The sequence below is a fragment of the Phyllostomus hastatus genome, unplaced genomic scaffold, assembly GCF_019186645.2.
Source record: "Phyllostomus hastatus isolate PE091 unplaced genomic scaffold, TTU_PhHast_1.1 phas_scaffold_28, whole genome shotgun sequence".
Classification (NCBI taxonomy): domain Eukaryota; kingdom Metazoa; phylum Chordata; class Mammalia; order Chiroptera; family Phyllostomidae; genus Phyllostomus; species Phyllostomus hastatus.
The window spans coordinates 22,590,787-22,734,965 of NW_025334022.1; the positions used below are offsets into that span (position 1 = coordinate 22,590,787).

Genomic DNA, 144,179 nt, shown 5'->3' on the forward strand with positions numbered 1-144,179 from the left:
TTCTCTAATTGCTTCATATACCTTTCCACATCTTAGACTGGAAGTTTCCCAAGGGTGACAATAAGAAACTCTGCTTTTTGTTGGTTGGTTGGTATCCCTCACAGCACCTGTCAAAGTGTAATTTCTTCATTCATTACTTATTAAGTATGTATCAAGGAGAGCTCTGAGTGCTAGGGATATAGCTGAGAGCAAATCAGAAGAACTTCCCTGCCCTCATGAAGCTTGCATTCAAGTGTGGAGACACGGAATCACTTGGGAAGGGGGATAGGGGGTGAGAGTGGATGGGGCTTTCAACCTTTTTTTAATCCTCACCCGAGGATATTTTTTTACTATTGATTTGAGAGAGAGAGAGAGAGAGAGAGAGAGAGAGAGGAAGAAGAAGAAGAAGGAGGAGGAGGAGGAGGAGGAGGAGGAGGAGGGAGGGAGGGAGGGGGGGAGGGAGGGAGGGAGGAGAGAAATGTGAGAGAGAAACATTGATCAATTGCCTCCTGTACACATCCTGACCAGGGAATCAAACCTGCAACCTTTTGGTGTATGGGATGACAGACCAACCTATTGAGCCCCACCAGCCAGGACAGGGCTTTCAATTTTGGATGTGGTAGCCCAGGTGGCTTCTGTGAGAGGTCTGACTGAGGGAAGGGAGTGAGACCTGGGCTCACTCTGAGGTAGGAGCTAATAGCAGAAGAAATACGCAGGGCAGAGACCCTGAAGAAGGAATGCACTTGGCTCGTGTGAGGAATGGCCAGGAGGCCAGCATGGCTGAAGGAGAGTATGCTGGAGGAGAGAAGGGGAAGACCTTAGGGAGGTGGAATGGATGGGGCCTTTGGGGCCATTGGAGAGTTCTGAGCAGAGGAGTGCCTTGTCAAATTCTAGAGTTAATTTCATAACAGCTGTAAAGCTGAGAGACCTAGAGATCAATGAGCCTCAGCAAACTGATTCAGACTGACTCAGCATCATGCTACTCTGCCTCAGGCTAAACCCAAAGGGTCCTGTCACAGGTCTCCTGTGCAAACAGCACTCCCTTGAGTGAGCCCCGCTGAACTTGTAGAAGGAACTGCTTGCTGAAGAACAGGAACCTTTAAGTCAATTAAACCTGCACATTGAGGGCATGGTATGTCACAAATGTTGTCTTCCCTCAAGCTGTCTCCAGTAAATTTAGAATCTAAGTAAGAAAAATGTTTGATGTGCACACATGGCTTCAAGACAAGCCCCCTGGTGTTGTCCCTTTCAATCAGATTACTGTCCTTAATCCCCTCTTATGGGCAAATCCTGGAGTCATCCTGGACAGAGTCTCTGGCCTCTAGGAGCTTGAGTCCAGTGGCAGAAATAGGCATGTGCACAAACGTGTATTATTTGCTAAGGTAGAGGAACTTGTCAAGTACTATGAGCACATATATAGGACGAGTAAAGAATTTTGCATTTGGAAGTTAAAGAAATAAAAAAATATATATGACATTTGGGGAATGAATATGTTTTCTGTGCAAGGAGAACAGCAAGAGAAAAGATTTCCAGTGAGAAAATATCGGAGGTTACAAATGGGCGCCAGGCAAGTAGTCAGTGCCAGGCCAGGCCAGGGAGCATGTGCCTGGTTACTAAAGTGGTGACCCTGCTTAGCACCTGTTGACTGTTGGCACACTGATCCCATATTACCAGAACTTCAGATTTCTCTAGAGAAGCTGGAAATCTGGGATGTTATGCAAAGTCTCTTGATTTTCTTTTCAGTTTTGGCATCTAAATCTAAATAAATTTAAACATGACATGGGCCAAACAAAACTGCTTACAAGGCACATTCAGCCTAAAGGTGGCCAGCTGACTCGGAGTGTGAGAGTGCCAAGTGACTACAGGAGCCTGGCTAGAGATGAAACAAAAAGAGTTAGGGAGATCGGCCATGAAGAAACAAGTCTGTGGGCAAAGGAGTTGTGAATTCCTTTTGTATCTTTGGAGGGAAGGAATGGTCACTTAAGAAACTTAAGCTGGGATTGAAATGATCAGATATGCACATTGGGAAATCTATCTTGGGGAGGGTGAACTTGAAGACCATATTGTAGTATATGGGAAAGGCAATATTGACCTGAGTAGAACAGTGGAGGTGAGGAGAGTGGAGAAGAGACCTAAAGCATGCTCCCCTCCCCTCCCCTCCCCTCCCCTCCCCTCCCCTCCCCCTCCCCCTCCCTCCCCTCCCCTCCCCTCCCCTCCCCTCCCCTCTCCTCTCCTCTCCTTTCCTTTCCTTTCCTTTCCTGACACGCTCACTGATTTTTAAAGAGGGGGAAAGGAGGGAGAGAGAGAAGGAGAGAAACATTGATGTGAGAGACAAACATCAGTCTGCTGCCTGGAACCCACAATCTAGGTATGTGCCTTGACTGGGAGTCAAACATGTGACCCTTCGGTTTATGGGATGATGCTCCAACTAACTGAACCACACTGGTCAGAGCAGGTAGATGTTTTTCGATATAAGTGACTGCATGGCTAGATGATGGTGTGGAGAAACTATGAACACTACATACAAAGAAAGAGGTGTCAAGGATAAGTACTTTCAGTATTAATCTCTCACGAATTTTGGTGGGCATGAGGACAATAGGTTGGTAAGAGTGCAGTACAAAAGATAAAGAGGACATTAGCTCAGGATTTCTCAGCTTTGGCACTGTTGCCATTATGAGCTGGATAAGTGTTTGTTAGGGACATGCCTGTGCATATTAGGATTTTTAGCAGCATCCCTGGCTTCTGTGCAGTAGATGCTGGTAGCACACCCACAAGCCTAAGTTATGACTACCAAAAATATCTTTAGACATTGCCCTTGTCCCCTGGGGAGGTAAAATTGCCCCCATTGGGAACCATTGCTCTATAGTCAGAGGAGGGAAATTCCCTGTTTGCTACTTCCCTTTTTGCTTTGCAGTGGCGGTGACGATCTGTTTGGTTTTTACTTAATACAAGGTAGAATACCCTTTGTGAGATTTTTGCCTAAGAAGTCAGAATTCTTAGGTGAACCCTTGGTTTATGCTGGTGTCTGTGTTCTCTATGAACACAGGAGGGTGTCTCTGGCTGGAAGAAGACCTGACATGGGAAATGGGGACATTATTTTTTCCTCCCAGATATTTTCTTGTTTGTGCCCTTTTCTAATTCCACTTACAGAAAAGGAGAAAGTCTTAGCAAGAAGGGGAAAGATCAAAAAAAGCCAACTAGAGGGGCTGAGGTAAATAGGTCAGTCCAGGACTCATCTCAGACTGAAATACAAATAAAGGCGGATGGTAATCTCACACCATTTGTTAAGAAACTTAAGCTGGGACTGAAATGATCAGGGCTCAATGAATTAAGGGTTAAAGCAGCTAAACTTGATGTTGACTCATCATGACTTTGATTATACAAAGGCAAAATGAGTGTTCTATGTTTATTGCAGTTCCTGGAAAGCCTTCGATCCATTTTCATCTTCCTGCAGATCAGGGCAGTAGTCTAATTCCACCCAAGATGCTCATGGAGTAAAAGTACATAGAAATTACAAATAAAAGTTTGATGTTGGAGAAACAGCATTCCTAACCCTTGCCACCTCCTTCAACATTTTTTTCCTTTGGTTTTAAATATTGCGTGATGTTTAGGGTCCAGAGGAAGTGGAACTAACTAGAACAGTCTTACTCACAGACAGCAGGCCAGAACTATTGTAGCCACTGCACAGCCCATTGTCTATTTGCTCACACCATTTACATTCTCAGGGTCTTTTTTGGAGGCTAATGATAAGCCCTGACACTTATTTTCCTAATCATTTGCTGCCATTACTGTTCTTTCATTAAGTGCTGGCTTAGTCTATGCAGACAATGTACCAATGGCACTCGGCCAGTCCCCAGGGGCTCCTGTTCTTACTGGAGACTGCTTAAGGGCAGATGACATAATCATCTTGGAAACATTATTATAAACTTATTGTATAATATTTATGACAAATGTCAACAAGTGTGCATGTGTGTGGTGATGAGGAGGGGAAATTACATTATAAGAAACAATAACAGAAATAATTTTGCAGTTCTACAGGGTTTGATAGTTTACAAAGTGTTTTCATAAACATTATTTTGTTCAGTAACACATGCAGGCAAGGATGTATTATGAACCTTGAACCTCAGGACACAATATTTCAAAAGTTACCACACATAGGCCTGCCTCATGGAAGTCTCCCTTGTCTCTTCCATGCCATAAGGGTACCCCTTCTCTGTGCCCCACAATTCCTTGGTCTTATGTTTACAATAGCCCCTGGCACTGGTTGCAGCTTTTTGTTGGCGTGACCTGCTTTTAATGATGGTCTACCACAGTTACTGAAAGGACAATAAATATTCACTGAATTTGAGGGCCAAGAGTGAGGCCTTTGTTTTGGATAGTTTGAACTTCCCCATGCCCTTTGGGGAGGGTCAGGACTAGATTTATTATCAGCATTTTTATTGCTATATTTATTTTTGCAACAGATTTCAGGTATATACATTGGCTTAATTCAGCCACACTATACCTCATCAGTGAGTGGGTCTCATCCATCCAGACATGACTCTTTTTGGGATGTGGACCATGTCCAGGTCCTAATCCCAGACAACTGTGAATGTCTTACCTTACATGGCAACAGGGACTTGGCAGATGTGATTAAATCAAGGGTTTTGAGAATGGAAAACTATCATGGATTGCCTAATAGACCCAATCTAATCAAAAGGGTTTTAGAGATGAAAAGGTGAGGCAGGAGGGCCAGAGTCAGAGAAGGAGATGTGACAAAGGAAGTAGAGGCCTGAGTAGTATACCAGCAAGATAAGGAATGAGGTCAGGCTATAGAAACTGGAAAGGCAAGGAAACAGATTCTCCCCTAGAACTTCTTAGAAGGAAGACAGCTCTGCCCAAGCCTTGATTTTAGCCCAACGAGACCTCTGACCTCCAGAACTCTAATGTAATAAAACTGTGTTCTTTTGAGTCAGTAAATTCGTGGTAATTAGTTACAACAGCAATAGGAAATGAATCAAGTGTCCTTATTTTCCTTTATTGTCAGCCTCAATGACCCACTTTCTCTATTGAACGTGTATCCTGACTTACTTTCCATCCTCTGAATATACCTATGAAAAAGATACATGTAGAAAGTTAGTCGTGTGCTTTAAAAAATCAATGTATATAGTATGGCACTGACCCTCATATTTAGAGCTGTGCTTTCTTCCCAACCAACTCATTATCTATTATTCAAATATACCTTTGGTCCTTTTCACAAAGCCACTCCCACCAAGTCCCATCTGTGGCCTTCCAAGTCCAGCCTGTTAAGTCGGGCTGGGGTTACTAACCCTAGAGTCACAGTTTAGAAAACAATGGTTCAGAGGCCAACGATTGGAAGCCACGAGTCTGGACTCCCCGGCCAAAGCTCCTTCCCGTAGATGACCCTGCCCCAGTGTCCAGCAGGGCACAGTCCTCTGAACCTCTGAGGCCCGGCAAGTTGTCACGCAGCGGCGACGCGGGCCGGGGCGCGTGGGGGAGGGGCGACCCGCAGGCGCTAGGGCTGGGCCAAGACTTCGTCAAGGAAGTCTGTTTGGCCCGAGAAGAGACTTCGGAAGGTCCAGGAGGCGGTGTGGCCAGGTGCGGCGCAGCTGAGCTGGGGAGCCGCCCCGCCCAGCCCCCGCCTGTGCTTGCTTGCCTGGGTTACCTGAGGCTGGTGGGCGGGGCGGCCCTTCCCGTCTGCGCCGGCCCCAGCCTCCAGGGCGGTGGAGCCGGGAAGTGGGAGCTGGAGCGAAGGAGGCGGAGACTGGTGAGGCTGCCACCACCCGCCGGGCTCCGAGGCGAGGGGCTGCATGGAGCTGCCGGCGTGGCTCTGTGGACTGTGGGCACTGCTCCTCTGCGCTGCCAGCTGTGGGAACACCGCGCCCACGGGTGAGTGCAGTTGCCCGGCCTGGAGCGAGGGGAGAAGTGGGGCGAGGGCCACAGGCGGGCGAGGGCGCCGCGGGGCCGAGGGCCTAGACCGGGGTGGGCGCCGAAGTCTGTTCTCTTGACACCCAGCGCTTGGGTATGGCAGCCTCTGGCGCCCGCTTTCAGGTGGGGGACCACGGGGCGCCCGGGCTTTCCCGATCTCAGGCGGCGACGGCGAAGCGGGAGGACAAAGACTCAACGCCGCACTTTCGTTGCGCCGTCGGAAAAGCCAAGGAGCCTGGTGCCGGGGCGCCGACCTGAAACTTCCCCGCTGTGTCGGGGGTCGGGGGATCGGGACCCAGAATGTCGCCTGTGAGTGCAGGAGGGGATGAGGGGCCGGGAGTCAGCGGGGACAGCGATCGAGATCCCGGCGAGCAGGGTCCAGTGAAGGGAAACTCTAAAGATCCTTGTCCTCGTAGGAGAAGGATGTGTCAGTCACGGCCTCCTCTGGCATCCAAGAAATCCGTTGGGAACTCCAGATCTGTAGTAGCATCCAGGCGGATGCTTTCCCCCCTTTCATAACATATATTTTGGAAGAATTTTCTGTTTACAGAAAAATTGCAAAGAAAGTACAGAGAGTTCACGTAAACCCCTCAACCTATGCAGCAACTTTCATTTAACCTGTCAGAATTAATGTGAAAACTTGGTGGCCAGTGATTTCCCCACGGACAGCTCCTGGTACTAGTGGCCTTCTGGACATTTTGGGAAATGACAGTAGGTCCAAATTTGAAAAGTTTTTATTATCACAATGACACGAATACCCACAATTTGCTTACTGCCTTTTTACCAGCATGTTTTGCTTTGACACCTCGTTTGAAATGCTGATTAGGAAACCTTGACGTTCTCAATTAATTTGGTCAGCAAAACACATGCAGAGTCTGCTGTGTGCCAGGCAGTATTCTGGGAGCTGAGGATGCAGGGGTGAGCAAAACAGATCAAGTCCTTGCCCTGTGGGGCTTATCTGCTATTGGTACAATTGGGAGGGAATATATAGGGGAGGGATATAAGGTATGTCAGGTAGTGCTAATTACTGTATAGAAAAACAAAAGCTGGGAAGAGGTTTGCCATTGTAAAGAGGACGGAGTTCCCATCGAAAAAGTGGCATTTGAGTAGAGAGGTTTGAAATTTGTCACTCAATAATCATCCAAGTGTCTGCCTTGTTTAGTACTCAGCCAGGCTCTGTATGTTTGCTTAGAACCTCGGTGTGTACAGTATCATCCTTGCAACCAGGTGCCCCTAGTTCTGTTGGGGAGATCCGATTTCCATTATTATTTGGGGAAACTGCTGTCCAGTGAAGAGAAGGGACTTGTCTAGGGTCACCCATCTCACTAGTCCCCTGATTTTCAGTGCTACTCCTGCATCCTCCCTGCCACAGACTCCCTCCCACACACACCTAAAACAACAGCTGGCCTTCTAGACAATACTAGTGACCTCTACTGAATTGTAACTTGATTACTTAGAATACAGACCCTTTTTTCCCCTTTGGAAATATTGATAGAGTTGCATTTGAGGTATGATGAAGGGGAAAAAAAACAGTCAGGGGACTTGAGTTTTAGTGGTCTGACATTTCCCAGCTGTGGGACCCAAGGCTAGGCATCTTCCCTCCCTTGTGCAGCAGTTTTCTGTGGAAGGAGAAGGCTGAACTCTGTAAGTTCTAAGAGCTCTTCTAGCTCTAATCTTGAGAGGCTAGAGAATGACTGTGTTACCAGCTTAGTTTAGTCTGTTTAGATTGGTAGCTCACATTGTGTCATGAATTGATAACACCAGCTAGGATTTATATAGTGTTTACTCTGTGTCAGGCAGTGTTCTAAGTTTTTCACTTGTACTATTTTATTTCATGTTTACACAAAACCTATCCTGTAGGTGCTGTTATTACTCCCATTTTGTACATGAGGAAGCTGAAGCACAGTGAAGAGGTTTGCTCGACATCTCACTGCTGGTAGAGGAGCCAGGCTTCCAACCCCAGCAGCCTGATTTCAGAAGCCTTAACCACTGTATCAGTGCTTCTCTGTTTAGAAGTGAGGGGAGTCCTTGGTTGGGAGAGGAACAGGGCACCTTCCAGAGTGTCAAGACAGGATGTTTGGAACACATGAAAGTGGGTACAGGCCACTTGTTATGAAGTGAATGATCATAGATTGGAGACTTGCTTTAGAATCGCCAGACTGTGTGATCCAAACAGTAATAAGTACTCTAGGTGCACAGAAGAGGGGAAACTGTGAAGGCTGATGGTTTCATGGAAGTTGTAAAACTTGAGCTAGACCTTCAGGTGTGTGGAATTTGAATTGGTAGAGAAGTTATTCCCATGGAGGGGTTGGATAACAGGAGCAAAGACCTGCTCCTGGTGTGGGAGGGTGAGAGTATCCTTTTGTGATCAGTGAGGAGCCCGGCTTGGCAGGAGGGTGCATTGGACAGTCAGTATAGGCAGAAGAGCTTCATTTGCCCTTGAGGGCCCCGAGTGGGGGGAAGAGTGGACACTGGAGGAGAAGTGAGTGGGGAGATTTAAGTAGGTGAGGGGAATCACTGGAGTATGAAGCTACGCAGAGATCTAGGGTTGAGGGTGTCCACTAGAAAGTTGTCCTGTGAACACCTGTCCAGGATCATGACTGATTGCCTTGCAAGGGCCCAGCAGAACCATCAGTGTGATTAGGATGACAGAGAGAGAGATGATGATGCAAGAAAAAAGGGACATAGGTTGATTCTTGTGAAATCCTTAACTTTTCCCAAAATATGTATGCAAAACTATTAGTAAAGCAAAATGACTTATTAGAAAGAGCATTGATTGTGTTAATTACTAATTAGAATACGATATTGTGCTAGATGATCATACAGACTCACTTGAGCTTTGAAGTTTAGTTGGGGGCTACTTGAGTCCATCTTTCCTTCCCACTTTGCCTTCTGAAAGTCAGTGATGCGCTTCTAAGAAATGGGTGAAATGAAATGCCTAAGGAAAGCTCAGCAGGCACAAGAGAGAGATTCTATCTCAAATGCCATGGACATATTATCACTTTCAGACAAAACCAAAGCAATTGTTTAGAACAGTTTTGTCTCTTCAGAGAAAAAGAAAGCAGCTAACATTTATCTAGCACTTTCCTATGCCAGGCACTGTTCTGAGCACTTTATCTCTAGTAACTCATTTAATCTTCATAATAATCACTAGGTTATTATGATCATCCTCATGTTATATATGAGGAAACTGGGGCATAGAGAGGTTAAGTACCTTGGCAGCTAGTAAGTAGCAGAGCAGGCATATGAACTCAGGCAGTCTGGCTCCACAGTCCATGCTCTTAGTCATTATACTATACTGAAAATCTGTGTCCTATTACATGTGGGCAAGAAGTACAGTCTCCACTATTTAAGTAGATGTCTGGGTGTATTATACACACATACACATGTATTCATATACATTTAAATATTTTGAGACTATTTGAAGTTTCATTTTGTGTATATCTGTGTGTATGTGTGTGTGTTTTAAAGTATAGGAAGAAGAAAAATCTCAAGAGAAATGGAAGAAACCATTAGGGGAAAAGAAAGGATGGCAGATGTCCACAAGTAGCCTAAAATGCAAAACAATGAGATCTGACTAAAAGACACTTCAAAACAGATGGGGGGAAAATTAAATCCATTTATGAGATTGGAAATAGGGCAGGCTATTGGTCTATTAAAATATGGAGGTTAAAAGTAGACTTTAAAATGTCTTAAAGTACTTGAAAATTGCAGTCTGATTTAAGTGAACCATAAACATGTAATATTTTTTTATTATCATGGCTTTAATTTTTGTGTGGGAGTGGGAGGTAGGTGGGAAGGTTGTTTTAGGATGTTTACTGCCCTGTGGTTCTGGAACCTGCAAAATAAGGCAGAGAATCTTAAAGTACATTGTAGTCTTCAGTAGGAGAGAGTTTTTATTATAGGCCCTATACCTGACAGATGACTTGTCTTCAGAAACATCACTAATGTAATGTTCAAAGGTCCAAAACAGAATAGTTGTACACCCCTGTAATCACTTAAAATCCTATAGCCTGAGCCATTGGTGATCCCTGACACTAGCTGGTTTGGCATGAACTACAATGGGAAATCCCTGTTTCCACAAACCTGTTTCCACAGCATATCCGTGCTATGTGCTGCTCCTTCCCACATTTGGGCTTCTGGTCTACCTTGCCGAAAATCTAATGGTAGTAGAGTCAGGAAAGAGGGGATGAATATTGAGTCAAGGGCCTCTGTAGGCTGCTGTGTACAAAATTGACTATTGGGGAAATCCCAACTACTTAGTGCCTGTGGGGTTGATATTTGGGGGGGGGGCATGGAATTTTTTGTGCTGTTAAAGAGGAAAGTAATGCTGCAAGTATTACAGATTTTGTAAGATGCCCAGTGCACTCCAAAGTGGTAGCATAGCATATGAGATATAACTATCAGTTGATAAATTAATATAATGTACTCCTTAATAATGATTAAGTTTGCCACTGTAGAGACAATTTGGGGAGGTTGTTTTAAAAATTAGTTTAATAAACTTTATTTTGGAATATGTTTCAGTTTACAGAAAGGTTGTAAAGGTAGGACAGAGCATTGCTGTACACCTGGTAGTCCTGGCCTCAGGAGAGAAGTTCTTAGGAAAGTTTGAAATGATGCCACCTGCACAACCTGTTTCCTTGTGTTTGGCTGAAGCAGTAAACTCCTTTCCCTGACCTTAGAGCTGGGTGCAAAATAATAGTCAGTAAATAGTGGACACAGCGCTCAGTTTTCTCCAAATGAAACAAATTTTTAAGATACTGATTCACAGTTTCTGCTCTTTTCTTCCCCTATTCAGATTAATTAAAGGTACAGTTCCAGCTGTTTAATGTCAGACCCCAGGGGAACAGTAAGGGCTATTATTCTTTCTTCCTCAGTATTTCTTTAGAAAAGTTATCAAAATAATTGCCAGATCACACAGACGAGCTGCTTAAGCTCACTGGCAGAACTGCTGAGATGAAAGTGACTTTATTGAGGGAGATGTGGATCCCAAGTGTGGGGAATCCCAAATCCCTGCAGGAGGAAAATTTAGGAATATATACTTCTTTGTATAGCAAGTAGTTAAGAATGTGGCCTTGGAACCACATGAATTTCTGGGTTTCCACCCAGCTCTGTCATTTACCTAGGATATGGGACAAATGACTCAACATCCCTGCGCTTCACTCACCTCATCCTTAAGATGAGGCTGATAGTCCCTAGCTCATAAAATTGTGAGGATTCAACAGATAAATATGTAGAGAGTTCTAAGTACTAATATCAATAAACATTAGATATTTCTACCCAGTTTTCTTATTCTTGGCATCTAGGAGTTGGAGTAATGAATTAAATAAGCCACCCCCCAAACTGGCTGATGTTGATAAATTTATTTCTTGTGCTTGATTTGAACAGGAACTCAACCACCTGTGACAAATTTGAGTGTTTCTGTTGAAAACCTCTGCACAGTAATATGGACATGGAATCCTCCGGAGGGAGCCAGCCCGAACTGTAGTCTATGGTATTTTAGTCATTTTGGCAACAAGCAGGATAAGGTAAGTTTTCTGGAACATACAGAATTGATGAAGTAAAATGAACACTATGAATTGGAGCGAAGAATAAGCCAAATTTTGCCCTGGCTGGGTAGCTCAGTTGGTTGGAATGCTGTCTGTATGCCAAAGTTGTGGGTTCGATTCCCAATCAGGGCACATATAAGAATCAACCAATGAATGCCTAATAAGTGGAACAATGAATTGATGTTTCTCTCTCTCTTTAACATCAATCAATAAATAAAAATTTTTAAAAAGAATATGCCAAATTCTAATCTTATTTCAAGGTGAGAATTTTATTTTGGGCTATATCTAAATTTTAACTGGGAAAATTATGGAAACAACTGTTGAGAAAATTGAACACATGAAATTATTTGCTAATTATTTGACAATCAAAGCAGTTGAGATTCTCTGATAGGAAATACTACATACCTTTATCTATTAGGCACTCAATAAATAACTATGTTAAAATTAGTTCCTGTGTTCCTGCCTAAAGCCTTGTATCTATATAACACTTTCAGTATGTCAGGGCATTTTCACATTCACCATCTTGCTAGTCACATGCACAGATAGATATGTAAGAACTTTGTGATGCAAAGGAAAGGGCTTGATGACAAGTGAAAAGAAAAGATGTACTTAGCAGGTGGGATTGACTAGAAGGTTTTGCGATTCCTGAGGAAAAATGAGGGGAACTTTCAGCCTTTCCAGTCAGCCATGATTGGCCCATTTCAGCGAATTTTTGTTAACAAGATTGGATAATTTCAGGTTTTTAAAAAATATTTTATTTATTTTTAGAGAGGGCAAGGGAGAGAGGGAGATAAACATCAATGTGTGGTTGCCATTTGAGCACTCCCCTACTGGAGACCTGGCCCGCAACCCAGGCATGTGCCTTGACTGGGAATTGAACTGGCGACCCCTTGGTTAGCAGTCTGGTGCTCAGTCCACTGACCCACAGCAGCCAGGGCATAATTTCATTTTTTTTAAAATGATAATTTTATTTAACCGAGTTTTCTCCTGGGCTTTATTGGTTTGTAGCCCCTTCTAAATAACAGACAGATTCTTCAAAACATCAGATCATTTGTTCAAAACTGTCATATTTTTATACCTTGTTTCAGCGGGGGTGTAATATGGAGGAGTTAGGGAATGTTGGGGGTTGAGTTTGTCCAGGATTTTGAGGAGGCCAAGTGAGATGTTGTTATTAGTAACAGTACTTTGAAGCAGTGAATTATGAAATCACCAGTTCAAGCATTTTGGTGGCAGGAAGAGGCAGGAGAACTAAGTTTTATCTGGTGTGCCACTTAGCTAGCTCAGTGGCTTGGGGTAAATTACTTAAATTGAAAAGACCTCTCTGTGCCTCAGTTTCCTTGTGTGTCAAGTGTGGCTCTACTCACTTCCCTGGTTTTGCTAGGGCATGGAAAATAATGTATGTGAAGGCTTAATAAAGTGAGGATGGAATAGGCTCTTTCTCTTGAGGGAGATGTCCTAATCTGCTTTCCTGGACCTTTTCTTGCTGAGGTGTTAATCGAGGTTTAAGTGTTAAGTGGTAAAGAATTGAGGCTGGTCAAAAGCATTTACAGTTTAAAAAGAGGTCCTCTAAATGCGGAAGCCTGTAATATTTCTAGCAGTGAAACTTGTGTAGTCACAGTTCTGCTTTTCACAGTGTTGGCTTCCTCTTGTTCCTAAGGAGGTACTTTAGGCATTTAAGAGTCTTAGTAGCAATTTTTGATAGTTCAGTCTTGAGAAATTCTGGGCAAGACCCTTGAGTCTCTCCTAAGTATCTAATTGAAACCCTGAGCAGAGGTCACTCTTTTTCTAACAGGTTCCTATTCCTTAGCCTGTTAACTATGGTCAAAGATCAGTCAGGTGATATTCTGGCCTAGAAATTGGATTAATTCCTCAGTATACTTACAGAAATTTAGACTTAAAAAAATAATTTTAGGAGGTAGTGGAATCAGAATTGGATTTGAAATTTTGTCTCTTTCCCTTTCAAGCTATGTAGTCTTGGGCAAGTCACTTAACCTCTCTGAGCCTCTGTTTTCTTGTTTGTAAAAGGCTGGTGGGGGAGTCAGCTAGTAAGAGTACAGTTGACCCTTGAACAACATGGGTTAGAACTGTACAGGTTCACATATGTGAGGATTTTTTTCAATAAGTACAGCTGGCCCTTCATATGTGCTGAGTTTGCCTCTGTGTTCAACCAACTGTAGATCAAAAATAGTATTTTTGCATTCCCAATCACTGTTTTCCAACTGTGGATTGAAAATGCTGTTTTCAATCCATGGTTGGTTGAATCTGTGTATTCAAAGGGCCGACTATAAGTGAAAAGTTACATGAGGATTTTAGACTGCTGGGGGTGAGGGTTGGTGCTCCTACCCACCCCCCAATTGTTCAACAGTCAAACGTACCTACTTCATATGAAGGTTGTGTGTATTAAAAGGAGATGATGTTTCTAATGCACCTGGCACATAGTTAGTGTTCAATAATTGTTAGCTTTTAGCATTATTAACCATAATAATTGTTGAAACATAAGCAATTGTTACTTTTTACAGATAATATTATCATTTAATCTTGTTCCCTCCATTTTGCCCCTGAGGAGACCAAATGGAGACCATAAAGGGTGATCTTTGCTAAAAGTCATTGATTTCAGCCATTTGACAGCATTGGTCATTGTCAATCCTGCATTTATGATGAATGTGGATTATTCCTTCCAATTAGTGCTGGGGGGTACTTCCTGTCTTGATCTGTTGAAGGTTATAATCTTGAGGCTGAGCATAAATGGCAGGAGTAATTTTCCTTTCTTCTTTCTGTCCTTTGGACTCAGAATTATCATCATCATAAGACAAAAGTAGGGTGCATCTATCCTTTGAAGCATATTGAAGAAGTGGCATTATGATAGCTTCTACATGTTAAAGGACTTATTTGAATGTCTTAAGGTCTCAAGTTGCTAAATGAGTTCATTTTTAGTCTTAAGGTTGGATGGTCATTAAGATGAGTCAAGGATTTATGAATAATTCTTATAAATAAAAAAATTAGGTAAGTGGCTATCTTCCACCACAGTTTTAATATTCTGTAATAGTTTCCCAATCTGGCAAGTACAAGAAGGATGTGGAATCAGATTTTAGATATCTTTCATCACCAAGAGATAGGTAAATCTCACCAGGTGAATAAATTAAAAGGTTGTTGTTCTGTCCAGGCATCCTGAGAGGCAGAGCTGAAGCTGACACATGTTGCCTTCTGAGAAAGGAATCTACAATTTGGGAAAGGTTTGATCCAGCCAAATTAACACTGGTCCTAAGGGGAAGAGATCAGTTCAGGATTCTTGCCTTGGTTTTTGATAAAATTTTGAAAGGAGGCCAGATTCTCCAATGGGTGGAGCATAATGTCATACAGCAGCTAGCTACCAGTGCAATGAGTCACCATAGCTGAAAGTCACGTGGGCGCCATCATGCATACCTCATTAAGATCTGCTGGGAGAGCTTTAGTTCCTTGTCTGATAGAAAGAGGTGTGGTTGATTTGACAGTCATTGACAATTCGGGTTCCTATTTTATTCATGCCAATTTAATATTATTTACCTTAAGCCTTGAAAGAGATTTTTAAAAAATGATTCTTTCCCCCTACCATGCCTTTTCTAAGTCATTTTATTATCCCTATTCCCAAAACATAAGGTTCACATTTAGGTAGTGAAGTATTTTTCCAATTAAAAATTCCATTATAATAAAAATACATAATAAAATTCCACAGCCCTCTCCCTGGAACAGTATCTAATATAATAAGAGAACTGAGATTTTTCCATAATGATTCTGATACAAGGTATTTCACTGCACATTTGCCCCTGGTATCTATAAAGGACAAATGTAGCTTCTAAACATGAATTACCAATGATCCTTGGGTCAGAGTGGCTCCTTCAGTGGTGTATAAGAAGTCCTGGAATAACATTGTTTTGTTCAATATCGTTTTGTTGTAACATTGATGAGATGCCATACAAACTCAACTCTTATATCAATTAACCTATGGTAAAACTTAAAGGCGCAGAACTACTGACAACATTAAGTGAGGAGTTACTGTGTAGGACCTGTGCATAATAAAATTGTGAGGTCAGTGAAATTTGCATTCAGAGCTTTCCTGCCACCATTACCACGATCCTGGGGCTGGTTTTTGGCTGCACAGGCTGAGAAGCTTCATTTCCTCAGCACACATTCACCTCTCAAGGGCCACTTCCTTACTTTGCCATGAAAATGATAAAGGTGAAATATTGTAGATAGCCTTCTTTTGGCCTAACTGGTGTGTTCCATCCCTGTTGGCAGCCACTGTATTGAAAGCCAAATGATAAGTAGGCTTCTTGGCAAAGAATTAGGAATTAGTTGCGAAAATGTACTTGCCTAAGAATAGCCGGAGGCCTCACCGAGGGTAGGCATAGCTTTGCTGACGGGACAGAAAACTCAAATGTCCACAGAGCTAAATCACCCTCTCTTGTCTCCCAGCCAGAATTTTGCTAGTAGACATTTCATTTTCTTTTTCTCCAGAGCTGACAAGCTAACTCCCTTTTCAGAGGGCTGTTTTGTTTGAGCCTAAGAGCTGTCTAGTCCCTGTAAAGTGATTTGTTTTCAGGTCTTTGCTATTGTTCATAAATTCTTGATTTGCTAGCTACCTCTCAGAGGGCATCCTTATGTGCTGCTTTTGGGAATATCTCACAGTTGCCCTTATGTTCAGCAGGCAGCAGGCATGAGAAACGGCAGAATAGTGCCTTAGGGTGGTAAATAGAGGTAGCTGTGACAAATTTCCCCTTCATGGCCATCAGCACGTATGTAAAAGGAAATGCTGTCTCCAACTTGAGTCAGAAACTATTACAAAACAGGAAACTCCTTGGAGCTCTGATTAAAAGCAATTCCATTCATAATTATTCCAACTCTGTCACCTTGGCAGATATTTTCCTGAGGAGCCCTTTATTCTTATTATTCTAAATCATAATAACCAGATTTGTGATTTATGTCTGTATGCTGTCTTTAAGTTGGCTTTCTATGGTTCCAGAAAGCTTATCTACTTTTGAGAAAAAGAGTGTGCTATACTCAGTGCATACAGCAACTTTTAAAATTTATATGGATACTTAAGATAGTCAAAATGGTCAAATAATATAGAAAGATTTTTAATGAAAAGTCTCTCTTTGGCCCTGAGGTCACATTTCTTTACTTCCTCTCCTGACAAGTGACCAGGATAACCAGATTCTTTTTTTTTTAAGATTTTATTTATCTATTTTTAGAGAAAGAGAAAAGGGAGGGAGAAAGAGAGGGAGAGAAACATCAATGTGTGGTTGCCTCTCATGTGGCCCCCAGTGGGGACCTGGCCAGCAACCCAGGCATCTGCCCCAACTGGGGATCAAGCTGGCGACCTTTGGTTCCCAGGTCCGCACTCAGTCCACTGAGCTACACCAGCCAGGGCAGGATGACTAGATTCTTAGAGCAGTCTTTTTCACCTTGATGTATTTTAAGTATATTTATTGATTATGTTATTACAATTGTCCCATTTTAATTCTTCTCTTTATCCCCCTCTGTCCTGTATCCCCCCTTACGCCAGCATTGCTGCTCCTTAGTTCATGTCTGTGGGTCATACAAATAAGTTCTTTGGCTTCTCTATTTCCTATATTATTCTTAACCTCCCCCTGTCTATTTTGTACCTACCATTTATGCTTCTTATTCCCTGTACCTTTTTCCTCCATTCTTCCCCTCCACCTCCCCACTTGATAACCCTCCGGCGATCTCCATTTCTGTGATTCTGTTCCTGTTTTGCTTTGTTTGCTTAGTTTGTTTTGGTTTTTGGTTTTTGGTTTTTGGTTTGGTTGTTGATAGTTGTGAGTTTGTTGTCATTTTATTGTTCATAGTTTCAATCTTCTTCTAATTCTTAGATAAGTCCCTTTAACATTTCATATAACAAGGGCTTGGTGATGATGAACTCCTTTAACTTGTCCTTACCTGGGAAGCACTTTATGTGCCCCTCCATTCTAAATGAAAGCTTTGCTGGATAGAGCAATCTTAGATGCAGGTCCTTGTCTTTCATGACTTTGAACACTTCTTTCCAGCCCCTTCTTGTCTGCAAGGTCTCTTTTGAGAAATCAGCTGACAGTCTGATGGGAACTCCTTTGTAGGTAACGGTCTCCTTTTCTCCTGCTGCTTTTAAGGTTCTCTCCTTGTCTTTAATATTGGGTAATATAATTATGATGTGCCTTGGTGTGTGCTTCCTTGGGTCCAACTTCTTTGGGACTCTCTGGGATTCCTGGACTTTCTGGAAGTCTATTTTCTTTGCCAGGCTGGGAAAGTTCTCCTTCATTATTTCTTCAGATAAATTTTTAATTTCTTGCTGTTCCTCTTCTCCTTCTGGCACCCCTAGGATTCAGCTGGTGGAACGTTTAAATTTGTCCCAGAGGTTCATAAGCCTCTCTTCATTATTTTGAATTCTTGTTTCTTCATTCTGTTCAGGTTGAATGTTTACTTCTTCCTTCTGGTCCAAATCATTGATTTGAATCACAATTCCCTTCCCTTCACTGTTGGTTCCCTGTATATTTTTATTTATTTCACTTTGTATAATCTTCATTTCTTACTTTATTTTGCATCCATCATTTCTGTGAGCAACCTGATTACCAGTGTTCTGAACTCTGCATCTGATAGGTTGGCTATCTCCTCGTTGCTTAATTCTTTTTCTGGAGTTTTGATTTGTTCTTCCATTCAGGCCATATTTCTTTGTCTCCACGCACCTGTTACGTAGTAAGGGGCAGAGGCTTAGGTATTCACCAGGGTTGGGCAACCCACTTGGCTGCATTGTAGCACTGTATGTGGGGGAGAGGTCCAAGAAAACAATGCTAGTGCTCAGCTCTCACCCCACTTCTAGTCATTTCCTCCACTTCCCACAAGCGAATTGGACCATCTGGTGCTGATTCCCAGGTGGGTGGGTTAGTATATGTTCTAGGTCCCCGTGGATACCTCCAATGGACTATCCTGCGAGACTGGGAGTTCCCCCCACTGCCGCAACCCCTACAAGTTTTTACAGCTAGAGATTTTGAGGTTTTATTTCCCTGTGCTGGAACCCTGGGTTTCATGGTCTGTCTTGCTCCCTAGTTGTTCTTCCTGGTTTATCTGCACTTGAATGTGGGACTACGTAGTCAGCCAGCTGCTGCCTCCCCCACCCCGTCTGCCAGCCACTGCCTTGCCATGCACCCTCTCTGCCTCAGCTGCCCATCTCCACCCCTCCTACTGGTCTGGGTGAATGTTTCTTCTTTAACTTCTTGGTTGTTGGACTTCCATACAGTGTCATTTCATGGCAGTTCTGGTTGTTTTTTGTTTTTAAATTGGTTGTAGTCCTTCTTTTGGTTTTGCAAGGAAGCAAAGTGTATCTACCTATGCCTCCATCTTGTCTGGAAGTCCTTTTTAACCTTGATCTTGATGGGATACTGCATGTGTTTGGAATTCAGTTCTGACAGTTTTATTGTTTTTTCTTTAGAATTGCTTTTAGACAGTTAATGTTTTAGTATGGTAGATTTTAGAGGTAAATGTCATGATGTTTATACATTTAAAAAGTTCAATAAAACAAAAAATCTCTTAAAAAAGTGGGAAATGGTTTTTTGTCTATACCAGGGTTTCTTAATGGTGGCACTCCTGACTTTTGTTGCAGGATAAGTCTTATTGTGGGGGGAGGGAAGGTTGATCTTTGTATTTTTAAAAAAAATTTTTTGAAAATTTTATTTATTTTTTTTAGAGAGGGAAAGGGAGGGAAAAAGAGAGGGAGTGAAGATCAATGTGTGGTTGCCTCTTAGGTACCCCCTGCTGGGGACCTGGCCCACAACCCAAGCATGTGCCCTGACTGGGAATTGAACTGGCAACCCTTTGGTTCGCAGGCTGGTGCTCAATCCACTGAGCCATACCAGCCAGGGCTGATCTGTGTATTGTACAATGTTTAGCAGCATCCTTGGCCTCTACTCACTAAATGCCAGTAGCAGCTCCTTCAAGTAATGACAACTGAAAGTGTTCTTAGACATTACCAAAGGTCCCCTAGAATGGTGGGTAGAATAAAATCACCCTAGGTTGAGATAAGTTGTCTATACCATTGAATAACTCCATTTTTATACATCCCTGCATGCTACTGTTTTATTACATAAGTATATTTGTGTGTTTGCTATAGCAATCCCTATTTTTATTTCCTAACCTTAGCAAATTGCTCCAGAAACTCATCGTTCAAAAGAAGTGCCCCTGAATGAGAAGATTTGTCTGCAAGTGGGGACCCAGTGTAGCGCCAATGAAAGTGACAATCCTAGCACTTTGGTGGAAAAGTGCATCTCACCCCCTGAAGGTAACAACTGAAAGCAATTTCCCTTGATATATAGAGAATAAATCCAAATTATCCATATGCTTATGTTCAGTGTTCATTAATTCATCAGTTGCAAACATTTGCTGAGTCTAATCAGTTTCAAGCACTTGTTCTAGGCGGTAGCAACACAGTGATCAATATGAGTACGTCCTGCTTTCCAGGTGCTCACAGAAACCTTGAATAACAATATGTAATAGTTATATAGCACTTAATAATTTGGAAAATGACACACACACAAACCTTCCCTAAATCAATCTTCATAAGCTTATCTTGTGAAGTGAGCAAGTCATATATTATTATTATCCTTCCCATTTTATAAGGAAACTGAGTAAGTTGCTGTAAGTCTTTAGATTCCAGGTCCAGTGTTTAAAAAAAACCCTCAAAATATGTACTATCTTCCTCATTATATAAAGGTTGGTTTGATATACAGGATACATTTGGGGAAAGATGTTAAAAAAGGAAAATGAACTGCTGGCCTGGCTCCAATGACAGATTAGTCCCAGGAAAATCTGTCAAGTACTCAGGTTGATCATTGTCCCCCAACTGCCTTCCCACCCATCACCCAGTATCCTTTTGACTTTTATGTTGCATGCTGGGAACAGCACATACTGGTTAAAAGCAGAGCTACCAGAGCCAAAGGTCCAACTTTAAAACTCAGTTCTGCTAGTTTCTAGTTGTGTGACTACAGGCAGATTACTTAGCTTTTCCTCCCTTAAGTTTCCTCATTGGTAAAATGGAGATAACGATAGTACCTACCTATCAGGACTGTTGAAAGGATTACATAAGACAGTATATGTGAGGTGCTTAGAATAGTTGCTGGCAAAGAGTAAATGCTCTGTACATATTATCTATTAATATTATGTTGCCACCTTGGTTGTGCAGGGCCAATGTCCTACCTGCAAAACTTAGCACAATGTGGCATGTTCTCCAGACCATTCTGTCTACTTGCCTTGTACTGATCAAAAGTGTTTGAAGTGGCTCTAGTTGGGTAGCTCAGTTGGTTAGAGCATTGTTCCTATATGCCAGGATTGTGGGTTTGATCCCCGGTCAGTGCACATACAAGGATCAACTAATGAATGCATCAATAAATGGAACAACAAATCGATGTTTCTCTTTGTCAAATCAATAAAAAGGTATATGAAGTAGTATTTGTAAAATAAAATTTGGTACTGTTAGGAGAGTGGGAGCATGGTTTAAAACAACTTAACTCCCCAATTCTCATTTCTTTAGGAGTTTAATAAATAATCTGAAAAAAGCTAAATTGTATTATGATGGTAAAATGGTTGATGATGACGCAGTACAGTAGCACTTCAAGGATCCTGGGGGATAAACAGGTTTGCAATTAAACAGAAGCATTTAATATAGAGACATGATGCATCAATTGAAAACACTTTTTAATGGTAGAGATTTCAGATTATAAAGATTTTAAGGCTCCTAAAGTCGTAACACACAATAGGCAACTAGTAAGAGTTACATTATGCTTACCTTTTTCCAAATTGCTTCAGGAAAATTGTTTAATGTTTAAAACAAGATGTGATAGTATTGAACAAAAAGTAGAAGATAAATTATAACTCAATAAACTTGTTATTTTAACGATAGGTAGATAGTGCTCCGCTTCAGCAGCACATAGACTAAGATTGGAATGATATAGAGAAGGCTAGCACAACCCCTATGGAAGGATGACATGCAAATTTGTGGGAAAAAAAGAGGTAGATATACAGGTTGTTTATACTTTCACATTCATTTAGGAATCCTATAGTCATTTCTTATGATTAAAATATTATTTGACCTTTCAACTGTATCTCCAGTTAGGGGTGTAAAAGTTAGGGTTCCTCAATGATAATAAAAGTGTTTTCTTAGTATGTGGAGGTGAGAGAGAAAGTTGTGAGCATTTTAGATTTGGATAAAGCAGCATGAAATACCCCATTCATCCCTATGCCCCAGAGTGATTGGTTAGTCTGCCTTTAGAAAGGAGGGTCCTAAACTCTTGGCTGGGTGTTCTAGGTGATCCTGAGTCAGCAGTGACTGATCTACAATGTGTTTGGCACAACCTGAACTACATGAAGTGTACTTGGCTCCCTGGAAGGAACACAAGTCCTGACACTAACTATACTCTCTACTACTGGTAAGTTTGAGCAGAATGCTTATAGAGGAAGGACAGTTGTGATGGTGTTCATAGTCTTTGGATCTAACCTAGTTTAAAAAACAAAAAGAACAGCCCATTTTTGGCACAACCAAAAAGATGAACAGTTTGTTGCAGTGGAAAATATATCTGCTTTTGGTGTCTACTTAAAAAAAAAACCTTAAAAAAATCATTATAGATCCATAGGATGTTGCAAAAAAAAATGCACAGGGAGATCCTGTGTACCCTTCACCCAGCTTCTCCCAATGATAACATCCTGTATAACTAGAGGGTGATGTCAAAACCAGAAAGCTGGTGTTGGTACAACCCACCAAATTTTTTCAGTGTTTACAAGTTATTAATACACTCATTGGTGTGTGCATGTGTAGTTCTATGCAGTTTTAGCACATGTGTTGATATAGAATAGTTCCATTACCACAAGGATTCCTTCAGTTTCCCTTTTATAACTATTCCCATCTTCCTTCTGGAGCCCCTGCCCTCTTCACCCTCTAGTCTCTAACCTCTGACAACCACTAATGTGTTCACCTCTATAATTTTGTCATTTGAAGAATGTTATTGGAATGGAATCATACAGCATATAACTGCTTGAGGAGACTTAAAAAACTTTGCATATTACCCTTGAGATCTATCCAAGTTGTCATGTGATTTAATAGTTTATTCATTTTCATTGCAGAGTAGTATTCCATGATATGGATGTACCAGTTTGTTTAAACATTAATTTATTGAAGGATATGTTGGTTGTTTCCAATGTTTTAATTTTTATTATTATTTTTTAAATCTTCACCTGAGGATACATTCATTGATTTGAGAGAGAGAGAGAGAGGCAGAAACAAACAAACAGTGAGGTGAGAGAGAAACATTGATTGGCTGCCTCCCATGTGGGCCCCGATTAGGGATTGATTTACAATCTTTTGCTGTCAGTATACTGCTCCAACCAACAGAGTCAGTTGGCCAGGGTGGTTGTTTCTAATTTTTTGGTATTATAAATGAAGCTGCTGTAAATATTTATAGACATAACTTTTCTTTCTCTGGGATAAATGCCCAAGAATACAATTGTTAGGTCCCATGGTAATTGCATATTTAGTTTTATAACAAACTGCCAAACTGTTTTCTACTAACAAACTATAGAAATGATCCCTGAATGTATAGTCTTCCAAACTGTTTTCTAGAGTGGCTGTACCGTTTTACATTCCCACCAGCAATGTATAAATCACTGGTGTCCACCTTTAAAAAGGAAAATTATATACTGTGCAGGTTAAAAACTAATTTAGTTCTCCACAAAATAACTAATAGTTGGTATTTGTGACTATAGCTACAAAATCTCTTAAAGTTATCAATTAAACTTTAATAAATTTTTTTTTGCTTTAGGGCCTAGAATTATTAGCAACAAGGAAGAAAGGACTAGGTTAATCAATTCAATTCAATAAAAATTTAATTCACACACATTGTGGGCAAAGTGCTGAATGGACAGCTGAGATAAAAAAAAAAAACATGTGTCTGCTCCTAAATCTTAAAATGTAAAGAGGTAGACAGTGCCCAACACAAATACCTATATAAAGAGAAGGGTGAAGATGAAGGCTATTGCAGAGGTGTAGACAAACTCGTGAGAAGACAGAGTGGAGCTTCTGGTGGTGGCAGGGGGAGACTGGGAGGCTTTGATGAAGGTAGACAGCATAGGTTGGGGGTTTCTCAGAGGCTAGCATTTGGAGAGGAGTGTTCTGAGGAATGGGGATATTTAGTCAGTGTGATGTCAAGGTGGGGAACTGAGAGATTTAGTACTGGCAGTCTGCTATTCATGTGGCCTTGTCTCCTTTTCTATCATTCACTCCAACTGCTTTGGATTGAATAGAGTACAGAAACCATGTCCAGGGCTTCTGAAGCTATAAGATAAACATGGCCTTTCACCCTGGAGTGTCCATTTTGCCTGATGACTTGAGGAGAAGTGTTTTTGGTATATTAAAACACTCATGCATAGATCATAGAATAGAATGCAAAAGTCACATGAATTTTTTAATAAAAACCTCTAAAGTTACCTAGGGGTTCACATACTTCTGGCAAAGATGAAAAGCCCTGTTGGGGAAGCCAGGTGGCCCCACCCCTCTTGCACTCTGCTGCTCAGCCCACACTGAACTTTTTTCAGTTCCTCAAACTGATTCTTCAAATGCTCAAACAGAATGATGGAATTCCAACAGAATAGTGGAACCATTCTGTATGTCCTCACAGCCTGTGTCTTGCCCTGTCACCTGGATACCTCTTATTTGTCCTTATCTTACCTCAGACATCATTTTCTCTCCACAAAGACTTCCTTGACCTCTCAAGTCTATATGTGTGCCCTGTCATCGTTGTGTCCCACAGTACCTTGCACTTTCCTGTGTCATAGTACTCGGCACAGTGTTGTCATTTCCTGTTTACTTAGTGGTAGCCCTCCCCAGACTGTGGTCTCCCTTGAGAGCAGGGGCTGTGTCTTGTTTTCCCCTGTGCCTGACACATGGTACATGCTGCAAATATTAGTGTTTTAATGTTTTGTTGGTAGGATCCAAAGCGAGAGAATATTTCAGACTGGGGTGAGGACTTATGAGGGATAAACACCACAGGAATATTATAGTTCAGGACCAAAAAGAGAGGAGGATTGAGTACATGTCACTCTCTAAAGAATGCTAGTTGCCCTGACTGGTGTGGCTCAGTGGATTGCGTGCCGGCCTGTAATCCAAAGGGTTGCAGGTTCGATTCCCAGTCAGGTCACATGCCTGTGTTGTGGGCCAGGTCCCCAGTAGGGGGCACGTGAGAAGCAACCACACATTGATGTTTCTCTCCCTCTCTTTCTCCCTCCCTTCCCCTCTCTATAAATAAATACGTAAATAAATAAATAAATGAATAAATAAATAAAGTCTTTATAAACAAACAAACAAACACTTTAAAAAATAAAATGCTAGTGAAGGGGCCAGAGAACAAAACCTTAAAAGGATCCTGGCTCTGACAATGTTGCAGCAAAATCTGGAGAGAGCTATTATTATAGGCTTTCAAGAGGCCTTAAAATTTAGTAACATCCTGTGTTGATTATGCTATTAACTGCTCTCTCTTTCCCTGGAGTCATTGTTTGTAGAATCACAGGGTCTGTGTCCTTAGAGGGGGCAGGAAAAGAAAGGGAAGACATCCTAAAACTGTCTTATTCCATGGCAGACTGTTCAGGGAAGTAACCCAGATAAAACAATTGGGGTGACACTGGGCATAGATGGTGGCCTAGTCCTTGGATTTCTTATAAGAAAAATAGGAAAGTATGTTGGGTCATATACTAGCACAAACCAAGTCTAGAGCAAATTGAAAAATGATTGCCCTGCTGGGTGACTAAATTACAAAAATACCAGACCAATCAATTGGAAAAAGCATTCCTCTTCTGGGTTAATGCAGTATCTTGCCAAAGCTGACAGCAGGTGGTGCTTGGGCAGCCTTTAAGCCCTCAGTTGATGCAAGTGCAGGGCACAATCTCCCATGATTGGAGGTGGCTCAAGAAGTCATCCCAAGGGAGTGGTGGTTAACTGGCACCCCAAAGGGCAGTGATCAGGGGTAGCAGTTTGTGGCATACACATTCCTGGAGTTGATCATCAGCATGGACTCTTGCTATACTTGTGCTGTTCAGTATAGGAACCACTAGCCATGTGTGACCCTTTATGTTTTAATTTAAATTAATGAAAATGAAAGCAAATTAAAACTTAAGTTGCTCAGTCTTACCAGCCAATTTCACACAGGGCTAGTGGCTCCAGTGTTAACACAAATATTCAACACTTCCATAATCCCCCCAAATTTTGTTGGACAGTACTGATATAGATTCTATATCTTCTGCCCTCACCATCCCGTAACTTATTTTTTTAAATATTTCATTTGTTTATTTTTAGAGAGAGGGGAAAGGAGAGAGAAAAAGAGGGAGAGAAGCATCAATGTGTGGTTGCCTGCTGCACGCCCCCTACTGGGGACCTGGTCCACAACCCAGGCCTATGCCCTGACTGGGAATTGAACCTGTGACACTTTGGTTCGAAGTTCAGAGCTCAATCCACTGAGCTACACTGCCTGGGTTCAAATCTTGGTTCTCTTCCTTACTAGCAAGTGTGTTTTGGGGCAAGTGCCTTTTCTCTGAGACTCGATTTTATAATCTGTAAAATGGGGGTAGTAATATTATTAGTTCTTAAGATTGTTATGAGGACTGCTATCGTATGAAAAGTATTCAGAGCTGTGCCTAACTGCTAACATGTATATGGTAAGCACTCCATGCATAATAGCTATATTATTTTTATTATATCCTCCTCCCTTGCAGGTGTAGCCAGTACACATTGCTGGCCTCTTCCCCCACTTTGCAGGATTAGCCCATAGCCCATACTTCCTTCCTCCTCCTCTGCTACCCTCTAGAAAGATTCTTTCCAATCAAAATGACAAAAGAAAGTGAGACTCATGGCTCATTCATTACCAAGCACTCAGAATTGATTTAGATACCAGTTTAAATCATGACAAATGGCTAGACTGTTTCCCTAATCCCCAATCCAAAAATGTAGTGTCATTTTGAAGACCCAGGGCACCGACTTGTGACTCTGAATGGAGAGTATGTCACTGAAGGAGCCTGACCTTAATAGCTGCAGACTAGCCATGCCAATGAATTTTAGGGAATTTCTTACCACAATAATCATCTTCAGAGTTGGGGAAATAGTCTTTCATTTGTCCATTTCTTCCTTACTATGTCTGCAGTGTGAGTGTGTGGAGAATTTCAGTATGTGAATTTTTAAAAATCCTCACCTGAAGATGTGTTTTTACTGATTTGAGAAAGAGAGAGAGAAACATTGGTCGGTTGCCCCTACCCTGTATGCACCCCAACTGGGGATCAGATCCTTAACATTTTGGTGTATGGGACAATGCTCCAACCGAACCACACAGCCAGGGCTGTGTGTGAATTTTAATACAAAGTAACTGAATGTTTTCTATCTTAGGTTATCATCTTGTCTTTCACAAGAAGTCCCCAAAAATTGTCTATTCAAAACCAGTATTTTCTTATTTTTTTCTAAATTATAACAAAAATTTAAATTCTATATCTGGAGTCCATGAGAATATGTGAAATAGTACAAAATTGAAAAAGGAATCTCAAAGATTGTCCATTAGAGGAGTTTCTTTATTATTTGAAGCAAAAATAATTTTGTACATAGTTTTCTTTAGTTATGTAACAAAAATATCATGTGTCTTCAGTTTCTGTTTCTGGCTCTGAATGGAAAACATTCCAGGCCTGTGTGACCAAAAAACTAGCCAGGGCAGTTAGTTTTTCAAAAGGCTGTTTTTATTTATGAACTACTAGGGCCTACAGCTAGGAGAAAAGCCTTATGTATTATTTTTTTAAGGAATAAGAACATTTTCTATATTGAAGCATTTCTTTGCACAGCCTCTGAAGGATTAAGTACATTAGATTTGAATTTTATTTTTTAAAGATTTTATTTATTTTTAGACAAAGGGCAAGGGTGGGAGAAAGAGAGAAAGAGAAACATCAATGTGTGGTTGCCTCTCATGCACCCTCTTCTGGAGACCTGGCCCGCAACCCTGGCATGTGCCTTGACTGGGAATGGAACTGGTGACCCTTTGGATTGCAGGTCAGCACTCAGTCCACTGAGCCACACCAGCCAAGGCTTCTTTTCTTTTGTTAAAGACTTTATTAGCTGGGCGTAGTTTTAGATTTACAATAAAATTGAGAGGAAGGTGCAGAGATTTTCCATATATGCCCCCATCCACATATGCATAGCCTCCTGCGTTACAACATTCCCCACCAGAGTGTTACATTTGTACCAATGGTGAACCTAGGTGGACACATTATTATAACTCAAAGTCCATGTTTTATCTTAGGGTTCACTCTTGCTATTATGCATTCTATGATTTGGACACATGTATAATGACATGTATCCACAATTATAGTATCATGCACAATAACTTCACTACCCTAATAATCCTTTGTTCTCTGCCTATTCATCCCTTCCCCCACTGATCAACCACTGATCCTTTTACTGTCTCCATAGTTTTGCCTTTTTCAGAATGTTACATAGTTGTAGTAATATAATATATAGCCTTTTCAGACTGGCTTCTTTCACTTAGCAATATGCATTTAAGGTTTCCCCAGGTCTTTTCATGGCTTGATAGCTCATTTCTTTTTAGGGCATATAATGTCCCATTTTCGGGATATACCTCTGTTTAACCCACTGAAGGACATATTGGTTGTTTTGAAGCTCTAGCATTGACAAATGAGGCTGCTATAAACATTTGTGTGCTGGATTTTGTATGCACATAAGTTTTCAAATCCTTTAAGTAAATACTAAGGAGTGTGACTTCTGGATCATGTTAAGAGTATGTTCAATTTTGTAAGAAATTGCCAAACTAACTTCCAAAATGACCATGCCATTTTGCATTCCCACCAGCAATGAATGAGAGTACCTGTTGCTCCCCATGCTGTGAAGATTTGGTGTTGTCAGCATTCTGGATTTTAGCCATTTTGATAATATTAGTTATATCTTGTTGCTTTAATTTGCATTTCCTTGGTGACATGTGGTACATCTTTTCATATGCTTATTTATCATTTGTGTATCTTTGGTGAGGTGTCTGTGAAGGTTTTGGCCCATTTTTTTAATTGGATTGTTTGTTTTCTTGTTGAGTTTTAAGAGTTCTTTGTGTAGTTTGGGTGAGTCCTTTATCATATGTGTCTCTTGCAAATATTTTCTCCCAGCCTGTGGCTTCTTTACTTATTTTTCTGATACTGTCTTTTGTGGAACATCTTTTTAATGTTCATGAAGTCTAGCTTATTAATTATTTTTTATTTTTAAAAAAAGATTTTATTTATTTTTATAGAGAGGGGAAGGGAAGGAGAAAGAGAGAGTGAGACACATCAGTGTGTGGTTGCCTCTTGTACACACCACAGTGGGGACCTGGCCCACAACCAGGTATGTGCCCTGACTGGGAATTGAACCAGTGACCCTTTGGTTTACAGACCCGTGCTCAATCCACTGAGCTACACCAGCCAGGGCTATTTCTGTTTTTTAAATCCTCACTCAAGGACAATTTTCATTGCTACTTTTTAAAGAGAGGAGAAGGGAGGGGAGAGAGAAATATTGATGTGAGAAACATTGGTTGGTTGCCTCCTATATGCACCCAGACCAGGGGGATTGAAACCTCAACATTAAAAAAAAAAAAGTCTGCATCCTTTCAATTTATGGGACAATGCTTCAAATAACTGAGCCACACCAGCCAGGGCACTATTTATTTTATTTTCTTTTATTTTTAAAGATTGTATTTATTTACTTTTAGAGACAGGGGAAGGGAAGGAGAAAGAGAGGGAGAGAGACATCAATGTGTGGTTGCCTCTCACACACTCTCTACTGGGGACCTGGCCTGCAACCCAGGCATGTGCCCTGACTGGGAATCGAACCTTTGACCCTTTGGATTGCAGGCCAGCACTCAATCCACTGAGCCACACCAGACAGGGTAGAACATTATTTTTTTAATAGATCATACCTTTGGTGTTATATCTAAAAAGTCGTTGTCATACCTGAGTTTATCTAGGTTTTTTCTGTGTTATCACCTAGGTGTTTTATAGTTTTACATTTTGGATATAAGTCTGTGATCCATTGTGAGTTTAGTTTTCAGAAGAGTACATGGTCTGTGACTAGATTCATTTTTGCATGTGGATATATAGTTGTTCTGGCACCATTTGTTGAAAAGACTGTCTTTCCTCCCTGGTATTGCCTTCACTCCTTTGTCAAAGATTGGTTGACTTTATTTATGGGAGTAGGTCTGAGTTTTTTTTTTCTTTTTAAAAAATTGTTGTTCAAGTACAGTTGTCTTCATTTCACCCCCATCATGCCCCCTACCCCCTACATCTAAGTTTTATAAAATATGATTTGCAACAGAATCCCCTGGAGAATTGCTGTCAGAAAACTGATTCCTAGGTCCTGGACAAAGCCTTCTAAGTAGCATATTCTGGGAGAAGGTTTAAGAAATCTACATTTTTTATACTTTTTAAAAGATTTAATTTATTTATTTTTAGAGAGAGGGGAAGGGAAGGAGAAAGAAAGGGAGAGAAACATGAGTGTGTGGTTGTCTGTCATGCACCCTCTATTGGGGACCTGGCCTGTAATCCAGGCATGTGCCCTGATTGGAAATTGAACCAGAGACCTTTCAGTTCACAGGCTGTTGCTCAATCCACTGAGCCACATCAGCTAGGGCACTTTATTTTTAATTATATTTTATTGATTGTACTATTACATTTGTCCCAATTTTTCCCCTTTGCCTCCCTCCACCCAGCACCAGTCACTCCCTCAGGCAATCCCCCTACAGCATTGTTCATGGCCATGGGTCATGCATGTAAGTTCTTTGGCTTCTCCATTTCCTACACTATACTTGACATCCCCATGGCTATTCTGTAACTACCTATTTGTACTTCTTAATCCTCTCACCTCTTCACCCATCCCCCTCACCCCTCCCATCTGGCAACCATCAAAACACTCTCCATATCCATGATTCTGCCTTTGTTCTTTTTGTCTGCTTAGTATGTTTTTTAGATTCAATTGTTGATAGGTATGGATTTATTGACATTTTATTGTTCATAGTTTTGATCTTCTTTTTCTTAAATAAGTCCCTTGAACATTTCATATGATAATGGTTTGGTAATGATAAACTCCTTTAGTTTTTTCTTGTCTGGGAAGCTCTTTATCTGCCCTTCAACTCTAAATGATAGCTTTGCTGGATGGAGCAAGCTTGGCTGTATGTCCCTTTTTCATGACTCTGAATATTTCTTACCAATCCCTTATAGCCTGCAAAGTTTCTTTTGAGAAATCAGCTGACAGTCCTATGGAACTTCCCTGTAGGTAACGAACTTCTTTCCTCTTGCTGCTTTTAAGAGTCTGTCTTTATCTTTAAGCTTTGGTATTTTAATTATGATGTGTCTTGGAGTGTCTATGTGTCTTGCATTCATCATAATTGGATTCTCTGTGCTTCCTAGACTTGCATGTCTATTTCCTTTACCAAATTAGGGAAGTTTTCTTTCATTAGTTTTTCAAATAGTTTTCCTGTTCCGTGCCCTTTCTCTTCTCCTTCTGGCACCCCTATGATGTGAATGTTGGACCTCTTAAAGTTGCCCCAGACGCTGCTTATACTATCTTTGTTTTGTTTTGTTTTGTTTTAATTCTTTTTTCTTATTGTTGTTCTGATTTTTTTTTTTTTTTGCTTCCTTATGTTCCAAATCATTGGTTCGATTCTTGGCTTCATTCACTCCACTGCTGTTTCCCTGTAAATTGTTCCTCATTTCCATTGGTGTATCCTTCATTTCTGACTAGGTCTTTTTTATGCTGTTGAGGTCCTCACTAAGTTCCTTGAGCATCCTTATAACCAGTGTTTTGAACTCTGCATCTGATAGATTGCTTATGTTCATTTGGTTTAGTTCTTCTGGAGTTTTGACCTGCTCTTTCATTTGGATCATGTTTCTTTGTCTCCTCATTTTGGCAGCCTTCCTGTGTTTGTTTCTATGTATTAGGGACTGCTGCTTTGACTCTGTGTCTTGATACAGTGGCCTAATGTAGTACATGTCCTGTAGAGTCCAGGGGCACAGCCTCCCCTATCACCCAAACTGGGTACTGGAGGTATGCCCTTTGTGTGAGCTGAGTACACCCTCCTCTTGTAGTTCAGCCTTGGTTGCTGTTGGCAGGTCAATGGGAGGGATTTACTCAGGCCAGTCAGCTGGAAGGATTAGCTGTGACCACTGACCACCAATGTTCACCCTCTATGGAGGATAAATGGTGCAGAGGCAGGTGGTGTTGGTCTGACATGGTCTGTAGATGCCACTGGGTGTGCTGGCCCTGAGATTTCCCATGTGGTGCAGGCCAAGGTCAGCCCCCACCTGTGTTTTTCCCAGGGCCACCCTGCTGGAGCTATAAAGCAAACTGAGGTGGCTGCTACTTGTGTTGCGCTTGGAGATTCCCAGGTGAAGCTAAGCTGTAAATCTAGGCTGGCTGCTGCTAGTTCCAGGCCTGGGGCAACTTAGCAAGAGGTCTGGGGGCTGGAAATTCACTGAGGTTGGCTGTTGCTTGTTTGAGAAGATTTAGGAAGTTGTGAATCATGAGCCAAGACCAGCCATTCATATAGAAAAGTCATTGTTAACAGCTTGGGTGGTCCAGTAACTTGGGGAGTCTCTTGGGGAGTCTCTGTGTATGTCCCAGTATGTTCTGGAACATATATCTGGCAGTGATTGTATGGAACTAATAATGAATGTGTGAGAGGTTAGTCTGGAAAAGACATGAAGGCTGAACTGATTAGGAAATGAAACAGGGTGCCAAGAAGCTTTGCAAAGGAAGAAATAACAAAATTTGGTGATAGAATATAGGGAAAGGAAGGGCAAAAGGTGATTTCAAAGGTTCTAATCGAAGATCCCAAAGGAAATGAGCTCTGACTGGTGGAAATTGGGAACATTAGGAACAAAGGCAGTTTGTTAAGGAAAAAGGGCGTATGTTTTGGATGTTGAATTTGAGGCAAGAACAGAACACTCAAATGGAGCAGTTGTAAATCTGGGACTGGATCCAAGGTGAGAGGTCAGGACTAGGCATCCCTAGCATAGATATTCTACTTGAGGAGTGGAAGTAATAAGCTGAGGGTGAACCGATGAGGGAATAAGAAAAAGAGAGGAATGTGCAGAGGGCTGTGGAGTGGATGGGAGCCCTCTGAGAAGAGGAGAAGGGAGAGGAACAAGAGAAAACAAGGCAGAAACAGACAAGGGACCAGAGGAGAATCATGGAATTCAACAGATGGAGTATTTTCAAGAAGCATAAAACTTCACAGTCTGGCCTCATAACACCTTGTATTCAGAAAAGGAAAAAGAACCAGTACTCCTATAGTTTCCATAGCTATTGAAAGTACCTGGGTTTGGGAAAAAGGAACGTTAATTTCTTCCTAGAGTATGAAATGGAGCTATGTAAAATAGGGTTTTAGAAAAAGCTATCTTGCCATATTGCAAATATTGCTTTTCATGAACATCTTCACTCATTAGAAAAATTCTGCCATTGTTTCTTGAGTTTTTTGTTAAAAATAATGCTGAAGATTTTCTCATTTTGCCTTGTAGGCATAGCAGCTTGGGAAAAATTCTTCAATGTGAAAACATCTACAGAGAAGGTCAACACAGTACTTGTTCTTTTACCCTGACTAAACTCAAGGATCCCAGTTTTGACCAATACAGTGTTCAAGTTATGGTCAAGGATGATGCAGGAAAAATTAGACCATCCTTTAATATAGTGCCTTTAACTTATGGTAAGTTTTAGAAGTCCTCTGTTGTTCTTTTGAACAATCAATGCAAATAATAAAAAAGGATTTTGGTTTTAAGATCTTTCCAGAAAAAAATGGCTGTGTTTGTATACCTTTCTTTGATCTTTTTTAAAGTATCATGGTTAGAGATTCTAATATTTATTGAGTACTTATGCCACATGCTTTCACCTTGTGTACTTAGGAGTACATGGAGACTGAAAGCAAGCAGTTAGTTACAGAACCAAGATTGGAACCTGGGCTCTCTGACTCTTAAGATCTACTATCTTTTACTTATCACATGGTCTTTTACCTATGATGCTGCAGAATAAATATGATCAAATATAGTTCCTGAATAGTTTATTTCATAGTTTAAAAGAGCTTAGACCAGAGGTGGAGTGATCAGGGGTGATACTCAAATTACCTGACATTCTGTGTGGTCCAGGCACTGATCAGTCAGAACAGCCAGTATAGCTGAGTGTTAACCTGTTAGAAAGAACCTCCTAATTGAAAACAAAATATCAGCTTAAGGTACTAGCTCCTTCACTTTGGGGAAGGCATGTAGGTTCTCTTTAAGTGTTCCCTTATCTGTAAAACAGGGTACATAGTCCTTCTTGATCTCAAAGGATTATACAGTTGACCCTTAAACAACATGGGTTGGAACTGTGTGGTTATACTTATATGTGTCTTTTTTTTTTTCAATAAATCTGTACAGTACTGTAAATTTGTTTTCCTTATGATTTTCTTAATAACATTTTCTTTAGTTTATTATAACAATACAGTATATAATACATATATACAATATGCATTAATTGACTGTTTATAATATCAGGAAGGCTTCTGGCCAATAGTAGGTCATTAGTTATAAGTTTTTGAGGAGTCAAAAGTTATACACAGATTTTTGATTGGGGGTGGCAAGTCCTTTTACCCCTTTGTTGTTCAAGGGTCAACTATAGTAAGTTCCAAGTGATGTGAGGTGTGTCAGAGTGTTTTGTAAATCTCCAAAGCAGACTACTATAAGCATCATGTTTATTTATTTGTTGTAATACCCTAGCAGGGAGCTTATATTCTGGCTACGTGGTATACAGAAAATTTATATGTAAATAACCATGAATTAACAAAAGCTCCCAAGTCTGTGAGCAGAGCACTATTTACCACTCTTTCAGATAGTCATGGAAGTGAATTCTAATAGTGAATCAAGGCAGCTTAGTTTATAGGTCAGGGGACTGAGGTCACAGGAAAATGCCAAGTGGGATAATGTGAAGTGAAGCCTTTCTTTGTGCTCTCCCTTGCTTGGCAGGTTGTCCTTGATCGACCTTTTGAAGCTCATTTTGCTAGTTTTCTTCCTAGAGATTAGTGGTGACATAAAGGGAGATCCTTCTCAGCAAGAGGGTGACATATTCAGGTTTTCTGTCAATTTTCCATTCTCTGCTGTTGTGTGGTCTTACGCACAGTTGAGTCTCCAAAAACTAAATTGAGTAAGGTAATTTTTTCACTTTATTTTAAATTGTGGTTATAATCAATTAACATTAAATTTACTATCATATCCATTCTTAAGTGTACTGCTCAGCAGTTAAATATATTCACATTGTTGTGCAGCAGATCTCAAGAAATTTTCCATTTTGTGAAATTGAAACTTGATGCCCCAAACACTATTTCCCAGCTCAGGGTAACCACCTTCCTACTTTGTTTCTATGATTGTCATTACTTTAGATACCTCATGAGTAGAATCATATAGGTACTCATTCTTTTGTGATAAGCTTATTTCATTTTTAAGGGTTTCATTTATTTATTTTTAGAGAGAGGGGGAGGGAGGGAAAAAGAGAGGGAGAGAAACATCAATGTGTGGTTGCCTTTCATGTACCCCCTACTGGGGACCTGGCCTGCAAACCAGGCATCTGCCCTGACTGGGAATCAAACTGGGGACCCTTTGGTTTGCAGGATGGCACTCCATCCACTGAGCCACACCAGCCAGGGTGTGATGGGCTTATTTCACTTAGTATGATCTCCTTGAGGTTCATCCATATTGTAGCATGTGACAGAGACTGGGTTAGTGTTTACATTGTGGTCTTTGGTTGGTACAAATCGGTGACAGCCAGGGAAACTCCTTATACCTGGTGCCCCTGTTACTTATTAGGTGAATGCACATCTGGATCCAAGCCCTTATTTTCTTTATGATGCAGCTGGATGTCCAGATTATACCCTGGCCATGCTCTAACCATATGCAGGTCAGAGTTCATGTCATCTTGCAGACACCCAAAGATGTTCCTTAGATCCATTTTACTAAGTGACTTAAAATCAGCTTTTTACATTAATTGTGCCTAATCAGAAATCTAGAACTGTATGTCTGATTATGTAAGGCCATTCAAAGTATCAGCCCTATTTGGATTTAACTTTGTGACCTTCATTATCTCTACCCATGTCTGTATCATATCAAAATAAACTCTGGAAGCTAATTTGTATTTTTCTATCTTTCAGTGCAACCTGATCCTCCACATATTAAAAATATCTCCTTCCAAAATGGTGTGTTATATGTGCTAGGGAAGAATCCACAGAATTTCAGTAGAACTTGCTTATCTTATCAAGTGGAAGTCAATAACAGCCAAACTGAAGCACATTTTATTTTCTCAGTAAGTTTTTTTTAGATTGTTGTTTTTATTTGGATGTTTTCCTTTCACTTGAATTTCTTAAAGTGTAACACATTGAAACATCAATGAAATAGTGTTTAGATTTGTCACATGATTATAATGATGATACTGAAACTTCTTGTCTGAAATAGGATGGTGGAAGGTTTGAGGTTTTATGGTAGCATTGACCTCAAGATTCAAGGCATACATTAATTCATTTGCTCAAAAAGTTTTATTATGCATCTACTGTATGTATATGATACCCGGTGAACAAGTTTTTTTTCCATGAAGCTCACCTACCTTACCTGCTAGAAGATAAATATGTAAATGAACAAGCTAATTTCAGGGAATGGGTGCCATGAAGAAAATTAAACGGGGTGATGTGGTAGAGTAACGGGGGGGGGGGCCTGAGGGAATATTAGATAGGGTAGTCATCCAAAGTGATGACATTTGAGATGAGACTGGAGTGATGAGCAGGAGCCAGCCATGTGAAGATGTGGGGTTGGAGAGGATAGCAACTACAAAGACTGAAGCAGCAATGAGTGTGGCATGAGCGAAAAAAAGAATGGAGGCTGGGGTCAGATCAGGTAGATACTTGGAAGCTCTGGATGGCCATTCCATTTTCTAGGAGTTTGAATACTAAAGTACTCAAATTTGAGTAGTCAGTATTGGTTGGATTATCTATGGTTTTGCTATTCAGAATGTAATACAAAACATGCTAATCAGAGGTCCCTGTGGAGAACTGGGCATAACAACATGTGGCATAATGTCAGGATATGAGTGTTATTGGTACACTTTAGAGTAGAGGCCACAAACTGGGCCTCAAACATTTTTGTTTGTAACACAAAGTGGGGCTTTGTTTATATGTTTTTAACATTTTTTATATGTTTTTTGAAATTTTTGCCCAGATTTAAAATTGTGGAATTCGAGGAGTATAGTTTCCATAAGGTGGCGCCTTGGGACCACAGGGACTGTGCCACTCACTTGTGTGCTACCTGCCCAGGCCCTGTGTGCCTTTGAGTTTTAGATGTTAGAAACCAAGTGTTTTACATTGGCTTTTATGGAAGCCCAGCACCTAACATGAGGGCAAATTCCATTGTTCAGTTGTTTTAGCTCATCATGGAAGTTTCAAAATATAGACTTACCATGGTTTGACTTATGATGGTGCAAAAAGTGATGTACATTCTGTAGAAACTGTACTTCAAATTTGGATCTTTGGTCTTTTCCTGGACTAGTGATATATAACACGATACTCTCTCATGTATAATTGCTTTCAGTTCAATGCTTCAAACATTCTTCAGGCCTACTTTGCTTTTAGCTATGTCCATTAATGGTGAGCACCCATACATCCATTGTTTTTTCACTTTTGGTACACTATTCAATGAATTGCATGATAGGCAATACTTTATTATAAACTAGGCTTTCTGTTAGATGATTTTGCTATGTAAGTGTTCTGAGCATGTTTAAGGCAGACTAGGCTAACCTGTGATGCTCAGTAGGTTATGTGGTTTAAATGTATTTTTGACTTAGGACATTTTCAACTAATGAGGTGTTTATTGGGATGTAACCCCATCATAATTTGAGGAGTGTCTGTACTTAATAAAATAAGTCACTGTTGACAGGATGTAACTCCAGTGGGAATGACCAGGTCCATAGCTGAGCAGAGCTGTTCTGGAAATTTGCAGATAAATCTATTTCAGAAATAGAGTAACCATTATCTGGAACAGAAACGAACATCCCCATACAGTACTGCAAAGGGAAAAAGCAAAGGCTTCCAAGTGCAGAGGGGGTGTGGCTTTCATGTAACTGAGATACCAGAAAGCTGAGATTTACTTAACGACTCCCAGCCTTTAGTGCTCTCCAGCATCAAATCCCGAATACACATGCTACTTGCATTAGTCATTTGGCACTGAATTATGTCCTGCTAGTTACCCTGATCACATGTGTAGGCCTTTTCTCTCCACTATAAATATAACCTCCTGTAGGGAGGAGTTAGATGCTATTTACCTTGTGCTGTTCCTGCTATCAATAGCAGCTGACAGGTATTGAGCAATTAGTATGTGCTAGGTATTTTAATAAGCATTTCATCTGAATTGTCTCATTAAGGCCTTATATTAATTCCAAGGGTCTAAATCCTGCTTCTCCCCTCATTTCACAGATGAGAAAACTCAGTCTCAGAGGTTACTCCTAAGATCACATTTGTAGAAAGTGGTAGAGTCAAGATTGCAGCAATAGTCTAAGTTGAAAGGTTTTGTTATTAACCACTGGGGACCACATTAATACTTCCCCTTAATAGTAACAGCCATCATTTATTAAGTGTTTATGATATGCTACAAATATCCTCTTTTGTGTACTTCTTATATAGTGGCTTATATAACATTTCATGAAATAGGTTACACTTTATTGAGAAACTAAGGCTCAGAGAGGTTAAGTAACCTACTATGGGCCACACAGCTAATAAATATGACTTCAAAAGTTGGTCTTCAAGTATTAAACTTTTACAAGGAATACTTGGTATAACACCATTTGTGTAATTATCACTTAATAAATTTTTGTTGAATTGAATTAGCTTTTTTTACAAACTTCTGAATGGAAGGGAACACACATACTATGGAATTTATTCACCTAAATCAGAACTATAGTCTATAGCAGGGGTGTCACACTCATTTTCACCAAGGGCCACATCAGCCTCACAGTTGCCTTCAAAGGGCTGAATGTGATTTTAGGGCTCTATAAATGTAACTACTCCTTAACAATTAAGCGAGAGCTCGGCACTGCCATTGGGTAGAAACAGGGTGCCAAGCCAGATAAAACAAGATGGAGGGCTGGATTCGGCTCGCAGGCCTTGTGTTTGCCACCTGTGGTCTATGTGGAATTCACTCTGTTTACACACTTGAGTTTAAGGTACTCTCTCCTAGCAGATGGTCACCAGCTGCTTCCTTCCCTAGAATGTCATCAGCTTTTTGTGTGCACCCTGATCTTGAGCCGTGCTGGTTAGACTGTTTTTTTTTCTTTTTCAAGACTTTTTGAGGAATTATTTTTTCTGGTGTTACATTTAAGAGGGGGAAGTAGGCTGGAACGTGCACTGGTGCCATCACATGGGGCTGTGGGAAGAAGTAGTTTATGACAGACTCACAAAGTAAGAAATGTCTCATCTCTGACTATCTCTGTCCCTGCAAACTGTCTGCTTGGTTCTCTGTGCCTTTGTTTTCCTTTTCTCATGGAGGTATCTGAGTAGTGATAAACAACACAAGAGGATTTACATCTGAACAAGAGTTCAGAGACTTTAATTTACACAATGATTTGTGTGTGTGTGTGTGTGTGTGTGTGTGTGTGTGTGTGTACACATGCATGCCCACACACACACTTATGGGGGATGGTCCAAGGTGGGGAACATCAGCCTGCAACCTGATCCCTCAAGTGGTACTTGACACTTGTGATTCCCCAGCAGGCCTCTGATTCCAAATGGCCAGCAATGAGGTACACTAGTCCCTGGGTGGCTTTTTCTCTGTACCTATATGAAGTGTTGATAGGATGATCCTTTGTCATTCAGTTGGCTTTTCAGCTCTTCATAAAATGCTGATAGGAACCATTTAGCGAATGATGCTGAATGCCAAAAATCATAGCTATGTGTTCTGGTCTTTGTTCCATGTTTAAACATCTCTTTGATAGAAGTTGAATTATTTTTATACAAACGTCTAATCACTTATGTTTTACACCTGAAACTAATATACTATTGTTTGTCTATTGTAATTGAAAAATAAAAAATTGTTTTAAAAAAGAAATTGACTGTTTTTTCCAGCTTTAGTGAGGTTATGATTAACAAGTAAAAATTGTGTGTATTTAGGTTGTAAATGTGATTATTTTTAAGGTGTACAATATGATGATTTAATATGCATATACATTGTGAATTGATATCCACAATCAAGTTCATTAAGATCCATCACATCACACAGTTATCTGTTCTTTTTGGTTTGGTAAGAACACTTAAAATTTATTTTCTTAGCAAATTTCCAGTATACAATATGATATTACTATCTATAGTCACCATGCTGCACATTAGATCCCCAGGTGTTATCATTGAAATTTTGTGCCCTTTGACCAGCATCTTCCCATTTTCTGCATCCCCCAGCCTCTGGCAAGTACCATTCTATGCTCTGCTTCTATGAATTTGACTTTTTTAGATTTTACATAAAAGTGAGATCATAAAGTATTTGTCTTTCTCTTTCTGTCTGGCTTCACTTAGCATAATGCCCTCAAGTGTCATCCATGTTATTGCAAATGGCAGGATTTACTTCTTTCTCGTGGCAGGATAATATTTCGTGGTATATATGTGCCACCTCTTCTTTATCTGTTCATCCATCGATGGGTATTTAGGCTGCTTCCACATCTTGGTTATGGTGAATAATACCACAATGAACATAGTAGTGCAGATAGTTCTTTGAGATCCTGATTTCATTTCCTTTGAATATATACACAAAAGTGGGATTACTGGATTGTATGGTAGATCTATTTTTAATTATTTTAAGGAGACTCCATAGTGCTTTCCACAGTGGCTGCACTAGTCTGCATTCCCACCAACAGCATTTGATGGTCCTCTTTTCTGCACACCCTGGACAAAACTTGTTATTTGTTGATTCTTTGATGATAGTCCTTCTAACAGGTTTTGGATGATAGCTCACTGTGGTTTTGATTTGCATTTCCAGGATGAATACTGATGTTGAGCATCTGATTTTCATGTACCTGTTGTCCAGAAGTAGACTAAGCAACAGATTTTCATGTGTTCATTTTTTTACTCAATTTTGAAATATTTGCATTTCAGGAACTGATTATTCTCTTTATGTCAGACAGCAAGTAACTTAAATTGTGTGGAATAAAATTTTATATTATACTTTCTTTTCTGTAACCTACTTATTTTGGATATGTTCTCCACAAGGGAGAATGATTCCTCTTTTCTTTTTTTAACATGTAATTGATGTATAGTCTATGTAGAAAAAACACACATCATTATACGGAGTTCAGTGATTTTTCACTAACATAACCAGTACCCCAGAAGCCCTGTTTGTGACCCTTTTTGGTCACTGCACTCCCAATGAGCAGCTACTATCCTGACTTTTAATCCCATGAATTAATTTTATTGACTCTTTTTAAACATTAGATAAATGAATTATAGGCAATTTATTTTTTAATTTTCATTTTAATTTTTTTATTGTTGTTCAATTACAATTGTGCTCATTCTCCCCCCCACCCAGGGTACTCTCCCCTGCCCTATACACCTCCCCACTTCCACTTTTTTTTAACTTTTTAAAAGTAAAAATTTTTTCACATTTTTTAATTGTTCAAGTACAGTTTTCTACCTTTTTCCCCCACCCCAGCCCAGCCCCCCAGCCATCCCCACCTCCTTCCTGCCTCCATCTCCCCCACTCTGCCCCCCACCATTATTGTCTGTGTGTCCTCTATAATTACTCCTGCAAACCCTTCACCCTTTCCCCCTAAAATTCCCTCCCCTCTCCCCTCTGGTCACTGTCAGCCAGTTCTCTATTTCAGTGTCTTTGGTTATATTTTGCTTGCTTAAATAAAGTTTAAGTTGTTTTGTTGATTAGGTTCCTGTTAAAGGTGAGATCGTATGGTATCTGTCTTTCACTGCCTGACTTATTTCCCTTGACATAATGCTCTCCAGTTCCATCCATGCTGTTGCAAAGTGTAGGAGTTTTATTTTTATGTGTCTGCCTTTCATTCAGTGTTATATTTATGAGATTGACTGATATTATTACCCATAGTTGTAGATGGTTCATTCTCATTGCATTCATTCCATTATGCCCATATACCACCATGTGATTTATCCATTCTCGCATTGATGGCCATTTGGATAGTTTCCAGTTTAGGGTTTTATGAGTAGAGCTTTTAATGAACATTTTCATACTTGTCTCAGTATACATGTGCATACATTTTGGTTGAGCACATATAGGTCACAGAGTTATATCTGATTCTCTCTAGGAAATAATATCAGTTGTCTCAAGGAGTTTTGCCAATTTACACTACTAAGAATGGAAATTGAGAGTGCTAGACTCTTCATATTGTCACCAACACTTGGTATTTTCTGGTAGGTGTGTGTATTGTTATCTTGTGGATTTAATTTTCATTTCCCTGATAACTAATGAAATTGAGCACTTTTTTATGTTTATTAGCAATTTGAATATCCTCTTATGAAATGCCTATTCAAGTCTTTTGCCAGTTTTTTTATTTGGTTGTCGTATTTCCCTTATGAACTTTTGGATATATGTATATGTATATATATCATGTATAAATGTAAATATATATTATAGAACATATATATGCAAGTCCTTTGTAAGACATTGCAAATATCTTCTCTCACTCTATATCTTACCTTTTTATTTCCTTAATAAGATATATTTTGATGATCTGAAGTTTTTAATTTTAATAGAGATAACTTTATAAATGATTTTTCTTTATGATTAATATTATTTTGGTCCTATTTAAGAAATCTTTTTTTTTGCTTCAAGGTCATGAAGATGTTCTATGTTTTCATGTAAAATGTTTTGCTTTTTTTTTCTGGTTGCTTTGCAAATGCTTGCTTTGTTTACATATTTATTCATTAATTTATTTTAACTTTCACATTTTGATCTGCAGTCTGTCTGGAATTGACTTTGTAAATAATGTGAGGTAGGAGTCAAGAATTTTTTCCCTATATGGATATGTAATTGACCTAGCACCACTTATTTAAAAACCATTTTTTCACTGTACCTGGTTCTATTTTACTGGGATAAAGGAAAGCTTGTTAGACATGGTTAATGATGTGAAATGTAGTCTTTTTAATATTTCTAATTTATTCATTTTTTATATTTTCAAGGATGAAAAACTCATGTGTGATAATTCAGAAATTGAGGGGAACCTGGAGGTCAGTAAATTCAACTTTAGCTATTTGGGCTTAAACTCATAAGAGTAATTGGGGGGTGGCACAGGGTGAGCATAGCCTAAATTTTAACTGCTTTGAGAAAAATGAACTACTTTGGTCTCTGTGTTATTGTCAATTTTTATCCAGGGGTTGTAAAGTCAGATAATTTGGATTACAATCCAAGTTTTAATCATATACAGAATGTGGTTGATAATTATATTTAGGATTCAGAACCAGAGAAAGAGAAAAAATTGTTAATATTTCTTGCTTTTTTACTTTATATCTAAGGGTACAATTTGTTTCCGGGTTCCTGGTGTTCCTCCTGATACCGTGAACACAGTCAGAATGAGAGTCAAAACAAATATGTTTTGCTATGAGGATAACCAACTCTGGAGTAATTGGAGTCCAGCGATGACTATAGGTAATGGAATAGGATTTCATTAAAATTGAAACCACTGATGCATGGAACCTATGCTGAAGCAGCAAACAGGATGGGGGAAGGAAGTATTCTTCATTCATGATGTCAGCCAGAGAGTATTGCATTTGAAGTGCATTTTCTGTTTCATTACTGTCAAATTACCCAGGGTTAATTTGCAATATATTGTTCTTTGAAAATCCACGGTCTGAATGGTGTTATCTTCTCTTCTGTCCTGTCTCCATCTTTATTAACAACATGAACAAAAATATAGAAGATAAGCATGATTAAATCTACAGATTGTGCAATCCTGAACGACTAATCTATGTGCTGGTGATAGAATCAAGAGTAGGACAGTGACCCTTGATGGCATTTAATAGGGATAAACCTGTATCTAGGCTTGAAAAAATAAGTTTCATTTATTAATTGAGAGGCTGAACAAGCTACATGCCAGGCTCAAGTACTTGATTGAAAACACGTGTGGTTTATGAATGTGCATGTTGTAGGGTGGGGTACAGGGTTTTATTTGACTGTAAACTCAAAGTGACTGAACATTGGACCCTTAAGTGTCCCTAAAGGCGTATGCAGTCATATGTAGCAGTGATAATGCAGCACCTGAAACAAGGGAGTGCTGCAGGGTGGGGCATAGTGTCCAGGCAACATCAGAAATGTGTTGTATTCATTCTGGGGACCACATTATAGATGGCAAATCAACAGACTGGAATCCATCTTGAAAGGTAATCAGGATGCTGAAGAATCTCAAAAATCAGGAACAGTTGATGAAATAAGCTTGGAGAGTCATGATTGATGAATCCTAACATTTGAGGTGTTGTCAGGTAGAAGAGGAAATAGGCAGGCTCCATGCCTCTCGTGGCTCCATGGAGCAAAATAGGACCAACTTAAGGACTTTCTAACAGCTATCTAGCAGTCAGAGACAGGTTGTTGAGGTAGTCGATTCCCTATTAATTGAGAAATGGAACAAGATATGTGCCAGACATGGTTGTATTAGTTGTCTGTTGTTGTATAACAAATCACCCCCAAAGATAGTGGCTTTGAAAACACGTATTTATCATCTCACAGTTTCTTTATGTGTGCCAGGAATCTGGGCACAGCTTATCTAGGTACCGATGGCTCAAGTTCTTATGAGGTCACAGTCAAGCTATCAGTGGGGACTAGAGTGGCATCTGAAGGCCTGGCTGGGGCTAGATAGTCCACTTCCAAGCTCACTACTAATGTGGTTGTTGGGGAGCCTCAATTGTATCCTCCAAAAAGATATGTTCAAGTTCTAACTCCTGGTACCTATGAATGCAACCTTATTTGGAAGAGTTTTTGCAGATTTAATCAAGTTGAGATGAGGCTTGGAGTAGACCCTAAATCCAATGACTAGTATTCTTTTAAGAAGAGAGAGAAGTTGGTGGCCTAGGCAGACATGGCTCACCTCTTCGCACAACCACATCAAAATTACAATGAAAATATAGAACCACCACCACTCAGGGACATCAGAAATCGAGCTGAATAGAAGTCTGACAACTATGGAATTAAACCACATCCATCCAGACTGATAGGAGGAGCGGCAGATGTGGGACAGGCTGGTCCCACACCCACGTGGCTAAGAAATTGGGACGGATAGCCCAGGATCAAGGAGCCCCAGACCCACACCAGGACCCCCAGCCCAGGGTTCCAGTGCCAGGAAGATAAGTCCCCATAATTTCTGGCTACAAAAACAAGCAGGGATTAAGTTGGGGGAAGAAACTGATGAAGCCCCAAGCAGTTCCTCTTAAAGAACCCACACACAGACTCACCTACTCAGACTCACTCCCTCTAAGCTCCAGCACTGGGGTAACAGCTTGAAAGGCACCAGTGGCATACTGGGAGGAAGTGAAGTGTCTGCCATCAAAATAAGCAGAGGCCATTGTCCCTTTTCTAAACCCTCCCCTGCACAGAGTCAGAAGGCTGGTGCCATATCTGAGACTCCATCAACCTGGCTAACACTGACCCACCTTGGAGATCCCCAGAGGTTTTTCCCCACCCAACGTATAGGCCCACCCAATGTAGAGGCCCACCCAAGCTGCTTTTCCATAAGAACAGCTGGTCTTGCTCCTAAATCCTATCAAACAAGCAACAGCTGGCCTCAGTGAGCCCCAGGCCCAGCAGTAGCAGCAGCCAGCCTGGATTCACAGCTTGCTTAGCCTGGGAATAAATACCCAAGCCCAGCACAAGTAGCATTCATCTCAGATTGATTTTTAAAAGCTCAGGGAGAATGGTCCCAGGGAAAACACAGGTGGGAGCTGACCTTGTCCTGCACCACTCAGGGAACCCCAGGGACAGTGTACCCAGTGGATAATTACCTTGTCAGAGCACCACCACCCTACCCCTGCACAGCTGATCCTCCACGGACGGTGGGGGTTGGTGGTCAGTGGTCACAGTCAATCCTTGCAGCTGACTGGACTGGGTAAATACCTCCCATAAAAACAACCAATCAGAACAACAAGAAGAAAAAGAATCCTAAAACACGAGGATAGTATAAGGAGCCTCTGGGGCAACTTCAAGAGGTCCAACATTCACATCATAGGGGTACCAGAAACAGAAGAGAAAGAGCAAGAAATTGGAAATCTATTTGAAAAAAACAATGAAAGAAAACTTCCCTAATTTGGTGAAGGAAATAGACATGCAAGTCCAGGAAGCACAGAGAATCCCAATTATGATGGATGCAAAAAGGCCCACTCCAAGACACTTTGTAATTAAAAAGCCTAAGGTTAAAGATAGAAAGACTCTTAAAAGCAGCAAGAGTAAAGAGGTTAGTTACTAGAAGATTGGCAGATGGGAGGGGGGAGGGCTAGAATGGGTGAAGAAGTGAGGGGATTAGGAAGTACAAATAGGCAGTTATAGAACAACCATGGGTCTGTAAAGTGCAGCAAAGGAAATGGAGTAGCCAAAGGACTTATACTCTTGACCCATGGACATGAACAATGGTGTGGGGATGGCCTGAGGGACTGGGGGTGCTGGGTGGAGGGGGGCAAAGGGGAAAAATTGGAACAAGTATAACAGCATAATTAATAAAATATAAAACTGAAGAGGAGAGGATACACAGAAATACAGAGACATACAGACACACAGGGAAGAAGACTATATGAAGATGGAAGCAGAAATTGGAGTGCTGCAGCTGCAAGCCAAGGAAAAGCAAGGATTCTGGGAACCACCAGAAACTAGAAACAGGCAAGGAGTCTTCTCTAGAGCCTTCAGAGGGAGCATGTCCCTGTTGATACCTTCATTTTGGACTTTTAGCCTTTAGAACTGTGAGAGAATGTACTTCTGTTATTTTAAACCGATCAAGGTATGATGACTTGTTACAACAATTCTAGGAAATTAATACAGAGACCTTCTTCAGTTTCTTGCCACATGGATCTCCCCATAGAGGCTACCTCATGACATACCAGCAGCTGGCTTCCCCAAGTGAGTCATCCAAGCAAAGAAAAAAAATGTATGAGAACACCCACAATCTTTTATAACTTCATCTTGGAAATGACATCTCATCACTGTTGCTGTTCAGTTCTTCACAAATGAGCCACTTAGTCCAGCCCACCCTCAAGGGCAAGTGATTACACAAGAGTATGAATATCAGGAGGCAAGGGTCATCTTAGAGGCTACCTAAAACTATGATATTACACCTGATGCTTTCTAAATGTTCATGCTCTTGTGGAAAAGATAAGCAAATAAATAGACATATGATATTTCATGTGTTAGGTGTAACAAGGCAGTTAATGAAACACTGTGGAAATGGACAGTGCTGGATTTGAGGCTTGGCTCTATCATTTACTAAACCCTTAGGCACAAGCCAGTAAAACCCTGAGCCTTATCCTTCTCATCTATATAAATAGGAGATAATAGTATCTATCTCTATAGCATAGATATAAGTATGTAGAAGCACCTAGTATGGTACCAGACATATAGTACGTGCTCAGTTAAGAATAGTAGTAGTGGTAGTTGTTGGTAGGATGATTTTAATTGTTCTAATAGTATTAAGTAACCAATAAGAAAAGATAGCCACCATTAATCAGATGACATACTTAACAGACATAACATATTTGTTAATAGTGTCTGAAACCTGTCAAGATATCTTGGTTTCAGATCATTTTTAAGGTGTTCATTGATTCATGGAATTTTAGGTACCAGAGCAGGACTCCCCCACTCCCAGTATCAAGATAACAGAAGATAAGATAATTGAAGGCTTTTGGAAAATAGGTTGAGGTAGAGGGCAGAAATATCAGTGATCTTACTAGTCTCTAATAGAGCTGTTGCTTGGTTTATTTTTGAAAGGATTTGATTTCTCATATCTTTCTGTTTGCTTTTCATTTTCCAGGTAAGAAGACCGATGCCACACTCTATACAACCATGTTACTCATCATTCCAATCATCGTTGCAGGTGCAATCATAGTCCTTCTGCTTTATTTAAAAAGGTAAGGCAGCTGCTTAGGCAAACTTGACACTTTGTGCTATCCCAGTTGCTAAGGTTATTACTCCATGTGGGTGTTTGCCATTTGCCCAGTGTGTTAAAGGAATTTGGATTATAACTGGCATTTGGTACTATGACATGGCAAAGCAATATTATTCTGCACACTTTCTGATGTAGAAAGTGTTAGATTAGTTTCCCAGGGCTCTGCTCAGGCCTGCTCCCTTTGCATGTGTATAGAATTATTGGTAAGACCTGTGTTCACTCTATTCTTTCAAATGCCTAATTTATTGATACTTAGTTGATAGCTGTTAGAATGGAGTTTTAGAAATAGAGACCATTACTAATTAAATGACCTGTCTGGTATGAATGCAAATCAGGTCATTACTTAATGCCATAGGAATGAGAGCTTCTCCAAGTTGTCTGTAATATATGGTATTTGAGAAATATAATACCATATATTAAAACTCGAGAATGTTTTCCTTTTTTTATATATATTTTATTTATTTTTAGACAGAGGGGAAGGGAGGGAGAAAGAGAGGGAGAGAAATATCAATGTGTGGATGCCTCTCATGCGCACCCTTACTAGGGACCTGGCCTGCAACCCAGGCATGTGCCCTGACTGGGAATCAAACTGGCAGCCCTTTGGATTGTAGGCTAGTGCTCAATCCACTGAGCTACACCAGTCAGGGCTGTTTTCCTTTCTTTATCTTACTATAGGAACTAGTCTGGTGCTATTGTTTGCTCCTTCAGTAAATACATTTATTGAATGCCTATCTATGTGCCAGTCCCCATCCTCATTGCTGGGGTGAAAGCAGTGAACAGTACAAAGTCCCTATCTATATTCTAGTGGGAGGGACATACATATATATAAAACAAATTATATATGTATATAAAACAAATCATAAACACTACAACTTCACTTAGTGAGTATAAAGTTGTGTGGGTAATAGGGAAAAAGGCTACATATTCAGAGAAAGTATTCTAGGCCAAGGGAACAGTCAGTGCAAAGCCTCCAAGGTGGAGATGAACTTAGTGTGTCTTATTGGAGTAGAGTGTGTAAGGGAGAAAGCAACAGGAGATGAGGCTAGAGAGATTGGCAGGGTTGGATCATGTAGGCCATGGCAGGGATTGAGCTTTTATCCTAAGCATAAGGGGGAATCATTGGCAAGTTTTAAGCAGGTAAGGGACATGATCTGATTTACTGCCACAAAGATCACTATAGTTGCTGAGTGAAGAATAGACAAGAATGGAAGCAGGCAGATTAGTTTAGGAGGTATTGCAGTGTTTGAGGGGAAAGATGAGAGTAGCCTAGGCTAGATGGTTGGCCATGGAGGTAGTAAGAACTGGTCTGACATGAGATATATTTTGAAGATAGAATAGCACCAGCTGATGGCTGCTTCTCTGTGGATATGGAGGGGAAATTGAGGATTCAAACATAACTTAGATTTTTGGCTTCAGCAAACTGAATGAATGCTGGAGCTATTTACTCTGGTAGAGAAATTTGGGAGGAGAGTTGGTTTCAATATAAAGGAGAGAAATTCAGTTTTGAACATGGTAAATTTGAGACGCCTATTAGATAGCCGAGTAGAAATGTTAAGTAGGTAGTTGTATACATGAATCTGGAGTTTAAGAGAGTTCTGGGCTGGAGATAGAATTTTAGAAGTCCTTGGCATATAAATGAGTTTAAAGCCCTAAGACTGGAAGAAAGGGCTCATAGAGAGAGTAAGATAGAGGACAAAAGGCTGAACCCTGGGGCACACCAGTATGTGGAGACATAGAAGATGAGGTAGTCCACCAAAGTGGAGTGAAAATAGATGAGTCAAGTGACAAAAAGAAAAATAAAAGAGGAACGTACCCTGTCCTCAGATTATTTTTTTCAAAGTTATAAACAGCAAGCTCCCATCTGGTCTATGGTAACTAAAGCATTATTATTAAATGATAGGGTATCACACATACACAGTCATAACTATGTGAAATGATGGATATGTAAATTACTTTGTGGTGATCATTTCACAATGCATACCTATATCAAACATTGCATTATACATACACTTCAAATATGTACAATTTTAAAAAGGTTTATTTACTTTTAGAGAAAGGTGAGGGGAGGTAGAAAGAGAGGCAGAGAGACATCAATGGGAGAGAGAAACATCAATCTGTTGCCTCTTGTATGCACCCCACCGGGGGCCAAACCCACAACGCAGGCATGTACCCTGATGGGGAATTGAACTGGCGACCTTTTGCTTTGTGGGTCAATGCCCAACTAGCTGAGCCATGCTAATCAGGGCCAAATTTGTACTCTTTTAATTTGTCAATTATATCTCAATAAAGAAGGAAAAAATTAAATAGTAGGTTATAGGTAGTCTGCTTATCCTGAAGATCCCTTTACTCCACCCACACTTTATCCTCTTTGGACCTTGATTTCTCAGCCTATGTAGAAATTTCTTGCCCTGGCCGAGTAGCTCAGTTGCTTAGAGCATTGTCCCAATATGCCAAGGTTGTGGGTTAGATCCCCAGGCAGGCCTCCTACAAGAAGCAACCAGTGAATATGTAGATAAGTGAAACAACAAATCTGTGTTTTCTCTTTTCTCTTTCTCTCCCTTCCTTTCTTTCTAAAAAAAAAAAAAAATCAACAAGTGAAACTTTTTTTAAAAAAAGATTTTTTTTACAACTGCTGTATCATAAAAGATGTCTTCTTTACCATATCTTTTTTCCAAGCCTTCTGTTAACATGGCTGTATTTAAGTGTGACGTTCTATGGGGTGAAAGATTTGATAAAAAATGCTTCTATTTTCTTAAAGGCTCAAGATCATTATATTCCCTCCAATTCCTGATCCTGGCAAGATTTTTAAAGAAATGTTTGGAGACCAGAATGATGATACCCTGGTAAGCACTGACTTCATGAGATTCCAAATTGGGTTTTATTTTTTGAAACTATGGGATTTGTTTTAAGTTTGGTAAAATATACATATCATGAAATTTACCATTTTAACCAATTTTAAGGGTGCAGTTCGATGGCATTAAGTACATTTATAATGTCGTGCAAACATTGTCACTATTTCCAGAACTTTTCATCTTCCCAAACAGAAACTGTGCCCATTAATCAATAACCCTCAGCCCCTGATAACCCCTATTCTACTTTCTGTCCCTCTAAATCTGCCTAATTTAGGTACCTCATGTAAGTGGAATCCTTCAGTGTGTGTGCCCTTTTGTGTCTGCCTTCTTCCACTTAGCATAATGTTTTCAAGGTTCATCCATGTTGTAGCATGTGTCATAATCACCCTTCAAAATTGGTTATTTGGAACTACATTTTATCTAAAACATTAATTAAGAGCTGATTGGAAATGTATCTCAGTCCAAGCATACCATTTAAGAAATCTCCAGAACACTTTATCATAGCACTTGGCTTCATTCTCTCTCTGGGGTAGGAGACATATTTGATCCAAACATGCGTGGGAAGGGCCTCTGTTATGAAACTAGCCCAATAGGCAAGGCTTTTGACTCTTGGAATAATTTTTACAGCTTGATTTGGAGAGCTATAAAGATACGGTACAGAATTGCAATAGATTTTGTTCATGCTATTGGCTGGAAAGCTGGCCTCTGAATGCATGGAAGTAAAGCAAGCCCACCCCAACTGTTACAGTTAGTTTGTTACAAACTCTGATGTTAGAATCTGTAGCTGGAAAACCTAAAACCTTATGGGAACAAAGGAATTTGAAGTTTCTCTAATCAATACATTCACCCAAATAAAACAATGAAGACACAAATAAAATGAATATCTGTATTATTTTATAGTCTAAAATTAGTAATATGAGGCATAGGGCAGTTAATTGAGGGAAGTAGTTTAGCACAGTAAATAATAGCTTGGGTTCTGGAGTCAGATTGTCTGGATTCCAATCTCTGCTGTGTCATTTACCGTCTCTTTGACCTGAAGTAACTTCCTTAACCTTCTGTGCCTCAGTTTTCCCATTTGTAAATGAGAGGTAATAATAACACTTGATTTATAGCATTGTTATATGGATTAAATTGATTTCATACATAAAAATCACTTAGTGTGCCTGGCATATTATAGATCCTTAGTAAGTGTTAGTGATTTGTATTACTATCGATAATGTTTTCCATTTATCTTTAGTCTCCAAACAATTCTTGTAATGATGAGTGATTCACAGTGGCAGTGATGATATGTAACTAGGGAAGTAAGGCAGGGAGGCTGACATGCTAGCTAAGGGCGCTTCATTTGAATCACTTTTACACCAAGTCATGCTAGCAGACAGTGGATAACTTTGCCAGACCCTGAGGGGTACGGCACTACCAGGCAGGTAGGTTGAGGTAGGTCCAGAAGTCAGCTATCTGAGGAAGAGATTGTACACAGTAACTAAGGTGAATATGGCAACCAGTGGTGCTTCAACTTTAGTTGAGTTACAATCACCTAGGATATTTGTAACAATATAGAATCCTGGGCCCTAGCTCTAGAAATTCTGATTTAGCAAGTCTGGGATGGGCCCCAGGAGTCTATATATTTGCCAGGGGCCCACAGATGATTCCAATCCTGGGAAGATAGTATGTAGACCAGACTTTGAAAATCATTGTTATAGATATTTGCCTTCAGATTACTCCCTCATCTCTTTCTTCATTTCAACAGCTACTGTGATAGATCCTGGAGGTTGGGAATTGTGCAAGTACTCTAGCAGCAACTCCAACCAGCTATTAAAAGTCTACTATGTGCCAGGCAGTGCACTAAGTGCTTTTCCGATATTCCCTTACTGGAATGCTCACAAACACCCTGTGGTGTAGGTGATGTTAATACCATTCTAAAACATTGTTTAAAAGATTTTATTTATTTTTATTTTATTTCTTTTAATTAATTAATTAATTTATTTATTTTTAGAGAGAAGGGAAGGGAGGGAGGAAGAGAAGGAAATATTAATGTGTGGTTGCCTTTCATGTGGCCCCCACTGAGGACCTGGCCTGCAACCCAGGCATGTGCCCTGACTGGGAATTGAACCAGTGACCCTTTGATTCACAGCCTGTGCTCAACCCACTGAGCTACAGCCGCCAGGGCCATTTATTCTTATTTTTAAAGAATATTTTTATTAATTATGCTATTACAGTTGTCCCATTCTTTTCTCCTTTTTTTCCCCCTCTGCCCTGCACCCCCACCAGCATCCCCCCCAACCCTTAGTTCATGTCAGCAGGTTGTACATATAAGTTCTTTGGCTTTTCCATTTCCTATACTATTCTTAACCTCCCCCTGTCTATTTTGTACCTACCATTTATGCTTCTTATTCCCTATACCTTTTCCCCCATTCCCCCTGCTGGTAACCCTCCATGTGATCTCCAGTTCTGTGGTTCTGTTCCTGTTCTAGTTGTTTGCTTAGTTTGTTTTAGTTGTTTTTTTTTTTAGGTTCAGTTGTTGATAGTTGTGAGTTTGTTGTCATTTTACCATTCATAGTTTTTGATCTTCTATTTCTTAGAGAAGTCCCTTTAACATTTCATATAATAAGGGCTGGGTGATGATGAACTCCTTTAACTTGACCATATCTGGGAAGCACTTTATCTGTCCTTCCATTCTAAATGAAAGCTTTCCTGGATAGAGTAATCTTGGATGTAGGTCCTTGCCTTTCATGACTTTGAATACTTCTTTCCAGCCTCTTCTTGCTTGCAAGGTTTCTTTGGAGAAATCAGCTGATAGTCTTATGGGAACTCCTTTGTAGGTAACTATCTCCTTTCTCTTGCTGCTTTTAAGATTCTCTCTTTATCTTTAATCTTGGGTAATTTAATTATGATATCTCTTGTTGTATTCCTCCTTGGGACCAATTTCTTTGGGACTCTCTGAGCTTCCTGGAAGTCTATTTTCTTTGCCAGATTGGGGAAGTTCTCCTTCATTATTTGTTCAAATAACTTTTCCACTTGTTGCTCTTCCTGTTCTCCTTCTGGCACGCCTATGATTCAGATGTTGGAATGTTTAAAGTTGTCCAGGAGGTTCCTAAGCCTCTTGTCATTTTTTTCAATTCTTGTTTTTCATTCTGTTCTGGTTGAGTATTTATTTCTTCCTTCTGTTCCAAATCATTGATTTGAGTCCCACTTTCCTTCCTGTCACTGTTGGTTCCCTCTATATTTTTTCTTATTTCACTTTGCATAGCCTTCACTTTTTCCTCTGTTTTGTGACTACACTCCACCATTTCTGTGAGCATCCTGATTACCAGTGTTTTGAACTCTACATCTGATAGGTTGGCTATCTCTTTGTCACTTAGTCCTTTTTTGGGGAGTTTTGACCATTAGGGTCATATTTTTTTGTCTTGGCACAGCTGTTACTTTGTAAGGGCTGGAGCCTTAGGTATTTGCCAGAGTAGGGCAACCCACTTTGCTGTGTTGTGATGCTGTACGTGGGGGAGGGGTCAGAGAGGGAACAATGCTGCTTCCTTGGCTCTCACTCCACTTTCAGTCACTTCCCCCACTATCCACAAGCAAGTTGGATCCTTCTGGTGCTGATTCCCTGGCTGGTGTACATTCTAGGACCCTGTGGGTCTCTCCAACGAACTCTCCTGTAAGGCTGAGATTTTATCCCTCTGCTGCAACTGCCACAGATTTTTATAGCCAGAAGTTTTGAGGATTTATTTCACTATGCTGGAACCCTAGGTTATGTTGTCTGTTTCACTCACCAGTTGTTCCTCCTGGCTTATCCGCACATGAATGTGGAACCAACAAGTGTGCTAGCTGCTGCCTGAACTGGCCAGGCCTGTCACCTTGCCCCATGTCCTCTCCCCACTGGCTGCCTGTCTCTGCCCCTCCTACTGGTCTGGATGAATGTTTCTTCTTTAACTCTTTGGTTGTCAGACTTCCATACAGTTTGGTTTTCTGGCAGTGGTGGTTGTTTTTTGTGTTTAAATTTGTTGTTGTCCTTCTGTTGGTTGTGCAAGGAAGCAAAGCATATCTACTTATGCTTCTATTTTGGCTGGATGTTTTCTCTGGATGTCTATTTATTTTTAGAGAAAGGGTAAAGGAGGGAGAGAGAGAGAAACATCAATGTATGGTTGCCTCTCATGCACCCCCAAGTGGGGACCTGGCCTGCAGCCCAGGCATGTGCCCTGCCTGGGAACTGAACTGGCAACCCTTTGGTTTGCAGGTCAGCATTCAATCTACTGAGCCACACCAGCCGGGGCTGTTAGTACCATTTTACAAATGAGGAAATGCAGCATCAGCAAGGCTAGTAGGTGGTTACATGGGATTTGACACAGGACTGTCTGATTCTAGAAATCTTTCTTTCCACTATGCTGTATTGACTTTTGTAAGAGAGAATGCTTGTCCTCAAGCATCTTACCCCCTTTGAAAGCTTCTGTATGATAGAAATAGAAATTGGGAGAGAGGAATTCTGACAAAAAGATCACACTATTGCTGAATTTACATAGGAAAGTAATAGGAATGCCATTCTGACAAAAGGAGAGAAGATTAAATTCTGACTAAAGAGGGGAGGCACTAGCTTGTAGCAAACTGGGAACCTAGTCATGAATTTTCCCCATAGGTGTTTTATTTGGGCACCATGGTGTATTTAATTTTTTTACTTTGGAATTTTGAGCAGGGCACACTCTCCAGTTCATCTCAGGCCCTACCATTCCCAATTCCCAGTATAGTTTCAGACCCCTAAAAGGCATTTAAGGTTTACTACCCCTCTTAGCAGAATGAAGGCCTGTCAAAGTTCCATAACACAAATGCCCAATATCTGTGAAAACATGTTTGGACTCACTAATACACATAACACATGCCAACTAAAGCATTTATGAGATATAAATTTCCAGCCTAATAAATTTCTAAAAAATGATAATATGCAGTGTTAACCAAGTGGGTGAGGAGCTGGCACTTTTCGTGCACTGCTAGGGGTCTGTAAAATGGTATATATTCTTGCTGGAGAGCAGCTTGGTAAATTGTAACAAGAATCAAAATGTCCACAAAATAAATAAAACTGACATTATTTGACTATTTGAATATATTAAGAGAGTTATACACTTCTGTGGGAGAATTTGGGGTGACTTAATCAAAGGTACATAGAAGAGGAAGCAGATATAAAGATAAGAAAGTTATCTTTGGAAATAAAAACCTAAACAAAAAAAGGACATGTAATCATTGTTAAGCTGTTAATATTTGCAGAATAATAATACTGTATACACTGGATAAAAAAAGAATTTTTGGTCTTGTAATTATACATTTAGGGATCTCTTTTTAAGGGAATAATCTAACAATGGCACAAGGATGGTCAATGCAACATTTGTTTTTAACATGAAGAATTAGAAACCATGGAACATCAACAATTGAAAGTAGTTTTTAAGAAGTTAGGTTTTCAAAAACATTTAATGTCATAGTAAAACATTCATGATATAAAAGTAACATATCGTAAATGTATAGTGTATTATAATCCTAATTTTTTAAAAAATGTTGTATTTGTTTCTTAGAGATGGGGGAAGGAGAAAGAGAGGGAGAGAAACATCGATGTGCTAGAGAAACATCAATCAGTTGTGTATCAAAGGTGCTCCAACGTAAGAGTGAACCTGCAACCCAGGCATGTGCTGGGAACTGACTGGGAACTGAACCAGCAACCTTTTGGTTTCCAGGATGATGTGGCCCAACCCACTGAGCCACACCAGTCAGGGCTATAATCCTAATTAGAAAAAAATGAATGAATGTTTACGCAGAACAATGATTGGTTGGAAATGGGTCAAAAGGATCATCTCTGGGCCCATTGGGCAATTGATATCATTCTGTCTCTACCTTTATGAAATTTCCAAATTGCCTATAGTGAGCATGTGTTACTTTTATGATAAAAAGAAGCCTTGCATAAGTTATTAAGGGAACAGCGAATATTGTAGTCATCCAGGTCTGAGAGGTGATAGGGACTTGAACCAAGGTGGTAGCAGAGGAAGTTGATGCAAGAAACACTGAAGGAAACTCATTAGATTTGGTGACCGTGTGTGGGTCATGAAAGGTGGGGAGAAAGTAAAAAAAAAAAATCAGGATTTCAAGCCTGGGTGATGGAATGAATGATGGTAACACTGACAGCGAAATCATATCAATTATCTTTCTCAGAAAAGGGAAAATTGCTTTTTTTCAGTTTGCTGTCTAGAGAATAATATGTTGTCACTGTGAGTCAGATGATGCTATAATTTGGTGAGGTGGATACACTAACAAGATGGACCATGAAAAGCATTTGATTTTTTGTTTGTGATAGTTGCAGACCATGAAATATAATCAGTGTTTAAAACTAAAAGTATAATATAGCCCTGGTTGGTGTGACTCAGTGGATTGAGCACCAGCCTGTGAAGCAAAGGGTCACTGGTTCAATTCCCAGTCATGGCACATGCCTGGACTGATGACCAGGTCCCCAGTAGAGGGCACATGAGAGGCAACCACACATTGATGTTTCTCTTTCTCTCTCCCTTCTCTTCCCTTCTCTAAAAATAAATAAATAAAATCTTTTTAAAAATACTGAAAGTATAAGAAAAATACTAGTGGGGATATTGGTAATAGAAAGAATTTCCATGTTTCCTTTTTAACCAAATAAACAATCTTCTTTCTCTACATGGCAGCAATCCTGTTACTTCTAGAATCATCAAATCACAGAATAAACGTGGTCCTAGAGTCATGTGATAAGGTGGAGGTTTACATGGTTAATTATATTTCTTTAATTATAAATTTTCAAAACTCTAGATTCTAATCCTGCCTCCTCATTTGAGAGATGGGGACATTGGGGCTCACAGAGAAATTTCTGAAGGACTAGTACATAGAGAAATAATTGTAAAACCTAAATAAGAAGCCATTATAGCCCATTACTGACTTATAATCCAAAGAAATAATCCATGTCCTTTTTAAACACCAATAATGTTTCTTAAAAATCTTATTTAGGCGTGGCCACAAATAAATGGAATCTTCTGCATAGTTTTTCTTAAGGTTTCTAGTGTTTTGAAGTGTTTTGCTCATCACTGTAGTAACATTTTGGCCAACAGCATTTCTTTCTGTTCCTTTGCTGTTTTGCCTTTTCTCTGTGAGTAATTGGGCTGCTGGCCATATTGGGAGAGGGGGGCACACAGGGGATTGCTTCTCCTTTGCATCTGTGTTTATGTTTCATCCACAAAATATTTATTTATTCTTTCCCTGCTTCTTGGAAACCAAATATATTTTCAGTACTGTGCCAGTTTTGCATTCCTAATTGGAAAGCAGCTCTATAACTTGGAGTTGACTTCAAATATTGCTGATTTTTTAAAGTTCAGCATATCTCTTTAAAAACTTCAGCAAATATTGCTGATTTTTTTAAAGTTCAGCATATCTCTTTAAAAACTAAGAATACTATTCTGTATGGTCAAAGCATCATGATCATACTTTAAGAATTATTCATTTCTTCATATCATCTAATACTTAGTCCATATTTAAATTTTTCCCAACTGTCAAGAGACAGATACTGTACACTTGTCCCACCATTAGTAAGGCTAAGATTGACCCCTCCTGCCATCTACACTTATTTCCCCCTTGTGACCTGATGGTAATTTGTATGGTGTTATGTAAGTGCCCTGTCAACTCTTCAGTTAATGTTTTTATGCCAGTTGAATCACTAATTTCATTAGGGGTTGTGTAGTGATGATTTTTTTCTCATCTATTATTTAATCTACATTTATAAGCTGGCACTTTTCTATAAAGTACTGCTTCCAGTCATCAACTGGACTCTTTGTTTCTGAAATTAAGTTTTGGCTAGAAAGGCAGGAAACATGTTTTATTCTTTACCTCAATTTTTAAAGTGAAGGGTTGGATTATTAGCCATATCAAATGGTACCAAATTAGCCCCCTCCACACCACATTCAACAGTTCTTTTTGAAGCTGCAATGATCTTAAGGCATGGGGACCTTCAATTTATATTGTACAATTTCCTACTGTGAATGTTGATCTGAAGAAGACTGGGGCATGTAATCAGTTCACTTGTATACAGAAGGCCAGTGTTTTGCATGGTACTTAGGTCCCTGAAACCCACTTAACTTCTATACAAAATTCACTGTGGGAAATAACCAAATCTTGAAAGTACTCTTGAATTGAGAATTGATATTCCATTATGCTATGAGATTTGTTTATTTCTTTAAAATACAAAAGCCTGTATAACACACTATTTTTCTAGGATTAGATTACTTGCACCTGAAGTCAGTTGTGTTAGCCTCCTAACCACTGATTTTTTTCATCTATGATATTTTTCATCTTTGGCCACTATTCTATTGTTGATTACCTTGTTTAAAAAACCAGGAGTGTGAGAATTGAATTGTGAACTGGTAATTTTGTGGATTTATTTTTTTATGAGTAATTTTAAAATTTGACTGACATACAATTTACAAAATTGAAGAATACGTCAGAGCCTTTCCATTTGTTCCTTTTACCTCACGTGCCCATAGTCATAGAAGCAGTGTTCCACAAAAGGCCATGATACTGATTGATGATGGGTGAAAATGAGAGTAATCCAAGTTTTAGGAATGAAACAAGGCAATTGAAAGAATGAATGTATCCTCAGAAGCCTTTTCTGCTGCAGTGTGCACCTCATTGAAACAGATTGCTTTATTCCTGTCCAGTACAGCTAAGTACTGGGTCTCATGACCAGAAACCAAGGAAAGTATAATGTTCAGGGTGTATTTAAAAAAATGAAAACATTTTCTTTTAAATTAATACATATTTATTGTAGAGGAATTAGAAATACAGATAATCAAAAGAGAAAAATAAAGTCACTCTTAATCCTACCACTCAGACATAACCATATTTAATGTTAGGTGAACAAAATAGAGAAATGAAAATACTGGCCTTTGCTGATGTGGCTCAATGGATTAAGTGCTGGCCTGCAAATCAGAAGGTTGCTGGTTTGATTCCCAGTCAGAGCACATGCCTGGGTTGTGGGCCACGTCCCCGGTAAGGGGTGTATGAGAAGCAACCACACATTGATGTTTCTCTGCCTCTCTTTCTCCCTTTCTTCCCCTCTGTCTAAAAATGGATACATAAAATGTTTTGGAAAAAAAAAGAAATGAAAGTACTTTTATTGGTAAATGGCATAACAGCAATACGAACAATAATGATAATAGTTCATGCTTACTGAATTTTTACTATGTATCAAGCACTTTTCGAGGCACTTTACTTATTAATTGGTCCCCATCTGCAGTAGTTATTATCTCTGTTATACAGATGAAGAAAATGAGGCACCAGGGGATTATGTGTAATACTGCTAGTGCATAGCAGTGGTAGGATCCAAACTTAACCAACAAGTATCAGAACTGGGATCTGCACCCAGGCATCCTGATTCTCTACTCCACATTTTTAACCAACCACATAAAATGTTTTAATAAGATGCTTATATTACATTTTATTTGGATTTAACAGGTGGGAAACAAATAGGTGAAACTAATAAAGAATTTGTGAACTTTGGACAACTTATCAAATAATTTTTAATGATTATTAAAAAGAGCAATTTTTCCACTTTGTTCTTCCCCATTCTCTCCCTATTTTAAAAGTTGTCCAGTATCTACACTGTCAGTGCAGGTGGCCATTATATATTATATTATGTCCCTTATAGCCCTCATCTGTGTGGGTACATATTTGATGCTTACTAGATGTCTTTATGTCACTCCAGTCATTTTGGTTGTTTGAAGCTCTAAAAGTTTTCTCAGGAAGGATTCATGGGACCAGTTCCTAAAATGTTTACACATTGATGGAGTTTGCTCTACTAATAATTAGAAATCATTTTAGCTAGATGTAAAATCTTTGGTTCACACATTCTTGCCTTGGGTATCTTAAATGTGTCCTCCATTTTCTTCTGGCATAAAATGTTGCCAAAGTCTGCTGACAACATAATTTCCTTTCTGTATTAAAACACTTGGTTGTATTAAAACTTTGTTTTTCACCTGGTTGTCAAAAGATTTTTTTGCCACCCTGACCAGTGTGGCTCAGTTGGTTGAGCATCATCCCACAAAGTGAGAGGCCACTGGTTTGATTCCCAGTTCAGGGCATATTGCCTGAGTTGCAGGTTCTGTCCCTGGTCGGGGCACCTATGAGAGGTGATCAATCAATATTTCTCTCTCACATTGATGTTTCTCTCCTTCTCTTTCTCCCTCCCTTCACCTTTCTCTAAAAATACATAGGATCTTTTTTAAAAAGATTTTTTTTCAAAGTCCAATAATTTTACCAGAATATGTCTTAATGTTGGTGGTCACCCTGGGTTAATTTTCTAAGGTATATGTTGTGCCCTTTCAGTATGTAGTTTCAGAGTTTTAAAAAAATGTTCAGTAAAATTTTCTTCACTTACAGATTTTAGTTATTCTGTTCTCTGGTTTTCTTTTTCTAGATATTTGCCACATCCTCTTGAATAATTTTTATCACCTTCATTTCTTTTTTATTAAAAAAGTCCTTTTCATCTTCTGTTTCTTTTAAGGTATTATTTTTTGTGTTTATTTGCTTTTGCATTCCTTCTAGCTTAGTCTTCATTTCTGAGGTAATTTTCTGTCACAGCAACTCAACTCTGCTATTGTAGCATGAAATCAGCCATAGACCATACAGAAACAAGTGGGTATGTAACTATGTTCCAATAAAACTTTATGAACAAAAACAAGTGGCCTATGGACTTTGGCCCTTAGACCATAGTTTGCTAGACCTTGGTTTAGTCTAACAACTTTCTTGTGCAGATGAGGGGACTGAGCTCAGGTTTTACCCGTTTCCTTGATTTGTAAGTAAAGATGGCAAGGACCAGGGTGTTGACTTTTACTATAAGAGATCCACTCAAATTGGGTTCAGGATGAGCTTAAGTTATGCATGATTCACTGTTATAGCAAATGGTGTTACATGGACCTGTTAATACAGGATCTTTCAAAAGATTTCACTGCACTAAGACTTTTGGGACATTTCATATTGCCATTTACTAAGGTGCTGGCTGATCTTTTGAAACTATTATATCTCTGAAGCAATGGTCAAATTTGAATGGTAAGAAAATAAAGGTAAAAATAATTGAAGTAAGAAAAGTATGCCACTCTTTTATTCTTCTTCAGAAGTATTTGTTTTTAATTTTGGAGATGTCCAGATTTGTATATCTTTTAAGATAACCATTCAATGTCAAATAACAATCCCATTCTTTTTCCCTCTTTAAGGTTAATTCCTGATTGTTTTGTTTAATTAGTTTTTCAAATAAATTAAGATTCTTAGGTTAAAAAAAAGAACATAACAGGCTCATGGTTCTATGCACACAAAGCTAAAAGTAAGCATTGGCTTTGAGTACTCAGGGAAAGAACATGATTTAGAAAAGTCATCATGTGTGTTTTCTCCTTTTTTCCCAGCACTGGAAGAAGTATGACATCTATGAGAAGCAAACCAAAGAAGAAACTGACTCTGTAGTGCTGATAGAAAACCTGAAGAGAACCTCTCAGTGATAGGGATAATTTATTTTAACCCTCATCTTGACTTTGTGAAGATTCTTCCCATTCTCCACTTGTTATCTGGGAACTTGTTAAATGGAAACCAAAACTACTGGACTACTTAAAAACAGGCAGCTCCTAAGAGCCACAGGTTTTTATGTTGTTGTGTACGAAAAACTAAAAATAATTGGCCCTTTGGAGAAGAGAGTGGAATTATTCTCAATGAATTATAAAAGCAGGCATCTTTTGTTAAGGTTACAAACTAGGAGACAAAGCAAAAAGTGATGATGACAGTAGAGTCGATCTTATCAAGAATTGTGACAGCAGCCTGAGGGTTGGATCTATGCCTGCTTTGTATCATTTGTGTCAAACAATACCAACAAATTTTATTTGTGAGGGAACTCATTTTTGGGTGCAACTGCTAATGCCAAACTTGAGTCACAGAGAAGATCTAGCAAACATAATTGAAAAAAAAAATCTGTTATCTGTTGTTTGGGATCCCAGTAATTAATGTCTGTGGCTATTAAAACTTAAGAGGCTGGAATCATCGTCCCTTTGGCAACATTTTTCTCTGCTTTGAAAGGCCCAGACATCAGTGTTGGTTGGCCATGATGATGACACCTACAGACAAAGCAGAGGCAGCTTCTGCTACCAGGACCTTTCAAAGCCATTGCAGGCTTTTAAGAGCAGCAGAGACAGAATGACTTATTGGGTATTAAAGTTTGAACCACTGCATTCTATAATGATATATTGGTTTTTTTTCTTCACCTCCTCTACTCAAATCAAGTATTTTCTATGTGTCCAGACTGTGCTAGGCGCCCAGGGGTGAGACATATCCCTTAAAAGGTGGACAGTCTGGTTGGGACTCCTCAGTTCTTAATCACTTTCTTTTTCTTCACCAGTCATTTTCCAGACCTTTCAACTCCCTTGTTCCCACACCTGATTTCCCCTTTTCCCTCATTGTAGTCTTTCACCTTTCAATAGATATTAGAATATAAATCTACTCAGAACACCTAGAGGAGCAGGGAGTGATTTGCAGCTCAGGTAAATTGTGAGTAGACTGAGAGACAGTGACAAATTTTTGCATATTTTGTAACTTCTATGTGTCTGCATTTATTTGAAGGTTTTCAGCATTTACTGTTTCTCTACATATTTTCTAAACAGAAAGGAGATATTATCTTCACTTAGAATTTTGCTGTTTGCTTGGTAAAAAGAATAGTTTTATTTTCCTCTTTTTCCTTACTGTCACAAATAGTTATTAGTAGGTTTTATGGCTTATATAGATAGCCAGCATCCAAGGCTCCAACGTTTGTATGCATTTTTTGCATATGTTAGGGTTCCATTCTCACTCATCTCCACAACATATATATTCCCTCTACTCTTACTTACTCCAAATTTAAAGTAGTATGGAAATGATAGTGCCCTCCCCCACACCCTGTGTTTCTCTCCTTACACATATAGACTCAGATTATGGGTAGGAACTTGACAAATTTGTATCACCCATTCTCCAAACATTCACCCATTTGTATTAATCAAGTGACACTACTTGTAATTCCTGCTGTTAGGGGATGGGAGATCAGAGATCTCTGCTCTTCACAAGTTTGGGGAAAAGTAGCAACCTGCTTGCACTGCAGAGGAGGAGTGTAGTGTCCCTGGCTTTTCTGAGAAAATTGGCATCCAGAGCAAGAGTAGATGCCAAGGTGTTCCCTCCTTGTGCTTTTATTTCTGAGATCAGATTGAGGCTGGGAGACAGGCATGAATGTTCCACTTTGTTCTACTGTTGTGTAAAAAACATATTTACTTTTCCTTTGTAGGAATGAGATTCTTCCTAGCCAGGTATTTTATAATTCTGGGAAGCAAAACACTGAAATACCTCACCCAAAGCCATTTTTCCTGTTACCCTATTTAAATAGCATTGGTGGGGGTGCTTTGATATTCTTATTACCCAAGCATGGGATGCTGACTATCAAGCGTCCTGGGAGTGTATAAATTGTATTTTGTTTCCATTCTCTTTTAGTAGTAAAATAGTTGAGGGAAAAGGGGGCAGTGAGTTATGGGAGTAGCTAGCTATGGTTGTTTTATAATTGTTGAAAAGCGATCCCCAGGTCTTGGGAGCTCTTGGAGACTTTAATACTGGGTGGAGTGAAAGTAGGTTTACAGTTGTTCATATGGAAAATAATACAATAATTAATAAATAATAATACAAGAATAAACTGTGTTTCACGTACTCACAACTGCTAACCTACTTTCCCTCCTACCCTGTACATCAGTGGGATTCTCATCACCTGTAGGAAACTAGTATGTTCATTTATTATTTTATGTCTAACCTATACAGATTGTTTTCTCTGTATACTTAAGTAAACCTACTGTAAGAATTTTTATTGTTATTCTTGCATTGAGATAAGTGTTTTCTTCATCTGGGCACTAAAGGGATATGTGAAACAATGTTAACATTTTTGGTAATAACTTCAACTAGGGATTATTGTGTTTAACTTCTTATAGGAAAGTTTGAGTAAAATAAATATTGTCTTTTTATATGTCACCCAATTGTTTTCCTTTGGTATTATTTTGGGAAAGGTATTGTGAGGAGTGGGTGGCATAAAAAATTGGAGTTAAAGAATAAATGTGAAAAATTCCAAGATAGCTATTTTATCTTATACTCATTTATTATAAGCTTCCCCTCTGTTCTCTATATAGCTGTGTTTTCTGATAAGGCATGCACTAAGGAATGTAAGTATTTGATAAACTATAGATATGTCAATAAGGGAAATGGGAAACTGGTGCTTTCTAATATTTGGCTTAAAATACAGCACAATATACTTAAGGAAGCTGTCATGGTATACATGAAGGGGGACCCCCTAGTTATAAATTAATCACATTACCAAGTTAGATTTGAGACTAACAAAATCAGTTCTCAATAGCTGTCCTCTTAAGAGAAGGTGATATAGTTTCGTATTTTCTATAATGACAGCAAAATGCTTGAATACCACAGAGGGTTTTTCTCATTTGGGTTGAGTCAGACCACATTTGTTATTGACTGAGTTTTCACAGGATCCAGACCCCACGATGTATACAGGGGGTTTTGATCTTGGTTAGGTTAGTCCTGTTAACTATCTTGAATGATCCAAGAAGATTCTGGAAATCTACTTCCAGGTAAGTATAGTTTTATTTTTTAACGGGAAACTTTTCATTTTTTTAAGGTTTTATTTATTTTTAGAGAGGGGAAGGGAGGGAGAAAGAGAGAGACAGGAACATCAATGTGTGGTTGCCTCTCACTTGGCCTCCACTGGGGACCTGGCCCACAACCCAGGCATGTGCCCTAGACTGGGAATCGAACCTGCAACCATTTGGTTTGCAACTCACACTCAATCCATTGAGCTATGCCAGCCAGGGTGGAAACTTTTAATTCTTGATATATCAAAACACTGAGTATTATGACAGAAAACATTTAACTGAAGGCCCTTGGGACTGTATGTCTGTATGAGGTCCATGGAAAACAAATTCCTGTAGCCACACACATAGTCACCTTATCTCAGAGGGAAAGGAGCCAGCATGATCTAAGCACATTGATTTCCAGAGTCTCTTTTAAACCCTAATGATTAGATCAAGCAAAAAATTGTTTGGGTAAATACTGTAGCTAAATCTTGGCATGCTTTTACTTCAAGGGAGGAGTTTTACTGACATTTGGATGTGCTAGCTATTTTTGATATCGACCCACAAGATGATTTCTTTCTGAAGGTTCTTTGGCCTCTTTCCTAATGGCCATGTTTTGAGTCTAACAGCAATAGCAATAGGAACATATTTCACTTCTAGTTTTCAACATTGATTATATAGACAATTATATAAAAAGAGAAGATTAATAGTTATTGAGTGACTACTGTGTGCCATTACATGTGTTATTTCACTAAATCCTCATGTGAGTGCCAGGAGATAGGTTGCATTATTATCCTCATTTTATAGGTGAAAAAGCAGACATAAGATGATTGGTCTATGTGTGCAAGATCACACAGCCAGTAATTGACTGAGACACAATTAGAAAATAAGTCACCCCAACTTTAGAGCTTATATAATACAGCCAGTGATGTATTTGTCCTAAAGAGGCAACTACCTAAAGAAGAAACATTTCACATTATTGCTTATCAACTGGAAGACTGAGGATTTAAATTACTTACTTAATTGCAAAGTGAGCTTTTTACAATGTCTTGAGATTCATTTGTGTATTCATTCATCTACATGCCAGGCAATATGCTAGGTACTAGAAATTTAGAAGTCATTAAGATTCGGCTTGGTATCAGGTGGTTAGTCAGAAGGAGGCTACTTTGTTCACGGGAAAGAAATCTAGATTAGAATTTAGGAGTTCCAAATGACCTTGACCAGGTATTTCTTCCTGTCTGCATCTGCTTTCCCATCTATTAAATGCAGATAGATGTTAGACTTAGTGATTTCTTATCCTATTCAAGGCTCGTAACAGAGGCTATAAGTTGTGGAGCTTATTTAGAAGTGACAATTTTCACTATACAGTAAATAGTAGCAATACCATGGACAGGTCCCTTCCTCTCTTGGGACATCTATAAAATGAGGAGGTTGGACTAGAGCAGCTCTATTCTGACATCCAAACAAACTAAAATGATATTTACAGTCATCTACTCTTGATACAGGAAGGAGCTAGCTATTAGTAGTAACTGCCAAAAATAACCAGAGTAGGCCCTTTAATAAAAGGAATTGATATATTGAATGAATGCTGTGGTCCATCCAAATCGGAATTTCCAAAAGGGCCCAGCCATGGTTGTGCCTAACATATTTTTTTAGCAAGCTTTACAGACTTTAGGTCATTTTGCCTACAAACACAAAAATGGACTTTCTATTATATAGATTGCTTGTATAATGACTATATTTGATACATTACCTAAAATACAGTTCATTTGATTTCAAAGCTTGCAAATTTGGTCATTGAATTTAATGTCTTGTTTTTCACTTGATCAAAATAAAACATGTACATAATTTTTATTTTAATTATATTTAATTGTCGTTCAAGTACAGTTGTCTCCATTCCCCCCCCCACTACTCCCCACCACCACAGCCATCCCCACTCCCCACCCTTGATCTTACCTCTCTTTGGTTTTGTCCATGTGTCCTTTAAAAAATGTACATAATTTAAAAAGAGTACCACAGGGCTTATGAAAACATCAGTTCCCTTTCCCATCCTTCCTTAGGCCTGATCCCTGCTCCCCCAAAAGATGCCCATACTCTAGTCCCTTGGACCTGTGAAAATGTCACTTTACATGGCAAAAGGGACTTTGCAAGAGTGATTAGTATTACAGACCCTTTTTTTTAAGAAATATTTTATTTTTAGGGAGGGGGAAGAGAGGGGTAAAGAGAGGGAGAGAAACATTGATGTGAGAAACATTGATTGGCTGTATTCTCATATGCAACTGAACCCGCAAACCATGTGACCTGACTGAAAACTGAACCTGCAAACTTTTACTTGGTGGGACAATGCTCAGCCAACTGAGCCACACCAATCAGAGCTACATTGCAGACCTTAATTGAAGAGATTATCGTGAATTATCTGGGTGGGCCCAATCTAATCACTTGAGCTCATAATAGGGTAATTTCTCTGGCTGCAAGCAGAAGAGGAGAGATTCCAAGTTCAGAAAGGGCCTAAAGTGCATTTCTGGCTTGAGGATGGATGAGACCATGTAGAAAGTGTTAGAAGGAACCAGATCCTGCTAAGAACAAAATTGAACCTAGAAGCAGAATCTGTCCAATACAGGAGCCCAAGCATGCCAAACCCATAATCTTGGACTCATGAGACCCTGAGCAGAAAATTCAGTCATGCTGTGCTGGGCTTTTTTTTCAGAGGATCTTTTTTTAAAATTATATTTTGTTGATTATGCCATTATAGTTATCTCAATTTTTCCTTCTTTGACCCCCTCCACCCAGCACTCCCATCCCTCAGGCAATCCCCCCACCATTGTTCATGTTCATGGGTCATGTGTATAAGTTCTTTGGCTACTCCATTTCCTATACTGTACTTTCCATCCCCGTGGCTATTCTGAAACTACTTATTTGTACTTATTAATCCCCTCAGCTCTTCACCCAATTCCCCCATATCCCCCTCCCATCTGGCAACCATCAAAATGCTCTCCATATCTATGATTCTGTTTCTGTTCCTCTTATTTGCTTAGTTTGTTTTTTAGATTCAATTATTGACAGATATGTATTTATTGCCATTTTACTGTTCTTAGTTTTGATATTTTTATTTTTAAAAAAGATTTTACTTATTTTTTTTTAGAGAAGGGAAGGGAGGGAGAAAGAGATGGAAAGAAACATCAATATGTGGTTGCCTCTCACGTGTCCCCCACGAGGGACCTGGCCTGCAACCCAGATATGTGCACTGACTGGGAATTGAACCGGTGACCCTTTGGTTTGCAGGCCAGGGCTCAATGCACTGAGCCACACAACTCAGGGCTGATCTTTTTTTAAAAACTGAGTTCTTTGAACATTTCATATGTCAAGGGTTTCCTGATGATGAACTTTAGTTTTTCTTGTCTGGGAAGATCTTTTTCTGCCCTTTGATTCTAAATGATATCTTTCCCAGGTAAAGAAATTTTGGCTGTAGGTTCCTGCTTTTCATGATTTTGAATATTTCTTGCCAATTCCTGTTAGGCTGCAAAGTTTCTTTTGAGAAATCAGCTGAAAGTCTTATGGGAATTCCCCTATAGGTAACTAACTTCTCTCTGTGTTTCCTGGACTTGCATGTCTATTTCCTTCACCAAATTAGGGAAGTTTTCATTCATTATTTTTTTCAGATAGATTTCCTATTTCTTGCTCTTTCTCTTCTCTTTCTGGCACCCCTATAATGCAAATGTTGGACCTCTGGAAGTTGACCCAGAGGCTGTTTACACTATCCTTGTTTTTTTAGATTCCTTTTTCTTATTGTTGTTCTGATTCATTATTTTTTGTTTTGTTTTGTTTTTTCTTTCTTATGTTCCAAATCATTGATTTGATTTTTGGCTTCATCCTCTCTACCATTATTTCCTTGTAAATTATTCTTTATCTTAATTAGTGTGCCCTTCATTTCTGACTACATCTTTTTTATGCTGTTGAGGTCCTCACTAACTTCCTTGAGCATCCTTATAACCAGTGTTTTTAACTCTGCATCTGATAGATTGCTTATATCCATTTTGTTTAGCTCTTTTTCTGGAGTTTTGATCTGTTCTTTCTTTTGGGCCATGTTTCTTTGTCTCCTCATTTTCGCAGCCTCCCTGTGTTTGTTTCTATGTATTAGGGAGAGCTGCTATGACTTTGTGTCTTGGTAGAGTGGCCTAATGTAGTAGGTGTCCTGTAGGGTCCAGTGACACAGCCTCCCCTATTACCCAAACTGGGTACTCAAGGTGCACCCTCCGTGTGGGCTGAGTACACTCTCCTCTTGTAGTTGAGCCTTGATTGCTCTTGGCAGATCATTAAGAGGGATTTACCTAGGCTGGACAGCTGCAGGGACTGCCTGTGTGACCACTGACCACAAACCTGCACCCTCTGTGGAGGACCTGTGCAGGGAAAGGGTAATGGTTTGCCAACCTAGTCTACAGCTGTCCACTGGGTTTGCTGGCTCTGAGGTTTCCCATGTGGTGCAGGCCAAGGTCAGTCACCACCTGTGTTTTGCCCAGGGCCACCCTCCCTGAGCTATAAATCAATGTGAGATGGCTGCTCCTTGTGGTGGTCTTGGAGATTCCCAAGCAAAGCCAAGCTCTGAATCTAGGCTGGTTGCTGCTACTGCCAGGCCTAAGGCCACTTAGCAAGAGGTATAGGGGCTTGGGCTTACTGAGGCTGCCTGTTGCTGGTTTGAGAGGATTTAGGAAACTGTGAAGCATGAGGCAAGACCAGCCATTCATATGGGAAAGCAGCTTGGGTGGGCCCGTAAGTTGGGTAGCACAGGGCCTCTCAGGATCTCCAGGGTGGGGCACACAGACAGTTGATGGAGTCTCAGATATGATACCTGTCTGCTGGCTCTATGGCTCTGTGGGGCTTCAGAAAAGGCACAATGGCCTCTGCCCACTTCTCTGTCTTGGAGAAAGCTGCTCACCAGCTCTCTCCTAATACCAGGCACTTCAGCTTCTCCCTGTATGGCACTGGTGACATTCAAGCTGCTACCCCAGTGCTGGAGCTCAGAGGAAGTGAGTCTAAGTAGTGTGTGAGTTCTTTAAGAGGAACTGCTTGGGACTCCATCAGTTTCTTCCACCAACTTAATCCCTGCTGGTTTAGGGGTACTTACCTTTCTGGCACTGGAAGTCTGAGCTGGGAGGCCTGGTGTGAGGCTGGGATGTTTTGCTCCCAAGGTACCCCTCCCAAAATTTTATCCACCACATGTGGATGTAGAATCAGCCCATTTCCACATCCCTCTTACCACTCTGGATGGATGTGGTTTCTTTAATTCCATAGTTGTCACACTTCCATTTAACTCAATTTCTGATGGTTCTCAGTGATGGTCGTTCTATATTTTAGTTGTAATTTTGATTTGGTTGTGTGTGGAGGTGAGCCATGCTGCCATCTTGACCAGAAACCTCTTTTTTTTTTAACTGAAATTTTTATTGGCCAAATTGGGAAGATGGAATCTATTTGAAAAAACACATATAAAAGTATAATGTTATGTACATAAACTAACAGTCTTCAATATCTTAACATTTCTCATTGGTCACAATAGTATACATTAAATATTTTAGCAAATAAGTGGTATTTTGTATGGTTTTATTTAGAAAAAATAGTATTTGATTTGGTCACCTCTGTGATAGGTAAGAAATGTGATAGAGTGAGAAATGAATAATCTGTTTACAAAAAGCATCTGTGCTTGTTGGGAAAGAAATGTAATTTGGATTGTGTTGGACTTCTGACCTACAGGAATGTAATATAATATATTTATGTTGTTTTGAGAAGATGGCAGAGTGAGTGGAAGCTACATTAACCTCCTCCCAGGACCAATCTGGAATTATAAATAAACTATGGAGAAATCATCCACAATAAACAACTGGTCAATAGCTGGAGAGCAGCCTTATAACCCGGACAGACAGAACAAACACCTTCACCACAACGAGACTGGTAGGGAATGCACAGGAGATGTGAGAAGGTTGGCTGGGCTCCATGGGTGGCAGCTGAAGTGCTAGAGGAATATTTAAGAGGCCAAGGGGATCCCAGTGAGAAGTGTGGAATCTAAACCCCAAGCTGCACTCCCCAGCCTACAGCACAAGAGCCTGAAAAGTACCCAGGTAACATCAGCTGTGAAAAGTGGCAAGGTTTCTCTCTACTAGGGTCAGATGGCTGGAGACACAGAGAGCCTTTTAAAGGGCCAACACATACATTTTCCCTAATAAAAAAGACTTTATTTATTTACTTACTTATTTATTTATTTATTTATTTATTTATTTATTTATTTATTTATTTATTTATTTTTAGAGGGAGGGGAAGGGAGAAAAAAGAGAGGGAGAGAAATATCAATGTGTGGTTGCCTCTCACATGGCCCCCACTGGGGACCTGGCCTGCAACCCAGGCATGTACTCTGAATGGGAACTGAACCAGTGACCCTTTGGTTCACAGCCCATGCTCAATCCACTGAACTACACCAGCCAGGGCAACACATACGTTTTCATTTGTAGCCACTTACCCTGAACTCTGGCAAAGGGAGGGCAGAGAGGACTAGAGATGCTTGATGACAGACTGAGGCTGGTGGCTTTGATGAGAGAACTGAGAGAGCAGCCACCAGGATCCTTGTGCTAAATCATCCCCCATACTGCAGGAGCCATCTTGCTCAGGCAGACCCCCCCCCCACCGCCACAAGTGGTATCAGCCTGAGGGGAAACAATATCTGCACCTGCAGGAAGCCCCCACCCTGTGGTGCTTAAGCCTGACTGCTGAGTGCACTGTGACTAGATTAACAATTGAAGGAGGCAGCCACAGACAGTAGATCCCTAGTAGTCTCAAACAGGCTGCCTAAGGCCAGACTGGGTCACCATCTGACATCACAAGAGGCAGATCCAGAAGAAAAAAACAGTGGTAAATACTAGACACTATCAAGATGAAAACCACTGTGGTCTTCTTCATGATTTGTAATATTTTCTCTACTGCATAGCTCTTTAACATTTGTTTCTTGTCCTTCAGGTGTGTGTATATTAAGTCACTAGACTTTATATTATAGTTTATTTCAAATCTTGTATTTTGCTCCTCCTTTCTTTTACCCATTTCACCCTCTTTTTTCCTCTTATTTCATTTTATATTTTGTTTTCTGTCTTGCTACAAACTTGTTTCCATTCTACACTCTTACTATTTCTCCCCCCTCCAGCTTCTCATAATCATTTTTCTTGTCATCAGTCATCTTAATTCTTTTTTCCACTCTTAAGATATCTGTGTTCTCTCAACACCTTTATCCATCTTTTCTCATAAGTAGTGGATAAGGTGGTTGTTGTTACAATTCTTCAATCTTATTTCTAGATAGTGACTATCTTTGTATTTCAAATCTCAAGTTTTTGCCTTCTACCTGTCCTTCCCTTCTTTTGTTTTAAACATCAATTTTTCCCTTTCTTAGTGGGGTTTTCATCCCATACTTTTAGTATTTCTTATCCTTCTATCCTCTCAAAATAACTTTTCTTTCCTCTAGACATCTCTTAAGCTCTTCTGTCTTTCCTTGTGCCCTCTTATTCCCATTCTACCTGTATAAATCTTAGCTCATTGGTTGTTGGTATCTCTGTGGTACAGATTTTTCTGCAATTAGGACCATATTATTTAATATATACATGTATTTTGTTGTGGTTGTCAGTTCTCAGTTCTCTTTCTCCATATATATATAAATTTATATTTACATTTATATTATAAAATTTATATATATATATATATAAATTTTGGTTTTAACCTAATAATACAAGCTTCTCCTGTCTTACTCTATTTCACCTTCCTTCCTCCCTTTTTTAGTTAGGAAGTAATTTTATTTTCTTTCCCACTTTGCCTTGTCTCTATTCCCTACTCTTATTATTTCCCCTCCTTCTACCCTCTCAGTATCTTTCTTCTTTCAGTTAGTCATCTCATATTCACTTTTCCTTTCTTATAATAGTTTTAATCTCTTTACTCCTTTATTAATAGTGGCACATTGGCCATTGATAGTGTAAATGTGGGTAGGAGATACTTTTGCAGGTGTGGGTCTGTTTCCTGGGCTGTTTGGTTTTTGTTCTGGCAGCACCTGTACAACAGCATACAAGATGTGAAGGGCAGAGTAACTCTCAGTCAGTCAGCTGGAGGGAAGAACCCACCAAAGAATGACCCAACAACAACCTAAACCCAGTTACAACCACATAAAAGGTATAAAGGGCAGCACAATAGTATCAAGTGCAGGAAATCAAGGAGATTTCACCACTGAATCTCACGGGTCACCTATCACAGCATTTCACAGCATGAAGACAGGAAGCCAAAGCAGATAAATCTAACAAGCAGAAAAAACAGAGTTACCTAAAATGGTGAAACAAAGAAACAACTCAGAATCTAAAGAAAAGGAGAAATCCCCAGAAAGACTGCTAAATGAAATTCAGGCAACCAAACCATCAGACACTGAGTCCAAAATAATGGTAATAAGGATGCTCCAGGAGCTCAATGAGAACTTCAAAGGACTACAGGGAAGTTTCAAGGAACTTACTGTGATGTACACAAGCATGAAAAATGATATAGAAACTATCAACAAGAGACAGGAGGAAATGAAAAATACAATATCTGAAATGAAGCACACAGTAGAAGGAATTAAAAGCAGGTTAGATGAAACAGATGATTGAATCAGTGAGCTGGAGGACAAGGTAGAAAAATTTCCCAGACAGAACAAATAAATGAAAAAAAGAATAAAAAATACCAAAGAGGGCTTAAGGGAGATACAGGACAACATGAAACATAATAACATCTGTATAATAGGCATACTGGAAGGAGAAGAAGAACAAGTGATAGAAAACCTGCTTGAAAAAGTAATGACAGAAAACTTCCTTCACTTGATGAGAGAAAAAGTCATGCAACTCCAGGAAGCACAGAGGGTCCCAATCAAGATAACCCAAAGAGGCCCACTCCAAGGCACATCATAATGGAAATGGCAAAATTCTAAGACAAACAGAGAATCTTAAAGTCAGCAAGAAAGAAATAGGAAATAACATACAAGGGAGCTCCGATAAAGCTAGTAGGTGATTTCTCAACAGAAGCACTACAAGCCAGAAAGAAATGGCAAGAAATATTCTAAGTGATGAAAAGCAAAGGTCTGCAACCAAGACTACTCTATCCAGCAAGGCTCTCAATTAAAATGGAAGGCCAAATAAGGAGTTTCCCAGGCAAAGAAGGTTCAAAGAATACACCTCCTCCAATCCAGCACTGCAAGATATGTTAAAGGGACTGCTTTAAGAAGATAAAGAGTGAGAGAGTGAGAGGAACACCAGTACAAAGGAGGTAAACTGGCAATGAATAAGTAACTATCAATAATAAATCTAAATGTAAATGGATTAAATGCTCCAATCAAAAGATGTAGGGTAGCTGAATGGATAAGAAAATAGGACCCATATATATGCTGTCTAAAGAAACCCACCTCAGTCAAAAGACATACACAGACTGAAAGTGAAGAGTTGAAAAAAATATTCCAAGCAAACGGACAGTAATAAAAAAGCTGGGGTAGCAATACTTATATCAGACAAAATAGATTTCAAAACAAAGGCCATAAAAAGAGACAGAGAAGGTCCCTTCATAATACTGAAGGGAAGAATCCATCAAGAAATAAGCATTATAAACATACATGAACCCAGCACAGAAGCACTCAAATACATAAGGAAAATCTTGGGGGACTTCAAGAAAGATATAGACAGCAACACACTTATACTAGGGGATTTAAACACCCCACTGTCAAAAATGGATAGATGTTCCAAAGAATCAACAAGGATCTTGTGGCACTGAACGACATACTAGATCAATGGACTTAATTGATGTACACAGAACATTTCACCCCAAAGAAGCAAAACACATTCTTTTCAAATGCACATGGAATGTTTTCAAAGATAGACCACATGATAGGACACAAAACAGGCAACAAATTCAAGAAAATTGAAATCATATCAAGCATTTTATTGGATCACAATGGTTTGAAACTAGAAACAACCTAAAGGAAAAAACACAAAAACAGTCAAGGAAACTGAACAGTTCATGGAAACTGAATAACATGTTTGTAAATAATGAATGGGTTAACAATGAGGTCAAGGAAGAATCAAAAAGTTTCTGTAAACAAAATAAACACACAACAGCTCAAAACCTATGGGGCACAGTGAAGGCAGTCTTGAGAGGGAAGTTCATAGCAATGCAGGCCTACCTAAAGAAGATAGAAACATTTCAAATAAACAGCCTAACCCTATACCTACAAGAACTGGAGGAACAACAACAAACACAGCCCAGAGCAAGTAGAAGGAAGGAAATAACCAAGACCAAAACAGAATTAAATGACATAGAGACTAAAAGAACAATTCAAAGAATCAATAAATCCAGGAGTTGGTTTTTTAAAAAGATAAACACATGATGCACTCACACTTGTCTTGCACAACTACAAAAATTTTTTGGTTAAAATATTCAATATTTTGGACTTCCGGCCAAGATGGAGGCTTAAGTAGATACAGCCTACTCACAACTATCAACAACCAAAAGAAGGACAGCAATAAATTTATAAACAAAAATAACCAGAACTGCCAGAAAATTGAACTGTATGGAGGTTTGACAACCAAGAAGTTAAAGAGGAAATATTCATTTGGATGGGTAGGAGGGGTGGAGATGGGGAGCTGGTGTAGAGAGGACACACAGAAAGGCAGCAGCTGGAGGACCAGGAGGTCCCACATTTTTGTGTGGATAACTGGAAAAACAACTGGTAGTGAGACAGACCTCATAGCCCAGGGTTCCAACACAGGCAAAGAAAGCCTCAAAATTTCTGGCTGTAAAAACCTGTGGGGCTTTCAGTGGTGGGAGAAAATCCCAGCTTTATAGGAGAGTATTGGAGAGACCCACTGGGGTCCTAGAACATACACAAACCCACCCACCCGGGAATCAGCACCAGAAGGGCACAATTTGCTTGTGGGAAGCAGGGGAAATGACTGAAAGCCGGCCAAGAGCCAAGCAAGCAGCATTGTTTCCTCTTGGACCTCTTTCCCACATACAGCACCACAACACAACAATGTGGGTTTCCCTGCCCTGGTGAATACCTAAAGCTCTGCCCCTTACAAAGGAAGAGCTGTGCCAAGACAAAAAAAAATCTATGGCCCAAATGAAAGAATAGATCAAATCCAGAAAAAAATGCAGTGACAAGGAGATAGCCAACCTATCAGATGCAGAGTTCAAAACAGTGGGAATCAGGATGCTCACAGAAATGGTTGAGTATGGTTGCAAAATGGAGGACACAATGAAGGCTATGCAAAGTGAGATGAAGAGAAATGTATAGGGAATCAACAGTGAAGCCAAGGAAACCAGAAATAAACTCAATGGTTTGGACCAGAAGGAAGAAATAAACATTCAGCTGGAACAAAATGAAGAAACAAGACTTCAAAAAAAAATGAGGAAAGGTTTAGGAACCTGCAGGACAACCTTAAATATTCCAACGTTCGAATCATAAGGGTGCCAGAAGGAGAAGAGGAAGAACAAGAAGTAGAAAACCTATTTGAAAAAATAATGGAGAACTTTCCCAATCTGGTAAAGGAAATAGACTTCTAGGAAATCCAGGAAGCCCAGAGAGTCCCAAAGAAGTTGGGCCCAAGGAAGCACACACCAAGGCACAACATAATTACATTACACAAGATGAAAGATAAGGAGAGAATCTTAAAAGCAGCAGGAGGAAAAAAGACAGTTACCTCCAAAGGAGTTCCCTTGAGACTATCAGCTGATTTCTCACAAGAAATCTTGCAGGCAAGAAGGGGCTGGAAAGAAGTATTCCAAGTCATGAAAGGCAAGGACCTACATCCAAGATGTAGCAAAGCTCATATTCTCTATCCAGCAAAGCTCATATTTAGAATGGAAGGGCAGATAAAGTGCTTCCCAGATAAGGTCGTTAAAAGAGTTCATCATCACATAAGGGCTTCATCCAGCCCTTATTATATGAAATGTTAAAGTGGCTTATCTAAGAAAAAGAAGATCAAAACTATGAACAGTAAAATGACAACAAACTCATAACTACCAACAAATGAACTTTAAAAATACCAAAACCCAAACCAAACCAAGCAAACAACTAGAATAGGAACAGAATTACAGAAATGGAGATCACATGGAGGGTTATCAGTGGGAGGTGGTGGAGGAGAATGGGGGAAAAAGTTCAGGGAATAATAAGCACAAGAAACATAAATGACCAATACAAAACAGACACAGGGAAGTTAAGAATAGTATGGGAAATAGAGAAGCCAAAGAACTTACATGTACGACCCACGGATGTGAACTAAGAAGTGGGGAATGCGGGTGGGAGGGGGTTGCAGGCCAGAGGGGAATAAAGGGTGAAAAATGGGACAATTGTAACAGCATAGTCAATAAAATATATTTTAAAATATTCAATATTTGCATTATAGAGTGTAATTATTCCTCACAGTTGATCCATGTAAAGTACTATTAATTATATTTCTTTTATTTATTTTTCCCAAATTGTCTCTTTTGTGGTTTGATTTGTTTTTCTGTGTGCTTGTCATGAGTTCAACCCCAAACTTTGTGACAGAATCATAAAACTCCACTTAGTATGGTCAAATATATTAGTTAAACTATGGGTTCCACTTCTTTATCTTGGAGACAACCCTCACCCTCCTGATCCATTCTGCAATGGTTGCCCTTTTGACCTTCCACCCAGCTGCCTTCCTGGGAATTCCCCTAGCTTCTCTTCTGTGTTAGATTCTCTTTCCTAGATCTCATGTTTTCCTCTTTCTTGTTTTAATGTTGTAGTTTTGTTCAATAACGCCCTGCACTAGCTTCCTTAGAAAGATTGCATGGGAGATAATTTTAACAAAATCCTCAGTGTCTAAATATATCTTCACATATGGTTAAAATTTTCACTAGGTGAAGAATTCCTACCTAGAATTAATTTCCTTTCAGTATTTTGAAGACATTATTTCATTACGTTCTTGCTTCTGGTGTTGCTTTTTGAGAAGGCTGATTCCATATTGATTTCCAGTTTCCTGTGTGTAACTTTCTTTCTGCAAGCTTTAAAGTTGTTTTTTTTTGGGGGGGGTGTATTGTGTTTTTTAAAATTTTTATTTATCTTTTCTTTCTTTTAAAAGATTTTATTTTCTTTATTTTTAGACAGAGGGGAAGGGTGGGAGAAAAAGAGGGACAGAAACATCAATGTGTGTTTGCCTCTCACGCACCCCCCACCAGGGACCTGGCCTGCAACCTAGGCATGTGCCCTAGACTGGGAACTGAACCAGTGACCCTTTGGTTAGCAGGCTGGTGCTCAATTCACTGAGCCACACCAGCTAGGGCTATTTATTTATTTTTAGAAAGGGGAAAGGAGGGAGAATGAGAGGAAGAGAAACATCAATGTGTTGTTGCCTCTTAATTGCCCCCTACTGGGGACATGGCCCACAACCCAGGCATGTGCCCTGCCTGGGAATTGAACCAGCGATCCTTTGGTACACAGGCCAGTGCTCGATCTCCTGAGTCACACCACCCAGAGTGGTCTATAGTGCTTTAAAATTTAACAATGATATGTCTTCTTGTGCATCTTCTTCTATTTACTGTGCTGAACTTTTGTGAGACCTTTCATCTTAAAAACGGATCCTTTATTTTTGAGACATTATCTTATATTATTTCTTACATAATATTATCCTTTCTATTTTCTCTAATTTTAGAACTCCTACTAGCTGAATATTGGATATAGTGGGATGATTCTTTAATTTTCATATGTTTCTCTCATGTTTCATTTCATTGTCTTTGTATTTTACTTTGTGGAAGGTTTCCTTAACTTGAGCCTCAGTTCTTATCTGTAAAATGGTGATAAAAGGACCTACCTATAGGTTATTGTGTGATACCAGTGAAGTAAACCATGTAAAGTGAATTTCAATAAATAGTTGCTGTGACCCTCAGTGGTATGGCTCACTGGATTGGGTGTTGTTCTACAAACCAGGAGGTCACCAGTTCGATTCCCGGTTGGGGCACAGGTCTGTGCTGCAGGCCTGTGAGAGGCTACTGATCAATGTGATGTTTCTCTCTTACATTGATATTTCTCTCCTCTTTCTTCCTCCATTCCCCCTCTCTAAAAAAAATAAATACAATCTTTAAGAATAAAATAAAAAATAAATGGCAGCCATGGCTACACACAATTTCTTTTTCCTTCTTATGTGAAAATGATAGTTTTGGTGGCAACAATATACCTGGCTTTTACAGTATTATACTATTCACTTTCTTCATATTAAATTTGTAATGAAATGGTATTTTTCAATTGTAGTGTTTTTAGGAAAAATGTTATGGTATAAATTTAGTTAGCAATATTAGAACATTGGAATGTGAATCACAACTTTTATTTATGCATCTAAAATCTTAAAATCAAAAGTCATTTTTTCTTTCCTTTGTTTTTTTTTTTGAAGTTGTCAGGGGGAAAAAAACAGATCCACTCTCTCCCCTCACCACTGGGGTAGATAAAAACTGGAAAAATAATGCTGGAAAGCTGCTGATAGTAAAACAGCTAGTTTAGGGCCCAAAGTAGCCATTTTTTTAGGATGAGAGAGCAGCGCAAAACTTTAACCTATGAGGATTAATGTACACTGTGCCATGCAGCCCAAAATAAGGTTGGCCAGTATGTGGAGCCACTGAGGAGGCAAACAGACTAATTGGTAAATCTCAGCCCTTCAAGAGGAGGCCTGGGTTAGCTGTGAGCTTTATAGCCAAGAGCTGCTCTGCCTGCAAGTAGGGCCCCATGGAAACCAGAACCAGAATTATAGAGGAAGAATGTCTCTTTTTTAGTATATGTGCTGCCAAAGCAAGCATTATTTGTTCATTCTTTCTTCAAGTTAGGAGTGGTATTAAAACTATATGACATGGGCAACAACCAATAAGATCTGATACCAACTGTAATTTCTTGGTAGGGTCATACTAGCATGTATCAATCCTGATTCAACAGGTATTTCTTAAGTGCCTGTCATATATGCTTGCACTGTAATATGCTGGGTGAGTCAATTCCTTCCTCTTCTTTTCATTTTTTCTCATCTATGGAAAAAGTACTGTGTGGTCTACAGGGGTCCCTTCAGGTCTAACACTGACAATCCATAAAATGGTAATTTTTGTTTTGAAAAAGATAATGGAAACAGATATAGAAAAACAGTTGCTGACCCAAAATTTGTAGATATATGGACAAAACAGAGAAAAAAATTATGAGTTAATTGACTTGAAAATTGGACTAAGAATGAATTCTAAATGTCTTCTCTCCATGATGCCTCTATAAGTGAAATAAATATGAATTTCGGCCTGGCTGGTGTGGCTCAGTGGATTGAGTGCCGCCTGCAAACCAAAGTGATGCTGGTTCAATTCCTAGTCAGGGCACATGCCTGGGTTTCGGGCTAGGTCCACAGGTGGGAGTGCATGAGAAGCAATAACACATTGATGTTTCTCTCCCTCTCTTCCCCTCTGTCTAAAAATAAATAAAATCTTAGGAAAAAAGATGAATTTGTTTTACAGTTTTGCCATTTAAAGTGTTCCCCAGTAACTCCCACAAACGTGTATATATGAGATGCCTCCCCTGTTGATAATCTACCACTTTATTTTAGCTGCTACAAACCCCAGAGACTCTCAGTGGTTGACCATTAGCTTATCCACTCTAGCCAGAGACCATGTTCCAGGAGTTTCTGAACTTCCTGTCTTCTCGGATTTGTCTGACTCATTTCTTCTTCCTTTTGGCCTCTGCTTCCTTATAACACATCTGACAAGTTCATCCTTGCTAATGTGGCCAAGGAAAGCGATGTTGTTGGTGGGTTATTATTCTTGGATAAAATTCACAGTATGAGGGGCCTCCCCAAACCATACAACCACTTTCATAGTGGATTTTGGAAAGTATTTTATTATGAAAAGTTCAAATATAAAAGTAGAGAGACTGTTGCAGTGAATGACTGACCACATACCCATCATCCAGCTGCAACAGTTATTGATGTGATCAATCTTGTTTCATTTATATCTCCACCCATTCTCTACTCCCCAAACAGTGAATGATTTTGAAGCAAATCCCAGACATTTTATCATTTCATCTGCAAATAATTCAGTGTACATCGCTAAAAACTAAGGGCCCTTTTTATAAGACAAAAAACCCCTGCAGTACTATATCACACTTTAAAAAATTGACATAATTACTTAATGTTATTAAAATACAGTGTTCATATTTCCCCAATTGTTTCATAAATGTTTTTCTTCTACAATTTGTTCAAATTAAGATCTAACAAGGCTCATGGTAGATTTTTAGATACCAATACTTTGTGATATAAAGGATCGAGGACTTGGAAGCAAACAATTGTTTGGTCTTCAAAACTATGTTACATTGGCATCTAGTAATGAATATGGCCCTGTCACCACAAAGTAGCTTTCCCCTCTTCTAGATTGCTGTGGATAAACATTAGTTGAGTATCATGGGACTGTGGGAATTCTTTATAAGAATAGCAAGACAACTGTGAAAAAAGTGAAAAGTCAAGGTTAGCCTTGAAATTTGAAAATTTTTATACAACCAATACATGGTTTTCCTAGGGGAAAAAACCCTGCAAATGCATACACACAATCAAATGTCAACTTCTAATATGCCTACAAATGTTTTTTGCGAATGGCGGTACAAAGCATTTTCATGTTGCATCATTTTTCCCCTCACAATAAAGACCAACATTACACATTGGAAATGTGATACTGACAGAGAGCTTCACCATGGGTTAATAAAGACCAAATAGTACAACTCCTTTATGATATTTCTTAATGCACTAAAAATTTGAAAGCAGGGTGGAGAAACAGGCTTATGAGTCTGAATGTTAGGTTGAGAAACATTAGGTCAGGTTAATTCCTGCTGATTATACACTTTGTCATGCAGCTTTCAGTAAGTTGCTGCCTTGAATATGATTGGGAAATACTGAAATACACCGTGTGAGTACCACCAGCAAGATATAGTGGATATATTGGAATCTGGGAGTGGCATTCGTACTTCTAGGGTCTGCTCTACTGCAGTTTACTTCCTAATTTATTCATTCAAGAAGACTTTATTTATTTTTTAAAATATTTTATTTATTTATTTTTAGAGAGGGGGGAATGGAAGGAGAAAAAGAGGTAGGGAAATGTCAATGTGTGGTTGCTTCCAACGTGCCCACACTGGGGACCTGGCCCACAACCCACACATGTGCCCTGACTGGGAATCAAACTGGGGACCCTTTGGTTTGCTGGATGGCACTCAATCCACTGAGACACACCAGCCAGGGCTAGAAGCTTTTAAATGAGTATAGATTATGTGCAAGATGCTGTGATGAATTCAAAGAAGATAGGACATTTTCTGTCTTATTGTTTCTTATAGTCCAAGGCAGGAATGAAAAATTTCTTTCATCTTGTGAACTAGGTCTGCCTGGTGTAGTCTTTAATGAAGGATTTTGAGCCCTGACTGGTATGGCTCAATGGGTTGAGGTCTGGTGGGCAAACAGAAAGCTTGTGGTTTGATTCCTGGTCAGGACACATGCCTAGCTTGTGGGCCAGGTGTCTGGTTGGGGGTGTGTGAGAGGCAACCGATCGATGTATCTCTAGCACATTCATGTTTCTCTCCCTCTCTTTCTCCCTACCTTCCCCCCTCTCTGAGAATAAATAAATAAAAAACTAAAAAAGGGGGATTTTGATATTGATTTTGTGCTCAGTAAGAAGACCGCTAAGATCTATTAGTGATGTCTGCCATTGGGTACTGGTGGAAGATGACTTCAAGCACTTGTGCCACATATTGCCATCCTGGCCTTTGTGATAGAAGGGATATTCATGCCTATAAATAACCAATAATCTGCAAGGCACAATGTAAAAAATTAGAGCTGTAGAAGCTCCAAATAAAGTGCTGTAGACAGGCAGTAGAAAAAATGATGGGAGTGTTGGGGCTGAGAGGAGACCCAGAAAAATTTCTTGAAGATGGTGCTAGTAGACCTGCACCTTGAAGTGTGAGTAGAATGTGACTAGATTGATAGGAGGGGGGATTGTTGTCCTTAGCAGAGTTTGAGTAAAAACACAGATTGTGGTGGCAGGATGGATCATGAAAGGAAGATGATGGAGTTAAGTAGATGGATCAGGAACTTAGTCAGGAGGTGGTAAGAATCTCCTGTGCCAGACAAATTGGAGAGAAGGGTGCAGATCTGGAATATTTTAGAGTAGCTTCACCATGACTTGATGAATGGATAAGAGGTGTTTAGGATGATATAGAGAAATGAAGCTTGAGTGGTGGTTGGGGATGAGGTGGATGAGAGAGATGAATTTTGTTTTGGACATGTTGACCATGAATTGTTGGAAGGAACCATTGGGGTCATGATTTCCAATAGAATTGGGAGGCACTCAGGGGTGGCAATGAGACAACAATTTCAAGAGTCAGGGTTGTGGGAGCCAGCTACCAGGAAAAGACAAATGGAGTCACTCCCATAAGAAGCCCCATTACAAACCTTCGGCACAGGGTGAAGAAGCCCCCAAATCTAAGCCGGCTATGGGGCAGTCAGGGGTGGCAATTGAGACATTGTCAGGGCAGAACAATCATTAGGAACTTACAACTCAAGAATAACACACTGCTGCCACCTGGGGGCTGCATGTAAGAATTGTAATGGCAACATTATGAAATCCACTTAGTGAGATGGCACATTATTTTGGAGCTCGATCCCTTCTCTCAAAAACCTTTTATAGTTCTTCCTTGAATTCTTTTTAGCCTAGTTGTATTTTTCTGTCCCCAATGAAGGAAACCATAGGTGCATGTGTTTCATAGTATCCTTTCTTTATAGAATGGTTTAACCCTTGACAGAAGATGACCTCGGGTCAGCTATGCATTGCAGTGCTGAATTCAGATCTTTCATGCTGCTCATGCTGCCCTTCAGCTACTGAGCAAAGGCCTGACCTGAAGCACAACTCCCTGTTGGATGTACTCATTTTGACTGAATCACTGGTGAGCTCTGACTTTGATACTACAGCTCTTACACTTTGCCTCCAGAGGCACCGCTTACTTACTGATGTGTTCTTTGTCAACCCCCTTTTCTGGAGTGGAACTGTATCTTCATATTTTTGTTTAGTCACTCAACAAATATTTATTGAGTGGCTACAGTGTGCTAAGTACATATTGAAGATACACTGGGGAGCAAAAACAGAAGGGAACCCCCTCAAAAATTGCATTACATTGTAACTGTAAAAACAAAAATAATCATATGAAATGTGATAATTGCTATGAGGTAAAGGTTATGTATGACACAGTGAGAGTGGGTTAACAGGATACTCTGACCTAGTCTTGAAGAGCAGCAAAAACTTTTCTGAAGATGTAACATTTAAGATGAAATTTGAAGGATTCATAGGAATTAGCTAGGAGTTAACTGCTCTGAAATATATGAAACACACAAGACTAGAGAAAAAAGGAGCTGTCCTCCAGGTTCATTTGTCTTCTAGGCTGATAGTGCAGTAGGAAGATTCAACAACTATACACAGACAGTCCATAGGAGAATCTTTAATCCTGATTTGGCAGGTCCATTAAAGTGAAAACTTTGTGTCTTTTTTTTTAAAAAAAATGATATGACAGAGAGAGAGAGAGAGAGAGAGAGAGAGAGAGAGAGAGAGAGAGAGAGAGAGAGAAACACCTATTTGTTTTCCCACTTATTGAGACATTCATTGGTTGATTCTTGTATGTGCCATGACCTGGGATTGAACTCACAACCTTGGTGTATCAGAATGACCCATCTGTAACCAACTGAGCTACCCAGCCAGGGTCAAAAGTATGTATTTTAAATAAAAATAACAATTACAACAACAACAACAAATCAGGACACATAGAAGTAGAGAACTGAAAAAATAACTCAAAATTAGACTGTCGTTTTTGGAAAAGAATAGATATAAATAGGTAAAGAAATAGTAATTTTCTTGAGGCCTTGAAATATTGTTTTGGTTTCTTTAATTTTTATTTTTCTTTCTAAGAATTTAACACATATTTAAAATCTCCATATACATTCACTTCAACTGTAACACTATGTCTTAAATATTCTAACAGGTTGGACCTGAACCAAATCAACATATCAAACTCTTCAGATTCTTCATTGATAAAATAGGTATAATAATAATAACTGTATCCTAGTGTTTTTAGAGACATAATGAGTTACACTTGCAAAGCATTTGAACCACTTCCTGACCCATAATAAATACCTAATATATGTTAGTATTATTATTTCAGGGCTGACCTGTTTATAAAACATGTCAGAGGAAATACTTACAGGCTGATGGAACATTGAGGTTGCTTTGACACCATGCCATGGAAAAGGCTGGCTACTCAAAGTACACAAAGGACCAACCCTGACATTAGAAATGGTAAGTGAAAAAGAATCAAGCTCAGTACATTGCATGTAAGTCACCTAGTTTGCAGAAGTGCACACAGAGAAAAGGTTATTATGTAGCTTATGTTCATGAGGAACCTCCTCTTCCTTCATTCCTAACAGGTAATCTAGCCTTTACCCAAATACCTCCAGAAACAGGGAGTTACCTGTTTTTGGAGAAAGATCATTTCATTCATTGGTAGAAAATTCTAACTTTTAGATCAGTCTTTACATTGTATAGCTCAAAATCATAATCCTCATATGTCCACCTGTTGATCTTCTGTCTGCCCTGAGGAACCAAACAGAACAAAAAAGTCTTCCCTTACAGTTGGCAAAAGTGGAATAAGAACTGTAGACTACACTAGTGTATGTATCACTATCTAACTTTCTGAATTTGATAATGGTACTATGGTTATCCATGAGATTGTCCTTGTCCTTAGGAATTATGTGTGAAATATTAAAGAGAAAAGTATCATAATGTATGCAACATACCCACAAATAGTTCAGAAAAAACTGAACATTAATATATAAGTAGTGACAGAGAGTGTGATAAGATAAATCCCAAAATACTTAAAATTGGTGGGATCTGGATAAATGGTATATGAGAATTCTTTGTAGTATTCTCACAACTATTCTGTAACATTAAATTATTTCAAAATAAAAAATAATTAAAAATATTCCCTCTTCCATATGACAATTTTTCAAAGGCTTGGGAATGATGACCACATTTATCTGATTCTATTTTTCCCTCTTACTCATTTGTTCATTCGTTCATTCTTTCATTCCTCGGCAAACATTAATTGAGCGTCTGCTTTGTGCCAGGCATTGGGGATATAGCAGAGAAGATAATTAGTTGATCCCAATTGCTTTCATGGAACTTGGGGACACTTAAAACAGAGGTCATTAAATTATTCCACAAATAGTTCTATTCTTTCACTGATGGAATTACAATAAAAGAATGGGGCTGGGGTGGTATGAGAAAGCCTACCATAAGATTCTAAACCTAGCAAAAGGTCCCAGCATCTAAGGTTGTAAGGACGCACAGCGCAGTGAACCAGAGACATTAGCAGTATTTTATGAAAAATTTGTTGGCTGAGGGGAAGGATTTGTGGGTCCCAGGTGAGCAGCTTCAGACAAGCATTTGACAAGTTGTTCCATCTGCTCTCTTAATGGCATGGAGCATTGAAAAGAGATTACCTGGATTTTAATGATAGCTGCTGTGTCCCAGCGATGTAATTGTGAAAGAAATAGAATAGCCTCAGTGCCTTGGTGCATGCAGGTTGGAATCAATCAACAGTAGGAGTCCTTAGCTGACCTCTCAGAATGTTCCAGATGGCCTTAGGAACCAGACTCCAGCTTCTCCCCTGCCCACATGAATCACAGTTGTGCCTGATGGCACAGCAATGGCAGTTGGGCCCCTTGCCACACAATTTCGAGCTTGGGTTTCAGTTGCAGCTAGAAGAGTCCTGGGAACAGAAACTCCAGTAAGAACCACGTCAGCTTCTGCAGGTTTTGCCTTATAGCCTAGATGAGAAACCTTAAGGTTCAGAGCCATCAACATGTATTTTTGCCCAAGAAAAGTAGCCATTAAATCTTTCAAGATCAAGCTGAGGGTGTGCATGTAAAGCCTAGTTCTGAGAACACAATAAGTAAGCCCTCAGTGAATGTTAGCTATCCTTCTCATGATTGGTGTCAAGTGGGCCTGCTTTATGCCTCTGTACTCCACCCTCTTCCTTCTGTTGCTCTAGATATGGTTTATGCTGCAGCAGTCCAGTCAATCAATCAGTCAGCAAGGATTTTTCCAAGTGCTCAGCACTGTGATTTCACAGCAAATGTATCCCAAACGACTTGGGCCTCAGTCACCTCAGTTCAGACTGGCAGGCAGGGGCTAGACTTTATTTCTTGAGGTGTTGCAGTTGTGCAAATGTGGTTGAACATTTAGCTGTGCCCCCTCTATGGTGGTGGTCTGGGTGAGTGCTCTCCTATGTTCAGAGACCTGAGGCAGAGGGAGAAGAATGGGTGAAATAACTATATTGGATGCCACGTCTCTCATAAGAAGTTTGACACTGGGCTCCCTCAGATTTGGTGGCCTGTGCTCTCGTCAGTAAAACACTCCCCTTGGAAATCCTACCACTGCATTTGGAAATTTTGCCAAACTGCTACATTGTTGCAATTAAAATAAATTTTAGGGACACCTATTTACAGACCACAAGAGATTTAGGTCTGTTCTGTAATGGTACATGTGCACTGTACGAACTTTCCCAGGATACAAAGCATCCAGGCTTTTGGACATGCTTCTTCCATCTTAAGACATACAAATACCTTAATAAAGAAGTGTTTGCTTTCAAAATTAGTTTGAATCCCCTGTAGGTTGATGGTTATGTTCAACTCCATGCCAAAACAGTGCCATGGGAAGTGCAAGGGCTTTGGAGTTAGATGGACCTTTAGTCAAAACATGCCCTCGCTTCTTCCAAGCTGTGTAACTTTAGGCTTCTTACTGAACCTCTCTGAATCTCACTTTCTGTTAAATGTAGCAATCCACAGGACAGGTTTGATAAATAAGGGAGTTGGCATATGAAAAGCATCCGACAATGCCTAGCACATTGGAACATTCAATAAATATTTATTTCTTTCAACATCCTTCAAGCTAACCAAGGAGACAGAACCTGTCTGAAAGAGTGAAAATTAAAAAAATGTAGATGTTTAAAAATTATATTTTAACATTTTTGTGTACTTACCCAAATGGAAAATAGGACAATAACAGACATACAAGAGGGACTCAAAATTAATTTAATGTACCTTATATAGAGCTCTAGGAAGAAATAATAACATGACAGTTATTGAAGACTTATGTGTCAAAAACCATTCTCAAGACTTTATAAGGATTATCTCCTTTAATCTTCACAATGACATTTGAGCTACATGTGATTATAAACTCTGTTTACAGATGTGGAAACTGAGACACAGACGGATTAAGAAACTAAGAACTAAGTGGTGGATGCAGAATTCAAACCTACTAGGTTGGGTTGCTGAGTCTGCGTACTTCACCACTATTACTCCATCTTTTTAAAAGTATAAAGCATAGCTTTTAATTATGATATGCATCATTTTCACTTAGTTCTAATGAGTGTTATACTGAGGCAGAAGAATGTGGCAACTATAATTTCAACCAGGGAACCAGCATTTATTCTTTATCTCTCCCAGAGAGTCCAAGTGTGAATACATAATATCCAAGAGTCAAATACTGATGAAACATATGGAAGTGGTTACTCTTAATATTGGTTGACAGGGCCAAATATAGAACATACTTTATGAAATGTATAACCAGCAAAAAAGGCCATATAAACATTTTTAAAGAAATTAACTAATGCTAACACAACATTAAGTGAACAACTACTTACAATCTTACATATCACTCCAAAAACAATATTTTCCAAAGAGGTTTTTAGTGAGACATACAAATTGGGCAATTTATTTTAATTATAATTATTTTTTTAAAAACTATTTTTGTTAAGTGGCACTATTTTGGGAATCCATGGTAAGGTCCCACTGAATAACCAGAATGTTTAAAGCAATATAACTATACATTAAATGCTTTCAACTATAATGTTTTATTTTAATACAAAGTATACTGTGCTGATAAAGTTATTAGTTCTAATAGTATACCATTGTTGAAAAATAAATTTTTATTGCTAAGATATGCAAAGAAAATATCATAACCTTATACTGTGTCTAATATTACCCAATTTTTAATGCTTTGCTAAACCAAACCAAAGAACTGCTACTTTTAGGAAAGTCAAATCTCCTTCTCTTTGTATGCTACTCCTTCTCTCCCCCTACTCCCTCTTTTAATCTCATGGACACTTAATTTAGCAACTCTTTTTTAAAAATATCTGGAATAAATAGTCTGGCTCAGTCCAACATTTTTACAAATCAGTGTAGTCTACATAAACTCAAGTGAGTGAGTTTAATTTTGTCATTGCTTTGTTTATTGTTATTCTATTACAGTTGTCCCAATTTTTCCCCCTTTGCCCTCTTCCACCCTGCCCAGCTCCCCTTCCCATAGTCAATCCCCACACTGTTGTCCATGTCCGTGGGTCATTCATACCTGTTCTTTGACTAGTCCATTCCCCTGCTTTCCATCATTAAATTTTAAGTGTATTTTATTGATTACACTGTTACAGTTGTCCCATTTTTTCTCCCCTTTATCCTCCTCAGCCAGGCAATGCCCCTCCAGCATTCACCCTCTCCCCTAGTTCATGTCCATGGGTTGTACATATAAGTTCTTTGGCTTCTCCATTCCCTATACTATTCTTAACCTCCCCCTGTCTATTTTGTACCTACCATGTGTGCTTCTTGTTCCCTGTACCTTTTCCCCCATTCTACTTCCTCCCCTTCCTCACTGATAACTATCCATGTGCTCTCCATTTCTGTGATTCTGTTCCTGTTCTAATTGTTTGCTTATTTGTTTTTGGTGGGTTTTTTTTTAGGTTCAGTTGTTAATAGCTGTGAGCTTGTCATTTTACTGTTCATAGTTTTGATCTCCTTTTTCTTAGATAAGTCCCTTTCATATTTCATATAATAAGGCCTGGTGATTATGAACTCCTTTAACTATATCTTATCTGTGAAGCACTTTATCTGCTCCTCCATTCTAAATAAGAGCTTTGCTGGATAGAGTAATCTTGGGTGCCTTTCATGACTTGGAAAACTTCTTTCCAGTCCCTTCTTGCCTGCCAGGTTTCTTGGGAGAAATCAGCTGATAGTCTCGTGGGAACTCCTTTGTAAGTAACTCTCTCCTTTTCTTCTGCTGCTTTTAAGATTCTGTCCTTATCTTTCATCTTGGGTAATGTAATTATGATGTGCCTTGGTGTGTGCTTCCTTGAGTTCAACTTCTTTGGGGACTCTCTGGGCTTCCTGGACTTCATAGAAATCTATTTCCTTTCCCAGATTGGGGAAGTTCTCCTTCAACATTTCTTCAAATAAGTTTTCAGTTTCTTGCTCTTCCTCTTCTCCTTCTGACACCCTTATGATTTGGATGTTGGAATGTTTAAAGTTGTCCAGGAGGTTCCTAACCCTCTCCTCACTTTTTGAATTCTTGTTTCTTCATTCTGTTCCAGTTTAATGTTTATTTCTTCCTTCTGCTCCAAATCATTGATTTGAGTTCCAGTTTCTTTCCCTTCACTGTTGGTTCCCTGTGTGTTCCTCTTCATTTCACTTTGCTTAGCTTGCACTTCTTCCTCTATTTTGCAACCATCCTCAACCATTTCTGTGAACATCCTGATCACCAGTGTTTCAAACTCTGCATCTGATAGGTTGGCTATCTACTCGTCACTTAGTTCTTTTCTAGAGTTTAGATCTGTTTTTTCATGTGGGCCATATTTCTTTGTCTTGGCACATCAATTATGTTGTAAGGGGCAGGGCCTTAGGTATTCACCAGAGCTACCGAGCCACTTTGCTGAAGTGTGGCACTGTATGTGGGGGAGGGGTCCAAGAGGGAAAAATGCCACTTTCTTAGCCCTCAACCGGCTTTCAGTCACTTCCCTTGCTTTCCACAAGTGGATTATGACCTTTCAGGTGCTGACTTCTGGTTGGGTGGGCTTGTGTATGTTTTAGGATCCTGTGGGCCCCTCCAACAGACCCTCCTGTGAGGCTGGGAGTTTCTTCTGCTGCCACAACCCTGACAGGTTTTGAGACTTTAATTTATCATGCCAGAATCCTGGCTTGTGTGGTCTGTCTCGCTCTCCAGTTGTTCCTTCCAGCTTATCCACACGTGAATGTGAGACCGACTGGTATGCCAGCTGCCGCCTTGCCACACATTGTCTCTGTCTGAGCTTCCTGTCTCTGTCCCTTCTACCAGTCTGGATGAATGTTTCTTTAACTGCTTGGTTGTCGGACTTCCATACAGTTTGATTTTCTGGCAGTTCTGGTTGTTGTTGTTGTTCTTTTAAATTTGTTGTTGTCAAAATGAAAATAAAAATAAAGATAATAAATTTGTTGTTGTCCTTGTTTTGGTGTGTAAGGAAGTGAAGCATATCTACCTACATCTCCATTTTGGCCAGAAGTCTCCACCATTAAATTTTATTATTTCTTGAAAACAGAATATAGGTACAGAAATGTGCATAAAGCATGTATGTACATTTTAAGAAATACTTGAAAAAAGAACACTCATGTTACCATTAGTCAAGGTCAGAAATAAAACACTGGGGCACCATGAAAGCCCTGTGTAGGTCTCTCTCAGTTAAAAGTCCTCTCTCATCCTCAGGGTAACCACCCTCCTGACTTTTATGGTAATATTTCCTTGGTTTCTTTTCGTTTTATCACCTCTGTATGCCTACTTGAACAATATAGTTTAATCGCAACTATATTTGAAGTTTATATAAATGGATCCATATCAGAAGTATTTTTAAAAACAACAACTTTATTGTGATGCAGTGCACATACATAACAGTCATGGTTTTAAGGCATACAATTCAGTGGATTTTAAAATATATTCCAAGTTGTGCAGTCATTATCACAGTCAATTTTAAAACATTTGCATTACCTCAAAAATAAACCTTGTACTCAGTAGCAGTCATTCCCTTTTCCCAAACCCCTGGCAACCATTAATCTACTTTCTGTCTCTATGGACTTGACTAGTCTAAACATTTCATATAAACAGCATCATACAATATGTGGTCTTTTGTGACTAGCTTCTTCCACTTAGCATAATGTTTCCAAGTTTCACCATGTTGTAGCACAAATCAGTACTTCCTTTTATCTATCCATCAATTGATGGACATTTGGGTTGTTTCCACTTTTTAGCTATTTCTAATAATGCTGTAAGTGTATTTCTTCATTTCTCACACTCCTTCCCAATGTACAAATTGAAGGAGGAAGATATTAATAAAGAAAAATTGTAGGGGAGTGGTTTTTAAGCATCGCTGAGCCACTGACCCATTAAAAAAATCAACAAACCTGCCCTGACTTGTGTGGCTCAGTGGATTGAGTGCTGGACTCTGAACCAAAAGGTTGCCAGGTCAATTACTGGTCAGGGCACATGCCTGGGTTGCAGGCCAGGTCCCCGGTTGGAGGCACATGAGAGGCAAATGATCGATGTATCTCTCACACATTGGTGTTTCTCTCCCTCTCTTTCTCCCTCCCTTCCCCTTTCTCTAAAAATAAATAAATAAAATATTTACCAAAAAAGATCTACAAATCTATGGATTCAGAAAAATATAGTCTGTCTTAGCTTCCACTGGCTGCAGTGACAAATTACCACAAACTTGGTGGCTGAAAACAAGAAAAATTTATTCTTTCAGAGTTCTGGAGGCCAGAATTTCAGTATCAGTTTCTCTGGGTTGAATTCAAGGTGTGAGCAGGGCTGTACTTTGTTCCTTGCCTCTTCCAGTTTCTGGTGACTACCAGCATTCTTTTGCTTGTGGTCACACACTCCAATCTCTGCTTCTGTCTTCATACCCCTTTTTCCTTTTCTGTGTGTCAGTTTTCTCTTATCCACTCTCTTATGACACTGATGATTGGATTTAGGACACACTTAGATAATGCAGGATGATCTCTCTATGTCAAGATCCTTAGTATAACCATATCTGCTAAGACTGTTTTACTTTATAAGATAACATTTACAGGTTTCAGGGATTGGGACTTGATATATTTGAGTGGCCATTATTCAGCCTCCTACAGAATCCAAACTTTTTCCATACAATTTCAGGAAGATCATGGACCCAGATAGGGACATCTGCTTTGGAGATGCATTTCACCACAGATATGCTGTGAAAAGATACATTGGAGGCAGGTACACTTACTTACCATCTTCTTTACGCATCAAAATCAACTATAGTGCTGGTTAAAAATCTAAAATCTAAGATCACACCCCTAGTCCTATTTCTAAGTCAGAATGCCCCAGAGACCAGGCTCACGAATCTACATTTCTTTAAAAAAACTTTATTTGTTTATTAGTGTTTGTTTGTTTATTTATTAATTTGGAAAGGTAGGGAGAAAGAAAGGGAGAGAAATATTGATGTGAGAGAGAAACAACAATTAGTTGCCTCTCGCACATGCCCCAACTGAGACCAGGCCTGCAACCCAGGCATGTGCCCAGACTGGGAATCAAACCAGTGACCTTTTGCTTTGCTGGAGGACACCCAACCAACTGAGCCATGCCAGCCAGGGCCCAGGAATCTACATCTCTAACGGGTTCTCCAAAATGATTCTGATGCAGCCAGCTTTGCACTCATTGTTTAGTGAGTGACTAACAGCCTGGGTGCCTAAGTTCCCTCCCTGTTAAATGGACATACTGTCACCTTCTTCACAGTCAGAATTATCTGTGCAAGCCTATTTGCGCAAAGAGAGTGCTAATGTTTCCCCCTCTCCCTTCCCAGTATACAAAGCTGAAGTACTTCTATAGTTTATTTGCTTTTGATTCCATTTTGTGTTTAATGCACTTGGCCTAAAGGTGTGGAGATGAGCAAAAGGGGAGAGGGAGAAGGGAAAAGTTACAACTCTCCCAAGCGGTGCAACCAAGCTGCACATGACATCCTGTAGAACTGTGCCCTCCTCTAATCACCCCAATCCTCATGTATAATTTGTCTTGGCCCGAGGCTGTGCGGGGAGCCACCCCGCCCCAGCCTCTTTGATTGGCCACGCAGTCCCGGGGGTCACACTCTTTTGTCTCAGTGCACAGAGAATAAAAGCCTCCGAGGCTGCCGTGGGAATTGTGCGGCTAGGATTCGACTCCCCCTAGCTGCGCAGCTGTGTAGAGCAGCTCGGTCCTGGCAGCACTGGGTCGCTTAGTGGCGGAGGAAGTACCCATGCCCATCATTTTCCCCTTCAGGGTAGTGGACCGAAGGTGGCACACAGAGCTGTCACGCGGGAGCATCCACTGCCCACCCGCGGAGCAGCAAACGGGAGCGACTGCCCAGGGCAGAGAGAGGAGGGGACTGGGCGGATCCCCTCTTGGAAAATCGAGAACTGCGAGGCAGAGCGCAAGGAGCACTCCTGTGGGTCTACTGCGTTGAGTGAGGAGGTGAGGTGCTGCTGGAGGCTGCCGAGTGAGTGTGATTTGCCTGGATTAGAGGGGAGTTTCCTTGCGGGTCGGGGGAGACAAGGGGCTGGGGCCTGGAGAGAATCACAAGCTGTCTGTCCTGAACCCCTTTGTATCCTCTCGTCTCTTCCTGGGGAGAAATATGTAGGTGTGCGTGTCCAAGTCCTATTCCCTTTTTTGGTGGCAGGCCATCAAAACCAAACACGAACCTGAACTCTGTGCGGCTGATTGCAAAGCAGGTAGGCTGACGATTTCCTCGGGGAAATGTAATGGGACCAGGGTCGCTTTGGCTTGTATTCATAAAGTGAGAGAGGGGATTTTCCACTTGGCTACAGCAGAGGCAGCGAGGGTTGGGGAGGAAACGAAGGAGCCGGATGAGGGATGAGGGTGTTTTTGACCCTTCTTTCCCTGCTCCGCCCTCCGTGGTGGCGCAGTCTTGACGCCCCTAGGTACAGGATCGGTGACCCCTAATGGGCAGCTTTCTTATGGTGGCCACCAGTTGCAAAGGCTGGTAATGAAATAAAGGCCCGTGCTTGCCCCTGAGCTCGTGTACGAATCCGAAAAATAAGGGATGGTGGTGGGGGCAGAGAGACACTTTAACAAGGGTGGTTGAGACCAGAGACCATGAGGTCAATGAGGTCTTATTTCCCACAAATCTGACCACTGTGCTCTATTTTGACAGCCTAGCATAAGGTCCATATACTATTACACTTAGAAGCAACAATAACCATCCCTCTTGAAGAACTGGAGGGATGGATGTGGCTTTCAAAAGCTCCCTGCTAACACGGAGACACCCGCTGGCTGGGTCCATGAGATTGTAATTGCCAGTCTCCTGGAGGGCATTTTTAGGGCAGTAGGTAGATATAAAATGTACTGCAGGATATTCAGGGAGAGAAAAAAAGCTGCAGACTTATTGATCCCTTATTACTCTCGTTATTTTTTCTTTTTTACAGTTCCTACTGAGATATGAGGAAGGCCTGCCTGCAGATTAGGCTTTTCCAAAAAGCACAACTTTCTTGTTAATATTCAGATACCCTATCATCGTTGGTCATGGCTAGCATCATTGCACACATGGGCAATACCTGGCGGCAGAATGCACCCTTGCCGCCCTGGGCCCACTCTATGCTGAGATCCCTGTGGAGGAGTCTTGGTCCTTTAATGGCCAACATGGCAGACAGGAACATGACGTTGTTCTCAGGGAGGGTGGTACCAGCTCAAGGGGAAGAAACCTTTGAAAATTGGCTCAACCAAGTCAATGGGGTCCTGCCAGATTGGAATATGTCTGAGGAGGAAAAGCTCAAGCGCCTGCTGAAAATGCTTAGGGGTCCCGCCCGGGAGGTCATGCGTTTGCTCCAGGCAGCCAACCCCAGCCTAAGTGTGGCAGATTTCTTGCACGCAATGAAATTAGTCTTTGGGGAGTTTGAAAGCAGTGTGACTGCTCATGGCAAATTTTTAAACACTCTACAGGCACAAGAGGAGAAAGCCTCTGTTTATGTGATCCGTTTAGAGGTGCAGCTCCAGAACACTATTCAGGCAGGGATCATAGCTGAGAAAGATGCAAACCAGAGTCGCCTGCACCAGCTCCTTTTAGGAGCTGAACTGAATGGGGACCTGCGCTACAGGCTGAAACATCTCCTCAGGATGTATGCAAATGATCGGAAGCATCTTCCCAATTTCCTGGAGTTAATCAGAATGATAAGAGAGGAAGAGGGCTGGAATGATACTTTTATCAAACGAAAGCGGACCAGGAGATCTGAGTTAATGGTGGAGAGGGCAACCAGCCCAGTGGCATTTCAGGGCTCCCTACGGATAATGATTGGCAGTGCTGACTGCAATGTGATAGAGATAGATGACACCCTGGATGACTCAGATGAGGATGTGATCCTGGTGGATTCTCAGAACCCTCCACTTTCATTCTCAGGATCTCCTCCTCCCAGAGGTAGGGTCAAACCTTGGGATCAAGTGCTAGTCATTGATTCCCCCAACAGTTCCCAGGCTCAATCTCCTTCTACTAGTGGTGGTTCTCGGTATAAGAACGATGGTCCCGGAGATGTGCGTAAAGCCAGGAAGCAAAAATACACAATCTGTTGTTCATATTGTAGTGAGGAGGGTCACTCGAAGGAAATCTGTGACAACGAGAGCAACAAGGCCCAGATATTTGAGAATCTGATAATCACCCTGCAGGAGCTGACACATACAGAGCAGGAGGGGTCAGGAGAGGCTCCTGATGAACCTGATGACCCTTCTGAGTCAGTGTTACAGTGAAGTGCTAGACCCCACCCTTAAATGAATCCTTAGCTATATTCAGAGTCAAGTGATGGATAGAGTCAGGACTGGGAGGGATGCCTCTAATTGCATGAATTAATCCACAAAACAGCTTTCTCTTAGGGTGGAGCACAAAGGGTCTTAGATAACAGCACAGTGGAGGAAGATGGCCTGTCCTTTGACCTTTATTGCTCACCACTTTTGCTGTCTAAGGCTCTATTTCTTGTGTGTGCACATTTCTTTGATGGCTTTATTCTCTTTGTGAAAGTGGTAGAAATCATTGTTAAATCTTCAAACAATAAAAAAGTACAAAAAAGACAGTACAAATAACTCCAAATTTTCCACCCTTATATGGGTGGAAAACCCTGTCAACCCTTTGATGAATATCCTTCTAGATGTTTCCCTATACTGATGTACCCAGATAGACGTATATGTATAGATAAAAGTGTTCAAATATAAATGCTGTTCTATAGTTTGTATTTTTTCATGAAACAATTTATGTTGTGGGCTTCTATGTTAATAAATATGTATCAGCATCTATTTTAATGTCTCTGTGGCATTATTTTAAGAAGAAGTAAAGGAAAAGGGAATAAGAGAAATATGCCTTAAAAAGCTCTAAAGGGGTGGAGTTATACCCTGAGGTGGGGTTTTTAGCAATCTCATTTTACAGGTGAGGAAAAGTGAAAAAAAAAAAAGGGCTGAAATATTCCCCAAAGGTAAATGAACAGAGCCTTTTATTACAACTCACTTGTTGCTTAGGTCACAAAGCCAAACTATGGCACCTACTAGTTGACAATACCCAGTGCCTTCTTCTGTAATATATCCAGAAGAGTTTGATGGCTGGGGAGTCTGGTGCTGAGATCACAGTCCAAAATGGTGAGTCCAGAGGTTCCATTCCTGGTCCCTTTGGGGAGGGGCAGCCCTCCTTCCTCTAGGTGGATTTCTTAGATTATTGTCGCTGCTTCTAGACAACATTGGTCACAAGCAGGAATCTCTCTTGTGGACTGAAACTTCTCTCTCCCCAACCCCCAGTTAAGGAAAGGAAAGAACAGCTACTAATGGGAGCCCAGCACCAGAGGCTCAGCCGCTACCATGGGAGCCTCAACCCATAAGCCCTGAAACTACATGTGAAACACAGAAGGTCGAATCTAAGGATCTTGACTGCTCACTCAGATAAGCCAAAAAACGTCTCAAGGAGGACTAGATGGGGCAGACATAACCTTCATTACTCACAGTATAGGAAGCACTGATGGCAGCAGATCAGCAAAGCAGGACCACACCTCTTTGAGTCCAAGACTTGTTTTAAGGGGTCCCAGACAAAGGGGGCATGTGTCTTCTGCATAACTCTAAACTACATTACCTCAGTGTGTATGTGCAGACATAAATGGTCAAGAAGCAGTCACAGGACAAGAAGCTGCTCCCAGCAAGAGATAAGGAGGGAATTACAGTCCATTTCCAAAGCAATACACATTCCTTCTGGCTAGGGGCCCTCCAACCAGCCTTCCATTATGGGGGTTGGAGGAGCCATGTCCAGCATGATCCTACATTCCACCCCAACATTGCTCCTCCACCTCACATTCTTCATGTTACATTCTTCTCTTAGGGGACCCGTGTGATGAGCATGTTGGCACATTGCATCCATATGCCACAAATTCAGTAAAGGCCCCCAAGACCAACAATGCAAGACAAAACCCAAAGAAGCCTAGAAGGTTAACGCCACCAAAAACCTAGACAATTCCACCAAGTTGTAAAAGGGTCAGAGGCTATGGCCGATGTATGGTTAATATCAACTGCCTAGGGCAGTTGAGGCTTGAGATACGCTGTGAGAATTATCAGGGATGTATCCTCAACACTCCATGTGCAGAATGGTACAGGTAATGCCCTGGGGGAGCAGTGAGTAAGTCTGCTGCCGTTCTATCCTGCAGCACAACTTTCCTCATTTGAGTTACCTCATCAGAAACCAGGGCTGTAGCATGTCTGCTGTCATTAAGCGCTATTGCAGTGTGATTTGCTAGGGCCTTAACGGCTTCATGGGTTAGAATAGTACCAGCAGGGGGCACAAAAATGGCTGGGGGTAGAACCACCAGTCAGAGTGCTTGACTCAATAGCGTGCTCCAAATGAGTCCCAATTTCGAGGGACACTTAGAAGAGTATTTAACACTCACCCTGGATGTATGGTTCTCCCCAGGTACAATGTCCAGTCCAATTAAATGGGAGGTAAGGCCAACCATATTGGCCACATGCCCACAGGGCTCCCCATGGGATGGGATGGGATGGGATGGGATGGGATGGGATGGGATGGGATGGGATGGGATGGGATGGGATGAGATGGGATGGGACGGGCCTGTGTCTCCCTAGTAGACTGCCCCCAGTGGTCTGTAGTAGTCATTACTGTTATCTTCTTGTACAGAACTGACGGCATCCACCCATGAGCTGAACATTCTTGTTGACAGTACTATTTCTATGTTCAATACATATGGGCAGTGGTTGTTGCACCTCTACCTGTAATGTTGACAGCCACCCCACACCGTCCCAAACTGTGTACAAAACCCATGGCTTGGTGAGGGTGGCCTGTTCCCTCATGAGGGAAAACACTCTTTTATATATCTACTCAAAGAGGGATTCAGGAGTTTTCCAACCAAGCAGCCCATCCCAAGGTGTCTGTCTAGTTTGCAGGTTCAATCCACCATGGTAGGCCAGAGGAGGCAGCAGTGGGAAATTCAGTACAGACCCAACAATCAGAAAGGTTGCTGATGGCTGCTAGCCTACTAGCCCCCTGTAGAAAGGAGTTTCCAGAGTAGTCTAAGGGTGATAAGAGAGATATTTAATAGGAACTGATAAAGGTAGATCTTGGCAGTCTGGCAATACACATGCTACAATCCAGTCTTTGGTTAATATGGTTACACTGACTGGTGGATGCCTGGGCCGTTGGTTGGTACCATGCCCTATCTGGCCCTAGGCTAAGAGCCTCCTGTGCTCGAAGGGCAAGGCAGGTGTATGTACCTGCTAGATTGAAGCTATATAAGTTCCCTTAAGAACTGAGGTTTGCTGTGAGTTGTAACAAACAAGGGTAAGGGGCCAAGAGGCCGTTACCATGGGTGCCAGCTGCAACCCCATGACAAGTCCCTCCCCATAAGGAGCCACCAAGGAAGACCAGCAAGACTGTACCTGTGCCTGTCAGGGCCAGGTGAGGGTGCATTTCCCTGGGGGTATGTCTTGGGGCACTGGCAAGAGCATGTCCCAGCCCAGGGTGAAGCAGAGGCTCCTGTGTACTTAACTGCAGGCAGATAGGCACCACCCAAGGTTTAGTGAGGAGGGTGACGGGAGATGTTTGTTCTACCCTAGGCCATTTGTTCAAGATTCGAAGTCAGGCAGACAGGCAGGTCATCCACCTGTAGAATGAGCTAGAGTCAGTCTTCAGAGTGCCTTTCGAGAGGCCATTGTACCTTTCAGTGAGGCTGGCTCCAGTAAGGTTGTATGGTAGATGGACTCTTCAATCTATATTGAGGGCACCTGCGCATTCTTGCACTTGATGTCTTATGAAATGGGTGCTTTGGTTGCTTTTTATGCCATCTAGGCTCCCATAGGCAGCACAGAGATGCTTTAGGCCTGTGATGGTGGCTTTCTGTGTGGCCCACTGGCATGGGTCTGCTTGCAGCAAGCCAGTAGTCGTGTTCATGCACATCAAGGTACAGCATGAGCTTTTCAAATAGTGGCAGTGGGCTGATGTAGTCCACCTGCCAGCAGGTCAGTGGGGTGTCCCACCGTTGCAGGCCACCTGTATCTTGGGGCAGCCAGTGAGGGTGCTTCTCTACACAGACAGTGCATTGCTGACAGGCCATGACTGCATCAGTGTAACAAAGAGGTAGGCCCCAAGCTCTTACCACTTCCTGTCAAGTCTTCTGTCATGCATGGTGCATCTTTTGGTGGAGCCACTCAGCTGTGTATTCTGCTACATCCTTTTCCAACCAGATGTGTGCCAGGTCGTCGGCCTCAGTGTTGCCAGGGCTGAGGAGAGATTGGTGTCCATTGACATGGTAAAGAGTTACATGTTTTCCAGACTATTTTCATACATGTCCTTCAATAGGTCCTACACTCACAAGGGTTTTGAGTCATTTGCCAATCATCTTGCTGCCAACGGGGCAGCCACAGGGTCAGTCCCCTGTATACTGCTCAGCAGGCTATGCAGATGGTCACCAGACCAGGTTCTCAGGTTATGATTATCCACACAGCTCTCAACTTAGCCCATTGATGACTTTGTCCTCAGCCATCTTCCATCCATATGCTGTCCATGCTGATAGGCCTCCACCCTCCAGGGGGTGGCTGGCCCTGGCAGGAGCCACCAGTATACCAGGCATCCTCAGGCACAGGGGCTTATCCCTCTTTAATAGTAGGCCCAGCCATAGGGAGAGGAGCAAGGACCTCCATGTCCACCTCTAGGTAAGAAACCAGGCCCAAGAGCTGCTATATTTCTAGGCTCAGAGAGCTCATGGCTAGTTTGCTTCTCTGTTGGAGACATGGACTCCACTCAGTAAGAGTGGCTGTCTGTGCTACTGAGCTCTTGGGTCGGCTTACCACGTCCTGTACCCATCCAGTGATGGGACAGGTAGTGTGCACTAAAACCTCAGCCAGTCCAGTAATGACTTCAGTAGCGAGAAGAGCCTGGTAAACTGTTCACTTTTTTTTTATTGGGATGTATTGTCTCTACTCCCATCCACAGCTGGGACCAGAAGCCAACTCGCACCTTAGCATACCCTTGCCATTGCCAGAGGCCCCAGGCATAGCCTTCAGGCATGACGTGGTCATCTAAATCACACTCCTGATATTGATCTATGACTCCCATGCTTGTACGTTCTTTGCCACTTGTTTAGCAGCCTTAAAGGCCTGGTCATGCTCTTGTCCCCAATCCCAGGTGGCTCCTTTGAGGGTGAGGCAATAAAGAGAGGGCACTGGCTGAGCTAAGTGTGGTATGACAACCTGCCAGTACCCCCAAATTCTTGTAATTGCTTTGGCTTTTGTGGGATGGGGAGAGCCTGAATCTTATCTATTATGGTGGCAGGCATCACCTTTGTCTTATCTGACCAAGCAGCACCCAAGAATTTGACAAGCAATCCAGGTCCCTGGATTTTGTTGTAATTGACTGCCCATCCTCGACCCTGAGCTGAGCCAACAGCTGAGGAGCGGCACACTCTAACTCTGTAAGAGGATCAGAGGTCAGTGTGATATCATCAATGTAATGGTACATTCTCATAGGGGATGGTACAATCTATGCAGCTAAGTCTTCAGCCACAAGGCTGTGGCAAACAGTAGAGTTGTGTAGGTAACTTTGAGGCAGAACAGTAAATGTCCACTGGCTGCCTTCCCAGGGGAAGGCAGACTGTCCCTGGCTTTCAGGATCAACATCAGTACAGACAAAGGCATTGACCAAATCTAATACATAATGGTGTGTGCCCAGCTCATGGTTGAGCTGGTCTAGGAGACTAGCTATGTTAGGCATGACTGAAAAGAGAGGGGAATCATCTTGTTTAGTTCTCTATAATCTACAGTCAAGCAACACGTTCCATCCTGCTTTTGGACAGGCCACACAAATGAGTTGTAGAGGGCTGGTCCGACGATATTCACCTTAGTCAATTCTATGGGCTCCCCTGTCTCCTCATGGCTACCTAGAAGGCAGTATTGTTTAGTGGCCACTATTCTATGGGGAGTAGGAAGCAACACAGAGGGGTGTCTGGCATGCCCCTCAAAATAGCTTTCACAACCCATATTTGGAGGTGAAACTCCCCCATGGCGATCCATAGGCACATGCCAGCTAGAATGTCAATTCCTAGGATATACTCAGGGATAAGGGAAACATCCACCTTATAGAGGCATTGTGATAAATGCCTTGTCCCAAGAGTCAGTGTCACAGCGCACATCCAGAGGGACTATCCTCCATAGCCATCATTGGGTTACCTAAGTCGGTCTGGGTTACCATAATAAGAAAACATTCTGCACCAGTATCAACTAAAGCCAACACTCTTTGTATGTTCTTTGGGGACCAGTAAATAGCAAGTTCTATATGTGACCTCCAGTCCCCACTGGGTCCTAGTAAGTGGGTCCCTTGGCTATAACCCTATGCAAAGACCCCTCCCCATGGATCGTACTCTGGATGGACTGGAGGAAATCCCACAAACAGGGCTGCCATGAAGTCAGCCAAGCAGGAGGTCAGTGCTGGGGGCGCTGATGAGACCAGTCCAGTTGATGGTGCTCATTCAAATGTTTGGACAGTGGATGTCGTTATGGCTGGAACTATTGCTCAGGTTTCAGTTGCTGCCACAGACTTACAAGTATGTGATTAGGCTTCTTGTCTATCTTACCTTTATGTACCCTGGCCTTTATGAGATCATTCCATAGTTGCTTGCAGGTTGCTTTGACTGGACCTTTCTGCTTACATTTCACAGTTACATTCTCTCCCTTTTTCCTCCTTTCTTCTTTTGTACTGTCTTATTCCTTTCTTTTGTCTCAGTAGCTCTACTTTCCCTAGGTTGGCAACTGTCTGTGCCACTTTTTGTACAAAATCGCCCACCTTGGTGGATAAAGTAGGTATCAGAATGGCGAAATAAGCTAGGGTGTTGTTTGCACAACCCAGTCCCTCATTCCTTTGGTAAATCACTCCATATCTGGCCCATTGGAGTGTGGGTTATAGATGGTGTGTTGCATGCCTAGCTCCCACATGAACTGCTGGAGTTTTAGTAAACTGGTCTAATGTGGGTTAGAGGACGGTAGATCCCCCTCATTAGGCCATGCTGTCCTATAGCCAACCATTAGCCACATAAGGAGGGAAATTGTGTTACTAGCTTGGACTCTGGCCTCATGAATTCTTTGTCTCAAAGAGAGAAGGGTGGTGACAGAAGACCTATGTTTTAATTCATCCCCTGTAAGCAAAATGCCATCAGCCCCTTTATCCCATAGCTGCAACAGCCACCCCATGATGGATTCAGACCCTTTCTGTCTGAACTTAGCAGCCAGCTCTTCTCATTTGGCAGGGATGTAGGGGCACACTGTAGTGTGTGAAGTGTGCTGGGGAGGTGGCATTGGAGCACCTTGCGGTGCCCATGGCTGTTGGGTCTTAATCTTCTGAGTCACAATCAGATGAGCCATAGGTTTCCCTTCTTCTACCTCTATGCCCTCCTTGCCCAAATCTATTATGATCTCTTCATCTGAGTCACTTTTACTTTCAGCTGTAGGTTCCCACTTTTGAGGATTCCAGTCAGATTGTGCCATGATCACCTGTACGGGGTGGGTGCTGGTCGCCATCTCTGTGCCCTGGCAAAGTGGCATGCTAGGTCCCGTAATTGCTCACTAGTCTGTTCTAATTGTCTCCCTAAAGCATCCTTTTTGCCCATCATTAGGAAAGGGATGTTCCCTCTAGTTTCAGTTCCTCTTCTAAATGCAGAGCATGCACCTCTGCCTCTCTGTCTCTCAGTTACCCTCTGTAGTGCTGCCAACATTAACCAGCCTGTAGCAAGGTAACATGGCGGAAGTCTTTCTTTTTCCCTAGGGAGCGCTGTTCTCTCACATGCTGCAAGGCTCATAGGAGGCCACCAGGAGTTTTAGGGGTCTCTCCTTAATCCTGTGGTGGTCCCCATGTATCAAGAATGTTTGCCACCTCGTACCACATAGAATTTGCTAGCCAGTCCAGGATTCTTCCCAGCACCCCCTCCCTCAGCTTAACATTATCCACAGTCCACCCAACTTGGGAGGTTTTCAGGGTATCTGCATCCTGCCAACTACTATGCCAGTTGTAACACAGGAGGTCGAATCCAGGTATCTCAACTGCTCAATTGGATAAGCCAAAAAACCCACAAGGAGGACTGGATGGAGCAGACATAGCCTTTATTACTCACATTACAGGGAGCACTGATGGAGGCAGATCAGCAAAGTAGGACCAAATCACCCTGAGTTTGAGATTTGTTTTATGGGGTCCCAGACAAAGGGGACATGTATGTTGTATGTGACTCTAAACCACATTATCTTATTGTGTACGTTCAGACAGGAAAGGTCAAGAAGCAGTCACACAGGACAAGAAGCCACTCCCAAAAGTAGATAAAGAGGGAATTACAATCCATTTCCAAAGCAATATACATTCCTTCTGGCCAGAGGCCCTCCAGCCAGCCTTCCATTGTGGTGGTTGGAGTACCCATGTCCAGCACAACCCCGCAACATGTTAGAGGTGTCAATGCAAGGAATGTCCAAACCTGTAAGAATTTTTATGAGTTAATTTGAGCCAAATTGATAACTGCCAGAAAGCAAAACCTCAACAGATTGAGAAAATGCTCTGGAAAATGGTAACTTAGCACCTTATTTTATATATTACAATCAAAAGAGGAGGCATAAGGAGCTTAACATGAAATCTATTGGTGATAGACTAGGGAGATGGGAGAAAGCAAAGCAGGGAAACCTCTGAGATTGGATGGACACATACTTCTACACACATAAATACAAGATAGTTAACAGTCAACAATTAACACAATGATAATAATAATAATAATAAGGGGATTTGTGGTCTCTACTCTGGTGTGGTTGTGTCTGGAGGGGTCTGGAAAAAGTGAAGTCACCTTGACATTCCAAAGGTATGTTATCCTAGATGCAAAAAGACAATAACAGGCTCAATTAAGGTAAAGTTTGACTTGTCAGGGAAGATTTTAGCCTAGGACAATGACTGTCTACTATGACCTACTTTTGGTTAGAAAGTTTTTAATTTCAGACTATCCTGTGGTTACTTTAGGTCTCTGAGTTTGTCAGGCTGCCACACAGGTCTCTGCTGAGCCTGTCAGGTTTATTATGTGACCATTTTTCTTCCACAGAGGACATGAACAGCCCAGGATTCCAAGTCAAACCCACACCAACATGGAAATTGAGAATAGCTGGGGACAGATGAATATCAATCAAGTGGCTAGGAGGCATGAGAGAATATGAGAAAACCGCACTATTTTAGCAGAGAGGAAGACATTCATGGGGGAAGGAGGAAGAGAGAGACCGTCCCAGGAACCTGCCTGGTCTCCTCTCCTGATCTCATATTGGAGGGTGATTTAAAAAAGGGACATGTGTGACTTCAGGCCCCAAGGGTCCCTTATCTCTTGTAGATGTGCAAGTCCCTTCTCAGTGAGCAGGACAAGGCTGGGGGGTGTGGTGATGACTGCATTTAAGGCACAGAGAGGGAAGAAATTGAATGCACAAACCAGAGGATCTGAAGGAGTTTGTTAAGCAGGAAATCAGTGCTTCACAGAGCTGAAAGAACAGATTGTGCAGCAGTGGGAGATGATGCCTCACAGAAGAAGCATAACACGGTGTGGGTAAGGGGAGAGCAGTTGAGATCAAGATGACTTGGGAGAATCACATGGAGATTGACAGAGACAGGAAGCTTGATAGAACTGAAAATTCCAGTGTTTCACACGGAACTCTGGGCTGTTATATTGTGAATGGCACAGATCAAGGGGCCCAGGAAACAGAATTGGAGTTCTAATTATGCTAGCAGTTGATGGGCCACTCACATGCACTGTAAGAAGCCAGTGCAGGCTTTTTTGAAAAAAAATTATTTTATTGATTTGAGAGAGAGAGAGAAAAGGAAGGGGGGAGGGAGAGAGAGAGAAAGAAGCTGATTTGCTGCTCCACTCATCCACACACTCACCGGTATTCCTGTATGTGCCCTACCTAAGATCAAACCCATAACCTTGGCACATGGGGACAATGCTCCTACCAACTGAACCACCCAGCCAGGGCAGAAGCCAGTGCAGGCTTATCTGGGCTGCCATGCCCAGAAACTTCCTTGAAGAGATTTTCTTTCCAGAAACAGCCCCTCAGCTCCTCCCTAGCTTCTTGCTCCTGCTCCATCAATGACTCTACAATCTGACCTTACCACTTTCTCCCCACCCCATCCAAATTCATCTCTTGGTGGAGGAGAGTATCCACATGATGTTCTGCCTCTGTGCTCTGCCATCACCCTTCCCCACCCTAACATTTCCTATTTGCCTTAAGCTTCAGCTTCCTTAACCTTCAAGGCCAGAAGACTGAGAGGGCCCCTCTGCCTAGGACCCTTTGGCTAAGAACTACCCATGAGCAGACTCAAGAAGGCCACTCTTTGTATCTCTTGGGGCACCTCTGGGACCCTGGCAGCCACCTCCATCTCTCCACAGCCAAAGAGAGTCCCTCCATGGTCCCCAAGCAAGAGGCAGGTCTACTCAGGCTGCCATATGGGCCCCCAACACTTCCCAACTCACATAAGATTTAACCCTTAATTTTTCTTTTTCCCTCCCTTAATCTATCCCTTGGAGGTGTCTACCTCCCTCACCTAGTCCAGATTTGAATATCATTCCACTTCCTGTTCATCTTTTCTCAATTTTACTCTATAAATACTTGTTGAATATTTGCCCAAAGATATAGTTTATCCTGCAGTAATTTCTTTCCAGCACCAGGTAGAAAAGAAACATAAAATAAAAAAATAAAGAATTTCTATCCATACCACTGCCCTTCTTTTTACTGGTGTTAGCTTGGAACTGTAGTATAAATCAGTCCTTTGAAAACCTGTTCTGTGATTCATCCTGTTTCTTCCTTCCCTATCATCCTCTCTGTTGTGTAAATTTGAGAGTCTAAATGTTTTTTTACCAACCCGATGTGACCTGACATTTCTTTTTTTGTGTGTGTAGCACTGACTTTTCCTTTACTGAAGTGAGACCTAATCAGCAAAACAAACAAGCAAGCAAAATATAACCAGAGACATTGAAATTAAGAGCAAACTGACAGTGACCAGAGGGGAGGTGGGAAGGGGTAATGGGAGGAAAGGGGGAAGGGTTTTCAGGAACAACTATAAAGGACACGGACAAAGCCAAGAGGGGATAGGATCAGGAGTGGGAGGTAGGGATGGATGGGGTGGGGGGGGGTGGGGAGAAAATGGAGACAACTGTACTTGAACAACAATTTTAAAAAGTAAAAAAAAAAAAGAAATATGTGTTCTCCCTAATTAGATGATATGGAAACAACACCTGGGCATTCAGATCAGACTAATGGGGTTAGCCTAAAAAGGGCTTCATTTCAAACTATGGGTTTATTTTCTTCTTTTCTGCTTTCATCCTCATTGGTCACTAAGATGAAAATCACTCTTCTGTGAGGAAAAACTGGCTTCTGAGTGCCCTTTTACATTCTATCTCTCTCCTTCCTGAAATTCTTTTCCCTTTGTTTCTGTGACACCATTCTCTCATGTTATTCACTCCCTGGCCTTTTTGGTGCCCACTTCTCAGTCTCTTTTGCTGAATCTTCTTCCTTTTCCTCATCTTCCAATACTACTACTACTACTACTACTACTCCTAATAATAATAATAATAATAATAATAATAATAATAATTGATTTATTAAGAGCTTACTGTGTGCCAGGCATCCTGTACCAAGTCCTTTAAATGCATTAGCTCATTTAATCATGTCAACCCTATAAGATAGGTATTACTATTAGCACATATTTCAGATGAGGATGTAACTAGTTAGTGGTAGAGCCAGAGGTCAGACTCCAGGATGGGAAGCCAAAGCTTCTTACACGTCTTAGTTCTCATCTGTTCACAGCACTCTGTGATGTAGGTGTTATTATACACATATGACATATGAGGAAACTGAGGTGTGTGAATTCACACCTGCCTCTCCCAGGTGTATCCTGTGTATGAGTGATTCACACAATTCTGGTCCATGGCAGGTTCTGAAGAAATGGTAGCTAGTATTACTTTGCTAAGATGCACTACTCTGCTACAGAAGGGTGGGGAAAATTAAATGTTGTCTATGCCATGCAGAAAGTGCTTGCTTAGTGTTAATCTGATGATATGACAGTCTGGCTCTAGTAGCTACATCAAGGCTGACCCTTAAAAGGAAGAGGAGTCAATTAAAAAATACCTGACATTTTAATGGTGATAATGATGAAATGATAAAGGAACACTTATAGAGTGTGGAGGTGGCTTTCTCCTGGTTTTATGTGTCCCCAGGGACTGTTTCCTTCCTCCCACTTGTCAAAGGCACCCCTATGCCTTTAGATAATTCAGAACCAGTTAATCATCCCCCTCCCAAACCACTTCCCTGAGCAACAGTTGGGAGCTAAGGGCAAGCGGAGCTGATCTCAGAGGGACACAGAGGCTCCCAAATGTGTGGTTGGAAGGAGCTGTGGCTGAGGTCTGAGGAGTCCTTTACAATCCAGGTAACTCTGAAATCCTGTCACTACCAGGGACTTCAGGGGCAGGATAATAAGGGGAAGAGAGAGTGGGGCTGGGTCTCATACCTCATCCTGAAGGGATGAATGTATGGATTCCCAGCTGTAGCATTTCATTTCAGACCAGAACTCACAACATATTATGGTCTCTCACAACTGCTCCCACAGATATCTGCCATTTCACCACCCCCATTTTACAGGCCAGGATGCTGAGTCACACAAGATAATAGTAACTTGCTTAAGATCAGACAGCTAGTAAAAGATGGAGCTGGAATCAAACATCGGATTTGTTCTTCCCCAGGACTGGAAGTCTACTGTTATACCGTGAAATTCTCTCTAAGGTAATGGGTACAAAATAAATAGCTGATCCTTCTATTGGCTGCATGCTGGGTATGAGTTTATGAATTGCCATACTCATGACCTAAAGTTTGCACAGCAGGATAGCCTCAGTCTCACTTCTTTTATTGAATAAGACAGAAAACAGTATCAGTTTGTGAAACTTCTCAGAGCCTGAAACCATCTTCTCTTCACATTTATTCTTATATCCAATTTCTGAGGTAAGTTACTAAAATTAACAAATTGTTGGTAAGGATATAGGCAAAGAATATCTCTCCCACACTGCTGGTGGGACTGAGAATTGCCACATTCTTTCTGGAAAGTCAACTAGGAAATGTATCAAAAGTGGAAATATGAAAACCCCTGAATACAACAGTTTAAATTCCTAAAATTGATGTTAAGATAATAAGTGAACATACAGATGATGTATTATAGAATTGTACATCTGAAACTTATATTTTATTAATCAATGTCACCCCAATAAATTCAATTAAAAAGTAAAAAAAAAGAAAATAACTGAACAAGTGTAAGCATTTTTTGTGAACAATATATTTACCCTAGGTTTGTTTGTTTGTTTGTTTTGTAGTAGTGAAAAACTGGAAACAACATGAAAGACCATGAGTAAGGTTTGGCTGAAGAAAAGTATGCTCCACACTTGGAGTGGAATGTTACACATTTAAAACTCTAGGTGTGTCTTGAGATCATTGGCCTTAACCAGACAAATAAACTGTGGCACCTCTAGAAAAGAGCTTAAAAGACCACTAACCCACCAGGTCATCTGGTTATCTTTGACTCCCAACATGCTTTTTAAATTTTTTTTTTAAATTGGCCCTGGCTGGCATAGCTCAGTGGATTGAGCATGGGCTTGCAAATCAAAGTGTCGCAGGTTCGATTCCCAGCCAGGGTACATGTCTGTGTTGCAGGCCATAATCCCCAGCAACCACACACTGATGTTCCTCTCTCTCTCTCTATCTCCATCCTTTCCCTCTTTAAAAATAAATAAATAAAATCTTAAAAATTTTTAATTGATGTTTGAATACAGTTTTCTCCATTTTCCCAACACCACTTTCCCCACACCCACCTCCTGCCCTCAATCCCATCCCCCCTTGGCTCCATCTATGGGTTCTTCATTCATGTCCATTTACATCCCTTTCCCTTCTTTCCTACATCATTTCCCTCTCCACTCCCTGGTTACTGTCAATTTCCAACATGCTTTTCTATCAGCCTGGTCCTCCTCTTCATCTGGCAAAATCCTTGTCACACTTTTAGTATCATCTCCTCTGGCACTCCCTTAGGCCAGCTTTCTCTGATTCTCACTAGAGGTCATTCTGTGTATCTTAAGTCATTTTGTTGTAACTGCTTGTAATATTTTCTGTCACTAGGCTTATATCTCCCATGCCTTGCATAGTGTTGTTTGGATATCTTTGCACAGAATTCAGGCATACTCCAACCTCACATGTTTGCATGGATTATTGTTAATGATCCTCCAGATGTCCCTGTACCTTTATCTCTCATCATGTTCAATCAAGAACTTGCTCAAATGTCACCCTCTCAATGAGGCCAACCCTGAAGAGCTCATTTAAAACTGTATATCTATTGTTTACTAAGAATTTTATTATTTGCCTCTAAGAAATAACTCTAATTTGAGGACAAGGATTAAAAATGGATGATAAAGGGATATCCAGTCAAGATGGAGGCATAGGTAGACATGGTTTGCTTCCTTGCACAACCATAAGAAGAATCACAACTAACCTCAAACAAAAAAAAACACCCAGAACTGCTAGGAAGTCAAAATATATGGAAGTACAACAACCAAGGATTTAAAGAAGCCATATTAATCCAGACAGGTAGGAGGAGCAGAGCCAGGGAGCTAGAGTGGAGAGAACAAAGTGTGGTGGCGATGAGGCAGCAGTGATGAGGTGAAGGCAGCTGGTGGAATGGGTGGTCCCACATTCATGAGTAGTGGACACAAATCAGGAAAGATACCTGGGGATTGAGCAATCCCAGCCCCAGGCCAGACCACACAGCCCAGTGTTCCAGCACTGAAAAAAATAAAACCTTATAACTTCTGGCTGTAAAAACCAGTGGCAATTGGGGCAACAGAAGAAACTTCCAGTCTTTCAGGAGACTCTATTTAAAGGGCCCATATGGTCCTAGAATGTACACAAGCCCACCCACTCTGGGAACCACCACCAGGGCAACAGCTATGGGTGAAGTGACTGGAGGCAGGTGAGTGCCAAGCAAGCCTCCAGCAGCCAGGCAAAGGCATTGTGCTCCCTCTGACACCTTCCCTACATACAGAGCCACAAAATGGTGAAGTGGGTTTCCCCACCCTGGCAAATACCTAAGCCTCCATCCCATACAACTTAACAGGTATACTAAGACAGGGAGTCAAAGCAGCTCTATCTAAAGACAGAAACAAGCACAGGGAAGCTGTCAAATTGAGGAGACAAAGAAATATGGCCCAAATGAAAGAAAAGAACAAAACCCCAGAAAAAGAACTAAACAAAATGGAGATAGCCAACCTATCAGATGTAGGGTTCAAAACACTGGTAATCAGGATGCTTAGAGAACTCACTGAGTACTGCAAAAGCATAGGGAATGAAATAAAGGCTACACTAAGTAAAATAGAAAAAAATCCACAGGGAACCAACAGTGAAGGGAAGAAAATCAAGGTTCAAATCAATGATTTGGAACATAAGGAACAAATACACAGTCAACCAAAACAGAATGAAGAAACAAGAATTCAAAAAAGTGAGGAAAGAATCAGAAGACTCTGGGAATCTTGAAAAGTGCCAACATCCAAATCATAGGGATGCCACAAGGAGAAGAAGGAAAAGCAAGAAATTGAAAACTTATTTGAAGAAATAATAAAAGAAAACTTCCCTAATTTGGTGAAGGAAATAGACATATAAGTCCAGGAAGCATAGACTCCCAAACAAGATGGACCCAAAGAGAACGACACCAAGACACATCACAATTAAAATGCCAAAGGTTAAAGATAAAGAGAGAATCTTAAAAGCAGCTAGAGAAGCAAGAGAGTTATGTACAAAGGAGTTCCCAGAAGACTATAAGCTGATTTCTCAAAAGAAACTTTGCAGGCAAGAAATATTCAAAATGATGAAAAGCAAGGACTGACAACCTAAATTACTCTACTCAGCAAAGCTATCATTTAGAATGGAAGCGCAGATAAAGTGCTTCCCACATAAGGTAAAGTTAAAGGAGTTCATTGTCACCAAGCCACTATTATATCAAATGTTACAGGGACTTATTTAAGAAAAAGAAGAAGATTAAAGCTATAAACATTAAAATGACAACAAACTCACAACTATCAACAACTGAATCTAAAAACTAAAACCAAAAACAAACTAACCAAACTACTAGAACAGGAACAGAATCATAGACATGAAACACATGGAGGATTATCAGTGGTCAGGGGGAAGAGGGAGAATAGGGGAAAAGGTACAGGGATTAAGAAGCATAATTGGTGGGTACAAATAGATAGGGGGAGCTTAAAAACAGTATAGGAAACAGAGAAGCCAAAGAACTTATATTCATGACCCATGGACATGAACTAAGGGGAGGGGAATGCTGGTGGGAAAGAGGGTAACAGATGGAAAAGGGCAAGGGGGAAAAGTGAAACAACTGTAATAGCGTAATAAATAAAATATATTTTTAAAATAAAAAAGAAAATAAAAAGAAAATGGATGATGATAGAAAAAGTCAGTTTGTGAAAAATAAATTTAGTGAGTTGAAATTTTTTAAAAAATTAAATAAAACTGCATACACAGCCACTAGCACTCTCATTACTCCTTCCTTGCTCTTTTTTCCATCAAATGTTTATCTTCTATTATACTATCTAATTTACTGATTTACTATACTAATTGTGTCTTTCTCCACTAGGACACAAACTCAACAGAGGCAAATATTTTAGTCTGCTTATTTCCCTAGTGGATCCCCAGCTTCTAGAACACTGTCTAGAATATAAGCTGGCTCTGAATAAGTGTTTGTGGCTGGAATGAATGAAGTACCTGGCATATAGTAGGCAATCAGTGAATGGCAGCCTTTATCATTGCTCCTTTCCTGGAACAAGTGCTGCTGGAGAGGAGATAATCAGTGAGAAAACAGCTCACATTGCTGAACTGCCATCCATCTAATTGATGGGATCAGAAACCTGGGAGACATTCTAGGTCAACTGCTTGCTTCTTACTCTCCTGGGTTGTCACTTATTATTTGGACTATTCACTCCTAGTATGGCAGAAAGTGAGAGATGGGTTTCTTTGTACCTTTATCCATGTCACATCATCAAACCTTAGGTTTAGGTATTTCAAACTCCCAGTCACTCCATGTGCATTTGTAAATATTACAAAGAACTGCCCTGTAAAGTATGAATGTTTTGGATACTGTTTGCTTTTTTCAGTCTATTAAAGAACTGAGAGTAATTATAATGAATATTTTCAATTGCTATGTATTGAATATATCAATAACAGAGTAAGTATCATTAACCTAATTTTAGAGGACATAAGTGAATCTCAGTAAGGGACAGCAACAGGACCAAGGTTATATAGCCAGTAAACAAATGTTAAGTCTGGCACTGAAGTCTGTGAACTTTGCATCATATATTTCAAGTTAAAGTATTGACATTACTGATAAAAACTGTATTACAGTATAAGATCAGTTACTGGGGAAAGGGGTAATAGTCAGATATGAATATTTGATAGTTTCCTATTTGTCAAACACACGTTAAAGCTGTTCAAAAATTTGTAAGTAAAACAACTTAAATATTACTAGAAGAAACATGATGGAAGTTGATTTTAAATATCCTTGAGGGACCAAGATCTAATTTAACCCAGGAAAACATAACTGAAAATAGAATCTATTTAGTATCATTGATATCTGAAACTCAAGGAATTACATGTAAACTTTCTCCTTCTCTGTCTTCCAAAATCCACTATTTTATTCATAAAGTAATTTTAGAGCCATAAAAATATACAGAGAGAAAAATAAATCATAGGTAAACACTGAACATTTTGGCATATTTCTTTTAAATCTTTTGTTCTAATTCTGTATGTGAGTGTAGATATATATAATTTACTTTATTGAGGTTACACTTTCCATAGAGTTTTATATATGACATGGTTATAAAATTTCTGTTCTTTTTCTATTAATAAATATAATAATTTCAAAAGCAGAAAACACAGATTGGCAAAAAGAGAATTAAGGGGTGGGGGTGAAGTCTGAGCAAATATAAAAACACACTCTGCAAAAGCACTACAAGAAATAAACACTGTGTTGTTACAGGCTGACAAATACTGATCACTAATTGTAATAACTGATTATTTTCATAGAAAAAGCAAAAGAATTGGTGGAAACATACCTGAAAATAAAATAATGAGGGACATTAATATAAAATCTGAACAACGCTCTGGCTGGTATGGCTCAGTGGATTGAGTGCCAGACTGTGAACTTAAAGGTCATCTGTTTGATTCCCAGTCTAGGGCACATGCCTGGGTTGTGGGCCAGGTTTAAGTTGGGGGTGTGTGAGAGACAAACAATTGATGTATCTCACACACTGGTGCTTCTCTCCATCTCTCTAAAAATAAAGAAGTAAAATCTTTACAAAACATAATTTGAAAGGCCTAGGAAAAGAAAGTGATAAAAACTCTTTTTAGTGCACTAGTAGAAGATTTGAATGAAAAGTGTGACCTCAGAGTTAGCTAGAGGATGATGGGTATAGCAGCTGAGGTGGAGAGGAAGACATCCCCATAAAACCACCCAGGCCCTAGCCAAATCATAGGTTGACCTCTTAATTACAGTGCATGGACCCTTTGCTACACTAGGCTTGCCATTATGTGCAGTAGTGTGTTGGGAATAAAACAAGTATGGAAACAGCCATGGCAGTGCTGAGAAAGGGGACAGTTGAAACACAGGGGGCCCTATAATCCAGGGGGTCAGGAATGGCTTCTCATAGTGGGTGATATGTGGGCCATAGGACTAGTATCCTTAGCAAATGGGAACCCAAGGAAAGGAATCAGAGCTTCAACCAATGTGGAACCTTTGTACCTCACCATTGCTGTCAGAGAGCCCCAGGTAAGAGTTTCAAGAGGCCTCTGAAGAGCACAGTTTTCAAGTTGAAGGTCTTGAGCTGTGGTGGTGGGGTTTCAGCCTCCCCTGGATCTCTGTAAAGCCTTCAAAACTGTGAAATGCTGGCTTCCTGAATATCACCAACATACCAACCTGTTGATACGACAAAAGTGAATTTCTTCCTTATCTCAGTAAGGGAGAACTCCACCTCTCAAAGCTGTGGCAGTTTTTCAGAGAAGAAAAGAAAGGTCAGAATTTACTGATAAATGAAAATTTGATTTAAGACACAGGGTCTTTCAATGTGAGAACTTGATTAGGATTGGATAAGGATTATGATACCAATAGTCTAGGTTTGTGGGAGCAGCAAGGAGAGGATTTTGAGGAGAGAGATTCAAATTTTAGGACACAAACTGTAATGAAGAAACTATTTTCCTGGATAGGGAGTCGTCAAAAATGCCAGTAATGACAGTGGACTGGTAGTGTTTATGTAGATAGTAAGGGGTGGTTATGTGTTTCTGTCTGGGCTGAGTGTGAGGAGACTGTTTTGATTCTCATATACACAACATTTCAGTGAATAATTAATGTTAGGTATGTGTTTATTTTGTGGTGTGAAAATCCTTTAGTTTCTGTGAATCCCAACGAAAAGATGACACCTATTCTTAGGACTGTGCCAAGCCCTGAAAAACAAATTAAATCACTAGCTTTCTCCAGCCTGCTCAACTCTTTAGGTGGATTATTTTGTCTCATTTTTTAAAATTGGTTTTCATGTACAGTTGTCTCCATTTTCCCCTATCCTCTCCCCACCCCCACCCACCCCCACCTCCCACTCTTGATGAGAAAAAAAAATGAGCCCATGGGTCCTTTATACATGTTTCTTGATGACCTTTCTCTTTCTTTCCCCCTTATACCCCTTCCACTTCCCCTCTGATTACCATCAGTCTGTTCTTTATTTCAATGTCTCTGGTTGTATTTTGCTTGTTTGTTTGTTTGGTTGTTTAGCTTCCTGTTAAAGGTGAGATCATATGATATTTGTCTTTCACTGCCTGGCTTATTTCGCTTAGCATAAGGCTTTCCAGTTGCATCCATGCTGTCGCAAAGGGTAGGAGTTCCTTCTTTCTTTCTGCTGCATAAAATTCCATTGTGTAAATGTACCATAGTTTTTTGATCCATTCATTTACTGATGGGCACCTAGGTTGCTTCCAATAATTGGCTATTGTAAATTGTGCTGCTATGAACATTGGGATACATAGGTTCTTTTGAACTTAACTTTCAAGGTTCTTAGGGTATAATCCCAGCAATGGACAAATTTCTAGAAAACTACAACCTTCCCAAAGTGAACAAAGAAGAAGCAGAAAGCTTGAAGAAACCGATAACAGCTAGTGAAATCAAAGCAGTAATCAAAAAACTCCTGGCACACAACAGCCCTGGACCAGACAGTTTCAGAAGAGAATTTTACAAAACATTTAAGGAAGAGCTAACCCCTATCCTTCACAGACTATTCCAAAAAATCCAAAAAGAGGGAAGAGTCCCAGACTCTTTTTATGAAGCCAGCACCCTAGGTGGATAATTTTATTTAATACTCACAAACACCTTATGAAGTAGGCACTACTATTATTGCTATTTTATACAGGAGGAAACTGAGGCTCAGGGAGATAATTATTAGCTCACATTCATGTGGCTACAAATACATTCTTTTTAGGAATTTCAAGAAAAACCACCCTCAACAAAGCTGGCTTATTCTGTTTCGTTGCAGTTGGACTCCAGGTTCACGATAATTTAGCCATTCTGCCCTTTTGGGGATCCTTTTCCCTTTGGGGAGAAAAGAAAGGGAAGAAGCCTGAGCCTTTCACCTACCAGTTTGAGTCTGGGTCGGCTCCCCTCTGCCTCCGAGGCCACCTGGGTCCCAGCAGCACGGACATCTCGGCCACAGAAGCCTTGGTGAGAATCAAAGCCCGTCACCCGCCCCCCCCCCACAACCCCGCCCCGAAGCCCGCCCCCGCTCCCCGGCCCCCGCTGCTCCCGGCACCATCTGCGCATGTTCCAGATGGCTAGCGCTCGAAGTGCCAGCTTTGCTAGCTTCCGGTTACCAGGGGGAGCTAGGACACAATCGCCAGTCGTGGGGGTGGGGGCGTGTTACTAGGGAGTCGCATGCTGGGTGGTGGGGTCACCGCCAGCTGGAGCCCAGGGCGGTTAGGGGCCCGCTCAGACTGCTTTCTTAACTCCACCGCCTTCCCCTTTTGCTGCACGCGGACCTAACGGTGGGGCTGCTGTGGCGAACCTGACTGAAGTCCCGGCACACTTACCAGTGTCGTCTTGGCGACTCTAATAGCAGTTGCGTGAGTTTCGGGGAAGCAGGTGGCCCTGGGAGGAGACATCTCACCCTAACTTTGTGGCACTTGGTGCACTTCCCTCAACGCAAAAAGGGAGGGATTTGGTGCCGGGCTTTTGCTTAGCTCCAAGAGGTGCCGGTACATCCTGTTGCACCTCCCCAGCACCCTTGGAAAGGTGTGCTTTCCCCTGGGGTACCACTTGGGAGAGGGCCAGGGGAGCGGAGTTTGTACTTTTGACTGTTCTGGCAGGACATCTTTGCTTAGTAAGTACTGACCAAGTTGCCCCACCCCCAACATTTTCACAGACATGCTGTGATAAAACTATTCACCTGGGTATGTATAGGGCTCTAGAGTTTCAAGAAGTGAATTTGTTACCTGAGTAGTTTATTGCTTCTAATAGGGATCCTAGGCATACTCACAACTAAACTGGCAGAGAAGCTACAGGTTATCTATATTATACACCGGGATCACCCAACCTGAAACACATTGAACACCTCAAGACATCTTACAGTTTCACAGAGAAACGCTGACCTTGATTTCTGTCAGCACAACCCCAAGCTGCAACTGGCAAAATGCTTCAGAAACTTCACCCAAATTCTTACCAGGTATTGTAACCGGCTACTCCAACTGGGGTGAGGGAGAGGAGAGTTGAGAAACTAAATAATGTGATAGATTAGGGATTTTTTACAATCTTATACTTTGCATACCGAAAAATTCACTCATCTTAAGTTTACAGTTGTTTTTAATGAATTCACAGTTGTGCAGCCATCACCACAATCCAGTTTTAGAACATTTCCATCACCCCCCGCAAATTCCCTAAGCTTGTTTACATTTCATCTTTCCTCCTATCTCTAGCCCTAACAACCTATCTGCACAGTTAATATGAATGGAATCATACAATATGTGGTCTTTTGTGACTGGCTGCTTTCTGTTAACATGGTGTTTTCCAGGTCCATCAAAGTTGTACCATCTGTCAGTACTTCATTCCTTTTTTATGGCTGAATAATATCCCCTGGTATGGATATACAGTATTTGTTTATCCATTTATCAGTTGGACATTTGAGTTGTTTCCACTTTTTGGCTATTATGAGTAATCTTATTGTGAACATTGGTGTGCGCATATGTTTTCAGTTTTCTTCATTTCACTGACCTGTCTGGGTGCTCCCCCAGCACCCTTAGCAAACCTGTCCTAACACTTTGCACATTGTCCTGTGAAGTTGGATTAATTCTCTCTCTTTCCACTAGAGAGGGCAAGAAGCATGTTCACTTGTTCTCTGGTATAAGAATGGGATTTCTGGGTCATTTGGTAATGATATGTTTAACTTTTTAAGGAACTTCCAGACTGTTTTCCAAAGTGGTTGTACCATTTAATATTCCCATTGGTAAATGTATGAAGGTTCCAATTTCTCCACATCCCCAGCAACACTTACTTTGTCTGGTATCTCATTGTGATATTAATTTGCCTAGACTAGTATTTGGTTTAGACAGTTTCACTTCGCTTCAATGAATACCTTTTTAAATATTTGAATCTAGGAGCTCAAATGAATACATGGTTCTTCCTTACAAGGAGCTCAGAGTTCCTTCAGAGAGAACAAACAGATAATTATAGTACAGTGTTGTTAAGTGCTGTGATGGAATTGAGCACAGATGATGTGGGGAGCAGAGAAGAGGTATACTTAACCAAGGTTGAGGGAAAGATGGAGGAAAGTATTCAAGAAGCCTTTTCTAGAAGGGACTTCAATGGGGCCCTTGTTTTTCTTTCATATATTTTTTATCAAAATTATACATGTATATAGTTTTAAAAATCATAGAGTTCTACAATGTGTGCTATTTTAAAAAGTAATAAAGGAGTCCCCAACTTTCCTCCCCATTCCTGCTCCATCCAAAGCAATCACTATCTATCCTTTTAACTCTTTGAATATTTACCATTACATCTTTAAATAGCATAGCATGATTTTATGTGAAAAAGAAAAAGCAATCAGCCCTGACATAGGACAAACAATCACCATCCTTACTTGTACTGATTTCTAAATTGGTCAACCCCATTAAATATTAACATATGGTTAATTATGAAAGCCGCAGTCACAATGCAATTTACCTTCTTTCAGTGTAAATGAAAGAAGACAGGCATTACCAACATTTAGATACTAGAGTTACTGAAGTAAGACAAGATACACACTTTAAAGAACTGGCTAAGGACTTGTTTTCCTCATTGGTAATTTAGTTCCGTATACCTTCAATAAGCCAGAACCCAATTGTAACTGTCAATTAAGAAAAATGGTATTTTCACTCAAACTTTCAAAGAAAAAGCCAAACCACACAAAAGCAACATAGCATAGGACAGAGGTTGACAAACTATGACCTGTGAGCTAAGACTGTTTATTTTTTTAGTTTTAAAGTTTTTATTTATTTTTAGAGGGGGTAAGGGAGAGAGAAAGAGCAGGAGAAAACCATCAATGTGTGTTTGCCTCTGGAACACCCCCTAACTGAGGACCTGGCCTCCAACCCAGGCACGTGCCCTGACTGGGAATCGAACCAGCGACCCTTTGGTTCACAGGCCTGTGCTCAATCTACTGAGCCACACCAACCAGAACTAAGACTGTTTATTTAAATGAACATTTGCAATCAGTTTGAAAATAGGGAACACTAACTTTCAACGTCAATTAAACCAAATGTTATTCATTTTCCCCATTTTTTTCATTAGTAGACCTGTATTGCAAAACCTTATAGCTGATTATTATTATATTTGGATTCCATCAATAAAAACTTATGGGAATTTTTTTTTCTGTTGTGCCTACATAATATCTTTGATTTTGCTATTTGTTCCAAAAAGCCTAGAATATTTACTATCTGACCTTCACAGAAGGAGTTTGCCAACTCCTGGTTTAATAGAATAAACAAAGGAATGGAAAGCATATGCATGTACTTCTGTGTGACCTTGTGAAGTCATTTCATTCCTCTGGCCTTGATTTTTATTATTTATAAAATGAAGATAAAGGATAATGAGTAGATGAGATAAACTTTATGGTAAAATCACCCCCCAATCCCCTAAGTTTTTGATTAATTGATGCAAATATTTATTGAGCTACTACTATGTAGCAAGAACTATTAAAGGCATTGGGGATCAGCAGGAAACAAAATTCCTGTCCTGAAAAAGACTACTATTCTAAATGAAAACAGACTTTAAGATGCAATGTGTGGTCTGAGATTGGATCCTGACTTGAATAAATTGGCTTTATAGGACATTTTTGGGGAAAAGTAGGGAAATATAAATATGGATGGTTTTTTAAAAAAATATTTTATTTATTTTTAGAGAGAGGGGAAAGGAGGGAGAAAAGAGAGAGAAACATCGATGTGCAAGAGAAACATCAACTGGTTGCCTCTCGCATACCCCCAGCTGGGGACCTGGCCAACAACCCAGGCATGTGCCCTGACTGGGAATTGAACCAGCGACCCTCTGGTTCACAGGTTGGTGCTCAATCCACTGGGCCACACCATCCAGGGCTGAATATGTATGGTTTTTAGATGAGATGAAAACTTATTAACATGGAATGGTGGAGGTCATTAACTGAAAAAAAAAAGCATTATGTACAGTATTACCTCATTTTGGTAGAAAATGCATATATATGTATATCTTAAATACTTAGAAAAAGATCTGGAAGAATATGTACTAAGCTCTTAACAGTGGTAATTTCTGGATGGTGGGACTATAATATTTCTATTTACCTATTTTTGTTTTATAATTTTTGACATTAAACATATACTGCTTTTGAAAAAATAAAAGATTCTAATTTAAAAAAATCTCTCTTCATGGAGCTTACATGCTAGTGTCTCTTATAAGTATTAATATTACCAAATCTGTTTCCTGTGGGAATATATGTAAGTATGGAGAATTCTCTTTTTCCCCTGTAGTTAACAAAAAGTATCAAGATGGTCTCTGTGAAAGAGCTGCAGAATGTAAATTGATGCTGCTGGTAGCTTTACTAGTAAGTAGAGCTTTCTCATACCCAAGGCTCTAGAATGGAGTGGGATTTTGTAGGAGGGCTTCATTTGCCCTGCAACAATGTAGTTAAGTAGTCATTAAAGAGACCAGAAAACCAAAAATATTTACTATCATCCCTTAAAGAAATAGTTTGTGGATTCCTGTTCTAGGCTTACCAGAAAACTGTCTCCATAGGCATGCTGTAGGGAAAGAATGCCCACTTTATAGGTAAATTGAGAAATTTATGTTCTGATTTATAAACTTTATTCTCTCTTGAGCTCTATTAGCATGTGTCAGTATTCCTAATTTCAAATGCCTCCAGGTTATGATGACTTCCGGCCAAGATGGAGGTGTAGGTAGATACACTTTGCCTCCTTGCACAACCAAAGAAGGACAACACCAAATTTAAAAACAAAAAATAACTAGAACTGCCAGAAAATCGAACTGTATAGGAGTCCAACAACCAAGGAGTTAAAGAAGAAACATTCATCCAGACTGGTAGGAGGGGCAGAAATGGGCATCCAGGTTGCAGCAAGGCAGTGGCTAGAGGACAGGGCAGGCCAGGAGGTAGCAGGCAGAACAGGCAGTCCCACATTTGCATGTGAATAAACTGGAAGGAATAACCAGGGAGTGTTACAGACCACACAACCCAGGGTCTTAGTGCAGGGAAATAAAGCCTCAAACCTCTGACTGAAAAAAACCTGTGGGGGATGAGGTGGTGGTAGAAACTCCCAGCCTCACAGGAGAGTTCATTGGAGACACCCACATGGTTCTAGAATGTACACAAACCCACCCACCCGGGAATTGGCACCAGAAGGGCTCAACTTGCTTGTGAGTAGCGGACGAAGTAACTGAAAGCCAAGAGCTGAGCAAGTGGCATTGTTCCCTCTTGGACCCCTTCCCACATATAGCATCACAACACAGCAATGTAGGTTGCCCCACCCTGGTGAACACCTAAAGCTCTGCCCCTTAGAACATAACAGGTGTTCCAAGACAAATATATATATATATATATATATATATATATATATATATATATATATATATATATATCCCAAATGAAAGAACAGATCAAAGCTCCAGAAAAAAATACAACTAAGAGATGAAGAGATAGCTAACCTATCAGATGCAGAGTTCAAAACACTGATAATCAGGATGCTCACAGAAATGGCTGGCATGGTTGCAAAATAGAGGGAAAAGTGAAGGCTATGAAAAGTGAAATAAAGGAAAATGTACAGGGAACCAACAGTGAAGGGAAGGAAACTGGGACTCAAATCAATGGTGTGGACCAGAAGGAAGAAATAAACATTTAACTGGAACAGAATGAAGAAACAAGAATTCAAAAAATGAGAGGCTTAGGAACCTGTAGGACAAATTTAAATGTTTCAACATCCACATCATAGGGTTGCCACAAGGAAAAGAGGAAGAGCAGGAAATTGAAAACTTATTTGAAAACATAATGGAGAACTTCCTAATTCAGCAAAGGAAATAGACTTCCAGGAAGTCTGGGAAGCTCAGAGAGTCCCAAAGAAGTTGGACCCAAGGAAGCACATACCAAAGCACATCATAATTACATTGCCCAAGATTAAAGATAAGAAGAGAATCTCAAAAGCAGCAAGAGAAAAGAAGACAGTTACCTCCAAAGGAGTTCCCATAAGACTATCAGCTGATCTCTCAGAAGAAACCTTGCAGGCAAGAAGGGGCTGGAAAGAAGTATTTGAAGTCATGAAAGGCAAGGACCTACATTCAAGATTACTCTACCTAACAAAGTTGTCATTTAGAATGGAAGGGCAGATAAAGTGCTTCCCAGATGAGGTCAAGTTAAAGGAATTCATCATCACCAAGCCCTTATTATATGAAATGTTAAAGGGACTTATCTAAGAAAAAGAAGATCAAAACTATGAATAGTAAAATGACAACAAACAACTATCAACAACTAAACCTAATAAAAACAAAAACAAAAATGAACTAAGCAAACAACTAAAATAGAAACAGATTCTCAGAAATAGAGATTACATGGGAGATTCTCAGTGGGGAGGGAGGGGGAGAATGAGGGGAAAGGTATAGGGAATAAGAAGCATAAATGGTAGATACAAAATAGGGGGTGGTTAAGAATAATATGGGAAATGGAGAAGCCAAAGAACTTACATGTATGACCATGGACATGAACTAAAGTGGGGGAATGATGGTGGGAGAGGGGTACAGGGTGGAGGGGAATACAGGGGATAAAAAATGGGACAACTGTAATAGTAGAATCAATAAAATATATTAAAAATAAAAAAACAAATGACTCCAGGTTATGTACAAAATTGGATTTCCTATCCTACAAAGCTGAGGTGAAAGCCAACCATAGAAAAACAGGAACATCATTAAGGTAAATGATAGCCTGTGAGTCCTATCAATAACTAGCTAATTGATATTCCATTCATCTAACTAAGATCTACTTATGCTTCAAAATTAGTTCAAGAGTCTACTCCTCTCAGAAGCCTCTTCTCATTCCACTTGATTTCACTGTCCTGTGCCTGGACACCCATAGCACCTTTCCTAGCCCTCTATCATAACACTTAGCAAACTACTCTGTAAGCCTGGATTATTCGTTCTCTGGCTCTCAACTAGAGAAGGCAGTGGGCCATGACCATGTTTGCTTGTTCCATGGATAGCCCCTGAACCTAGCATAATACCTAGCAAATACTTCTCTGAACTTCAGTTTTCTTGTTAGTAAAATGGGGATAATAATAATAGTAGCTACCTTGTAGGGTTGTTGCAAGAATTAAATGCATGTGTATTCAGTGAACACTTGTTGAATGAATGAATGAATGAATGAATGGATTACATATAGGAAATTGTTTGGATTATATTTGAAATTGCGAAAGACTGCATCAGCAGTACCTAAAATAATCAGGGGTTGTTTTGTTTACCCTGTTTATACCAACAACACACATCTTACATTGTTCACCGCAACTGGAGCAGCATTCATTTATTCTGTCAGAATTTATTGAATGCCCACTGTTTACTGGTACTATGCTAGATACAGGGATACAACAGAATAAATATAGTTTTCACCATCATGGTGATTACATTCTAGTAAGAAAAAGGGTCAATAAACAAATGAAGTGATACATAAAAATATGTTACAGATTGATCAATGGTAAAGAAAATAAATAGACTAAATTAGAGTAATTGAGACAGTCTGTTACATATGTGGTAATCAGAGATAGCTTCTTCAAAGAGGTGACATTTGAAATGAGACTGGAAGAATGAGTCAACCATGAGAGGAGCTGGGGAAAGAATATTTGAGACAGAGAGAATAATGAATACAAAGGCCTTGAAGCCACAAAGAATTTAACATGATCAAAAATGGAAGGAGGCAAAGAGACTAGAAGGATGAAGAAGTTGGGCTTATTTTAAGAGTAGAGGGAAGCCATCTAATGAGTTTAAGAAGTGACATGATCTCTCCTGTGTTTCTAAAAACTTAAAAAAAATCTCTGTGTGGTAGACAGATTAGCACCCCCAAGGTGTCCATGTACTAATCCCCAGAACCTGTGAAAGATGTTATTTTACATGACAAAAAGGACTTTGAAGATGTCATTAAGGATTATGACAAGAGATAATCCTGGTGGGTCCAATATATTTACAAGTGTCCTTATAAGAGGAAGACAGAAGGGCCAGAGTCAGAGGAAGGACATGTGATGATGGAAACAGGGGGTCATAGAAATTTGAAGATATTATGCTGCTGGCTAGAAAATGGGAGAAGGGGCCATAAGCCAAGGAATGTAGGCAGCTTTTAGAGGCTGAAAAAAGGCAAGGGAACATGTTTATCTTTAAAGCCCCCAGAAAGAATGCAGCCCTGCTGACACCTTGACTTCAGCCTGTGTGACCTGTTGTGAAATTCTGACCTCCAGAATTATAGTATACATCTGTGGTGTTTTAAGCCACTAAGTTTGTGGTGATTTGTTACAGGAGTCAATACTCCCTATGTGGAAAGATAAACCCCAAACTAATAAGATTAAGTAATTTACAGGAGTGAATAGGAACAGGGTAGAAAGCTTGGGAGAATGGGAATGGGATAGAAGGGATGGGAAAGGGACATTTTTTCTTAGTTTACCTATTGTATATAGTTCTGACTTTTAGAATGATGTTAATATTTCATATACTAGCCCTGACTGTTGTGACTCAGTTGGTTGGGCGTTGTCCTACAAAATGAAAGGTTGTCAGTTTGCCAGTCTGATTCCCCATCAGTGATAATCAGAGGTATCACTATGAATGTGTTTTACACACAAACATACCACAACCCCATACACTCACACAGAGAAAGATACATAGTCATGTGTGTGTGTATACATATATTTCCTAGCTAATTCTTCTCAGAAATCCTGGAAGCAATGACCCTTAGCACTCAGATCTTGGCTTTTAAAATACCACTTTCCAAATAAAAGGAGCCAGGACTCTTGGAGAAATGGCTGATTCCAGGGCTGGGGCAGCGAGAGTACAAGATGAGGTTAGAATGTTTTCTTTTGCCAGAAAGTAAGAAAGTGCTCATGGAATTACGAGGACATGGCAAAAGGATTCAGGAGTCCATTTGAAGGGATTCCCAATGGCAGTATCTGGGACAATCTAAGCAACAAAATAATTAATGACAGTAATGAATTATAATTCATAGAATAAGGTAGAATTCATAAGTCCAGCCCTCAGTTGGTTGGCTGTTGTCCTGCAAAGTAAAATGTTGCCAGCTAGATCCTGGGTTGGGGCATATGCCTGGGTTTTGGGTTCTGTCTCCAGTTGGGATGCACAGAAGAAACAACTGATTGATGTTTCTCTGTCACATCAATGTTTCTCTCCCTCTCTTTCTGCCTCCCTTCTCCCCTCTCTAAAAATAAATAAATATCTTTAATAATAAAAAAGAATTATTGAGTCCACATGAACATAAAGAAGTAACTGAAAACTAATGAATGGAGGAGGAAAGTCCTTGTTTACAGTGTAATTTTAATTAATAAATATAGAAAGAATAATGGACATAGAAAATTATCATTTGGAAAGCACTACAGTAATAACTTTCAGGCAAGAATCATCAATGGATACTGATATTAATGGACAAAAGTATGATGAGAAGCAGTATATTTATATAGTTTCAAAGTATCTATCCACAAAATGCCTATTCACTGTGGGTGTGGGACCAGCCTGTTCTTCGTCTGTGTGTCTCTACCCTTCCTACCAGTCTTGATGGGTGTGTCATCTTCTTTAATTCTGTAGTTGTAGGACTTCCATTTATCTTGATTTCTACTGTTTCCGAGTGATAGTTTTTCTGTAATTTAGTTGCAATTTTGATGTGGTTGTGAGAGGAGGTGTGCCTTGTTTACCTAGGCCTCCCTGTTGGAGCTCATTCTGAAACAGGTCATTGTTTTTCAAAAGTGTCATGGTTCTGAAAGACCCACCCCTGCCCCCCAAAAAGAAAAAGACTGAGGAGCTGTTCCCAATTAAAGGACCTGAAGCAGACATGTGTGAAACTGCACCAGAAAAATGACACTGGTGAGGCAACTAGAGAAATTTGAATATGGTCTATTGATTATAGTATTGCATGAATGTTAATTTTTATTAATAATATTGTGCTGTGGTTATGTATGATATTAATGTTTGAAAAATCTGGGTGAAAGGATATATAGTGATTTCTTTGTACTATTTTTGCAACTTTTTTGGTAAATGTGTAATTATTTAAAAATGAAAAGTTGAAAATGAAACTTGAGTCATCTACCTCCCCTCAAAATATTCCTGGGTGATCTGACTGCTGAGTACAGTGTGGCATATACAGGGGTTACCATATAAGTGGGCAGACCAATCAGGTGACTGTTGCACTGTACCAGAGGGACAGATGGTGGTGGCTCAGACTAGAGAGATAGCAGTGGAAATGGAGAGGGGTGAGTGGATTCAGGATTCATTTTGACTTCTTCATGAAAAGGATATTGCATAGGAGAAAATGGAGGAGAGAATAGTGTCATTTGAAAAGGAGGTCCTCTGGGGATTATTACCTTTTGATACAATTGAGAATAGATTAGACCTTGCATGCTTGTAAGTATTTTTATTAGATATTGTGGATTCAGAATAATTTAGAATGCAGGCTACACTATTTATCATGGAATTTGTATTTTACTCTCCCCCATAGTTTTAGTAGTATTCCTTTCATACAAGGGAAAACAAAAAGGGGGCTTTCTTTGGTTCCCTCCTGTGTTTATCTCTTCTAAGGACTTTTCTTGAAGGCCCTTCTCTGCTCCTTTCAAGAAGGGGTTTGAATTCTGTTGTCAGCTAACTTGTGACCTTCACAGAGCTCATTTGGCCAGCTTGGGTTTCCACAACATGTGCCCTTTCCTACATTTAGGTCTTTACCTAGAATGCTCTCTTATTAAAATTGTCTATTTTTCAAGGCTCAGCTGAAGAACGTCCAAATTGTATTCTTTGGATTTACTCAGCCCCAGGTAATCCTTCTCTTTCCTGGTAAGTCATAACTCTTAGTTTATTCCTCTTATTTTGCCCTAATTTACTCTTTCACAGTTATATTCATTGCTTTGTACTTATTTATATTCATGACTTATATCCTCTACCAAATTTTAAATTACTTGAGGGAAGGTACTTACATTGTTCCACTTTAAATGAAGTATTTTTTGTATTCATCAGATGCAAATGAGGAGCAACAGTAAAATATATTGATAAAGTCCAAAATGTACTTTGAATCCAATCTTGAGTTTCCCTTGTTTCTATTGAGGATTTTTCCTGTAAAATATTTGAGTACCTTCCTTCGTGATCTGGATTGTAATTTAAGGTCTGTTCTATGATTTTCTTTTGTATTTCTTTGATGGAGTTCTTCCACCAGGGGGAGCTCCTTACTATATGTAGGTCAATTTCTTTTTCTGTAGGAGGCGAAGGAGACTTCAACAGATAAATATGAATGCAGTGGAAAAACAAATAATAGGAAGTAGGAAATGAACATCCCCTAGCACCTAACTTGATCCCAGAAGTAGCTGGCTCAAATGCCATTTCACTTGTTATATTGTGTGTTGGTTTGAATCTGGCCCATGTATAAACATTTCTTCTTCCCAATCTATTTCATTTATTCCATCTACAAATATTGTTGTGGATGCTGAAGCTTCATCTGTAAAGAAAATCAACCAAGTTCCTGACCTCATAGAGATTATTTCATATGTGGACTACAGACAATAAGTGAGATAAATAGATAAAACACACAGTATATTAACTAGGGATAAATGCCAAAGGGAAAAAATAATGCAGGGTCTGTAGGCCATTGTACAAACTTTGACTTTTAGTCTAAAAGAGATGGGAAGCATAGGGGAAATTTGAGTTGAGGGGTGATGTGATCTGACATCTTAAAATGATCACTCTGGTTGTTTTATGGATAATAAACTATAAGGGGACAGGCCTGGGTCTGACTGAAAACAGTGGAATTTGGGAGAAGTTGTTGGACTTTTGGATATATTTTGAAGGTAGAATCAAATGAATTTGCTAAAAGATTAGATGTGGGATGTGAGAGAAAGAGGAATAAAGAACAAGGTCATCATGTTGCATAACACGGATAGCACTGAATAAAATGTGGCTGGTGCCCTCTAGAGTTGTGTAACACAGCTTTTTTGTTCAAGATGATGACCAGGTTTTCATCCTGAGCAGCTGCAAGGATGGAGTTGCCACCGACTGTAATGGTAAAGACTGTGAGAAGAACAGGTTTGAGAGTATTATCAGCAGTTCAATTTTGGATATGTTGAATTTGAGATGACAATTAGATATCTAAATGGAGATGATGAGTAAACTGGGATGAGCCTGGTATTCGTAAGAATGGTAGGGGCTGGAGATAAATATTTCTGAGTCAGGGGCATCTAGGTAGTTTTTAAAGCTAAGAGATGGATGATATCACCAAGAAAGTGGGAGCAGTTAGAGAAGAGAAGGGGAGAAGGGTCCAGCCCTGAGGCACTCCCACATTGAGAGGTTAGGAAAACAATGAAGCACTAGCAAAGTAACCTGACAAGATGTGGCCAGTAAGGTAGAAGGGAACCCAGAAGAAAATAGTATCCTGGAAGCCAAGTGAAGAAGGTGCTTCAAAGAAGAGGGGAATGATCAATTGTAAAATGTACTTCTAGTTGGCCAAGCAAGTATTCTTTATAGACTTGAGCAACATAGCTATTACTAGTGGCCTGGATATAAGCTGTTTCAGTGGACAGAACCTTCATTAGAGTGGGTGCAAGAAAGAAAAGGAGGTGAAAATTGTAGACAAGAAATATAGACAAATCTTTTTTTAAAAGATTATTTATTCATTCATTTATTTTTAGAGAGAGGGGAAGGGAGGAGAAAAAGAGGAAGAGAAACATTGATGTGAGAGAGAAGCATTGATCAGTTGCCTCTTGTAAGCACCCCGACCAGGGACCAAACCCACAACCCAGGCATGTGCCCTGACCTGCAATTGAAAATGGTAAACTTTTACTTTGCAGGATAATGCCCAAGCAACTGAGCCATGCCAGTGAGGGCTAGACAAATCTTTTGAAGTTTTACTGTAAACAAGAGCAGGAAAATGAGGCAGTCATTGGAATGGTGTGTGGGGGCAAATGAAGGTATTTATGGTAGAATGTGAGAAATGATCACAAGTTTGCCCCAGAAGTTTGCACTAGTTGCTGAGATCACTTGGCCTTATTCTCGTGTGTTTCTGGGAATAATAGCCATTAATTCTCAGAGATGCTGTATTTTGAGGGAGGGGAAGTTGACAGCAGGTTTGGGTGGAACAAATTCTAAGGAAACCCACAAACAGCCTTTAATAGAACTAGACTTAGAACCTCTGTAATTAGCAAATGGAGAGCATCTCTATGGGTGGAAAAAATTTGAGTCCTGAGATCCAACTGTCCCCCTTCCCCATATGGCCACAACTCCAATCTCCTTTGCCAGCCTTGGAGGATTTGGCCTCAGTTACACTGAAGAGCCTGGGGTCCCCTTCTAGAAACATAATCTATTGTATAGCAGGGCGATGGAAAGCAATTTCTGCAGATACTGAAAGGATGACTAAACCCCAGGTAGAACTTGAACTAAGTGGGAAAACTGATGTAAAAAGGCCACAGTTGCACTACTTATTTTTCTGTTCCTTGGTGAGAAGTGGCCTCAGCAGCAGAAATCAGTGTAGAGCTTGGCTTACTTCTTAGCTCTGTGTTTTAGTAGTGATGGCTTTGAAAATGCATATGAGTTTTCCTCGTCTCCATGTACTGTGTGTATTTGAATTTCTTTCTTATCTTTGTGTCTCTGAGGCCCAGTTCAAGTGTTACCTGTTTTGCAGAACTTTTTTTGATGCTCCTGTCAGGAAAAATAAATCATTTCTTTTTCTGCATTTCCGTAGCACTTTTTCTCTTTCTCTCTTCTAGCATATATTACATTATATTAAAATTGTGTATGGTTGTAAATGGGAGAGGCAATAAAGTATGGAGAATAAGAGCATGGACTCTGGAGCTAGGCTGCTTGGGTTGAAATGGTGGCAAGTTGCTTAATCTCCTTGGGCCTATTTCTCATCTGTCTCATCTTGATTCAGTTAATAATAATAATAATAATAATACCACTCTCATAGGGATTTTGTAAAGATTAAAGAAGATAATACATGTCAAGTATTTTTTTGCATTTTTATATATTTTATTGATTATGCTATTACAGTTGTCCCATTTTCCCCCTTCACTCCTCTCCCCCCTGCACACCCCATCCCACCCACATACCCCCCCCCCTTTAGTTCATGTCCATGTGTCACACATACAAGTTCTTGGCTTCTACATTTCCCATAGTATTCTTACCCTCCCTTTGTCTATTTTCTACCTACCATCTATGCTAGTTATTCTCTGTACCTTCCCCTGCTCTCTCCTCCTCCCACTCCCCTGTTGCTAACCCTCCATGTGATCTCCATTTCTGTGGTTCTGTTCCTGTTCTAGTTGTTTGCTTAGTTTATTTTTGGTTTTGTTTTAGGTGTGGTTGTTAATAATTGTGAGTTTGCTGTCATTTTACTGTACATTTTTTATCTCCTTTTTCTTAGATAAGTCCCTGTAACATTTCATATAATAAGGGCTTGGTGGTGATGAACTCCTTTAACTTCACCTTATCTGAGAAGCACTTTATCTGTTCTTCTATTCTAAATGAAAGCTTAGCTGGATAGAGCAACCTTGGATATAGGTCTTTGCCTTTCATGACTTGGAAGACTTCTTTCCAGGCCCTTCTTGCCTGCAAGGTCTCTTTTGAGAAATCAGCTGACAGTCTGATGGGCACTCCTTTGTAGGTAACTCCCTCATTTTGTCTTGCTGTTTTTAAGATTCTCTCCTTATCTTTAATGTTGGGTAATGGAATTATGATGTACCTTGGTGTGTTCTTCCTTGAGTCCAACTTCTTTGGGACTCTCTGAGCTTCCTGGACTTCCTGGAAGTCTATTTCCTTAGCCAGAATGGGGAAGTTCTTTATTATTTTTTTTCAAATAACTTTTCCACTTGTTGCTCTTCCTTTTCTCCTTCTGGTACCCCTGTAATTCAGATGTTGGAACATTTAAAGAGGTCCTGGAGGTTCGTAAGCCTCTCCTCATTCTTTTGTATTCTTGTTTCTTCATTCTTTTCTGATTGGATGTTTCTTTCTTTCTTCTGGTCCACTCCATTGATTTGAGTCCCAGTTTCCTTCCCATCACTATTGGTTCCCTGTACATTTTCCTTTATTTCCCTTAGCGTAGCCTTCATTTTTTCATCTAATTTGCAACCAAATTCAACCAATTCTGTGAGCATTGTGATTACCAGTGTTTTGAACTCTGCATCTGATAGATTGGCTATCTCTTCGTCACTTAGTTGTGTTTTTTCTGGAGCTTTGATCTGTTTTTTGTTTGTTTGTTTGTTTGGGCCATTTTTTTTTTGTCTTGAAGCACCTGTTACGTACTGAGGGGCAGAGCGTTAGGTGTTCACTAGGGCAGGGCAACCCAGTCACTGGGTTGTGACGCTGTATGTGGGGGAGGATCCTAGAGGGAACAATGGTGCTTGCTCTGTTCTCTGCTGGATTTCAGTCACTTCCCCCACTTCTCACAAGCAAATTAGGCCCTTCTGGTGCTGATTCCCATGTGGGTGGGTTTGGGTATGTCCTGGGACCCTGTGGGTCTCTCCAACGAACTCTCCTGTGAGGCTTGGAGTCTCTCCCAGCACCTCAACCCCCACAGGTGTTTGCAATCAGTGTTTTGAGGCTTTATTTCCCCACGCTGGGACCCTGGGTTGCACTGTCTGTCTCGCTCCCCAGTTTTGCCTGTTTTATCTGTGTGCAAATGTGGGACCTCCTGGCCCACCAGCCATCTTGCACGCTGTGCCCCTTCACAATCTGCCACCTTGCTGGGTCCACCAGCAGCCCTACCGTGAGCCCTCTCCACCTGGCTGCCTGACTCCACCCCTCCTCCCAGTCTGGATGAATGTGTCTGTTTTAACTCCTTGGTTGTTGGATTTCCATACAGTTCAATTTTCTGTCAGTACTGGTTGTTTTTTATTTTTAAATTGTTGTTGTCCTTATTTTGGTTGTGCAAGGATGCACAGTGTGTCTACCTACACCTCCATCTTGGCTGGAATTCCATATCAAGTATTTAGAACAGTGCCTAGCACGTAGTAAATACTTGGTGAGTTTTTGCTACTTGTCTCTCTTCTCCTTAAGGAATAAGACCATACCTTTATCTTTGTATTTCTAATTATTAGCACTGGGCTTAGCACAGAATACTAGGTGTTTAAAACATTTTTGTGTAATAAAACCAGGCATGGAAATCAAATCAATTTAAGTTTGCGTTTAATGGTTTTATGTGCATATAGCCCTTTTATCAGCTCACTTATTTATTCCTGTGTACCACTCCATGTAATGCTTAAGAAAGAAGGTGCTAGAGCCTGATCACCTGGTTTGTATCATAGCTTTGCTATTTATTAGCTTCTTAACCTTCTACTGCCTTGGTTTTCTCATGTGAAAAATGAGTAAGAGTAATAGGCTGTTGAACACAGAGTTACTGAACATTAAAATGTTAACTATAATAGTTATTAATCTTATTGTTAATGAAATTATTTAATGAACACCTACAGTGTTCCAGGGACTGTGCTAGACAATAAGGATGCAGAGATGAATAATGTTTAGTTCCTGTTCTAAGAAACCCCATAAGATAGTAAAAGAAACAAGTGTGAACCACTCAGTATGGAGGAAGGGACCAATTTTACAGGAGGGAATCAGTGAGGGGGAAAAGGAGGGTAGAAAGGTTTTATAGAGGAGGTAAATCCTAAGCTTTGCACCTGTGGGTTGAGGGTCATGGGAAAATAATGTCAAATAGATATCAGAATCCCTTTCATGGTTCATCAGAAATGAGTTTAATAACAGGTTTCTCCCATCAGATTTCTTTTTAAAAAGGCCCCATCCTGTATTTGAAACCCAGGCAAGCCATTTTGGGCCAACAGCAAAGTATCGTCAGGCCTACCTAAGTGCACCAAACATGGTTTGGGATAGTTTTCCTTGAGCAAAACTCCTCTTCCCTTTTGTAGTTAAGGCAGAGGGCCCTTACAGGCAAAAGACTGCATTTCAGATGACTCTGTCCTGCCCTCTGTCTCCCTCCCACTAAATTTTCTGAAAAGGTTGGCATTTATGTTTTTACCTTCTTTACCCCAACAATCAGATCCAGGGAAAGTACAGAATAGCATGTTTTCTAAGAAAAGGCCAGGTCTCCTTTATAGCTCACGCTTTTAATAGAGACCTCTTAGACCTGGTGAGACTGAAGTTATATTTAAATTATTGAGATCAAGGGCAGGGTGTGGGCAAATGAAAACCTTTATGTCTTTTGTCTCTTAGAAAACCAATAAAGGCATTGAAGCTTGTCTGTTTTCCCCAAGTAGTTAATGAGAACAATAGAATTTAAAGTTCCTGGTGTTCCTCTGGAGCTGATTTTGGCAGGTGATAAGTAGCTTGTTAAAGGGCTTATTATTTGAGTAGAGCTTTGGCTGCCTGACTTTTGAGATTGATTATTTATTTTGTATGTTGTATAACAGGAGCATTGGGTAATGTTCAGAAGAGGCTTTCTGGGTCAGAGTGTAACGGCTTCTCTGACCATCTCCTTCCAACAGAACCAGATTCCAGCTGCAAAATAAAGGATAAGCTTGTATACAAGGCCCAGGCCATGTCTTTAATGTAGCCCCTAACCTCCAGATAGGCCTTCTCATTAGGGGATGAATACATCAAAATTTCCATCAAACACTAACCCAAGAAAAATATGTGTGTGTATAATTTTTCCAACTTACACTGATAAAGTGACCTACTTTTGAAAGAAATGTTTTAAAAGATATATTTTGGTCATTTGCAATAACAAGTCATATGTGGGGACCCTGTTATTTCAGTCATTTCAGATGCTCTGGAAGGTAGGGTTTTCAGCTGGTTATGGTGAGAAATGGCCAAGAGGTCTTCTCTCCTTTGTGAAGAGTACCAAGAAGAAATTGGCCCCAGCCCTGTGGTTCAGGCTTTAAAGTGTTGTGCTGGTCTTGCTGGCTCACTGAGACAGGTCTGGACATTTTAGAGACAGTGAATGAGTAAAGTTCCTTTTCATTTTACTCTAAACTTTAAAAGTGAATTGAGCCAGGGCCCTCAAGAAATTGAGATGAGCTCCTCTTTCTTTTCAAAAAGACAGCAGAGCAGCACCCCAGCAGACGCAGAGATGCAGATCTTTACAAAGACCCTGACTGGCAAGACCATCACTCTTGAGGTTGAGGCAAGTGACACCATTGAGAATGTCAAAGCTAAAATCCAAGACAAGGAGGGCATCCTGTCTGACCAGTAGTATCTGGTTTTGGGGGGCAAAGAGCTGGAGGATAGCTACACTCTTTCAGACTACAACATTCAGAAAGAGTCCACCCTGCAGTTGGTGCTTCGTCTGTAGGGAGACATCATGGAGCCCTCCCTCTGCCAGCTCACCCAGAAGCACAACTGCGACAAGATGATCTACTGCAAGTGTTACGCCTGCTTCCTGTGATGTCAGCTGTCGCAAGAAGGAATGCAGCCACACCAACAACCTGCGCCCCAAGAAGAAGGTTAAATAAGGTCCCTCCTCTACCTTCTTGGGCCCATAGTGTGGCCTTCTGCCTGACCTCTGTGACCTGGGCCCTCAATAAAGTTTCCCTTTCAGTGACTGGGGAGAAAAAAGAAATTGAGGTGGTCATGATAGAGAGAAATTTAGTTGTGTCTCCTTTTTTATTTTTTCTTGTTTGGTTTTATAGAGGCTATAAGCCAGCATTTTTGTTACTTAGCAATATTAGTAAAATGGGAAGTAGCAGGAGGTGATAGGTGCCTAGAAGAGATTTTATGAGCTATTGATTGAATTATTGAATGAAGACGTGTGTTGGGAGAAGCCTTTACATCTGAAGTTGCTGTTTTAGGATCAACCATCCTCCTTCAGAGACAACTTTCTGTTGAAGAAAGTCTTGGGAAATGTGAAATCTTATTCTCATGGACTGTGTGAGTGTGACCAGGTTAATTTCTTGCACTAAAGTCTGCGGTATTATGGATGGACCACTACTTTGGCTCCTATGTTAGTCAGGATAAGTTAGATTCTGATGTAGCAACAAATAAACAACAGAGGTTTACTTATTGCTCACATAAGCTTTGAATGCAAGTTGGTTGGCCCTCTTCTATTTTGTACCAATGCCATCTTGAACACAGCAGCACCATGGCAGAGAAAATAACAACAGAAAGTCCACATGCCTTAATTGCCTCAACTTAGAAGTGACACACATCACTTTTGCACACATTTCAGTGGCAGGAACTAATCAGTTTGCCCTAACTTCACTGCACAGGAGACTGGGATATGTAGAGGCATATCTGGTATATGTGGTGGCCATTAACAGTCTTTGTTACATTCCTTGGTTACCAACTGACTGTTAACTTCCCACCCCACTCTAGGAAATATATAAGTGATGCTGATTTTCTAATTCTGTAACAGGCTGGAGTGTGAACATCAAACTACCTCTTTAGTCTGACATATAAGTGCTTGTTTTATCTAAGGAGAGGAGATAGAACAGGCAGTACTCACCTTTTTGTCAGTTGCAGTCCTTTTTCTTTTTCCTCCTTATTACTTGGGTGAAATACATATTCTCCCTTCTGCTCCTGGCCTAAGAGTTACGCTCATATGAACATAAAATTGTCCCCAGGTCAAACACCTTTGCCATTATAGTCTCAGGTTCTAGGTTTGACTGGAGTTATGGAGTGTTTGATAAGAAAGGGAGAGAGTTGTTCTTTTTTAAAAAAAAAGATTTTATTTATTTTTAGAGAGAAGGGAAGGAAGGGAGAAAGAGAGGGAGAGAAAGATCAATGTATCATTGCCATCGCGCACACCCCTCCTGGGGACCTGGCCCACAACCCAGGCATGTGCACTGACTGGGAATGGAACCAGTGACAGTCAGGCCAGCACTCAATCCACTGAGCCACACCAGCCAGGTCAAGAGAGTTGTTCTTTGTGAGGTTGATCTCAAAAGGTAGGGGCAGGCTATGCACATCCATAGTGGCCCTAATGCTTCAGGGCTGGTTCAATATATGGTGAACCCTGTGATAAGTGAGTAGAATTCCCTAGTGTCCCTGAGTATCGCTTAGAAAGGGAACTTACTCCCCCACCAAGGCCAAATTCTCAAGAATTAAGGTTGTCCTTCTCCTAGGAAGAGGATAACCTGTGGAACCATTTCTAGATTCTTGTTAAAAGTGAAGACCAAATTTCCAGAAGGGACCTAAGGTAAGGAGTGATTGACTGCTTCTGACCTGACTCATAGTGTTCAGCTGAACCATAAACACTAGAGTATACTAGTGTGTATGTATGTAGTTATGTGTGTGTGGGTTTGTAAATTTTGTGGTACTTTGTGACTTTGGTTGCCTTGCACTTGCAACAAATTACTTCTGCCATTGTTGTTTTCCCTTTTAATCTCAAGCATGAGCAAACTAAAGAAATAATTTACTTTTAAATTCCTTTAGTGTCTCTGATAGGAAAGCAGTGGCTAGAGTCAGTGTAGATCAACCCGAGGAGTGCAGATCTATCAGAATTGCAGCTCAGCCTTCCTGCCTCTGACACACATACCTTTCTGAAGGGTAGACCCTAAACCAGATTTAACTTATTCATAGAGTGGTGGGTTGGCTGATTAGCTGGTTGGTTTAGAATAATGGGAGGGGCAGAAATAAGTGTAAGGAGATAGGGGTTAGGAAGGGCTGTATCTGAAAGAGGGTCATGATGGTTAATATTCACTTTTCCTCCTTTGGCTTCATTGCTATACTCTTTATGGATCTTCTTATCTTGATTCTAGATGAGACTCACCCACAGTCAGTTCTTAAATATAAATCACATCCCTTTATAGAATCACTGCAAAACTCATTATAGTTAAGAATTTTCTAAGACCCAGATACAGCATTCACTTTGGTTGGAGTTTAATATTTAACTTTATTTCACACATGTAAGTATTATGTCCTTTATAATGTATTTGTCCTTTATATTTTGGGTTTCTATAAAATTTATTTTTAATTCTAGTTGACATATTATAATACTATAATATTATGTTAGTTTCAGGTATACAACATAGTGATAGAACATTTATATAACTTATGAAGTGATCACCATAAGTCTAGTAACCATGTGTCACTGCACATAGTTAGTATTCCCTAAGCTGTACATTACATCTTCATGACTTATTTTATAATTGGAAGTTTGTACTTATTAATCCCCTTCCCCTTTCTACCCACCCCCAACCCCCTCTGCTCTGGCAACCATCAATTTGCTCTGTATCTATGAGTTTGTTTCTGTTTTGTTTTGTTTTGTTTTTCATTTCTTTTGTTTTTTTTTTAGTGAAATTATATGGCATTTGTCTTATTATCTGTCCAACATATTTCACATAGCATAATTATGTCTAGATCCATGCCTATAATGTGTCCTTAATTGTTTCTCAGTTATTCCAGATTAAGCGCTTTTAAAAACTTCTTTACACAATCTTTTCATTCTAGTTGGGAACACATCATTTAATGATTGCTGTTTACATTTTCCCCTTCTTTCTCAATAACAAAATTTATACTCTTCCATTTGACATTTTCATGTTTTGCTCTTCCTATTCCATATCCCTGCTCTGAATTGTCACTTTTCTCACTAAGGTTTCTCCCCCTACCCCAATATCAAATCCTAAGCTTTTTCCTTTTTTACATATCTCTGTTTGGAGGTGTTATGTATAATTTCTAGTAACAACTTTAAGTGGTAGAAGATATTTAACTTTTAGTCAGTTAGAATCTCTCAGATTTATGTGATCTTCCCAAGGACTTCAAAGTAATTCACCTTAAAAACTAATACTCCGTGTAGTACTTTGTTTATCATAACCAAATATGTGGAAAGTAGGTAGGGGCAGATTTTACTTCTCCTACTTTAAGAATGGTCAAATTGAGGTTCAATGATGATAAATAACTGTTTCATTATCATCATCATCATCCTGCTGGTTCTTTAATGTCCAGACCACAGTAATGAAATGATGGCTTGTGGATTCTGCATTAGGACCCCTATCCTGGGCTAAAAATGACACTGCAGTGGGCTGAGGAGACCTCTCTGCATTGCGTGGAGGTTAATGGTCTGGTAGAGGCAGAACTCTGAGGCTACAGGTCCCCAGAAGGCAGGGATCCCAGCATTTACACAATCCCCATTTTATATCCTGTGTATAGCTGGGCCTGTGAGGCCTGGCTCAGCTCTCCCAGTGGTAGTCCCTGTCTAGAGAGGATATGAAAACAGTGGGTATTTAGCTGTTAATAATGCTATAGACAAATTTTTAAGTGTTGCTTCTTAAAGTAAGAAGTGATGGCTAAGTATGGGAGTGAGAATGGCCTTCTCTGCAGCTTATCAAATTAAGCAATGACTATGAAAGTGGGGTTTAAATTTTAAAAGTTTGAAACACATTTGACTAGTGCTATTACATTGTACATTGCATGTGTTGTTTTCCTCCCAAGATTTTTAAGAAAGACCTCTAACATCTCAAATATTGCTACAGTTAAGAATCTTCAAAATTTATCTTATCTAGCTAGCTTCTGATCAGTGCACATTTTTGCTTGAAAGTAGAGCCCATGACTTACTTATCATTTTCCCCCAGCTTCACTGAGGTTTAACTGGTATATGAAAAACTGCAAATAATGAATATAAGTTGGTGAGTTTGGACACATGGATGAACATAGAAGACATTATTGTAAGTGAAATAAGTCAGCCACAGAAGGACAGATTCTGCATGATTCCTCTTATATGAGGCATCTAAAATAGTCAAAGATATAAAAGTAGATAATAGGATGGTGGTTACCAGGGGATAGGGGATAGGGATATGGTGGGTGGTTGTTCAATGGGTGTAAAGTTACAGTTATATAAAGAAGATGAGTAAATTCCAGAAATTTGCTATATGACATACTGCCTATAGTTAATGGTAAGGTATTATGTACTTAAAATTTGATTTGTGCAATCATATGTCATTGGGTTTACCTAAGGATCTGCCTAAGCACAGTAAATCACCTTTTAATTTCCTCAGTGCTTCGCAGTTCTGGGGACAATGCAGAGATGCTTCTCTGTTGGAGGTTAGAGCAAATTTCCCAAGCCAATGTTACCCCTGCTTTTTCAGCACTTCGCTTTCTGAAAGAACAACACGGCAGGGCCTCATGTTTATTGTTATTTATTCTTCCCAATTTTCTGTCACTCAAAACAGTCTGACCTAGGGAGTTGGTGTGGACACAGGGGATTTTGAGACCTGACCTGATCCCAAGCAGATACTCAGTAGCACAATACTTAACCCCAGGTCAGATTTCTGGCACCTTATGTTTCCTGGAAATTTGCCCCAAACCTGGAAGGAAAGAAATAGCTGCAAACTCCCTCAAACACACAGATATAGCACTAAAGCCACAAACTTTATTTCCCAGACCTTTGCCAGTACCTTGTTTATAACCTAGCTCTAAAGAGTTTTGTAATCTGCTTTCCTAGCCATACAGATTAGAAGCAACGGGAAGGGATATTGGAGTGGGGAGTAAGGGGGAGAAGCTCAGAAAAACTGACAGGGGAAGTGCCTGCTGAAGGCCTGACATCCTGAAAAGAGACAGGAAAACAAAATAGCATGACACAATTAAGGATGTTGTTTCTGATTATCCTGAGTTAGCTGGAAATCATTCAAGTGGGTTAAGAAATCTGGAAGCATGTAATATATACATGTATATTTCATGTCATCAAAATACTGTTTAAAAGTTTGGTGTTTAAGGGATAATATTCCCCTATCTGTACAAATCCATTTTTTTTCTGATTCTGCCATACCTCACCTAAACCAGAATTGTGAGGTATTTCCTCTAATGACAATATAATACCTTTTTTGATTTTAATATAACATAAATAACATTGTTTATGATACTGTTAATGCTATTAATGTTTTTTAAATCAAATAGTTATTGATTTTAATTAAAACTATAAATTTTGAGTGAATAACTGGGAACTGTAGACAAGCCAAAATGTTTATTGACAGTAACCAGAGGGGATGTGGGAGGGGATAATAGGGTGGGGGGAGAGGGGGAAGGGTTTTCAGGAACTACAATAAAGGACACATGGACAAAACCAAAGGGAGGTAGGATCAAGGGTGGGAAGTGAGGATGGCTGGTGTAAGGGAGAGAGTTGAGGGGGAAATGGTGACAACTGTACTTGAACAACAATAAAAATGTGGGAAAAAAGAATAGCATTTTGGAAAAAAAGAAATGGGAGAAGGGTTTTCAGGAATAACTAACTATAAAGGACACAGGGACAAAACCAAGCGGGGTGTGGAAGCAGGGGAGAGAGGTGGGGATGGCTGGGGTGGGGGGAAGGGTGAGGGTAAATGCAGACAACTGTACATGAACAACAATAAAATAATTTTTAAAAAATAAATGTTAAGTAAATGTATCATTAGAAAATGTTTCTTTTCATAGGAAACACTGGTTCAAACATGCCTTCAGTAATACCTTTTTATAGTAAGGATTTATAGCCCTGAGAGGGGCCCAAACTAACACTCATTTTGTGAGAATGGTTTAGGCATTGAGTAAGAATGTGATTTGAATGCTGAATTCATTCATTCTCTGATTTGGTCCTCCTGGAGGTACCCCATTTCAGATTTCATCTGAGGCTCCCTCAAAAGCCCATAGGCTTTTTCTCACATTTCTTCGATCGGCCCAGGAGCTGCCTCAGATCCTTCATGGGAACCTAAACTGTGTGGGCTTGCAGCTTAGGGGTTTGGGCCCCAAACATGAAGTGACTTCAATCCCCAGAGAAGTCACTGCCAGCTTGATGCCAGGGTTCATTCTGCTGATGAACCAGCCCAACCTATTAATCACCACCTCTGAGTCAGAGGTCTGGGCAGAGCACAGAGGCTGGTGTGAGGATTCCACTCTGGCAGCCCATCCTGTTCTTATGACCATGAGCTTTCTGACTGGCTGCTGTGAACTGGCAGGCCTTGAGTGGGAGGTGATTTTGGTTGGGCTAGGCTTTCTGCTGCTGTCATATGCATCACCAATTACCGCCCTTCTTTTGATGGTCCATTAATAGTCTGGCCACGTACCTCTACCAGCAGAAAGGTCTGTTTTGTTCACTCCTCCTAACCCTCCACTCCATGACACAGTGTGATTGGCTCAGCTCAAAGCAAAGAAGGAATGAGGCTGCAGAGCCCATAAAACAGTCAGAAACATGCCTCTTTTAGCCCATGTAATTGTAATGCCTTGGCTGTGCCTTTTGCCTTCCTTCCCTATTCTGGCCCTTAACATGCTTCACCAGGGGGTGGTTTCTAATTGGGAAATTTACTGCATCTACTTTCTTTGGGGATGATCCTTATGGTGGTATAACTACTAAATAGGGCACTAACATGTGGTAGAGCACTGGACTGGGAATCAGGAAAACTGGGTTCTGGTGCTAGATCAGCTATAGAATACTGTGTGACTTTTAAAAAAATATTTTGTTTACTAATTTTTAGAGAGAGGGGAAGAAACACCAAAGAGAGGGAGAGAAGCATCAATGTGTGGTTGCCTCTCATATGTGCCCCCCACCAGGGACCAGGCCGCAACCCAGGTATGTGTCATGACCCAGGTATGTGCCATGACTGGGAATCAAACTGGCGACTCCTCCATCCCAAGTTTGCAGGCCGGTGCTCAATGCACTGAGCCATACCAGCCACAGCCTACACGATCTTATACAAACCTCTTATTCATCTGCCAGAGGGGAAGGGCATGATGGTTGCCTTAGATGATCTTTAAGGTCTAAGATCTAAACCTTCCATTTTATTTTCTATTCATCGTACAGAAATGTTTTGATCCATTTCGAGAGTGTATTCTCTTTTCTTTGGTATCCATGTCTCCCTTCACCTGAACCTCTCTTTTGGTGAAGTGGTTAAGAATCTATTTCTTTTGAAAGGTGCCCTGGGAATATGAAAAGATGGTATTAGAGATGCATAAGTTCTGGGAGTTTTGATTTTGGAACTGACATATGGAACTCAGGATTAATAGAGTTATTGTAGTCCCATCTGGAATTTTGATCACCAGATTACAGGGAAATCAGCCCGGCTAACCATCAACCAGCTAGCTATTCATCTATAATGCAGTGAGATTTGGAACTAGACATCTCATCCTCAGTCTACTCTCTGCCTCTCTCTGTTTTTTATTGCTTTTAGAGAAAGAGGAATTCTTTCTTCAGAGAAAGAAAGCAGAGAGAGAAACACTGATGTGAGAGAAAAGCATCTACTGGTTGCCTCCCCCACACACCACATCCAGGGATTGAACCCACAACCTAGGTATGTGTCCTGACTGGGAATTAAACCTGCAGCTTTTTGGTTATGGGATGATGCTCCAACCAACTGAGCCACACCACCCAGGGCCTCAGTTTACTTTCTTGCAAGCGACTTGAGTGGGTGCAACAACGATATACTGTGCCATTACCTCACTGCTCATCCTTAGCACTGCCCAGAGAAAGCAAGGAAATGGCTAAAAAGGGTGTGGCAGCAAATTTGGACATGGATACCAGACAAGTAGCACAGTTTATTAAATGCCCACTGTTTGGTTACTGAGCCAGTCATAATGGAGTAGGGAGACTAAGAGGACAGCTTTCTACAAACAAACCCTGCCTGTTCTTGCTCTTGGGCCTTCATCAAGTTGCTTTCTCCAATTGGCATGCCCTCCTTCTTCTCTTAGCTTATTCAAAATCCTACCCATCCAGCAAGTTCCACCTCTTCTATTAATTTCGGCAGACATTTATTGAAGACCTCTCAGTAAGCAAGCCCTCTCTGGGGAGTACAATGATGA

The 144,179-nt window shown here is 40.4% G+C and overlaps 2 protein-coding genes, 1 non-coding gene and 1 pseudogene across 3 annotated transcripts; all 4 read left to right on the forward strand.

Annotated features, from left to right (window-relative positions):
* The first annotated feature begins 5,419 nt into the window (after positions 1-5,419).
* On the forward strand, positions 5,420-64,583 carry IL13RA1 (interleukin 13 receptor subunit alpha 1). Its single transcript, XM_045817594.1, has 11 exons — positions 5,420-5,868; positions 11,296-11,435; positions 19,623-19,761; positions 21,784-21,904; positions 33,045-33,229; positions 35,699-35,850; positions 42,719-42,766; positions 43,052-43,184; positions 47,539-47,635; positions 50,432-50,516; positions 61,964-64,583. The coding sequence occupies exons 1-11, from the start codon at positions 5,790-5,792 to the stop codon at positions 62,054-62,056; spliced, it is 1,272 nt and encodes a 423-aa protein (XP_045673550.1). The 5' UTR covers positions 5,420-5,789; the 3' UTR covers positions 62,057-64,583.
* On the forward strand, positions 21,386-21,493 carry LOC123805263. Its single transcript, XR_006783291.1, has one exon. It is a non-coding gene; the product is annotated as a U6 spliceosomal RNA (small nuclear RNA).
* Positions 64,584-95,674: 31,091 nt separating the features above from the next.
* Positions 95,675-96,889, forward strand: ZCCHC12 (zinc finger CCHC-type containing 12). The gene has a single exon (XM_045817485.1). The coding sequence runs from the start codon at positions 95,675-95,677 to the stop codon at positions 96,887-96,889; it is 1,215 nt and encodes a 404-aa protein (XP_045673441.1).
* A 38,657-nt stretch (positions 96,890-135,546) lies between these two features.
* On the forward strand, positions 135,547-135,934 carry LOC123805129 (annotated as a pseudogene).
* The last annotated feature ends 8,245 nt before the right edge of the window (positions 135,935-144,179 follow it).

Coding starts and splice junctions, on each gene's coding strand:
- ZCCHC12 (XM_045817485.1), top strand. CDS start 95,675: ATGGCTAGCATCATTGCACACATGGGCAATACCTGGCGGCAGAATGCA.
- IL13RA1 (XM_045817594.1), top strand. CDS start 5,790: ATGGAGCTGCCGGCGTGGCTCTGTGGACTGTGGGCACTGCTCCTCTGC. Junction 5,869..11,295: donor TGGGAACACCGCGCCCACGG/GTGAGTGCAGTT, acceptor TGATTTGAACAG/GAACTCAACCACCTGTGACA. Junction 47,636..50,431: donor CTTCTGCTTTATTTAAAAAG/GTAAGGCAGCTG, acceptor ATTTTCTTAAAG/GCTCAAGATCATTATATTCC.